The sequence below is a fragment of the Rhineura floridana genome, chromosome 1 (genome assembly GCF_030035675.1).
Source record: "Rhineura floridana isolate rRhiFlo1 chromosome 1, rRhiFlo1.hap2, whole genome shotgun sequence".
Taxonomy (NCBI): domain Eukaryota; kingdom Metazoa; phylum Chordata; class Lepidosauria; order Squamata; family Rhineuridae; genus Rhineura; species Rhineura floridana.
The window spans coordinates 212,321,748-212,465,926 of NC_084480.1; the positions used below are offsets into that span (position 1 = coordinate 212,321,748).

General features: G+C 44.0%; 1 protein-coding gene across 2 annotated transcripts; it reads right to left on the minus strand.

Annotated features, from left to right (window-relative positions):
• Positions 1-4,285: 4,285 nt before the first annotated feature.
• Positions 4,286-77,816, minus strand: NEDD9 (neural precursor cell expressed, developmentally down-regulated 9). 2 transcript variants are annotated; one of them, XM_061591977.1, is made up of 7 exons: positions 77,554-77,816; positions 47,492-47,938; positions 15,779-15,880; positions 11,308-11,409; positions 8,965-10,176; positions 7,329-7,418; positions 4,286-5,328 (listed from the first exon to the last, which is right to left on the minus strand). In XM_061591977.1, the coding sequence occupies exons 1-7, from the start codon at positions 77,563-77,565 to the stop codon at positions 4,819-4,821; spliced, it is 2,475 nt and encodes an 824-aa protein (XP_061447961.1). In that variant the 5' UTR covers positions 77,566-77,816; the 3' UTR covers positions 4,286-4,818. The 2 variants fall into 2 exon arrangements, with proteins under 2 accessions (XP_061447961.1, XP_061447953.1); XM_061591969.1 differs by lacking the exon at positions 77,554-77,816 and adding an exon at positions 73,770-73,838.
• Between the last annotated feature and the right edge of the window lie 66,363 nt (positions 77,817-144,179).

Consider the following 144,179-nt stretch of genomic DNA (forward strand, 5'->3'; position numbering starts at 1 on the left):
TAGTGCTGGAAGATGAGACCCCAGGTCAGAAGGCAATCACTGAGCTACTGCGGAAGAACAAAGGACAAGTACAAGTAATGCTGTGACCAATGATGCAGCTGGGTCAAAGCCAAAAGGAAGCCCGGAGGCTGATGTGCAGAGATGCAAAAGGAGAGTCTGGAGTTGTACGACACACACAATAGGAACGTGGAATGTGAGAAGCATGAACCAGGGAAAGTTAGAAATTGTCAAGCAAGAAATGGAATGTATCAACATTACAATACTTGGCGTGAGTGAATTAAAATGGACGGGAATGGGACATTTTCAATCAGGCAACTACAAAATATTTTATGCAGGAAATGAGAAATCAAGAAGAAATGGGGTTGCTTTAATAGTGAGAAGCGATGTAGCAAAAGCAATTAGGAGCTACAACGCAAGGTCTGAGCAAGTGATATCAATGAGATTACACGGGAAACCTATTAAAATAGCCATCATCCAAGTCAACGCTCCAACGACAAAAGAATTGGAGAGATTTTACGCAGTACAGGAGGAAGTTGATCACACACCAAAACAAGATGTTCTGATAACCATGGGGGATTGGAATGCAAAAGTAGGGAATAGAGAAGAACTAGGAATTGTGGGGAAATGGGGCTTAGGAGACAGAAATGAAGCAGGAGAAAGACTTATTGAATTCTGTGAAGCCAATAATTTGTTTCTTGTGAACACCTTTTTTGAGCAACCAAAAAGACGACTGTACACGTGGACATCACCAGATGGTCAATATAGGAATCAAATTGATTATATAATTGGTAACAGAAGACGAAGAAGTTCCATACTTTTGGCAAAAACAAGACCAGGAGCAGACTGCAATACAGATCATGAACTGGTCGTATCGAAAATCAGAATAAAGCTAAAGAAGAACAACAAAGCAATCATAATGCCAAAATACAATTTAAATAACATCCCAGAAGAATATAAAGATCAAATAAGGAACAGATTTGAGCCTTTAAACTTAGTTGACAGAGTAGAACTATGGAGTGAAGTCAGAGACATTATCCTAGAAGAATGCAAAAAGACAATACCTCTAGTTAAAAAGAGAGAAAGACCTCAATGGATGACTGAAGAAACTCTTCAAATGGTTAAAGAGAGAAGGAAAGCAAAAGGTGATAGCAACACAGTCAGAACCCTAAAGGCAACAATATAGCGACTAGTACGTAGGGACAAAGAGAACTATTACAATAGTTATTGTATAGAAATAGAAGAGGACAACAAAAAGGGAAGAACAAGAGCCCTATTCCAAAAGATTAGAGAAATGAAAGGAAAATTTAAACCACAAGTAGGGATGTTGAATAATCAACAGGGGAACACACTGACTGACCGAGATGAAATAAAAGGAAGATGGAAACAATACACTGAAGAACTCTATAAAAGAGACAACAGGATGACAGATTCATTCATGGAGGAATCATATGATGAAGAACCAGAAATGTTAGAATGTGAGGTAAAAGCTGCTCTTAAAATACTTGGAAGAAACAAATCACCAGGAACAGATGGCATACCAATAGAGTTGCTACAAGCTACTGAGACTGAATCTGTCCAAAGTTTGACAAAAATCTGTCAAGAAATATGCAAAACAAAACAATGGCCCACAGACTGGAAGCGTTCAATATATATCCCAATTCCAAAGAAAGGGGATCCCAGGGAATGCAGTAATTATCGAACTATTGCCTTAATATCCCAGGCAAGTAAAGTAATGCTCACAATTCTACAACAAAGGCTCTTACTATATATGGAGCGAGAAATGCCAGACGTCCAAGCTGGATTTAGAAAGGGAAGAGGTACCAGAGATCATATCGCAAACATACGTTGGATAATGGAACGGACCAAGGAATTTCAGAAGAAAATCACCCTGTGCTTTATAGATTACAGGAAAGCCTTTGACTGTGTAGATCATGAAAAACTATGGAATGCTTTAAAAGAAATGGGGGTGCCACAGCATCTGATTGTCCTGATACGCAACCTATACTCTGCACAAGAGGCTACTGTAAGGACAGAATATGGAGAAACCAATTGGTTCTCAATAGGAAAGGGTGTGAGACAGGGGCGTATTTTATCACCCTATTTGTTTAATCTGTACGCAGAACATATCATACAGAAAGCGGGATTGGACCAAGATGAAGGAGGTGTGAAAATTGGAGGGAGAAATATCAATAATTTAAGATATGCACATGATACCATACTACTAGCAGAAACCAGTAATGATTTGAAACGAATGCCGATGAAAATTAAAGAGGAAAGCACAAAAGCAGGACTACAGCTCAACGTCAAGAAGACTAAAGTAATGACAACAGGAGATTTATGTAACTTTAAAGTTGACAATGAGGACATTGAACTTGTCAAGGATTATCAATACCTTGGCACAGTCATTAACCAAAATGGAGACAATAGTCAAGAAATCAGAAGAAGGCTAGGACTGGGGAGGGCAGCTATGAGAGAACTAGAAAAGGTCCTTAAATGCAAAGATGTATCACTGAACACCAAAGTCAGGATCATTCTGACCATGGTATTCCCCATCTCTATGTATGGATGTGAAAGTTGGACAGTGAAAAAAGGTGGTAAGAGAAAAATAAACTCCTTTGAAATGTGGTGTTGGAGGAGAGCTTTGCGCATACCATGGACTACGAAAAAGACAGATAATTGGGTGTTAGAACAAATTAAACCAGAACTGTCACTAGAAGCTAAAATGATGAAACTGAGGTTATCATACTTTGGACAAATCATGAGAAGCCATGATTCACTAGAAAAGACAAGAATGCTGGGAAAAACAGAAGGGAGTAGAAAAAGAGGAAGGCCAAACAAGAGATGGATTGATTCCATAAAGGAAGCCACAGACCTGAACTTACAAGATCTGAACAGGGCAGTTCACAACAGATGCTCTTGGAGGTCACTGATTCATAGGGTCGCCATAAGTCGTAATAGACTTGAAGGCACACAACAACAACAACAACAACATGCTACAAGCTTTCCTCATAGTTTCAGGCATTACTAAGTATATTTTGAAGCACTTATTTAGTTTCTAGTTGTTTGTCCCCATCCAATGACAAATTGTGTCTTTGGACATTAGTGGAAACATAGCCACCAGATGCATGACTCGGGCATGTGACTAACTACACTTCTTTGTAATACCTAAAAGGAAAACTTGCATTGGGGATGTGCACAAAAAATTTCTACACTGTGCTGGTGATACTCCTATGACATTCAAAGCTGCTCTCATTTGATCACATGCCTAGTTATAGCTCCTTATCACCAGAGCTGCATTTCTGTTGAGGAGACACACATTTTTAATATGGGTGATTTGAGGTCCTTTATCTGAACTACAATCCATGGTCTCTGCAATCCAACGGAATTAAGTATGTAGAAAGACATCTTGCAAGGACAAAAAGTGCCTTGCATATAGTTTTGTTTAGGCACTGCCTAGAGAACTGTACAACATAGGCTTTGATATGGTGGGGTGGCTGCATTGCTGAACACCTTTGTGCTGCTCTGCAATATAACGCAAGGTTATGCAGCTGAAATACTTATCTTCATGTTGTATCACTGGCATGCAGTAACATTCTGAACGAGTAACCCAAGGCTACATAAGGATCATTGCAATCTAACAACTATGTCAGTTTGCAAATGCAAGTAAATGAGACAACCACATAAATATTCTTCCAAATTTGTCCAGTTTTTTAGGAACTATAGATTTACTCTTAACTGCAGTTACGACATGAGAGAACCTTGCTTAGAGGACACTTGGTATTTTCACCACCTCATCCTGTTGTGTTGCTACTTGGCTGTTTCTTGTGAGAGAAACAATTTACACTACTGTACTCAAAATGGCTCTCATTAAGGCTGCTGTCTTGTGCACACTCATTTTGGAGAACATAACAAGAGCCTGCTGCATCAGACCAAAGGCCTATCTAGTCCAGCATCCCATTCTTACAGAGGTCAAGCAGATTCTTATGGGCAGGCCCACAAGTAAGACCTGAGTACAACAACTCTCTCTCAGCTTGTGATTCCCAGCAACTGGTGTTTAGAGGCTTACTGCATCCGATAGTGGAGGCAGAACATAGCCATCGTGGCTAGTATCCATTGATAGCCTTATCCTCTTTGAATTTACCTAACCCCCTTTTATAGTCATCCAACTTGGTGGCCATTAGAACCTCTTCAGCGAGTGAATTCCATAGTTTAACTAAGAAATGACTATGGAAATAACTGAGTTTTGCTTCCAAAGAAATGTGCAGGACTTCAGTGTAAGAGGGTATAGTTTATTTAGTAGCAACCTATGCCAACGAAGGTTTGTTTCAGGAAGATGATTGGGACTAAAACAATAATATTTTCTTCAGGAATTGCCACAGCCTTTACAGAATTGTCTGAATGACATAATTAAGCTACAGTAAAATATTATATACATTATAGCCTCCAAGAGGCAAAAGTAGTATCCGGTTATGGATATCCTGAAAAACCTAGGCCACATATACACCATAAAACTGACAGATGCTGTTGTTAAGGTGCTTACGTAATGAACTTTATGGAATGTTGCAACATATACATATATATGCAGAGTATCACTTTATATTTATATATGTATATTTAAAATGATAAAAGAAACAGTTTGAGATTGGTGAAAACCTTTATAATTTCTAATCCATAAAATGAATTTAAAATATTTAATATAAAACATCTAGGGGGGAAAATAAAATGATCAAGTTTCATTCTGTACATAATATAGAAAACATTTCCAGTTCTTTATCTTGAAGCATGGTCCTTTGTTGGTTTCAGTCCATCTTGTGCATCTTAGTAAGATGCCATATGGACCAAAGAGCGTTTAAACAACTGCGCGTAATGGGAGAGTTCTGTCACTCGGTCCACCATGTCTTGTAAGGATGCTGTGCTGGGATAATTCAAGGCTGCCATCTTGGTTGACATTACAATGCTTTTAAGCAATTCACAAAGCTGGTTGCTGGAGTTCATTATGCTGTTGCGTATTTCCTGAGTTGTCAACTGCCTAGTCAGGGTGTCACCGATGAACACCAGTTTGTGAGCACTTAAGATGACAAACTTGCTATGAGCAACAAAGATCCTTGGTGGCTGTGCAGCACTAATGCAGCTGAAGAAGGCATCAATGGCATTTAAAAGGGAAATGAAATGAGTCTCGCACTGGTCCGAGTAAAACAAAAGCAGTTGCCTTTCTTGAGAGGCTACCAGGCTGTTTGCAGGGTGAGGACCTTGAGGTGGCTTCCATTTTGAGATGTCATTTTCCACTGGCTTTGTGATTTCTTGTTCCAGCCACTGGAATTGATTCAGCTGAAAAGAAAACAGCAGAGTCAAGGCCACGTACTACACGACGCGTGACACAGCATCCTTCTCTCTAACAGCAAACTCAGGTGGTGGAGGACAAAATGGGGTCACTGAGAAATAAGAGCATCAGCATGCTCGGGTGAAACCCAAAGTTTGCAGAAGTATATTTTAAAAAAAGTTTTGTGCCTTGACTTTGAAGCTGTAAGCCTGCAGGCAGGGACTGTCATATTTTAAACCTGCGTACAGTGCTTGGTACATTTACATGCTTTATAAAATAATAAAGGAAAAAAAGAAACTAAAAAGGGGCCACTTCCCCCTTCCCCGCAAGAGCCCAATGAGGACTGAGCATGCTCAGTGGCCTCCAAGAGCCATGGAAAGTTGAGTATCAGTTGGGGGGGGGGAAGAGTGAAGTGGCCAGCTGATAGTAGTTTGGAAAAGGAAGGCACTGCAGGGTGAGTGGAATCAGGGTCAGCCTAAGACATGCTGCTACCTCAGGCAATTTAGCAAACTGTGACCTCCTCGAAGGCTTGCCAAATTATTTTTGTTCCCTACAATCCCACAAAGACCATTCTTCTCCCTGGCAGTAAAAATACAAGAACACCGCACATGTCGTGGGATGGAGCCAGGGAGCCTCTGTCCCAATACCAGCATCGATGCTTCCTGACATGGATGGGCTGGGTCGCTGCCAGCAGTTGCACTGGCAGGACTGCCGCTGCCAATCAGGTGCTCCCACTGGTGACCCAAGCAACCCAGTCCAGGAAAGCACTAGTGACACCAGTGTTAGGAAGGAGGCTCCACCTCACCACATGTGCTTAATATTAAATAAACAGCTACAGCTTGCTTGCCCTTTTATGACATCCAAAATCTGCTACCTGAAGTGGCTGTCTTATTCGGCCTAATGGCAGGGTCTGGCTCTGAGTGGAATCCTGAAGCAACTTATTAGGAAACGAACAAGAGAGTATTCTTGTTAGTGGGCAAAGATTCACTGCAACATTTTGTTTTGGGTCCCATTGGTTCTAATTGTAATTTACGGACCTAATTGCTTTTGATAATAATGCAGCCATTTGGCATCCCAGCCTTTACAATATCCTTACCAGCCACTGACACAAATAATCATGATTAACTATATTTTTTGAAAAATTAAAGGAAGGGTATTCCCCGGATTGGTCCTGATTGGAGAACTTAATGACTAAAAAAATGTCAAACACATTAACCAGTTTGCACATAACGCTAAGCCAAACTATGATTTAGTGTGAGTGTGCAGATTCCTGGAGAGGAAATTGTGGTCCTCCTGCTGCTGCACTCCTGTAAACTATACCGTAGTCTGACTTAGTGTGTAATCCAAACCCGGCCTCATGGTTGGCTTCACTCTAGACCAGACTTTTTCAACCAGTGTGCCTCCAGATGTTGTTGGACCACAACTCCCATCAGCCTCAGCCAGCATTGCCAATGGTCAGGAAAGATGGGAGTTGTGGTTCAACAACATCTGGAGGCACACTGGTTGGGAAAGGCTGCTCTAGACAAATCCTGAGGTGTAAATCAAGGTTTGCTCTTGGTTTGACAAACCAGGACCCTGGTTTAGACCAGAGCAGGAGCACAGCAGTCGTGATTCCTCTCTGGGAACTCTCATGCTTACACCTTCATGCTAAGCCAAAGGTAGCCAATGTGGCACCCTCCAGATGTTTTGGATTTCAGTTCCCATCAGCCCCAGCCAGCAAGGTCAATGGTTAGGGATGATGCTGTTACAGTTCACATCTGAAGGGCATCACATTGGCTACCCATGTGCTAAGCCATGGTTTGGCTCAGTGTTATGTGCGAACCAGGTCTTTGACAGCCTGGGGGAGGGGGGTATCTATGCATCCTCCTATTTCAACAGCATTCTCTCAGAGGTCTGGTTCTGTAAAAAGACAGTACCACCATGCATTCTCCATTCAGTGCCATTTGTTTAACATCTGCCTATCCTTTTTTTCCCTTGACATTTTTGGTGCTCTTTCCACAAACCTTACCTGATGATGCTCCAGCTGCATCTTATTCTGCTTGATGATATTTTCCTTTTCTAGAAGCTCTTTCTGTTGCCTTTCAAACTCTTCCTTCCCCTGATCAGACATTTTTTTGAGGGAAAAAAGTCACATCACACAAATGCATCTCTTGAGATGACAGTCAACCAGTATCATAGCTATTGCACAGCAGGTATTTCATTCTGTTCTCACTCCAGTTTTTACTATGGAGGAGGAGGAAGGCATACAAGAACAGAGAGATCTCACAGTTTGAAATGATCCCAATAAAAAGAGCTACACAGAATGAGTTTTTCATGTCACCAACAAGCAAGGCGGGATGGGGAAGGGATGAGAGTTTTCACTCTCCTGCCGCGTCGCCTGGAGACTTCCCTTTCTCATTTGCATTGAAATATAAGAACTTAAGAAGAACCTGCTGGGTCAGTCCAATGGCCTGTCTAGTCCAGCATCCTGGTCACACAGTGGTCAACCAGACACCTGTGGGCAGCCCAGGATGTGAATACAACAGTACTCTCCCCACTTGTGATTCCCAGCAACTGGTATTCAGAAGTATATTGCCTCCAAGAGTGGAGGCAGAACACAGCCATTCTGGCTAGTAGCCACTGGCAGGAGATGGGGAGAACAGCCTACTACTGTGACATCATATGCTAGGGAGCTGCCATCCAGAAAGTGGGTGCCAGTGAGGGATTTCCACCTTCCACAGCAGAACGTGAAGATGAAGAAGGAAAGAGCTTGGCAGATTAGGAAAGGGCAGTGAATCCTACTTAGGAAATGAGAGACATACCCATAAATACAGACCTCATCAGGGTTGAAGATATTTCTGAAAGGTCTTGTCAACAAGGTGGTATATAAGCTTGAAGAAAAAAGGGAGGGGCCAGATTCAAGTTTATACAACTCTGAATGATGTAGGGCAGATATTGTTGGACTCCTACTCCCACCATTCCTGTCCACTGACCATGGTTGCTGGGGCTGATGGGAGCTGGAGTCCAACCACAACTGGATGACCACCAGTTCCCCCTCTGTGGTACAGGGAGACTAGATTAGATGGATATTTTGCTCCCTCACTTTCAATATTCCAAACAGAGGGTTGCCCAAAGAAATTATTTGGTGGCAGGCTCAGGGCCTGACAACAAGGAAAGAAAGCTTCACCCAACATACAATTAATATGTGAAAATCATTTCTAGGAGGAAGATGTGATGATGGCCACTGCCACTAACTTACATGGCTCTAAAGGAGAATATAGGCAAATTAATGGAAGATCCTTCATTACAGCTCAATGGAACTTCCTCTGAATACCAGTTGCTGGGAGACAAACAACAGAGGGAGGCTATTGCTGTCGTGCCCTGCTTGCCAGCCGCTCCCAAAAGCCATCTGGCTGGTCCCTGCCGGAAGCAGAATGGTGAACATAGGAACATAGGGAGCTACCTTATAATGTGTCAGACCATTGGTCTTTATCTAGCTCAGAACTGTCTGCAATGACTGGCAGCAGTTATCCAGGATTTTCAGCAGAGCTGCCTGGAGGTTGAACCTGGGACCTTCTGCATGCAAAGCAGGTGCTCTACCACTGAGTTACAGCCCATGCCCAAACGTGGCTTGATCCAGCAAAGCACGACCATACAGCACTCACCTGCAAGTGCACATAATCATAATCATCCATCCAGCTCTTTTCTGAGCCATCACTGCTGCTGCATTGGCAATGCTGGTCCTTGGAAAGAAGCGGTGGCAAAGAAGTGCAATGGCCCTGGCTTTTGTCTCCAGGGTGCAGCATCTGGGTCTGAGGACTGTCATACACATAATCTGCAATCTCTGATGCATTCTTTAAATAAGAGCCGCAAGGCCCTTGTTTGAAGAGCACCTCAGTATTGACGCTGATGCTGGTGGTCAGTTGTTTAGCATCATCTGGGATTGTCCTTGCCACCATAACAAACCGATCCAGATTGTCACACTTGTTCTGGAGTTTGTTGACAGCCAAGACATTCAAGGACCAGCTGCAGTTATTGAGGTCATGGCTAGTCTGGGTTAAAATCTGATGAGAATCATCCAGCCTCTGCAGCTCCCTCCTCATTTTGTTGTAGAGGCTGAGCTCAGAGAGGAAGGAAGCGTTGGCCGTGGCTCCTTTGGCAAAATGAAGGTAGTCGACCAGCGACTGCTCCACCTTCTCAACAGCTGTGTGGATCTTGTTGATGTGCTTTTCCATGTACTCATAAGACCGCCAGTCAGGGTTGATGAAGGCCATTAAACTGGAGACGGTGGTCTCTACCATGTTCTGATGCCAGTAAAGTCTCTCTATGGCTGTGTCAGGATCTAGCGCTAGTCTTCTGTCCTTCTCAGGAGTGGCTGAAAAAGAAGATTCCTTTGATTTTGTGGAAGATGTGGACATGTTACTCCTGGTGCTCCCTGTGCTAGAAAAGGATAACCTGTTCATCCCATCAGTCACATCCTGCAGTCTTTTAGTGTCCTGTGTAACCTGTGGAGGCACGTCGTAGACACCCTCTTTCCCTTCAGGATTTAGGCCATCACCAAATCCCAAGTGCTGTCCAGGGAATGGGACTCCTCGGGGAGTGTCATATACATCCATCTGGGGAGTTATTTGCTGCCCAGCAAATTGAGTTTGGTGGCTCACTGGAACATCATACAGGCCTTGTTGGTGTGGAGTTAGGTCAGAAGGGCTGCAAATGCATTTCTGTCCAGATTCTTTTGCAGCTCCTTTGGCCATGGGAGGTGGAACATCGTACACACCTTCTGGCCTCACCTCATGCTTTCCGCAAGCAGCCCAGTCAGACAAGCGTTCCCTGGGATCTGTGGCACCTCTACATGCCAAAGGAGGAATGGCATAGATCTGGAACATGAAATGCAAAGCCATGAGGCATAAAAAGGCATTGTCCCCATATAGCAGGACCTGTAATTTATTATAGAAGATAGTGGCATATTTACAGAAATGGCTGCACTACTTACACAGAAGGTAAAAGCTTGGCTGTTGAGGTGTGATCTTGGGATCAATATGGGCACACCTCATGGCACCCTCAGTAACATCAAACTGGGCTGGACATATGATGCAATTATTCCCCAGTGCCCAGGGAAGGTTAGTGGTGGCATGGGAAGTAATTACATAATGCATCTTATCCAGATGGTTCACCTGTAGAAGTGTTAACCACTACATTGTGCTCTGTAGCTGTTGTTTATCCTCACCAAAGCCATAGCACTAACAGGAAGGAAGTTCCAGAATGGCCACGGAACTGATTATGTCTCCAAAATCAGGAACAGTGTAGCTTGCGATGACCCAGTGTCAATGCCCTCCGCACTACCTGCTCACACCCTACAGACATTGCATCTGCTTTGCACACAGAAGATCCCAGGCTCATTCCCTGGCATCTCCAGGTGGATCCAGAGAAGACTCCTGCCTGAAACCCTGGAGAGCCACTGCCAGACAACACTGAGCTAAGATGGACTGATTGTCTGACTCAGTGCAAGGCAGCTTCTGATGTTCTTATGGTTGTGATGCTCTGTGGCAAGACCGTTCAGGCAGGGTCTCACAGAAGAGCAGCTCACAGACACTGGTTGTGCAAGAGTGCGCATCCTGATGTGAACCTTTCACAGGGATTGGTGCAGCCAGAGCCTCAGAGAAACCAATAGAGCAACTGGGCCCCAGAAGCAACATGGATGAACTCCTCGAAGGTGAAGCAAAAAGATACAAATCAGCCCATTGCTGGCATGCTGATTTTTAAACTCTAATTATACAAATAGCTTACTTAAAGCTAGTAATTAAACTCTGAAGTTTATCTTTATTACAGTTTTAAATAAATAAGCGAGCTGCAAGCTTGAAGGAATGTTTAAAGGGCTAGAGTTCAAAGTGCTCCCTGCATTTTCTTCCACCTTTCTTAAAATGCAAAATGTACTTTTTTGTTTAAACATGTCTTCAATCTAGCATGAAATTACATGTTTGCTTTAAATGGAAGAGCTATATACTTACACCTTTTGCAGGAGGAACATCATAGACCCCTTGAGATTCCACATCTCCCATTTGAGTGGCTTGCGCAGGACCTTTAAATGATGCAGGGGGCACATCATATATCTAAGGTAAGAACAGGTGTGTTACCAAAGAAAAACATCATGCTAACTGTCATTTTAAATCAATCCAACTCTGCTCCCAACCTTTGCTTGGCAACTGGTAATTCTTTTTGTGACAAACAGGATGAGGTTTGGGATTTAACTTTCTGCTGCTTAGTAGTAGTTGTTTTTAAGACATTTCTTGACAATTTTCATGCTTTCCTACAGGAGCAGACTTTTCATTCCTCTAGCTTTGGAAAAAAATGAATTTTAGAAATACATTTTTGGGGAACTAAGATCATATTTATTTATTTTATGACACTTGCAATCTACCTTTCCTTGAAGGAGCTCACAGAGGCTTACGTGGTCTCTTCCCTTTTATCCTCATAACAACTCTGTGAGGAAGATTAGGATGAGAGGTAGCAAGGTGCCCAAAATTACCCAGTGAGTGGCTGAACAAGGCTTTGAACCTAGATCTCACCAGACACTCTAATCCAACACTCCAACCACTACACCACACTGGCTTAATGTGAGCATTTAAAATATGGGGCCAGCTATACAACTAGCAAAATGAAACTGTGAAGTTTTCCTTAAGATCACACCACTACAAATGTGGGTTGTTATGTGTGTGGGGGGGGGAGGGGATATAATAAAGAATGTAAGTTCAAAATATTTTTCTCTGACATTCTAGTTTAAAACATACAGGGAAATTGTATGCGCATGTGTGGGGGCATTCAAACTTGCCACTCCTCGCCTTTATCTTCTAGTGCAGGGGTAGGCAACCTCAAGCCCAGGGGCCAAATGTGCTCCTCCAGGCCTCTCTATCTAGCTCTCAAGTCTCCCAGGGCCACACCCTGCTTCACTCACTGAGTGTTCTGGCCTGGCTGGAACAGTGTCCTTCAGTTTTGACAATGCTTCTTGCTCGCCTGGATGGAGAGGGATGTGTGAGTGAATATAGAAACTACTCTACCGTACACAGGTGAAAGGGACAGTTATTCAAGACCCTTACAAAGTTTGTGATAAAAAAACCCTGAAAATCAAGTTGTGCCACATATTTTAATACATTTAACTCCATTTCCATATTTCAATATCACTTTAATTGTGTTTTTAGTATAATTAGGAACAATACATTCCAGGACATAAAACATAAGAAGAGCCTTGATTGATCAGACCAAATGTCCGTCTAGACTAGTATTTGGAAACTCAAAATTAGCTGCCAGCCTGAGAGGCCCACAAACAAGGTATGAAGGCAACTGCTCTTCCTATGTCTCCCCCCCCCCCGAGCTACTGCTATTCAGTGGTACACTGCTCCTGAACATGTAAGTTCCATTTAGGCTGACAGCCTATATCCACTTACCTAGGAGTAAGCTCCACTGAACCTGACTTACTTCTGAGTAGACATTATAGGATTGCACTGTTAGATCTGTAAATGGCCACTGGCCATTAAAATGATCCTTTATGAATTTCCCTAAGCCCCCTTTAAAGCCATCAGCAGTTAACCTAATGAGCCAGTAATTGTTCTGCTTCCTCTTAGACCTCCCTCCCTTTTTAAATTGATGTTAACTTGGCTACCTTCCAATCTTTCAGTAAGGAGGCCAATTTTCATGACAGTTGAATATTATGTTAGAAGATCTGCAATTTAACGTTTGAGCTCAAGTGACCTGTTAAATTTTAATGTGAGCATTAGCAGGGCTGGTTTTTCTATTGGCAGAGGGACACGGTCACCTTGGGTAGCTGATTTTGGGTAGTGCTGAAAGGGCAATAACTGTCAATTATTTAAATTATTATTATATTTTTACTGCCTGGGAGAGACACTTGTGCAATTTCTTTTCCTCAGGTGACAAAACAACCTGTTCCACCTTTGTTACTGTGCACTTTGATTTTGCTGGTTTGAGGGGTGGTGTAACCCCTCATAAAGCACATTGCAATAGTCCAATCGGGAGGTTGTTTCAGCATGAATAGCTGCAGCCAGCTTATTCCAGCCCAGACACGTCAGTAGCCAGCAAATGAGGCACAGGCCCCCCTCACCACTGAGGCCACCTGGGCTTCAAGTGACAGTCTGGAATGAAGGAGCTGACTTAGGCTGCAATCCAATACACACTTACCTGCTAGTAAGTCCCATTGAACCCAATGGAGCTTACTTCTGAGTGGGCATATATTGGATTGCTACCCTAGACTATGCACCTGTATTGGGATATTTGCCCTTGCCCAAGAAATGCCTCGTGTCCAGCCTCAATCTCCATTCTCACCCAGAGGTGAGGGGAGAGAGAGGGGCTGTGTACACATCATACATTTAAAGCACACTCAACGCATATGCCTCCTCCCCCGAACTCTGGGAATTGTAGTTTACCCCTTGCAGAGCTACAGTTCACAGCACCCTTAACAAATGACAGTTCCCAGGATTCTTTGGGGGGTACTTTAAATGTATGGTGTGTATACATACCATTAGGGGATGATTGTTTCCCCGACTTGCCCCACCCTCTGGCCCTAGAAGACCTCATAAGGGAACCACAGCCAGAATATCTGTGAGGGGGCTCTGTGGGGTTTGTGTTTTTTTGCCACCCCTAGCCCTATCAGCTTTGGGATGTAAAGGTACTGAGTATTGTTAAAGGACCTATAGGAAAGCTTATGCTCCCTTTTTGATATTTTCTAAAGGAATTATTAATTGTTGAATTGTTTGTGTTATATTGCTGTGATATTGCAGACAGCCGGTGTGCCATAGTGGTTAGAGTGTTGAACTAGGACCTGGGAGACCATTGTTCAAATCACCACTTAGCTATGAAGCTCACTGGGTGACCTTGGGCCAGGCTCAGTCTCTCAGGCCTAACCTACCTCACAGGGTTGTTGTAAGGATAACATGGGGCGGGGGAGAACCATGTACACTACCTTGAACTCCTCGAAGGAAAGGTGGGATGTGAATGTTATGCATTATGATTATGTGTTGTTGTCTGTTTATCTTCTGTGAAGTGCTTTCAGCACAAATGTACTTGTGGGAAATGTGGCATATTTGGATTCCTGCATTAAGCAGGGGGTTGGACTCAGTGGCCTTATAGCTCCCTTCCAACTCTACGATTCTATGATATAAATACAATGACTATAACTTGGGACACTTCACACACTCACAAAACCTAAACAAAGACACTTCCTACACAGGCCTCGATCCTCCTAAAGCTTTGACACTTGCAATTTATCTCAGAGCTGCGGCCTCTCTGCCCCTTTTCCACTGAAGTATGAACACAGCTGCTGATGGTAATTGATGCCTAATCCCTAACAATTTTCATGAGGTGTGAATTAACTCCCCCACGCCCCTAACCTCCTCACTCTGTTCCACTGAGATCAGCGCATATGTGGGCCATTTACAGTCCCCGGGATCTTAGATGTGGAACTGGAAGGGCTGAGTTGGTTTTTTTCTGTTTGTCTTTGTTCATCGGTGCTCTCTCTTCGTTTTGCTTTTTGTGAAAAGTGCCCCTATGATGCGAGGTGGAAGCAGTTTCAAGCAGGGCACATTGTGGAGTTTGGTATTAATGAGTAAGTCTGATGTTACTGAACTCTTAGCCAATGAACAGCACAAGACAGGCCTTTCCCCTTAGGGACTTCTTTGTGCATTAGAAAAATGAGCAAGTCCATGTCGATATAGTGTGTATGTACGCAGGTTCCCCCAACATGTGACAGCCATGCTTTCTTTCTTTTCAATCCCCATAGAACATGACATGTCCCAAAGGGAAAGAGTATGGCTTTCATAAACATCTAAAAGGGACGCCACCCGTACAAGCCGTATACAGGCAGGGCCTGCCAGGAGTATAGTTCAATTCAAGGGGCACACACCAGAAACCATGCACAGGTCCAGGTGCTTGTATCTGACATGGTCAGCCTCCTGTGCCAACTCAGCATGCTCCCCAGAACCCCCTGGGTTGGCCCAGGGCATACTGGGAAGCACACACTCTTTAGCCTAGGTCAGGACAACCTCACCCAACACAGAGTGAAAACAAACCCTGAATCAGCCCTGTATAGAGGCAAGCACATCCTGTTTCCATAAGGTAGACAAGTCCAGCTAAGCTATTTACACTTGGATACCTTGGACCATTTTGCTCATATGGGGAAAAAAGTAACTAAGAAATAGCATCTAGAAATATATATGTATAGATAAACACACAACATATTGTTTGCTGTCTCAGGTATTTTGTGTGACCACTTAGAAAATAAGTGTACATTTTCTATTTTTGAGCCTCATCTAGTGCATTTGTAACACTGTACTCTCTGGGCATCTTGTTAGAGATGATTTTTTTAAAAATCTAGAATGAGTAAACCTGATTTACACTTAGGAAATAGATAAAATGTCAAGACCTCCACTGTGGATTAATTTTAGTGCCCCTGACAGTTTTATTAGTACGTACCCCTTGGAGAGGACGAATTGGTGGGATGTCATAGGTATCCTTCTGGAATTTGGTAGGGAACTCATAGACATAACCTTGTCCTGACCTTATTGGAGTTACTACCTATGAGTTAAAAGAGAAAGAGAGGAAAACATAAATACTGAGGCACTTAGCCAGATGCAGGCTGAGCATATAGAGAGTCTCAATACAAACTTTCATTTGGCTGGATGAGGTGCTTCATCTGGCAGTTTTACTAGTGCACAACTCAAACAATCATAACATTGGATAGTAAAAATATGTACCCCCAAAGTAGTTGATAATAAAGTTCATCCCCATCTTTTTGTTTACATTAACTTGCTGGTCATGGACCGAAATAAACATTGATTGATTGTTTACATTAAGCCACTCTGCCGTTATTTACCTTCTGCTATTCAATCTGTATGGTTGTGTGGATCAGATGCACCCAACCGACATAACTGGTGCATGGACCTCTTGCACTCATGGATTTTACCCTGTGCTGATGCTTAAAGTGACATTTCTGAGCCTGGGCTTAAACTCAGAGCAGTATTTGTAGAGAGGATATCCACTGACCTGATAACTATGCCTATGAGCTGCTTCACATATTAGGTGTTTTAAGCATATACCTAAAAAGCAATGTGCGAATGAGAAACCAGGATTATGAATTTCAGAGTGCCTCATGCAGGTACACTTAGCAGAGAGCCATGATCGGTTGTAGATGAAGGCTACACTTGGTGGAAATCTAACTGTGATGTTGTGACAGATTCTTTCCTTGATCCAAGACGGTATTTTAGGTTGTCCTGGGTCAGGGTCAGGCTAATCCATTCCAGGACATTGGGAGACAAGGCAGACTCATGAAGGAAGAATCAGAGTCTTTTTGTGTGGCTATATGCCAGGAAGGAACCTGAACAATAAATTCTACACCTGTTAAGCTTATTCTGCATCCAGGCGCTGATGCTTAGGAACTTCAGGTCCTCTGATCACAGCACTAACTTTTCTTCACCTCTGTCAATACTATAAAGGAGGCACTCCCCATTTTAGTTCTGATGTCTTCTAGCAAACTGCCCCTACGGTTTCAGATTAAACTGGGTTAACAAATAATTTTTTTGCATCTGGAATGAACATCTGCAAGGCAAACATTTAGTTTGAAAAATAAAATAAAACCATCAACAGAGTTTATAGAGGAAATTGATATTTCCAAAACAATAAATGTTATTTAGCTGCACTATTTTTTTTAAAAAGCCCCAACACAGAACCAAAAAGATGCCTGAGAATGGGTTGCTAAGAAGAAACATTGCTTAGTTTTTTAAAAGAGGGCACCTTGTGGTGAATTTTACTTTTAATTTCACTGCTAAAATGCTGGCAAAAATGTGCGGTTCAATATGTGGCTACGGTTCTGGGCAAAGTTATGTAGCATTTATTTTCAAGCAGCACAGTTTTAGCGCATGGCCTAAATCTCCTCTTGTCGTCATGATGGACAGGTATTTAGCCATTATCAAACCAAAGCCTTATGGTTTCCCACATGAGAAATCTAATGCAATTATGCAGAATGGCTTGGATGTCCATGTACTGAGAATGGGTTTGAGTGAGAAAGATCTGGTATGTAAGAAGCTGCCTTATACCAAGTGAGACTATATGCCCATCTAGACCAGTATAGTCTGGCCTCTGGCTCCCCAGGATCTCAGGAAGACATCTTTCCCATTACCTGTTACAAACTGATCCTTCTAGCTAGTGATGGCAGGGATTAAAAGTGGGGCCTTCTGCATGCAAAACATGTTCTCCACCAGTAAACTGTGATCCATCTAAATCTGTTCAGCACCTTCCGAAATAGCTGGGTCCAAAGGATGTCACAAGTACAGCAGCAGACATGGATGCAAGATGCAGACAGTGATAGACTGATCAGGTATGCCTACAGCCTAGCTTCCTAAATGAAAACAGCAAGACAGACACATCCCGCAAAGTGGTATCCCATCACTTTGTGTATCCCATGTGTGTTTGTATATGTGAACTGCAGTCACAATTATACATGCGTGCAACCACACACATATGATGGTTAAGTGCCAAAAGCTATTTCAGACTTCTTCCCTTCCTTGAGCACCCAAATAGTTTTGGAACAGTGTTCTTCTTCAGATTGACAAATGTGCAAACTATCTACCCCAGATCTCTTAGTGACAAGTTTATTATTAGCCTGCCCACTAATTCTGAATACTAAGTATACTTGTAGCCAAAATGCTTTGGAACAAAATGACTTAAGGAAAGAAAAAGAACACATTTTACAACTTGTCCCCCAGGGACTCTTCAATCTGCAGAGACTGAGTTTTATGTAAATAACAGGTCCCTATGGTGTTACAAACCTATCCTTTAGGAGAACCAATATGGCAATTTTTTTTAAAAAAAAAAACCTTTTCCCCAGGCAGCCTCAAATTTTAATCCTTTCTCTTAATGTAAAAACTCTGGCATCAAGCTGCTTATACAAGCTATGAAGAAAGTGCTCAATCATAGCAATGCTGAAATGTGCTACTCTGGAACCTAGCCAAACCACTGGAACCACCATGCATACACTGGTGTGCATGTTAAATTGCTGAAAATCTAATTTTGGATCTCCCCCTCCATAACTGATTATTTTTCTACTGCAATAGAGGAGGAGGAAGTCAACAATGCAGACCCCACTTTACATGGACTGCCCATTTTCCTCTGCCTACATGGACCCTTGCTTTTTCAGACTGCTTCCATAGGAAGTTCAGAAGGCTTTCTGTTCACATGAACCTGTCCACCTGAGGGTAGCTCCATTTGCCCAAAGTTAGTGGCATGAATGCATTGTGGTGACAGTTTGTCAAATGTGTCGACCACACACAACGGTACAATCATATGGAGAGTTTCTGTTCACCACAAATGTACCTCTGATGGCTGCAGCAAACTTATGGCTGGCTTGATGCTATGGCTGGCTTGATGCTATGGCTGGCTTGATGCTATGGCTGGCTTCATGTAGGCATCATCTTATAATATAGGATCAGGTCATGAAGTCAGAGATATGCTTATGCAACATGGTGCCATCATTTTAGGGTAGAGAGAGTAATTTGGAGGGGGTATAAATAGAATTATCCATGTGGCATTCCAAGCAAATGAAGCTTCTACTTGGCCATTTACAGGGATATCGACACCTATTTTTTGTGAAAGAATATGTACTATGGCTACAAAAAGTAGTACCAACCTGCACATTTTTACTGCGAAAGGGATTCAGAACCTGTGGATCATTCAAGAGATTATCCAAAGACTTGTCTTAGCAACTTTCCAAGGGGACCAGAGTGCATTTTGCTTCAATAGTGGAGACTCATCTTCCCATGCTGCATGACAAACAACTTTTGAAACAGGCAGAAGTTTCAAAAGCAACTTGGAGTATGGCATGGGGACCTGTTGTTGAAAGTCCAAAATCCCATTGGGTGAGCACAAGCCATGGCATGTGCTCGCAGCTCTGGATTTTTATTGTTTTTTTTTCTTTTTTCACAGTGCAAGGAATTCATCCGTTTGCCTGAAATCAATACGAGCTGCAAGTGCAAAGTATTGCTGCAAATTATGATGGCCAAATTAAATTTGATAATGGATGCTTTTCAAAGCCACGACACAGGATGAATAGACACTAGTGCAATTGTCAGCCCTTAAGGGGATAAACATTTGTTTCTAACCCTTATGGTTTGGTAATTAGCTTGTTTTCCCACCACATTTCCCCCTCATATTTCAGAAACTACTTCTAATGACCACACATCACTCTAAATGACTCTCTCCTGTGATGTTCGGATTATGAAACAGGCTAGCTTTTGTCTGTCTCTTAATGTTCATAGAAGGATGCATTCAAAACCACACTCTATATGAAGATGAAGAGTCTTATACATCTAAATGAATCTCACAGCCCCTGCCCCGTTCCACCCTTTGGCACTTGCATCCCACAGAACTTGCCTTACGTCCCCATGCACCTTTCCTTCAGTGGGTGGGGGTGGGGGGAATCCATACTAAGCCTGTTTAAATCCTAACATCCTATGCAGGACTTGGGAATGAAGTTATAAAAAAGAGAAGTAGCTCAGCCCCTATAGTGCCCCTGCTGGGTATAGTCAACTCCCTGTATGGAGAAGGGCTGTAGCTCAGTGGCACAGCACTGCTGTACATGCAGTAGGTCTCAGGTTCAATCTCCAGGGAGGGATGGAAATGAGAAGCCTGCCTGAAATCCTGGAGAGCCACAGGATAATACTGTAGATAGATAATATTGGGCTAAGATGGACCACTGGTCTGACTCTATAAGTCAGCATCCTATGTCCTAGTCCCAATTGATATGGACTCTAGGGAGGCATGAACCATGAACTTCAGAGTTCTGAGGCTGGGACTGGGATGTGCAGCATCAGTGGCTGGGATTGGTAAGCAGTGTGAAACCTCTGGATTGGTGAGCTTGGGACAGTTGCTAGGAGCCTGTACTTCTGCCCTTTCAGGACTACTGCACTTCAGACTCTTGCTCCAGCTCCCGCTCCCAACTCCTGCTAATTGTTTCAGGGACCTGGAGCTAGAGAACTAGCCCTCCAGGTCTAGATTTGGATACAGGCCCGACACTCAGACACGTACAACTTTCATAAATCTCCTAAAACAGGAATAGGAGACCCTTGTAGCTTTGCAGATGTTGTTGGACTACAACTTGCATCATCCCTGACCTTTGGCCCATGCTGGCAGGGGCTGATGGGAGTTGGGAGTCCAAAAACATATGGAGGGCCACAGGTTCCCTGGCCCTATTCTAAAGAACAAGAGAAAGTACCTTAATGATTATACCATCCATGCAACTATTTCATACAACAAGGTCATATACAGACACATTTTCTCAGAGCTTGGAAAAGTTACTTTTTTGAACTACAACTCCCATCAGCCCCAGCCAGCATGGCCACCTGATTGGGCTGATGGGAGTTGTAGTTCAAAAAAGTAACTTTTCCAAGCTCTGCATTTTCTATTGTTACCTCAGCTATCAAAGCCCATTTCCTTTGCGAAGGTTAACCATGTCAGAGTCATACTTTACTGGAACAGTGTGGGGGCTACTAGCTCATGGCTACTCCACATGCTATTTCAGTAATAATACCAATATTCTTTTTTAAACAAACTCTCATAATTGATTCCAAGGTGGTGTACAATAAATTAAATAAATAAAAAACAACACCATCAAATCATACAGTTTAAAGTAAAAGTACAAACAGCAGCAAGATGACTTTGCCAATGTAGTTAATATATATGGATGAATAAGGTACATACACACAAATAAGTTTTTTTAAAAGAAGACGTATAGGAAGAAATTGTGTGGGATGGGCAATTGCCCTGCTTGCTTTACATGCCAGTGTTACCTATCTTTGGGTCCATCTTATTCATCCAACCCCATCATTCCTGCCTACCAGACACTGCTAGAACAGTGTGGCTTCCAGCCATATGGAAACAGCTCTGGTGAACATATGAATCGGCCTGGAGTCAAGAGCCAAAAATTCAGAAGCATTGCAAGTTCTCTTTGGACCTGTCTGGTGGCTGGGCTAAGCCAAGCCAGGATGGGGCTTTCAAATTGGTTCTGTTTTGGCTTAGTTTCAGATGTTTACTTTGCCATCCCTAGACCTTCGAGACAGGAAAGCATCTATACATTGAAATAACACACAATCCAAGGCACATTTTTACAACTGGGTCTTTAAATTTGTATAATGAGTTTCCAAAGGAAGATAACCATAGGCAGAAAAAGAATTATTTCCCTTTCACAGCCTCTTCTTTGCCCTCTCTTCTTTCAACTTTCTGGTATGCAGGAATTTGCTTCCTGAGAAATGTCAGTGAACTGCAGGCTGTCATTTCCCCCCTCTCCCTGTCTTTTAGAAGAATGTCTGCGGTCATCTGCTTCTTGAAAATCCTACATCTCTAACCAATTTTTTTTACTTGTTTACACATTAACAGAACCAGATGGTGCACCCACAATCTCTCTCTCTCCCCCTCACACACCCGCCAATAACTACCGAACACTGTGACCATTTCATCTGCGCAGAACTACTAAAAAGGGGTACGGCTATGGTGAAAAAAGTAAAGAATGTATGTTAAACCTGCAGTGTTAAAGAACTGGATTTAAAAATAATAATATAAAAGGAACAAAGCTGAAAGTCTGTCAGAGTTCTTAGTCCTGCAATAGTGGTGGCTTGGACCTTTCTATGCCAACTCTGTCTTCTTTTAACCAAGAAAAAAAAAGCTGAATGTGCATGTCCTCTGTCAAGCAGCCAGCTCTGTGGTTCATTAAATCCCTTTTCCTTACACAAAAAGGGGGGGGAAAGAAAAATCCTTCCTACTCATTACTTAACACAGAGAGAGAAAACAGAAGAGAATTTAAAAACATATGTAGAACTGCCTTGCTGGCTCAGATCAACAGTCCATCTAGACCAGCATTCTTTCAACAATGGCTAATAAACCATTTTCATGGTTACAGCAGTTGGAGATGAAATTTGAAGAAACTACTGGCACCATTGTTATGTCAAGTAGATTCTTTGTTATGTTGCCTGCCCACCTCCCACCAATGGATTCCCAATGGAGACATCACTGTGGATTTCATACCCGTGGAAGAACAGACCAGAGAGTGCACGTATAGAAAACGTAGAGAACTTCACCACTATTTTTCTGCCAAGGTCCTCACAACATTCAATATAGTATGGAAGTATTGCTATTTTACAATATACTGATATCCAGGCAGGCAAATGCATTCAAGGAGGAGCCAAGGGGGCAGGGAGGGATGTGGCCTGAGGGTCAAACAGGGCTATTTTGCAGGTTTTTAAAGGCATAGGAAAATAACACCACGGCTAACGTTAACTTGAACGTGTTTTATTGCAGGTAGGCCAAACTCGAATGTCAACACACTTAGACAGCAACTCTAAATAAGCCTATGACACCAATGCACCAGCTTCGTCTACCCTCCTGTAGGACAGATGTGCTGCACAAAGGACTTATGGGAGGGGGGGCACAGGACAGTGGTGGGACTACTGACAGCTTCTGATTCTTTATCCTGGGCCGAAGCACCCCTATAAAGAGCAATATCAGGACTGGGGAACATCAGGTCCGGGGGCCAATGCAACCCTCCCCCAGTCCTCTCGAGATGTCCCTTAGGACTCTCCCCAGGCCACATCCCTCCCTGGCCCTGCTCTACACCCCCTTTGTTGCCTGGAATATCCCCTTTAACTGTGATAATGCCTTTTGGAATAAAAATGGAGGTATGATACATGGCTGGAGCATGGCCTATTGCACAAAGATAAGAGTTGCATTCATTGCTTCATGCACTTTTGCCTCTGGCTCCACCCACCACTATCATGTGGTCCCTGGAACGTTGCCTATGAGGGAATGCATCCCCTGAGGTGAAAAAGGACCCCCATCCCCGGGGCTATGGTCTGCTCCTGAATCATATACACACATTTCACTGTTAGCAATGTGCAGTCACATCTCTGGCAATCTAAATTCACATGAGCTAGGCTCTTGCTTTGAGCAAATTCCCACACCTTCAGTTATCTTAGAATCTATTCATTTCCCTGTTGAAATAAGGAGCCATCTAGACTGAAAGTTCTAGATAACAGAGGCAAGGTCCAGGAGGAGTCATACTACTATTTAGCAACTATTGTACATATTTCCTGTGTGCTTAGTTTGCTTTGTATACATTACTTCAGAAATCCTTATAACCATGCTGTAAGATTGAAAATGGAAATGGACTGCCTTCAAGTCGATTCCGACTTATGGCGACCCTGTGAATAGGGTTTTCATGGTAAGTGGTATTCAGAGGTGGTTTACTATTGCCTTCCTCTGAGGCTGAGAGGCAGTGACTGGCTGAAGGTCACCCAGTGAGCTTTGTGGCTGTATGAAGATTCGAACCCTGGTCTCCCAGGTCGTAGTCCAACACTCTAACCACTACGTCACACTGGCTCTCTATGCTGTAAGATTAGGGTATCTATATTATAAATGAGGGGAGGGAGAGGCTTAGGAAGAGTAGTAAGCAAATGGAGTTTGCAACAGAGGTGAGATTTATTTATTTATTTATTGCATTTATATACCCCCTCATAGCCGAAGCTCTTTGGGCGGTTTACAACAGTTAAAAACATTAAAAACAAGTATACAAATTTAAACCATACCAAATTAAAACCCATAAAAACTGATAGGCAAGTTTAAAACATGCTATTCTAATGCTGTTAAAAATGCCTGAGAGAAGAGGAAAGTCTTGACCTGGAGCCGAAAAGATAACAGTGTTGGCACCAGGAGCACCTCATCAGGGAGATCATTCCATAATTTGGGGGCCACTACTGAGAAGGCCCTCTCCCTTGTTGCCATCCTCCCAGCTTCCCTTGGAGTAGGCACCCGGAGGACAGCCTTTGATGTTGAGTGTAGTGTACGGGTGGGTTCGTGTCGGGAGAGGTGTTCCATCAGATTCCATCAGACAGAGATAGGGATAACTTCCCTTCTCTTCACCACAGCAGAATGCTACCTATATTTTGTGCCGAGAGTTTCAGCACAAAAAGGATGGCAGAAATGGGCAAGTAAATGAAAGAAAATGTGCAAGCCTTTTGGGCTGACCAGAAGAAAAAAAAGCTTTAGTACGCTTATTTGGCAAGATTACTTATTCATTTAGATCTTTTTCCTACCAAGGTTTGGAGGAAGGAACACTATGATGGCAATCCTATGCACACTTAAACTGGGAGAAATCCTCACTGGACTCAGTGGGACTGACTTCTGAGTAAAGATGCATAAAGTTTCACTGCATGTTCTCACCTCATTCTTATCCTCACAATTATACTATCATAAGTAGCTCAAAGCCCTACTAGTGAACATCACAGGCAAACATGGATATGGACCAGGCTCTCCTCAGCCCCACCACCATCAAACCCAGCAATTTCCTCTATCACATCACAGTAGTTACTAATCCCAGAGAGGTAGATGTTATTTTATTTATTTGTTATTACATTTATATCCCTCCTTTCCTCCAAGGAGCTCAAGGTAGCATACATGGTTCTTCCCCTCCACAACCCTACGATTGAGTCTTGGCTGAGAGATAATGACTGGCCCAAGTTCACCCAAGGAGCTTCATGGCTGAATAGGGATTTGAACCCTAACCTCCCAGGTCCCAGTCCAACACTCTAACCTCTACACCACACTAGCAACCTTCTGAAAACTGTTTTACAGCTACTTGGACTTGTTTACTCAGGCAGAGTGTTTGGGAAACAACCTGAGAAAAAGACTCTTTAGAAATAGGTGATGTTTCCCTTTTTGACCTTCTAAGGGCCATCAAAAGATCAAAAAGAGGGTGATGATTTAACAAGAGGGGTCAGATCAGAGAATTAACAAGGGTGGCCTCAACTCCTGCCTCCATCTTTCCAGTAAGATTGGCAGAGGCAGGTGCACTGGATTAAAGACTTTTCAATGAGGGCTTCTCTTATATTTCCAGCCTTTACCAAAGTCGGCTCCTGCTGAACAGCAGTTTCTGCAGAGAAGAAATTCACAAAAGAAATTGAATTAAAAAGGATTGTTCTGAACAAAAGAACCCACTGTTCCCTCCAGCTTTTCAGGAATGCTACCACACCAAAACATGTTGCAAGTGAAGCATATTACAAAATCTAGGTTAGGAATCTGTGTACGCTAAAAATGCAAGAGGCTGGGTAGTGTTTTGGTTTGGTAGCCTTTACTATCTTTCCTTTGCTGACAGTTACTGCTAGACAGACCAACCACTAAAGAACTATACACTCTGTTCAGTGGCTATACAATGCCAACACATACAAAATTAAGTCAGCAGGATGGCTTTTGGACCTTCACATAAGCATGCCTGTTAAGGCAGAAAAGTTATGAAGCAGCCTTATACTGAATTAATCCATCGGTTCTGTATTACCTAACCTGACTGGCAGTAGCTCTTCAAAGTCTCAGGTCTTTTCCAGCATTCTTTCCAAAGTTCTTTATAGCACAGGACAGGCTAACCTATGGCCCTCCAGAACTACAACTCCCATTGTTCCTTAGCGTTGGCCATGCTGGCTGGGGATGATGGGAGTTGTAGTTTAGCAATATCTGGAGGGCCACAGGTTAGCCAATTCTGTTTTAGCAGGGCATGTCATGGATTGAAACTGGGACCTTCTGCATGCAAAACACATACTCCATCACTGAGCAATGGCCTCAACCCAGTAATTTCATTGCACAGAACACAAAGGACTGTTTCACATATTATACAGAACAAACCAAATAGGCTTGCTGCTAAATGTACACTCAACAGGAGCGCCAGTCAATCCTGCCATCCAACCAAGCCTCTATGTTTTCAAAAACCCATGCAATATCCTCACATACAACATTTTTTTAGATTTACACCTAATATTTAAAAAACAGATGTGGAACCTAAATATGCAATGTGGTCCTATTTTTTATTCGGAGGGCCCTCTATTATTATACAATTAATCAGTATCATTTGGGCTGGTTTCGCATATTTCTGGTGGAAAAATATGAGCATTTTAAAATAAATGTTATAACAATGAAGGAAAACAATGTTCTAACTTGTATCAAAAGCCAGAAATAATGTTGACAAAAGTCAGCCATAAGTCATAACTTGACTAGATAAGACACAGTAATTAATTTTTCAACCCATTACACCTTGGCTCTCATTTTGGTGTTAAAAAAGCAATTGTCTTTAGTCCCAACCAGCCTGTGGTGCTATATTTCAGCATCAGACACACAGAAAGGGTGGTTCATTGTGTATCTGTGAAAAAACAATACCTCTGCTAGTTTTCTTGTCTCTATGTGCTCTTTGAATCAACACATCAGTAACATGTCTGATGTTGCGTTCATTTCCTCCCTCTGTGTTTGCATCTTTGGCAGTATGGGAATAAACTGTCCTTTTATAACCAGCACTATAATATCAATCAGAATTAAAAACAAACTGGATTTACAGTGAGTCAAAGGTTTCCCGCCCCCCTTTTAATTATTTAGATACAGATATCAATACTGTTCTTTGAGCAGAGCAACATAGACACTGATGGGGAACCAGAATATCCTGCATGCCACTTTTTTTTAATGGGAGGTTCTGAAACTCAGGTGGAGAATACATGTTTTGCAGGCGTAGGATTCAATCCCCATCAAATCTTTAGCTAAAAAAGATCTTGATAGTGTGGAGTAGATGGACCTCTGTCTCTTGAGATCTTGAGGAGCTGCAGCCAGTCTGAGAAGACTAGTCTTCCCCAATCTGGTCACTTCTAGATGTTGCTTGACTCCATCAGCTCCATCCAGTATCACCAATGGTCAAGGACGATGACAGTTGTTGCCGAAAACATCTGGGGGTCACCAAGTTGAGGAAAGCTAATGTAGACATACAGTAAATACAGCTGATAGCCTAATTAAATAAAAGGCAGCTTCACATGAGAAACAATATTCATCCACTAAAATTCCAAATCCCCAAATTCCACCTACTTAAAAAAAGACATGTTTGGCACAATTTTTCATTCAGTTTCAACCACAATTACATGATGATGTTTTTAAAATGTCCCCTCCTGCAACAGCAAAGGTTTATTTATTTATTAAATTTATTAGTCACCCATCTGGCTGGCTGTCCAGCCACTCTGGGCGACGTACAAAGTAAAAACATACAAATACATTAAAACATTAAAAATCTCAACAATAATAATAAACCTAACCCACCCCAAAAGCCTGCCTGAAGAACCAAGTCTTCAAGGTCCGATGGAAGCTCATCATAGAGGGGGCATGGCGGAGATCATTTGGGAGGAAATTCCACAAAGTGGGGGCCACAATTGAAAAGCCCTCTCCCTAGTTCTTACCAGTCTAGCTGTTTTAACTGGTGGGATAGAGAGAAGGCCTTTTGAGGCTGATCTTGTTGAGCGGCATCCCTGATGATGTTGGAGGCGCTCCTTCAGATAGACTGGGCTGAAACCATATAGGGTTTTAAAGGTCAGAACCAACACCTTGAATTGGGCCTGGAAAACAACCTGTAACCAGTGCAACTCCTTCAGCCTTGGAGTGATGTGATCTCGCCGGCGGCTGCCTTTAATCAGGCAAGCCGCCTCATTCTGTACCAGTTGCAGCTTCCGGACCATTTTCAAGGGTAACCCCACGTAAAGCGCATTACAGTAGTCTAGGCGAGAGGAGACCAGGGCATGTACCACAGATGGGAGCAGATGGTTGGGAAGGTAGGAGCGCAGCCTCCGTATCAGATGGAGTTGATACAGCGCCGCCCGGCTCACAGCCGAGACCTGAGCCTCCATGGACAGCTGGGAGTCAAAAATGACCCCCAGGCTGCAGACCTGGTCTTTCAGGGGCAATTGTACCCCATTGAGCACCAGGTCAATATCCCCCAACCTTCCCTTGTCTCCCACAAACAGTACCTCGGTTTTGTCAGGGTTCAGCTTCAGCTTATTCCTTCCCATCCAGCCACTCACCGACTCCAGGCACTTGGATAGGGTTTCTACAACCAACCTCGGTGAAGATTTGAATGAGAGATAGAGCTGCGTGTCATCAGCATACTGGTGACACTGCAGCCCAAATCTTCTGATGATAGCCCCCAGTGGCTTTATATAGAAGTTGAACAGCATTGGGGAGATGGAGCCCTGTGGCACCCCACAAGTGAGAGGCCAAGGATCCGAAACCTCATCCCCTAATGCCACTCTCTGGTACCTACCAGAGAGGAAGGAATGGAACCACTGCAATACAGTGCCCCCATGCCTAACCTCTTCAGGCGGTCCAGAAGGATACCGTGGTCAACGGTATCAAAAGCTGCTGAGAGATCCAGGAGGACAAGGAAGGTGCATTCATCCCTATCCAACGCCTTCCTCATATCATCCACCAAGGTGACCAAGGTTCACTGTTTCTGTGGCAAAAGAAAGCATTTGACTCTCAGTAAGCATAGAGATAAGATGACTATACAGCAGCAATCAAAAAGTAAAAGGTAGCTGTGTTGGTCCAAAAGAAAATTTCAAAAATCCACATTAGGGCAACACTTTATTTATCAGCAATCAGTTCTATACTTTTTTTTTTTTTTACCTAGAAGCATATAGCTCATACTTGGAGCATGCCCATGTTACAAATTTAACCCTTGAAATAGGTTGGTTGGAAAGTAATGCTGAAATTCCCTTCAAGGCATGGCACCTGCCTTCAGCAACCTATATGTTCTGGACTACAACTACCATCATCCCTGACCATTGGTCATGCAGCTTTGGACTGATGGGAATTGTAGTCTATCTGGATGACACCAGGTTGTAGAAGGCTACTACACACTACGAGGTCTCTCCCCTTCCTGCCCCCTCCATTTCAGCAACGACTCCAGTGAGTTTATAAACAACCTGGAACACAGTAATCTGAATCCGCTCTCAGTGTTGGCCAATTGTCACCAAGTTTCGCAATCGATGAAAAATATGTTGTGGGAAGCTTCCATCTCCTCTAGCCTTAGTTGAAATCTATTACACTAATGGGAGACAGTTTCCAGAAACAAAGGTTTGCTTTTGCAACGTACCAACTTTCAATAAAATATACGTAGGTGGAGTGAAGTTTCTCAGAAGCAACAGCTCAGTCAACAAGCCACAAGAGAGGGTGCTCTACTTTCTGGTTTTTGTTACCTTCCATGGAAGTGGCTCAGTGCAAAGAGCATAGGCCTTGGGCGACACATTTCTAACCCAGAAAATGGCATAAACAAAATATTTGGGGTCTGTTAAGGTAATGGCTTCTTATCAAATAAGTGTTATTGCTACGACAGAATTTATCATTTTGAACATTGCTACATTGGTCTGAAAGGACTGTGTCATAAGCACAGCAGGGGAACCTCAAGTGGCAGATACTATGAGGGTGTAAAGGACATATGTCAGACCACACACAAAAATGCAACGCTGTGACATTTTGCAAAATAGTTCCACTGCAGAAAGAACGAATGTTTGCACAAGCATAAGGCAAAGTAGCTCCTGCAAGAGACATCGTCACTTCTAAACAAAATGGACTACACAAAATATTTGGCAAGAGATTGGGAAGAGAGAGTCGATATACTGAAATCCTTTAATATTATTATGCAACCGCATATATTTTGCTACTTTATTATTTTATTTTTATTTATTTTATTTATTTATTAAATTTATATACCGCCCGACTAGCAATAGCTCTCTGGGCGGTGAACATAAAATAGTATAAAAATACAATGAATAACAAAATAATATTAAAATACAATCAACAATACAATAAACATTATTAAAATTAGATCAATGTAACTTAAAATGCTTCAGAGAATAGGAAGGTTTTGACCTGGCGCCGGAAGGAAAGCAGAGTCGGCGCCAGGCGTACTTCCTCAGGGAGACTGTTCCATAGTTCGGGGGCCACCACTGAGAAGGCCCTAGATCTTGTCATCACCCTCCGGGCCTCCCTGTGAGTTGGAACCCGGAGGAGGGCCTTCGTAGCAGAACGTAGTGCACGGGCCGGTTCATATCGGAAGAGGCGTTCCGCAAGGTATCGTGGTCCCGCACCGTATAAGGCTTTATAGGTGAATACCAACACTTTGAATCTAGCCCGGAAACATATTGGCAACCAGTGCAAGCTGGCCAGAACAGGTGTTATATGCTCGGACCGCTTGGTCCTTGTCAGCAATCTGGCCGCCGCATTTTGCACTAGTTGTAGCTTCCGAACTGTCTTCAAAGGTAGCCCTACGTAAAGCGCATTACAGTAATCCAAACGTGAGGTTACCAGAGCATGTACCACTGATGTAAGGTCCTCTTTACTCAAATAGGGACGTAGCTGGGCTACCAACCGAAGTTGGTAAAACGCATTCCTAACCACCGAGGCTACTTGAGCCTCAAGTGAGAGGGAAGAGTCTAAAAAGACTCCCAGACTACGAACCCGGTCCTTTAGGGGGAGTGTAACCCCGTCCAGGACAGGGTATATATCCACCATCCGATCAGAGAACCCGTCCACCAACAGCATCTCAGTCTTGTCTGGATTGAGCTTCACTTTGACTTCTTGATGAGTCTCATCCTCACCCTTTCTGATTTGAAGATTTAACAATGCTTTGGAACAGTTTACTGTTATATACATGATTTACATTTGGGGGAAAAACTATACTGAAAAAGAAAAGAAAAAGAGTAAGCAAGTGCCACCTTAAAATGAAAAATTAAGCCTTGGCTATATTCTGACCCCAAAGAGTTTGAATCCTACACAAAGACCCTTTTCACATGATCAGAGTGTGTTCTCAATGGCATTTAAGCCTTTGAAACATTCCCAGTGGGGGCTTAACCACCAAAGTCCCTTTAAAATGACAAAAGCACCTGATCAAGACCTGATTCTCATGGACTAACTCAGTAGTGTTCAGAGCTTGGAAGTAATTCGTTACAAAAAACGAATTACTTGTAATTTATTACTTTTTCGAGGAACAAGTGGGTAATTCCTTTACATTTTGATTGTAATAGAATGAAGAGTAATTTTATTACTTTTGAGGAGTAATTGTAATGTTTCCAGCTTTAGGGGCATTACTTGGGGGGGGAAGCAGGGGAAGTCTTCTGTTCCTCTGATTTGTGGATGAAAATGATGTGCCTCAAACTGGGCTTCTGTGCAACATCGCTCTTCCCTTGTGGTCTGTGGGTGGGTAGGGGGCGACGAGGGGGGAGGTGGAGAGTGAGACAGGGTGGAGTGGAGAAAACAATTGTTTTAAAAAATGGACGGTGGTGGAGAAGAATGGAGTGGAGGGAGAAAGGAGCCAGAGGGCAAGAACATGGATAAAGGAGAAGGAGGCAGCAGCAGAATGCAGATAAAGAACTGTGGAGGTGAAAGATGGTGTGTATGTGTGTGTGTGTGTGTGTGTGTGTGTGTGCGTGAGAGAGAGAGAGAGAGAGGTTGGAAAAGTTACCTTTTTTGAACTACAACTCCCATCAGCCCAATCCAGTGGCCATACTGGCTGGGGTTGATGGGAGTTGTAGTTAAAAAAAAAAAGTAACTTTTCCAAGCTCAGAGAGAGAGTACTGTATTTGCACTTGGCATGCAAACTGGCCTCCACTGCCCTCCCCGTTTTACCTTTTTTGCATCTCAAGTGAAAATATTTGCTTGTGTGGGTGTCATTTAATTGGTGGCAGGGCAGGGTCCAGGAGGTGGTTAAGTGAGAGAGATTATGCCTGCTGGCTGAAAGTGTATGTGTGCACTTGGTTTGACATGCAAAGATTTGAGCAGCGACCTCTCCCTTCCTTCCCAACTCCCTTCCCAGCAGAGAGACCACCACTATCTTATGGATAAAAATAATTATTCTACTACCTCTGTCCGTGTGTGCTTATTTTTAATATTGTTTTAGGCAACTTAGTGTGCAGCAGCCAAGGCAAGCACTTTGTAGGCACTCTAGGTTTTTTTTAAAGTAACTTAAGTGTAATTATAGTGAGTAATGGTAAAGCAATCAATTCCTTTCAGAACAAATGTAATTGTAATGGTAATTTATTCCTTTTTAAAAGTAATCTTCCAGTGTTAAGTTTTACATCACAATAGGGGCAAATTTAAATGTACATTTATGTGGCAGTAATTTCAGTGGAACATGCCCATAAGTGTTCCTACGATGAGAAATGCTATAGAAGAGATGCTGCAATGGGGATCTGCGGGCAGGCTGTTATGCCTACATCAGCGGTTCCCAAACTGTGGTCTGTGGACCACCACTGGTCCGCAACCTCTGCAGCATATCCACATTAAATATTCACACTGATTTTCAATTGTATTTTTATTGCTTCTTTTATTGTATTGTATGTTATTGTATTACCATTTGAATTATGTGGAAAGCAAAACGTAATACAAAAATTGTAAAAAATACAATATAAGACATAAAAAGCAATAAAATATAATTAAAAACAATACAGTGTTGAGTGCAGCACATTACAATTGCTACAACAGGCAGAAAAACAATTAAGTTGTCCAGCAAAATTATCAGCAATTTTCAAGTGGTCCATGGGGAAAAAAGTTTGGGAACCACTGGCGTACATCAATCACTGGTGGAGACAGTAGTTTTCTGCACTGCTTCTTCAGTATCTACTGCTTCTTCATCCCAAAATCCAAGGTGTGTAACCTGATATCTGGAGCACCTGGGAGGGGCTTATTCAGCCTGCAATCTCCATCTTGAAACTAAGTCTACAAGCTGACCTCATGAATACTACAGGAGTCTAACCTTTCTACTTTTTGCTTTTTTATTCCCCGTGCCCAGCTGATTAAGAGTTCTGGAGAACTGAAACCTTGCCACACATTTTGGTTGGTCCCAATAAAGTATAAAGGTATTGTCCAACCATGGATACTGAAGATCTGAATGCTAAGCACTAGAATACTATAGATTTGGAAGCCATACTGGATAAGAGAGAGCTTGACATTTGCCTATTATTTTCAGTTTCTCATTTTGTTAACTTGGTTCAGCTTCCAGTGTACAATTTTATAAACACAGATCACTTTCTCAGTCCACTTCATGCTTGTGACAAACTAGGCTATAGCTGACAAAAGCCCACGCATGCCACTTTTCTTCACCTTTAAAACTGAAATCCTATATCCATCAAGATCAAAAGCCAACTCATGCTCAGTTGAGAGTGCTTGGGTGTAAAAATGAATGCATTCACTTACTCCCACAGAGACATCTTATAAAAACACTGGGCTCTGCCTCAGAAAAATCTTTATAATCATCAGTCACATCAGTGAATCACTTCTTACTACTGCATATTCAGGGTTGAAGGACTCTTCAATTAGTGGTTTTCTAAGAAAGCCTGAAAGCTGATGAATAACCACAGATATAAATGCAAATAGGTGAGATACAGGACTGTTCTCAATCATTGTGTGTGCTAAGTAATAGATGAAGACTTCAGTTTCGGTTGCAGTGGAATCAGGAGAGTGAAAACAATTCATTCCTCTTATGCTTTCCACCAGGGAGAAACCCTCTGGCCAGATATAAAAATGGATAGATAATTTATCTCTCTCACACACACTCACACACACTCACTGGAGTCATCATATGATGATGTGGATGTGGGATGAGACACCGTGAATGCAACAAGCACAAATTTCATATCACCTCAAGATGTTGTTGCGTACAAGAAGTCCACTCATTCAACTTCCAGCTACCATGTGGTCATTATAGTCCCAGGGTTGCTTAGTGCCACTCTCAGTAACATGTGAACCATTTGCCCCCTCCATGGTAAAGACCAGGGCTAGCACCAGACTTCAGTGGGCCATTAAAAACATAGAAAGTTGCCTTATATTGAGTCAAACCACTCGTCTAGCTAGCTCAGTAGTCTATACTGACTGCCAGTGGTGCTACAAGACTTCAGACATTCCCAGCCCTACCTTGAAATGCTAGGGATTGAAAATGCTGCTGCCCACCAGGGAAACATACTGGGGAGAGAGGGATATGAGGTGGGATGAGTGACTGGCAGCAGCAAATGGAAACAGTGCTGCGGGTGGCACTAAGGGCAGCAACAGCACCTGATACCAGGCAGCGGTCCCAATGGATTGGCAGGGTCATGTCAGTGATGGTTCTGAGCCCCTGAGCCCTCAGCAAGTACCTGACCATGCCAGCCTGCAACATCAGGCCTGTAAGGATGGATTTGTGGGGACTTGAATCCAGGACTTAACCATGCAATCCATGCATTCTTAATCATGTGGTTAGATAGAAGCTGAAGGGATGCCGAGAGTGGTGTGAAAACAACAAAGGACGGCAGCAGAATGAATGGGTATTAGTTATCATGTCTTCAATGCAAACAAAAAATACTTCTAGTTTTGTCATCCTTTGGTATAATGTAAACACCTTTACATAGCAGTTGGCTTGCAGGCATACAGCTTCCTGAAAACAGGGGCATTACTTGGGGCATCAACATTTTAGGGGCAGCACAGAAAGGCACCAGCAGATGAGATCATGTTGATGAAAGTTGAAATTGATTCTACCTTGGTGAGGAAAATGTTTGAGCCAGCTGCAAATATGGCTGCAAGAGAAGAGAGTGAAATGTATGTATCTCTTGTTTACTCACTTATATTTAGAGTTTGTATGCAGTGAAGGCAAGTGTGGCATCCAGTTGGAAGGGCAGTAAAACTGCTAGTATTCAGAGCTGCCTTACAAAACACCTTCAATGATGAAGGCTGCAATCCTGTATCTACTTACCCAAGAGTTAATATCATTGAACACAATGAGATTTACTTTTGAATACCCATGCATAGGATTCAGTTGTCAAGCAATTACCTACTGCGGAGTTAGAGGTGGTTGTCAATGAATAGACCTGCTCATTGAGAACTGGTTCCTTGTTGTTTAAAACTGGAATGATCAATTTAATGATAATATACATCCATTTGTATTGATTTCTATTATTTCCATATAGCTATTGGCTGTAGTCCTATGCACACTTACAAGTTAGTAAGTCCCAGTGAGCTCAGTGGGTCTTACTTCTGAGTAGTCACGAATAGGATTGTGCCAATCATAATAATGTTGGGTTGTATTCAATGTTAGTCTTATTCAGAACAGACCCTCTGAAGTTCATGGATATGATTAACTTAGGTCCACTAATTTAAATTGGTCCATTCTGAGTAGAACTTAATTCGATAGAACCAGAAAATCTAGAAAATTTTAAAAAATGAGTATATTCACTAAGGCATTCTTTGATACATCTGCATTTCTTGAAACCCATCCTCTATTAAAAGACGATAGAGAAATTTCAGATACAAAATTGAACGAGAGTACCCTCCACGCTGGAGACACAGCTAGTTTAGTAACATCTCTATCATTAAAATGAAACTGTAAGTTGTTCTTTCGGTCTACTTTTCTAAAACAAACTTTGATTTGAAAAGCATGTGGCAAGTAATTAGGGTACTGTGTGACCAAGGGTGAAATGAGGGCAATTAAAAAATGTTCTTCAAATGGGGAAAAAGGTTTCACAACCAAACTTCAAATAGGGCAGATGTTTTTCTCCCTTTGATGTAAAAATGTCTTGTGCATAAAATAAAGAACAAATAAAACTAAGCTGCTTTCACCATAACCAAAGCCTCTGACTTTTAAAGAGCATGTGAACAGCAGAAAAACAATAATGACCCAGGGAGAGAAGAGAATATGTCCTGAACACATCTTGCTTAGTATTTTTATTTTCCTTCTCAGATGAGACCAGGATTGCAGCTTAATTGGAAGGAAGGGCATGGGAACATGAATGACATGGTGAACAGACTCATTATTGTACAAGCCCTTTGCCAACGCTGGATGGGCGGGGGAGTGCTGCTTCTGCTTTCCAAGGGCTGAAAGGCCTGGGCGCAATGGAAGCTTTGTGTAAACTGTCCTTGTTAACTGTTTGTCTGAATTCTTCAGTATTTTCCATGTTTATATGATATGACTGTTTTATGAAATCATATTTTCCTTTTTTTTTTAAGATTGTTGTATGATGCTTTGAGTACTTGGCAGGATGTTGTTGTTGTTATGTGTCTCCATGTCGACTACGATTTATGGCGACCATATGAATCAGTGACTTCCAAGAGCATCTGTCATGAACCACCCTGTTCAGGTCTTGTAAGTTCAGATCTGTGGCTTCCTTTATGGGATCAATCCATCCCTTGTTTGGCCTTCCTCTTTTTCTACTCCCTTCTGTTTTTCCAAGCATTATTATCTTTTCTAATGAATCATGTCTTCTCATTATGTATCCAAAGTATGATAACCCCAGTTTCATCATTCTAGCTTCTAGTGATAGTTTTTAGTTTTTTCTAACACCCAATTATTTGTCTTTTTTGCAGTCCATGGTATCCGCAAAGCTCTTCTCCAGCACCACATTTCAAATGCATTGATTTTTCTCTTATCAGCTTTTTTCACTGTCCAACTTTCACATCCATACATAGAGATCGGAAATATCATGGTCTGAATGATCCTGACTTTAGTGTTCAGTGATACATCTTTGCATTTGAGGACCTTTTCTAGTTCTCTCACAGCTGCCCTCCCCAGCCCTAGCCTTCTTCTGATTTCTTGACTATGGTCTCCATTTTGGTTAATGATTGTGCCAAGGTATTGATCCTTGACAAGTTCAATGTCCTCATTGTCAACTTTAAAGTTGCATAAATCTTCTGTTGTCATTACTTTAGTCTTTTTGACATTCAGCTGTAGTCCGGCTTTTGTACTTTCCTCTTTAACTTTCCTCAGCATTCGTTTCAAATCATTACTGGTTTCTGCTAGTAGTATGGTATTGTCTGCATATCGTAAATTATTGATATTTCTCCCTCCAATTTTCACACCTCCTTCTTCTTGGTCCAATCCTGCTTTCCGTATGCTATGATCTGCGTACAGATTAAACAAATAGGGTGATAAAATACACCCCTGTCTCACACCCTTTCCGATGGGGAACCAATCGGTTTCTCCATATTCTGTCCTTATAGTAGCCTCTTGTGCAGAGTATAGGTTGTGCATCAGGACAATCATGTGCTGTGGCACCCCCATTTCTTTTAAAGCATTCCATAGTTTCTCATGATCTACACAGTCAAAGGCTTTCCTGTAATCTATAAAGCACAGGGTGATTTTCTTCTGAAATTCCTTGGTCCGTTCCATTATCCAATGTATGTTTGCAATATGATCTCTGGTGCCTCTTCCCTTTCTAAATCCAGCTTGGATGTCTGACATTTCTCGCTCCATATATGGTAAGAGCCTTTGTTGTAGAATCTTGAGCATTACTTTACTTGCATGGGATATTAAGGCAATAGTTCGATAATTGTCGTCCCAACTGTGCTGCTGCTTTCACTTTGATTAAGCATCCCCAAAAGAAGAGGGAAATCTTTGTTTGAACAACCCATCTCTTTCAAGTTAAGGTGGCCCAAGGGTCTGCCCCCAAACCTGAACCTGAAACAGTATCCAGTGAAAACAGCAGTCCACAAGTGTATTGCGCCTGGTTTCCTTTAGGAAAATCTGGATAATCATCTAGAATCTATCAACAACCAGGATGATGGCCTTCTAGAAGGAGGAAGCTGTGCGTGTGGACTGTATGAATCAGCCCCTTAGGCTCATTTTTGTGCTACAGAACAACCCTGGCTGAAAACCTCATTTCCAACGAGGGGTACAGACAATGGCTCATTTTCAACCAAGGATTCAAACAAAGGCTTATTCAAGCCATTCATCTCCCCCCCCCCCAGCCAATTTGAGACTGTTTCTTTTAAAAGCGGTGTTTCGATTTCCAAAGAGAAGCTGATACAGCAATGGCCTTAGCATTCCCCAGTCATTGCATCACTCTAATCACCTGCCTTGAGACGTCTCTTTGACCTGCCTTGCCATGTCGGCCAGCAGTAACTGCTGTGTTAGCATGGGTTTACAACGCTCAGTGCATATTTAATGGAAACTGTGAGGAAGCAAAATACACCATATTTGCAAAGAGGGAATTAGCTGCTTGCAAACAGCTTGATGCCCACACGCTTTGTAGACACCTTTTTCAAAAGTCTCTTTGAACCACTGACCCCATCATAGACATCTGCTACTGTGGGTAGTGGCACATTCTTATTTTCTAAACAATTTCTATAATGCTCTCTCCAGATTAATTGACTCCAATTGTGTCACTTAATCTAGAGAGAGGATTATAATAGTTGCTTAGAAAATAAGAATGTGTTAGAATCGAGTTCTAAACTCAGAGCAAACAATTAACGTTTCACCAGGTTTTTCCTTGCTTTTGGAAAAACTGGAGGTGATGTTGACAACTAGAAATTTTCTGGCAGGAACTGGGATGCAAGAGGAGTGAAGGAAGGAAAGTAGGTGTATTAAAGAGCGGTCTGTGGTCCTTGCATTGCATAGATTGTTTCTCTTATCCCCAACCCAAACAAAACCTGAACTGTGGCCTGGTCTACACATGTGGCAGAATTGATAGTGATCTGGAAGTGGCAGAGTGTATCATTTCAGACCACAGGTAGAGTCACCAGTATGAATGCCCCCCTGTAAAACTATTCCCTGCACGTTTTTTTAAAAAATCACATTGAGAAGAGAGGTTCTAGCCTAGTTCTAGTATCCTGTGGTGCTAGTTCTCTATTTCCACTGTGTTTTTCAGAAATGCGATCCCCCACCTGCAGCTTGAAGTGGTACAGTTCATTCAACCACCTTAGAATTCTACCACCTCATTCCTACAACAGCATGCTGCACATGTAGACCAGGACTAAATGTAGTTGTACTTGCACCTAGTCATCTCTTGTTATTTTGCCTTTTATTCTCCTCGCTTCTCATTATTTTGTTCTTCCCTGTCAAAATTTAGTATATACGCTCTTTGTGGTGAATGCCTTTTGTTGTTGTTGCTTATGTTACTTTATAAAAGCTCTATGTACATCGATGATGCTGTATACAGAATACCCCAAAATGGATTTTTAAATTGTGTTTGTTGAATTAATGTGTTATAGTGCGATACTGTAGTTTAACATTGAGTTTTTATTTTCTCTAGTTTGTGGACAACCCAGAAAAGTGATGGCCACCAGCTTTGATGGCTTTGAAAGAGAATTAGACAAATTCATGGCTGATGGCTACTAGCAATGATTTATTTATTTTTTTTTAAATCAAAGCTGTTTACAACAAATAAAAAGCCATACAATAAAATCCATTATAAATACAGTAAAAGCAAATGTTAATTATTGTAAAAATACATCTTCTTAACTTGCATAAGCCTGGTGAAACAGAAAGGTTTTCAGCAGGCACTTAAAAGTTAAAACAGAAGGCGCCTGCTGAATCTCCGTTGGAAGAACATTCCAGACAACTGGGCCGATGACACTGAAAGCTCGATTTTGTATCAGTGTTAAATGAGCCTCGCCAACTCGGGGGACAGCCAATGCCACTCCTGCAGACTACGGTTATGCTCTACCTCCAGTGTCAAAGGCTATATGCCTCTGTATACCAACTGCTAGGAATCAAAAGCAGGGACAGTGCTGGTGCCCTTAGGTCCTGCTTACAGGTTTCCCATGGTCAACTGTTTTGCCATTGTGAGAACAGGATGCTGGAGTAGATGGGCCACTGAACTGATCCAGTGGGTCATTCTCATGTTCTATGTAGCCATCATCCTGGAGGGGCCTGTGGCATTTGTGCATCCACATTTCCATATGGCAATGCTCTGTGCTTTTCTGATTAAAAAAATGAGGTGTTGGTACTCATGTCTTGATAAAAGTTCTCTGGGTGCCAGCACAAAATGGTTGGCATGGGCAGCAAAAAAAGAGGTGTTGGTATTCTATACCAGGGTGTACTGTGACCAAAAAAAGCCCTGGCAACACTACATAGAGAGATTACTTACTGCACTTTCCTAGCTACAAATTATAATGTATCTGGTACTGGGAAAAGGACAGCCTCCACATCCTCGAAGAAGGCTATATCTATCATGTGTGCAACAGATTAACAAACAAATGCTCACTTATGCTACAAGCTGGTTGTATCCTCCTAGAGAAGCAGGACTTGGCCATTTGCAGAGCAGCCGCAGCCTTGCAGATATTTTGACCCCCTGCTATTAATACAGTTCTTTGAGATCATACTAGATGGAATATTTTTAACTCTTGAGCCTTGCCAAGACACACAGAATACTTGCAAGCATGGCCTGTATTAGGCACAGCAGGCACAGTGGTTCACTTAATCTGCTGGAGACAGGTGTTGCCAGCTGAAGGAAAGATATTCATCACTTTCGACGTCAAGGCAAGAAACCTTGAGCTCAACTGTTCATAACGCCAAGCTCCCTTAAATGCTTAAAAGATTGTTTTACTGACCTCTTGAGGATGAGAATCTGAGAGACTGCCTTGTTCAAATGAGGAGGGAAGCCAGAGCAGATTAAAAAAAAACTAGTTTTAATCAGAGATGATGTTTTATGACAGCATCAAAGATTTCCCCCCCCTTTGATAGATATAAAACTGCACAACACGCCAGGTTTGGAGATGGCTCCCCTTCCCTATACAGTTTTCAGAGCTTTCCCTAACAACACAAGAGTTACAACAAACTTTTACCTTAAGTCTACTTATACTGGCTTTATCAAAAGCCCGTTAAAAGAAACTTCAGGGCCTGGTATTGTTCTATGACTGCTGCGGCATTGGCAGCACAAGACTACAACGTGCCCTTTGCTGTTCTTTGTACCTGGAACTCCCTCCTGACATCTATGTGAGGCCACCCCTTCTCTCCGCCTTTGAGCTCTGACTCAGAACCTTCTTCCTTGAAGCCCTTATCGTCCCTAGAAACAAAGCTCAAGGGTGCCTGCCTCCAGACTGCCAGGATTTTGAGACAGCAATTCAAAGCCACACCTGGGCATTTAGCCTTCAGCAATTCATGTGAGTTAAACTGCTGTGTTGCCCTGGTGCAACAAAGCTACTTAAAAGCAAAAGACAACACAGACTTTTTGGTTTAGGAAAGGGATGGGGAAGACACTGGAAAGTATGGGACAAATGATTAATGGGGAGATATCTAAAACATCATGAAAGCAAATCAGGGTGACTGCTTTTGCTCACAGCCATATAAAAATCAGAACAAGTGTTCAACCCCCCCCCCCCAAAAAAAAAACCCTGGATGTAGTCTAACCTCTGCGAAAGCCTTGTGGAAGCAAATCAGGGTAAATGCTCAATGGTGGAGCCCCAAATGCACGTAACTGGATGTGTTCCTATTTCACCTTTGCATCACCTCCCCAATGTTTTATTCGTGCCTCTTCTATCTCCCCTCTCTTGCTTGTCAAAAAGTTAGAGAAAGCTCCTTGAGGCAGGAACCTAGTTTTTATTTATGTTATGCCATTCAGCAAAATTGCACATACTAATGGAATAATAATACAGTAAGTTGATCCGCTCCCGGAGCCGGATGGATCCCGCAGGTTTTCAGAGGGCTCTGGGAGATTTTCCGGCTGATAGGACTGGTGCTCCTGTCGAGGACCTGGTCGCACTGTGGAATACGGAAATGACCTGGGCTATTGACACGATCGCTCCCGCGCGCCCCCTCCGCTGTAGAGCTCATACAGCTCCATGGTATACCCCGGAGCTGAGAGCGATGAAACATGAGAGGAGGAGGCTTGAGTGCAGATGGAGGAAAACTCCCAGTGGATACAATCATGCCTTGGTAAGTGCCACCAATAAGTTGTATACAAAAGCGGTAAGGACAGCAAAGAAGCTTTATTTTGCTGCCTCTATTAGATCATCCCCATGCCGCCCAGCGGAGCTTTTTAAAGTTGTGCGTGGGCTCTTACACTCTGGCCCCCACGATACTACAGAAACATCGGAAGCCCGCTGCAACGAAATTGCTGGACACTTTCAAGATAAGATCGCATGTATCCGCAGGGACCTTGACTCTGATGTTGTGACAGATGAATCCATTGAAGTGTCCGGAGCACGGCCTTGTCCTTCTTTATTGGATGAGTTTCAGTTGGTGATGCTCGAGGAAGTGGACAAGGTGCTTGGAATGGTTTGGGCAACCACGTCTGTTCTGGATCCTTGCCCATCTTGGCTAGTGAAAGCTAGCAGGGCTGGGACCACCGGTTGGGCCAAGGAAGTGGTTAATGCCTCCTTGAGGGAGGGAGTAGTCCCTGGTAGCCTCAAGGAGGCAGTAGTGAGACCTATTTTAAAGAAACCCTCCTTGGACCCAGATAACTTGAACAACTATAGACCGGTGGCGAATGTCCCTTTTTTGGGCAAGGTTTTGGAACGGGTGGTTGCCGGCCAGCTCCAGGCGCTCTTGGATGAAACCGATTATCTAGATCCATTTCAATCCGGTTTTAGGCCCGGTTTTGGCACCGAAACAGCCTTGGTCGCCCTGTATGATGACCTTTGTCGGGAGAGGGACAGGGGGAGTGTGACTCTGTTGATTCTCCTTGATCTCTCAGTGGCGTTTGATACCATCGACCATGGTATCCTTCTGGGGAGACTCGCGGAGTTGGGTGTCGGGGGCACTGCTTGGCAGTGGTTCCGCTCCTACTTTGCGGACCGTCACCAGAAGGTAGTGCTTGGGGAACATCACTCGACACCATGGACTCTCCATTGTGGAGTCCCTCAGGGGTCGGTCTTGTCCCCCATGCTTTTCAACATCTACATGCAGCTACTGGGTGCGGTCATCAGGAGTTTTGGAGTGCGTTGCCATCAATATGCTGATGACACGCAGCTCTATTTCTCCTTTTCATCTTCTTCAGGTGAGTCTGTTGATGTGCTGAACCGTTGCCTGACCGCGATAATGGACTGGATGAGAGCTAATAAACTGAGACTCAATCCAGACAAGACCGAGACACTGCTGGTGAACGCCTTCCCTGCTCAGATGGTGGATGTTCACCCTGTTCTGGATGGGGTTACACTCCCCCTGAAAGAACAGGTACGTAGTTTGGGGGTTCTTTTCGATTCTTCCTTGTCTCTCGAGGCCCAAGTGGCCTCGGTGGCACGGAATGCATTTTACCATCTTTGTCTGGTAGCCCAACTACGCCCCTATCTGGACAGGGACGACCTCGCCTCCGTTGTTCATGCTCTGGTAACTTCAAGATTGGATTACTGTAATGCGCTCTACGTAGGGCTGCCCTTGAAGACAGTTCGGAAGCTTCAGCTGGTGCAGAACGCGGCTGCCAGACTATTGACGAGGACCAGTCGGTCTTCACATATAACACCTATTCTGGCGCGTCTGCACTGGCTTCCTATTTGCTTCCGGGCGAGATTCAAGGTGCTGGTTTTGACCTATAAAGCCTTACACGGCGTGGGACCTCAATACCTTGTGGAACGCCTCTCTCGCTATGAACCTACCCGTTCACTTCGTTCAGAATCTAAGGCCCTCCTCCGTGTACCAGCTCATCGGGAAGCCCGGAGGGTGGTTACTAGATCTAGGGCCTTTTCTGTGGTGGCCCCTGAGTTGTGGAACAGCCTCTCCGAAGAGGTACGCCTGGCGCCTACACTTCTATCTTTCCGGCGCCAGGTAAAGACCTTTTTATGCTCCCAGGCATTTCAATCTTTTAATTTTCTTAATCTTTCTACTTTTAACATGTATCCTTCTTAATTTGTGTTCTATTTCGTTTTTGTTGTGCTTTCTGTTGTTTGTTTGTACATGTTTTTGTGATTTTTTACTATGATATATTGTATTTTATCTTGTTTGTTCACCGCCCTGAGAGCTATTCTGCTAAGGGCGGTATATAAATTGAAATAATAAATAAACTGAAATAATAATAAATAAAATAAATAATAGGATGGATCCAAAAATGGTAAGAGCTTGGATCCAGTGCAGGCATTTTTGACATGTTCCCCTTCCCCACCTCCCATGCTCTTCCAGAGCATCTCCCAACCATCCAGAGCACAGGGAGCTAAAGTGAGAAACAGGAGCTGAGACCACAGATAAATACATGGAACTCTGCACATGAACCGATAATAATAATTGAAAAACAATAGTTTTGCACAAAGAAAGCACCGATTCTGCACTGGGATTTCGTTAAGCATATGAATTTGGTTGTAGTTAAGGGTTTGCAAACTATGACTATGTAAGACATCAAACCTTGTAACACTTGAAGCCCAGTCTCGCTGGTTTCAGGATCTTTCCCGGATGAGCCCCAATTCATACATTGATTAGGGGCCAGTTGTGTAATTCCCTTCTCTTCATCCCACACATAACTCACCATATCAGCCAGAACCTCCGGGTGAAGTGCTGATTATGCAGATCCTCCATTTGCACAATTGTCCTTGCTAATTTGTGGGGGATAAATTGTGTAAACAGAACCTCTACGCCAGAGATGGGGAACCCACAGCCCTCCAGCTGTTATTGGACTCCAACTCCCATCAGCCCCAGCCAGCATGACCAATGGTTGAGGATGATGGGAGATGTCGTCCAACATCTGGAGGGCCACAAATTCCACACTGCTGCTCTACATGTGGAGGCCCTGGCTCAGATGAGAGATTGTTTGCACAACAGCAAGGAGTTTGCACCAATCGTCCACCACGTTACTGCAGAGTTGGCCCAAATGAATTGATGAACCAAGTTATTGTTTCCATTTTTGCAAGATGTTCCTTGCAATCATAAAAGCAGAGATGAAATCTATGGGAGTAAGCTCTATTAAACATGGGGAACTTACTCCCCTGGACCCATCTTCCCTGACCCTGAGTGCATAGGAATGCTCTGAAAGCACTGAAAACAGCAGCTAAAATGTACCAAATTAAAAATCCTGTGCCAGACACCAGATTACAAGCAAATTATTTTGCAACAAACACTTTGAAGGGAAAAACAGAACCTACCTTCTTAATTATAGAGAAGACCATTAACTCAGCCAAGACTGTTAAGTTCTGAATATCGGTGACTTCAAAGGGAGGTTTTACACCTGGATGAACACCAGGTACCAGTTATGTAACTGGTCACAGTGATCCTTGAGTTGGTAATCTCAAGACTGGGCAGCTGGAAAAGTTCCCCTATGTGGGGTTGCTGTTAAAGCTTGTTTGGAAGGTGCAGCTATTATGAATGCAGCAGTTAGGTGGCTGGGTTGGGTGACCCACCACAAGTGTGTGGCACCACTACTGCAAGAACTTCATTTTCTGGCTGGACAGCCCCAGCCAGCCACTCCCCCTGCTCCCCTGGCCCCATCATGAAGCGTATTGGCTCAAATCCCACTCCAGGTTGACCCACCCCCTGGTGATGACTGCGAAATCCAGGTGTGACAAACCACAACTGAACCAAGAAAGCAAAGCGGCAGAGTGGGATCAGGGCATGCATATGGCACTTGCTTCAGGGCCTTATCAAGCACCCAAGAGAAGGCTTATAAACCATGCAGGTCTCGTTTAACTAATATCAGTAACATTTCTAGCTGCATCTTATCAGCTTGCATCATCTTGAGCATCTTCCACATCAGTTTCAAACCAGTAACAAAACAGCCACTCACTTAGCAATCTGTGGAATGTAATTAAATTTAAATAAAAATGTCTCCAGGTGATTGGGTAGGGAAGCTTTACAAAAGCTAGGACTATATATAACTATCACAAATATCTGTTGGCAGATGGGCTAATAGCCTTTGCAATTCTTGCTGGTTTAGAGTGTTCAGATGCTGATGTGTAACTCATTCTCTGCCTTTAGAAAAGCTGATCCTTACCACAGAGGAGAAAAAACCCAGACTAGTAATCAAAATATCAGGGAAAAGTTCCTAAAAAGCCCAAATGGAAAATATGGTCCACAAAAACTTCTGCTGGTTTGAACTACCTTAAAGTGAGGATGCTCAAGAATTTTGTTTGGCCTGCTTTTTTTTTTTAAGTCACCTGACCCGATTCATACTTCCCAGACTAACACATGGACCAGAATACAGTTACCATTTTTGCACTTCTTTGAAGTTTACAATCTCATCTCAAAAAAGTACCAAAATGGATATTTTAGGTTTAAATGCATGCAACAACGTCAGGTTAAAGTGCACATCGAAATGCATATTTTAGGATAAAATGCATATAAAAACTTGTATTATGTGAAAAAAGCATTCAAAAATAATACCGATTTCCATGTGTGTGTTTTTCAAAATAGCAGACTGATGCAAAAAGAGGACAGAAGATATTTATGAATGAACTAGTGCAAAATTAACACAGACTGGAAATAAACTTCTCCACCTGTCACTACCTTAAAGTGAATGGGTTATGGATGGAGGACAAGCTAGAAGGATCACAGCTTTAGTTTAAAAAGAAAAGAATCAGAATTCCTGCCAACATCAACTGCAATGAAAGATTAAACCATGGCACCTTCCAGACATGCACTTCCTGCTTGAGTATTCCTGTCGGCTGTACATCACTGAGACACATTTATAAGGGCTAAGCAACCAGCTCTAAATATTACAGAGGATTTACTGATAGCCCTGCCTTCCAGCTGCTCCATATCAGATGAAATGCAAAGGATTTTTTTACAGAGCAGTCCTTCCTCTAACTTTCAAGAGGCAATTGCATTGACTCATGCGAAGGGCACGTAACACTGCAGAGAGATGTCAAGTGTCACTTTTATTTGTTCTAGGTATAACATTTGAATCATCCTATTAAATCAAAGATTATCTAGATTTCCTGTTCCTCCTTGCACAGCACTGTTGTCACATCTTGCATCATTTCTTAAAACATATCCTGTAAACTCCTTAGACAAAAAGGTGCCTTGCCAAAATGTTGACACTTGCATGACTTTAATAAGAACAAACAATGCTGCCTAAGAAAATAGAGATCTATGATGACTACATGAGCCACACTCAGTACCACATTTTGTAGCCTTTGCCCAGAAGAATTTAGGCTGCTGTTACCACACAGGAACCCAAAGCGTTTAAACGTCCACCAGAGCCCATTGATTAATCAACTAATACTGATCACTGATAAACCAACTAATCAAACCAATTAAAGCTTGCAATCCCACCAGCAACTGGTTAGTGGTTATTTGTTTACCATTTTCTCAGAATGTATCACAGGATAAAAGAGAATCCCCCCCCTCCATGTATGGTGTCAGGGACTATATGGAGCCGCTTCAATGAGGGAAAAATGCCAAAGCTGATCAAATGCTGGCCCAGCTACAGGCCCTGAACCTGTCAAGAATACATAAAGACAGGGGATGGAATACTACAGACATAGTTAGTTCCATTATTCCCTGTGGATGACAGAGTTCATACACATACCTTATATATCCATCTCTATATCACTTGCGATAGGAAAGAAATGGACAAATTGAGGATTTATCAGTTTCTTATGAGCTAAAGTCCACCACGTTCATCTACTTTCTCTATCCCACAGCTAAACAGCTCAAAGAAATTGTTTTGAAACAAATGCCTGAAGATAATTTGCACACACCTTGTTGCTTATGGGAGAGCCATCAATTCCGCCAAAACTTCTCTGCCCAGATGGAGGCACTTGATAGGCATCTTGGCCCTGAAAACCATGGCCGGTGGGTACCTGGTAGATCCCTTGGTTCAGATAAGAAGGAGGCACTTGATAGACTGGGTCTCGAGGAGGAGCATGGGCATTTGGCACTTGGTTGATCTTTTGCTGGTTAAAGGGCTGGTGTACTGATCCTGAATTTGCCATGTCTTGGTTAGAGGGACTCTCCTGTACAGGGCCGATCAGAAGTTTCACACGGTTACCAGGGACAATGCCTTGCCGTCCATGTAAGGAGCAAAGCCACCATCCTTCCAGTCCTTCAGTGTTCTGTTCTATCACTGTCAAAATGTCACCTTTGCGGAAAGCCAACTCTTCTGCACATTCTGGGACGTTATCATAGAGAGCTCTTGCCATAAGATTCTGTAGGGAAAACAGAGAGAAGAGAACATAAGTATAATATAGTCAAAGAAGTAAGGATAGTCATTGTGAGGGGGGAGTCATTGCACAAATGCAGCATTAAAAGCAAAACAACAGTGGCCTTGGACATGGTCACACTTGAAGCAAAAAAGTCAAAATGGCAGCCTTCACTCCAACACCTCTGATGATTGCATCTAATTCTTTAAAAACAGACAGAAAGAGGTTGGGATGCAATAAGAGAGCACACTGCTTTATGGCAGGTGTAGGGAACCAGTGGCCTTCCAGATGTCGTTGGACTACAACCAGAGCTTGGAAAAGTTACTTTTTTGAACTATAACTCCCATCAGCCCAATCCAGTGGCCATGCTGGCTGGGGCTGATGGGAGGTGGAGTCAAACAATACCTGGAGGGCTGCAGGTTCCCCATCCTTGCTTGATGGTAAGGGATGATTTGCCTAATGAAACATATATAACCATGTGTAACCTGGGCGGGGATTGGGGGAGGGAAGGGACCCTGGAAGTTAGGAGTCAGGACTCTAATTGTGAAATACAAGAAAATTCGGGTCAACGCAATTCGGCAGAAGAAACTAATGGCTTGCATTTATAACCAGGGATGTCACCATGTGTGTCAGAGACTAGGAATCTGAATTTGCTTAATTACAATATCACTTGAGAAAGGAAGGCCACCTCTTTTGTGAAGGTTTTCCTACAGAACAGTGAAGACTGCTGCCTTAAAACTCAACTATGAAAAGTGCTGTGGGTTGGAAAGGCAAAATTACTACCTGCATGTGGCACACTATAAATATTGCATAAAATTTATAACTTCTCTAATGGCAGCAAAGGGGGTTTAGTGTGCAGGAATGAAACTCAAGTTCAAACATTAGAGCAGCCAATTCTTTCTCCGTTTAGCTTCTGGAAAATGTGAATTATAAAAAACCTACTTCACTGGATTCCTGCATGGGTAAGCATGGCAATGTCCTGGAGAAGGCAGATCTGGCCATAGTTAGTAATGCTTTAATTAGTTTCCATCTACATGACTGCAACATGCTGTATCTGAGGATGCCCCTGAAGAACATTCAGAAATGGCATCTAGTGCAAAATGCAGTGGACAGACTGATTTTTGCCATATGCTTTTAAAAAACACATTATACAGTTCTTGTACCAACTGCACTAGCTTCCAATTAGTTTCTGGGTACCAATCAAGATGCAGGTTCTTACCTATGCAACTGTAAATGGTTTGAGGCCAGGACAGTGAAAAGACCACCTCATCCCATATGAACTTACCCATAGCTTAAGAGTTGCTTTGGATGACCTGCTGAATGTTCCACTACCAAAAGAGGCTAGGCTGAGGGGGAATACAGGGAAGGCCTTTTCTGTGGTGGCTTCTTCAACTATGGACCTCTCTCTCGTTGTTTCATTTTAGGTGGGCCATTAAAATCTTTTTTGTTCCACTTGGCTTTTGGATGATTTTAAAATATAATTAATTCTGCTCTCTTCTATGTGTGTGGGGGTTTTTTTTGTTTTTTTACAGATTTCCCCCCCCTTATCTTAATGTGTTTATTATGATACTGTTTGTAATCTTTTAAGTTAAGCTTTTTAAATTCCAAATCGCTTTTTGGGCTGAAAGGAGATTCATAAATACACATGTAAGTAAACAAATAAAACATTTTTTAAAAAATAATATGAAACCTCTTTAACAGTTGACATTTTATTCACATTTGTGCATCATGTTTTCTTGTTTTCAGGACATTGATTACAGAATATAAAACAGTTGTCTTCCTCCTCCTCTAACATTTTCCAACAATTTCTTAAAGGTACAAGTTAAAGCACTTGTAAGGGGAGGTCTAGAAATCTGCCTAGCTACTGCTGTAACTTGGGTTTTCAAGTGCAAAATCTACTAGTTAATTCAGAAACTCATCTTTCATTCTAATAAAAACATGTTTCTAAGCCTTGTGGGTATGGAAAGCATGTTTAAAATATGAGAGCAGCCATACATTAACGATATCGGGGAGACTTCCAATTATCACAAGGTGGGATCTTAATTGCTCTCAATTCCTCTCTCTCCCCCTCCTCAACAAGCTGCTGTCCATTTGCCAAGGTCCCGCACCTCAAATTTGCACCCCTATCTTTGAAGAACATCCATTCAAAGAACTGCAAAGGCATCATTCAATTTTTGCTATTGGTATTAGAACATAGTAGATTTTTACATCACACCGAAAAGAAAGTGTGTGTGTGTGGGAAATGACCTAAAATCCTGAACACTTGAAGCCAACAGCAAAAAAAAAGTCTCAGAAGTGTCAAATGCATCTTTCAGAATTCCTGGTCCACAGGATTTATATTTGAAATTAAATGCATCGTGTAGATTGCTTTCTAAACAGCATGTTTACTGGGGGCTAGGTTTAATAGAAGGGGATGTTCTATTATATATTTTACACCAGAGGTTGCCAACCTTTTGGGGCCAGTGAGCATATCTAGAATTTTGAATGTGGCATGGACACCAGTCACAAGATGGGTGACATGGGTGTGTGACATAACATAAAATGGCTGCCACATCCAAAAGAGCAGAAAAAGAGGACCACAAAAAGGTGCAGGTGCGCCCCCCATTAGCCCCCATCAGTAAAAAAGGCACCTACATCAGCCACCTGCACACTCACTTGCAGAGAGAAGCTTTCTTCACCTCTCTGTTCAGAATAGTGGGTACTGAATCCTGATATCCAAGCAAACGTGGGTATGTCTGTGGGGACTTGTTCAATATAGGAGAGGATGACTTAGTGAAAGCAGCAACTGAGCCAGAAGAGCAAACAGTCACTTGCACATTGTGGATTCTTTAGGAGCTATTTATGGAGAACCTTTCATGAGGGAGGTACTGGTAGGCGCACTCGTGTCCATGAGTGCTGAGTTGGCAATCCCTGATTTATACATTCCATGCGAATGCTTTTCTATACATTTAATAACCTTGGTAAACATGCCACTGAAAAGAGTCAGTTGTTACACACACCCTAATTTAAACAAAGGAAAGAGAAGCCAAGACTTCAGGGGAGGGGCCATAGCTCAGTGGGAGAGCTTCTGCCTTGCATGCAGAAGGTCCCAAGCTCAGTTCCTGGCACCTTCAGGTAAGGTTGGGAGAAAATCCTGCCTGAAACCCTGGACAGCCGCTCCCAGTCAGTGTGGGCAAGACTGATCTGGATGGACCAATGGTCTGCCTCAGTAGAAGAAGGCGGCTTCCTATGTTCCTCTAACATATGACGCTCTCTTTTTGTACAAGCTCGGATTTAATCTCCCAAATCCAAATCTAAGGTCCAGCAGTGACATTACCTGTGTAGCCCTGTAGCGCCCCTGCTTCCTGAGCCATCATCACAGGAACAAGAGATGTCCTGGATCATACAGGAAGGACCACCCTGTGGTTCATCTCCATGCCAGTATCAAGTTTCAGGAGCCCGGGTTAACCCTGGAATGGGGAGGGGCTTTGGCACAGGCTCTCCCTGCATGGTCTCAGGCTTCTCCCATCACCTGGCAGGACGGAAGGAGCAGCACACCCACTGCAGGTTCCCCTCCTACCAGAGTAATGCAAGCACTGGGGCTAACACTGCATCTATTACACAGCAGAGGTGTAGTCATCCAGGGTCTCAGGGCGTCCTAAACCCCTTACTTTTTTGGGAGCAGGGTCCCTATGTCTCCAGCATCCTATGAGCCAATCAGCATGAAAGGGGAGTGTGTGAACCACTGAGAAGAGTCGTATAACATGCTTCCTTGTCCTTTCCTGCTGATCGGAGTGAAAGGAGTCAGCCACCGAGAAGACTCTTTTCAGTAGCTAACACTCTCCTCTTTTGTGCTTATTGGCTCCTAGGGACATCTGTTGTCGTGGGAGAAGGCATTAACAAGAATCTCATTCTCAACCCAGCAGCAAAAAAAGAGGGAGGGGCGTGGCTGTGACTATCATGAAGGGACCTTGCACTTCTGAATTTGCCACTACACTACTGCAGACACCTGCTCTGCACCTTGCTGTGATAACATGAGTCAACCCATAACTCTTTTTAAAAATATGTTACTTCCATTCACAGACAAAACATGCTTTGCCTGTCTCTCTCTCTCTCTTGTGTGTATACATGGCTGTCTGGCACATTCGGTACTGAGCTTGTCAGCCAAACTGGGCAATCAGAGGAAAGCAGACAAGCTGTATAGGCTGTCACTCTTGGACGCCTTCACAAAGGCCCGGGACACTTCACTTTTTGGCTCCCATGGTTATAGCAAAGCACCTTGGCAGCCATTAGCCCATTCACTCCTGTACTCCAGAGAAGGCAGAGAGATACTGCTGAATTACAAGCTCTCAAAAAAGAGAGAGAAATGTGTCTGAACTGCAAAAAAACACAGACGTGGCAAGTATGGTTACAGCCACACTAACTATCCTGAAGGCTGGTGGCTTCTCAAAAGTTCTTTAACGGACGACAGTTTATTCCAAATGGAAGAATGTGTGTGTGTGTGTTGAAAAAGTCAAACTTAGACAGCAGATTATGGAACCCCAGTCTCTTCCCCCACCCCAGCACAAATGAGTTTAATAGGACTGCGAGGATTTATTTTTGACAGAGAAAGCGAGACAGAGCGAGATTAAAGGGGGGTATTTGCAAAGTACTGTTTAAACATTTAGTGTCCTTTTTCAGAATGTCAAGTTATATGCTCCGTTCTTCTTAGCCGTGTGGGAAGGCCTTAATAAGGAGGAGGCGTGTACTAGAGAAGACACAGAAACCTTCAAGGCAAACTAGCAGCACTCTATTCCGAGATGGATAGTCCAGAGACAGCCCCATGAGCTAAACTAGCCTTCCCCAGCCTGGTGTCCTCCAGATGTTACAGATGAGGGCTCCTGGGCTTCATGTGAATTGCAATACAAAATGTCTAGAGGGCACCAGGCTGGGAAGGGCTGAGCTATATACACCATGCAAGTCATAGCCCTCCTGCTACGTTATCTGGATCCCTAAAAAAACATGAAAAGGAATCATAATCTGTTGTCTAAAGTAATTTAGTCTATTACCTGATTAATTTTCAGCATGGTAAAGTCAGTCAAGAATGACTGTGTAAGCTACCTGCAAATATAACTTTTTTTTAAAAAAAACTGCATTTCTGTGGACTTGAACTAACAAATGTCCTCTAATAAGTCATGTGAAGATAAAATTGTGCTGACTTGATGGGATGGGGAGGGAAAGCTTGAGAGAGGCTACACAAATGCAAAATACATTTTAAGTAGGTCTGTCAACTAATTAAAAGAGATCTTAGTTGATAATCACCAGCCTTTTTACTGATTAAGTAGGTACATTTAAATATATTTGCATATTGCTGAAATATCCACACAGGTGTCTTTTTCATATGTCAAAAGACATCAAAGAGGCTATGTTCAAGAGTAAATGCTTTATTCCCTATTGCAAGAACACACCAAAACCAAAAATAGTGTCAAAAACTGGTTAGCTTAACCTTAAAGTCATACCACTGATTAAAATGTGCTCTTGTGCTTCCAGTGCTGTGCAATCTCCATACATGAAGCAACCAAGAGAGCCCCCATAATAAGCTTCCCACAAAACTGACAGGGGTGCAAGCTTCAGATATGGATTAATGGTCTGATCAGCAATTCCAGAGATCTCCTGGAAAATTTCCATCCACAAGCCTGCTATATCATCACACTTCCACCACACGTGTAAGTATGTGGCTGTGTACTGATGGTCACATCAATACCAACACCTCCTGTGACATTGGCATATGGCAGTGAAGTACCAATATTGTAGGAGCTTTAATGAAGATTCCCTAAATTTGGCAGGGAGACTGAATGCATGGGTTACACGGCTTGCAATGGGGTCCACTGTTCCACCAAAATGGGACTCCCCGTATGTCTGTAGGAGGCAACCCATTTTCTACTGCTAGAACAAGGACAGGGAAACCTGTGGCCTTTCAGATGTTGGACTGCAACTCCCATCATTCCTGATGTTTGCACCAGGGCTGTGGACTCAGAGTTGGAGTTGTGGAGTCGGAGTTGGGAGCAATTTTGGGTGGAGTCGGAGTCGGTAGAAATGTACCGACTCCGACTCCTTCATAAATGGCAAATGTATATTAACTAGTAGTAACAAATTTACTGTAGTGAAATGGTAGCACAAGGCATTTCATCACCACCACGTGAATCCAGAGCTTGGAAAAGTTACTTTTTTGAACTACAGCTCCCAAGAGCTCAATCCCTGGGGCTGATGGGAGTTGTAGTTCAAAAAAGTAACTTTTCCAAGCTCTGGATTCACGTGGTGGTGATGAAATGCCTTGTGCTACCATTTTACTACAGTAAATTTGTTACTACTAGTTAATATACATTTGCCATTTATGAAGGAGTCGGAGTCGGACAGTAGAAAAATAGAGGAGTCGGAGTTGGAGTCAAAGGTCTGGCATACAGACTCCACAGCCCTGGTTTGCACTGCTGGTTGGGACTGATGGGAGCTGTAGTCCAACAATCTCTTAAAGGCCACAGGTTCCTCACCCCTGCACTAGGATATCTATTAGCTCCTGTGGAGGAATAAAATTCACACCCGAAGCATAGATCTGCTCTTAACATGGAAAACAGGAGGTGAGCAATAATTTTCACTTGAAACCTTAACCAACTATGAAGACATCTTCCCCCTTTCAAGGGTTCTGTTCACTCTTCCTTGGCCTGATGTGGACAAAGTACCCCAGTTTCTGTAGCCTGCCCTTTATAGGGAAGTGTTACAGCCAGTTAAATACTATGCCTAACTACCTTTGGCTTTCCCCTAACCCAATGTGCCAGGTCCCAGTTTTACAGCTGAGTGATCAGGAAGCAGACATTTAGTGTGAGTAGTCAAGCAGAACCATTCAGGTTACCAGCATTTAATTAGAACAAATGCATCAGATCCAGCAGGAGAAAATAAAAGTGACAAAACATCAGCAATTATTTTAGGTGCCAACAAAAAAGAAATACAAGCGCTAACAAACAGGAATCAGTAAGAGTCTTCCCTTTTTCCCCTTGACCAGGGCTTGGCTACAGAGCTAAAATGGGCCCAGTTTTCTGGTCTGGTTTATATGGAATCACAAGCTGGGAGCCATTGTTCACATGAATGTTAAGATGCTCAAGATGAATACATACAAATACACTGGAGTCTGAGCTTGATGTTTTCCTCCTCCCTCCACACCCCCTTGCCTTTGTCTGTTGTATCTTTTAGATTATAAGCCTGAGCACAGCGACTGCCTTACTACTTACATCTGTACGTTGCCCTGGGAGTCTTTTACCCAACTAAAGAACTAGGTAAATAAACGAAGTTGTAACAGTTTTGTAAGGAAGCCAACAAAGGTTATTAGCCTGCAAATATTATGAAAAGCTTGCTCGGAGGTGAGTAGTCTGCATTTCTATGCTAGCTACAGAGAAGGGAAAGCCCCCTCTTCTGCAACCAGAATGGAAATGCAGGCTGTTAGCTCCTTAGCAAGCTAGTAAAGTTTTTTTTTTTAAGTTGCCAAGCAGGCAGGTGGGGAAGGGATGGAGTTCTCTACCCAGGATGCTCTGTCCCTCTCCCTCTGCCACCTTATTGCATTCCCTTGCTAGCTGTGAATAAAGAAAGGCTGTATACACCCCATACAGTTAAAGCACCCTCCCCCCAAGAATCCTGGGAACTGTAGTTTATCTCTCACAGAGCTACAATACCCAGCACTCTTAATAAACTACAGTCCCCAGGATTTTTTGAGGGGATTGCTCTAGATGACGATGTGTACACAGCCAAAAACTCCTTTCTTTGCAGCTAGCTTGGAAACCATGCAGACTAGTCAAGCAGGGATCTATCTCCACCTGCACTGGTCCACTCACTTGCCTACATGGAATCCCTGGTCACCTGTGTCTAAACACCTGTGAGTTAAATACAAGGCTGGCTGTTATTAAAAATGGTCACTTTCCCTCCATTTCCTCAGAGGTGGTTGCACTGATCACTTATATGCCCACTTGGTATCATTCTGTATTGGACTCCCATTCTTTGCTGTCTGTAGCAACCTAAACATGAAAAGAAATGCAGTTTCCAGAAGAAACACAGGAAGCTGCTTTGTACTGATTCAGACCATTGGTCCATCTAGCTCAATACTGTTGACACTGACTGGTAGCAGAATGCACACACACTCTTTTGAATTGCTCATTTAAAAAAAACAGGACAAGGAGCTGAAAGAAATGTTCAAGGGAAAGAGGCAAGGGTGGGAACGCTGGGAGTATTCCATCCTGCCTCATAAAGTAAACAGGGAGAATGACGTAGATACCAAGACAGTGGTAGCTGTGGGCAGCCTTGGAGCAAACAGTGAGATGATAACTAATGCACACTGTAAGATTATGTACAATGGCTTCTTTTAAAGGCTAACAAAACTTGCCACAAAACGGGACCCTTCATCTACATCTTCACCAGACAACAATTATTCATCAGAAAACAACTTAACAATCCATTCTTCACCAGAAACTTTTGTCATCGCGGGGGGGGGGGGGAGGAGGGGGGGAATGTTCCCCATCACGTACGCTTTGTGTACACTAAGCCATATACCGGAATGATTAACTTCTCTTTTTTCCCCAACCTATCGTCACCTACGCACACGGGGAGTTTGTTATTCAAGCTGCCAAGGAAACGATCACCTTCTCAGAGTAAAGGAGAAATGCCAGCTCATTTCCATTAGGAGCTGCTTTGGAACTACCCCAAACAGGTCACCCGCTTCTCTGGCTCGTGTTCAGACAGTCACAGGAAAACGCAGGGGGCGGGGGGGGGGAGAACTTAAAACAAAAAGAATGATGTAAGCGTCTCACGCAGAAGCTTAAGCCAGATACTGTTATTTGCCAAGGTTATTAGGATCATTTAAAAAAAAAATAGGCAGAAATGATGGTCTGTTTGAGTCACGGCAAAATGTTTAAGGGGAAGGGCCACAGCTCAGTGGTGGAGCATCTGCCTTGCAGGCAAAAGGTCCCAAGTTCAATCCCCGGCATCTCCAGGTCGAGCTGGGAGAGACTCATACCTGAAACCCTGGAGAGCCACTGCCAGTCAGTGTGGACAGTACTGAGCCAGATGGACCAATGCTTTGACTTGCTTCGAGTCTGGAGAAGTCAGGAGCGGGGAACCTTTCACAGTTTTCTTCCAGGGGCCGTGTGCCAGTAATGGGCACGGCCAACAGCAAAAGCAGTGGATGCGACACTCCTCTTTGTACATTCCAGCCACACAAAACTAGAGGTGTCCACACGCATGCGCAGGCGCACGCACTTCCCTCCAGGCAAGCGAGAGGCATGCTCACGGTACAAGGAGGCATTTCAACCAAGCAAAACTACTCAAGGAAGGCGAGAGCAGGGCTGGTGAGGGGTGCGGCCTGGAGAGAGCCCAGAGGGCTACACAGAGAGGCCAAGAGGGGCACATTTAGCCCCTGGGCCTGAGGTTTCCCAGCCCTGAAATAAGTGGCAGTCACTGTGAATGGCTGGCAACACTATAAACTGCATGAAGTAAGTTAGTTTGAGAATCACCATGCTTTAATTGACCAATTGACTTTTACCCCTCCCTGCCTGCCTGCGTTTCTCAGGGTGGCATGCATTGTTTCCTCTCCTTGTTTTATCCTCACAACAACCCTGTGAGGTAAATGAGGCAGAGAGACAACAGGCACAATGTCACCCAATGAGCTTGAAGAACCGAGAACCAATTCTCATCATGGCAAATGAGAGTTACTTTCTGGTGAGCCATGAAAGAAGCCTGTATAAGTTAAAAGACTTCCTCCCACCACCAGACCATCAGTGTGCCACTAAAGACTAACAGAGGTTTATGTGGACAGGCAGGCTATAAAATGTTATGGGCTAAGAACTTGCGTGGACTTGTCACAAACAGAAGAAGGTGAAAATGCACTGCATCCTAAACCAAGGAGTAAATTGGGGTCAGGGTACTAACAGAGAAAAGTTTGTGCTGTGCTGTGGAGGTTGACAATGAACATCTCTAGTCTGGAAGCTGGCAGGCAGTTTTGTGTCAGTTCTTTTTTATCTTCAACTTCCCTCATCCCCCATTCCTGGGATAAAGTGTCTATTGTACTGCACTCTCAAGGAGGAAAACTACTAAAGCACTGTCTGTCACAAATCTGTCTGCAGAAAGTAGGAGATTCTGTAACAACTAGAGCTGTATAGATCCCACCACACAGATGACATTACACCTTTAGATTCTTCTGATTTTTTTTTAAAGGATGCACAATCATTTTGTTCTAGTGCTCCCACACAGCTTATAAAACCCATGAAAATATCAAGGTGATCTTGCTACCAGAGAGCCAGCGCAATGCAGCAGAGTGTTGGACTGGGATCTGGGAGACCAGGGTTCAGATCTCTGTTCAGCCATGAAGCTGACTGGGTAAACTTGGGCCAGTCACTGTCTCTTAGCCTGTCCTACCTCACAGGGGTGTTGTGAAGGTAACAACGGGAAGAAGGAGAAGCATGTATGGGCTCCTTGGAGGAAAGGTGGGATATAAACGTAACAATAAATAAATCGCTATTAAATAAAATCTTAGCAACATATGACTATGTTAAGATGTCTATGGAAGTTACAGGGGAGAGTCTGTGGCAGAGGGACCACCTTCTTCCTAAGTGCTCCTGGGCTCTTGCCAGCTAGAAAAAAAGGTGGGGAAAAGATTTTTCGGCTTCCCCTCTTTTTCAAAAACTTCCCTCCCATTATGATCAATGGGGCCTGTTTGGGGGCATGTCTGAAGAACAAAGAGACTTAGGATCATGCAGATTCCTACACACACCAGGCCCCCAAATCTGTGGATCATCCCTGGACTGCATCAAAGTCTTAAACAGGGAGAGTGAAACATCTGGAATCTAATTATCTTGTTGGATATATGCCTGCCACACCTTTAAAACTAGACGGGCATTGCTTGGTTCGTCTTGGAAGGAAATCTGGATTATGGTGCCAAGAAAGAAAATGTAAGTGGTACACTTTTTGCCCCTCAAGCAAAGTCCTTCATCAACTTGGGGGGGGGGAAGAACACCATCATGATAGAGGGTGCATTTTTAAAACCTTCTGTTGTTTGAGTCTGACACTTTCACCACCGCATTTACAGATCCTCCAGCATTTCATAATGTACAGCGAAATGAAGCCGGGCAGCTCAGTGGAACAGTAAATGTAGGGACTTGCTTTTCTCCTACTCAGGCCAAACCCTTTCCACACTCTGCTGCTTCCAGACAACTTGGCAGTACTACTCTGCTCAGCGACTGGCAGCCCCCACCTTGGAGATGCACAGGAATGAAGTGGTCGAGCATTCAGGACTCAGCATCTTCTCATGGCTCCTGCCAAAGCATGGAAAACTTCACTTTTTATTTCCATTAAGAACACATCATCTAATTATTTTTTTTGGGGGGGGGGCAGGGAATATCTTACTGGCTAATAAAGCACACTGGTGGAATTATTGTTGGCCAATGTGTTCTGCAAAGAAATCCCTCTCACCTCCCTTCACAAAACTTTGAGAACTGCTTGTACTTGACTACAAAAAGGCACATGGTGCATGTTGGATACGAAGGGTTGCCCTTCTATGAAAATGGTTGCATTTCACCATAGGGTTACATTGCATGAATAATGAAAACCACAGTGACTTTTTAGGTCTATTCTTTGCAAGTGTCTACCTACTTTCATAGCTCTGAGTAAGGACAGTTTAATTTGGACTTCAGTGCAGCAAATGCATTCAAGTCTTGTGCAGGGTTTGCATGGACAACCTCATCAAAATGCCATCCTGCAACAATATTGAGATTTACAGCACTTCCACACTGGAGTTTATTGTGAATTTCATGCTGCTTAAACACACAAGTTTTTCTTCCGCATTGTCCACACGATATTGTCCTCATCGAAATGCCAGCCCAAATCCCACAATACCCCCTCCCATGTTAGAAAAAAGTGTGGAAATGGGAACTCCAAATTAAATGGGGGGGCATTTTGATGAGGATGATATTGTGTGGGCAATGTAAAAGAATTGCATGTTTAAATATCGCTAAGTTCACAATCAACTGCAGTGTGGAAGAGCCCTAAACCTCAGTGCTGGTGTGGTAAACCGCTCCCTAGAAGATGCTTAGTTTCTTACAAAATAATCGTAAGGTTGGAAGCTGAGCCATAACCCTCTTTTATAGTGAAAGAAAAAGGTTGGAAACTCCAGTTCAAGTCTATTTACAGACACAACAGAAGTGGAATATGTTAGAACTTAAATGGGCTGTAGAAAGAACAAAGCAGTGTCCTGTTTCACTTTACTTTGTCCTGCTGCTTTTAGCATCGTGTTTCACATCTGCATGGCCAGACACACACCATTGCCAAGGGTACCTGCTGGAATATCTCCCAAATGTGAATAAGGGATATTCCATCCCATGCATTAAAGAAACCATGGAAGATTGCCTTGGCCTCTCTTAAACTCAAATTCATGACTTACAATAATTAAGCCACCTGGAAATGCAGTCTCGTGGACAAGCTGGTAACCATCAAATACCCTCTCCATCTCTCTCTCACATCCCAGTGCTTGGTTTACAATATCAACCATGTCAACATAATCCCCTGGGGGAAAGGGGTCATATCCAGATGATACTGTCACAATGGCAGAGAGGAGCCACTGCACAGGAACAGCTTGTGACACAGAGCCCGCATAAATGTGTTATAAAGAAGTGCCACAGCTCTTTTACGTATGTGACCATTCGGGTTTATGGCTGTATGAACGTTCACCAACACTCATCCCGAACCATGTCCATTAATTAACAACACATGCTAAATTGTGCTAGTCTGGGTAAAAGGCTGGGATTTTGGCTTCTTTGTTTGCCTACAAGATTGTTATTCGTTTAAAATGCCTGTGAACAAGCTTTTCAAAACTCAAAACAGATTTCAGGGTGGAGTTTTATTTCAATTTTGTTGCTTGTTTTCTCACACTTTTGTCTAAAAAAAATTAATCAGTACATTATACCCCGATCCTCATGCATCAGACTAACCCCACCCATTCTGAATGTACATGTATTAAGAGATCCCAGATGTCTCTGACAATATGCCCACGTTATGGTGCAAGAGAAACAGTGTCATGACATAAAACGCTATGCTTTTGCCTGGGCTACCAGAGGGTGATAGGAGTGGTCTGCTACTTTGCTTTGCTTCCGGCACACTGTCCTCTGGCTTAGGTAGGTTAGTGTGTCAAAGGGCTGACACTCAGAGGATCCCACTATGGACTCGAATTTCCGATACCTTTCAGCCAACTGATCCTATGTACCTTGCTGTGATGTAGCAGTAAGTGCACAGAGGCACTTGCCCAACAATGACCTGGGAGATACACACATTAGTACAACTCTAGATGAACGCAAGCAAAGAGAGACAACCAAGCTATCAGATCACATTTCCAGAACTCCGTGGTGTTTTTCCCCCTCTCCAATGCAACATCAGCAGTGCTGTAGCAACATGCCCTTACTTATCTTTGCAAAGAGGCAAATCACACCCTCTGCCTCCCAGCACAGACTAGTGAAGCCCTTGGAAACTCCACAAAGCCACAGAATTTTGTTCACATTCCCCTTACCACAAGTCCTTTCCTCTACTTTTCTTTTTTAATCTGAAAGTGAAAAGGCCTTCATTTTAAAGACCACTGCATCATTTCTGTCCATTTCACACCACAAAGAAGAAAAACTACACAACCAAAAGGAAGGTAGCAGAAGGCACGAAATGAAGCAAACCAAAGATGATGTCACTAGGATTTAAAAACTGCCATGCCAAAAACCCAGAAGCGTGTGGCATGAAACCATTACCCTGGGCAACCAACTAAGTTCTTGGTGAAAGGAGATTGGCTGTTGGGTGCTGCAATGCAAAACGCTGACTTTAAAAAAAAATGCAGGGATGAGAGAAACGAAAGAAAACAACACTGAAACATGCTGTTGTTGAAACTCTCCACACTCTGTATTTTTCCCAAACAAGAAATCTAGAAGAAGAAAAATTTCCATTACGTATTGAAAGAAGCCAGTTAGAATATGGTTGATGAGAAGCTAAGAAATCTCTCTCCACACAGTATCAGGAAATTTAACACACCACCTTCTATACTAGTGCATTGAGGCAATCATCTGAGGCCCTGATCCAGGTGCCCCCAGCTTTGGAAGCAACTGGGGAAAGGGCCTTCTCTGTGGTTGCACCTCAGTTACAGAATACCCTTCCTAGGGACACTAATTTTCATACCTACCTTTCTATCTTTTACATACAACGTTTATTTTATGCTTTTGGCAAATAAGATCATCATCATCAGTTATCTGACTGTTACTGGTTTTTTATTGTTTTGATTTATGTGGATTTCATTTGGTATATATAGCCAACACTGAAGGCCTTGCAGTAGAAAGGCAGGGCATCAATGGTTTAAATAAGTAATATGTCCGGTTATGCTGTGGGCATAGGAATTGTGGCTGGCTACACCTGATGCCTCCAAGTTGTCCAAAGGCTGGGAGCGCTTGCACTGGGGCAGGGGGGAGGGGTTCTGCAGCCCATTCGTGTAAACGTATCATCAAACGCCATCTTATATCCAAGAATGGAAATGCCACTTTTGAACTCGCATAGAGATAACCACACCGGGTAGCCATATCGAGTTGCTGTATTCAATTAAGTTCTACTCAGAGTAGACCCATGGACCTAAGTTCATCATACCCGTCTATGCCAAATATGACCAATGACAGATACAACCCATTGTTTTATAATGTGTCTCCCTCAATGTGGTAGAGGCGGAGGCATAATTTGGGCCTGAACTTTGACGTGAAAACATCTTATCCAACACTGCAGTACTCAATTCTATAGAGTGCTCCTGGCTGACTGAAACCAAACACACTAGAGGGAACTCATTTCTCATCTCTATTATGTCTGTAACTTAAGATTGGACTACTTTAAATGGAGGGATCCTCCACATATCTTTATAACTTAAATATAAAACTTCTACCCAGATTTGGGGTGGGGAGAGGATCCTTTCAGGCATCTGATTTCCACAGCCATTTTAACTCTATAAAGAATTAGCTGGCAAAAGAATGAAGTCACAAACACAGACTCTGCTATTACAAATGACAATGTCAAGACTTTTTCTACATCCAGTTTGTTTAAACCAGTGAATTAAGCATCAATTCTCCATGGTTCTTAAAAAAAAAAAAAAAGAATCAAGTGAGCTAGACTGCATTCACTGGGAAGCAAGACTTTATTCCCACGATTTTTAAGCATTCCTCAAGGGCTATTGTCTTTGTATGTGTCACAGAGTTTCCCGCTGAAATTTTAACTTCCTAGTCAATGGGGGCACATCTTAAGAAAGGCCTCTTAATATGCTGACTACATTCATGTAGGCTAAATCCATTCTTAGTTCTTTCCTTCTTTGGGGGAAATACTAAACCAGCCTGGTTGCATCGATGAATGAATGAATGGGTGTAAAAACACAAACTTCGAACAACAAGAATTGGCTTTGCCCCCTCAAGACTAAGAAGCTAGGCATCATTCTTCATAGACTGTTTTTCAACTGAAATTTTAGCAACCCTGCTCCCTCTAATTTCTAAGCTATATTCAGATATACAACTGGAACAAAGAATTAACTCTTAAAAATGGATGAGAATTTCCACTATTATTCAAAATTGAGAAGCAGAAAGGAAATTGTCATTTTAAAAGAACTGTGTGCATTCTTGTTGGATACAAATAGGTTAATGGACTTCAGATTTTGGACGTGTGTGTGTGTGTGCGTGTGTGTGTGTGTGTGTGTGTGTGTGTGTGTGTGTGTGCGTGCGTGTGTGTGTGTGTGTGTGCGTGCGTGCGTGCGTGCGTGCGTGCGTGCGTGCGTGCGTGCGTGCGAGAATCCAGCTTTTGTGATCACAAGAAACTGTTCTGTATGATACACAGAATGTTCTCACTCCTGGTTGGTAGATTCCATGTGCTGAAACATAAGCCTCTTCCTAAAGGTAAAGGTGTCCCCACACTTATAGTGCGAGTCGTTTCCGACTGTTAGGGTGACGTCTTACGACGTTTACTAGGCAGACCGTATATATGGGGTAGGATTGCCAGTTCCTTCCCCGGCCTTTCTTTACCCCCCAGCATATCCCGGGTACTCATTTTACCGACCATGGATGGATGGAAGGCTGAGTGGACCTCGACCCCTTTTACCGCCGCTTACCACTCTGCGCCACGTAGCATCAAGCCTCTTCCTACTAACACAATAATCCATTGACACATTTATTTTGAGATAGATATGACAAGTGTACACCTGTGAAATATTTAACTTTGTGGCTACTGGTCCTGTCTTCTTTTTTGATACATTTTTATGTGGGACTCATAAGTGTCCTTCCTATTTCTGCTTCCTTACACAACACTTCATCCAGCAAGTAATACACATGTGCATGCACATGCAGACACATTTCTGACCATTTATCTCCTCACGAGTCAGGGAACATAGCTGCACGGAGCAAGTTCTGCTGCCAGCCACAAGAGCCCATATGCTTGAGCCAGGAAGTACCCTGTTTGAAGCCTGTAAGGAAACTGGGTTCAGGAGGTACACATTCCATGAGATACATTATTCACTCCTCCATGATCCATTAAAGTACAAGGACAGATACCCAACCTCCCTCTCCCTTTAGGCCCCAGGCTTGAGGGGATCCTAGGGGCAGTGCACCACTCTCTGCTGTCAACTTTCACAGGCAGTACAAGAGCAGCACACATGTACAGCTCTTGGTTCTCTTCAGATTTTGGAGAACTTAGGGTTCCCACTTCCCAAGAAACGTATTTGCTGCATACTTTAAGGGTTCCCTAGGTATGTAGGAACTCATGCCAGCTCTCTCCCTGGTCTGTTTTGGAACATCTACTTGACTAGCAGAGGGAGTAATACATATTGCTGAATTCTAGCTAATCTGGAATTCTGCAGCAGATTCCCAGTCCTACCTTGCTGGATTCAAAGATGTCTCAGAATGAAGAATTATGGGACTTGGAGAGTGGCTCCATTTAGTTCTGAAAAGCTCCCATGCTGTGCTAGACCACACCACACCCATAGAGAGTGTCCAGTTCATGGACATATAAACAATGTCATTGGACAGCTGACATGTTTAGGATCCCTGCCTTAAGACTGCTGACGTATTATCTACAAAACATAATTGGCTCTATTGCCACCAGCACTGCCCTTCTGTGCTAACAAATTGTAAACTATCATTCCATATAATTCTGGGTCAGTTTATATGCTCATTCTTAGCAGTTTCAAGGATATAATGACCAACGCTTGATGCAAGATTATACAATTCTGTGTAGATTTGGAAACCCTGAATTATGCAGAAAGTCATACTAGATAAGGGCTGAAACCTATGTGGGCCTCCAGACACCCAGCTTCCATTAGCCCAGCTAGCATGACCAATGGAGATGAAAGGAGTTGTAGCCAAACAACATCTGGGGGGCTACAGCTTTCCTAGCCCTGTACTAGATAATGCTTACTCTTGCCCTTTGCCTCACACACTGATTGATGCAGAGATCCTTAGAGCATCTAGCTTGCATGTGGGAGAAATAAGTCCAAATCCTTGCTCTGCTGTGAAGTTCTCTGGAGGCGAGTCAAGTCCCTATCACTTTCTTGCCTAACTTGCCTCGCATGATTGGTCTATGGTGTTGAACTACATCTTCTCTGAGCTTCTGTGGATGTAAATGAACCAAATAAATTGGTTGTAATAGCAAAATTCCCACTAGCAAAGGCAGCTTCCCCTGTACAGCTGCTACGACAGGGATTGCTTTTAGGAGTTTTTAACTGCTTAGAAGTTTTACTTGTATTGTTTTACTATTTACACGTTTGCAGCCCTGAGCTTCTTTAGAGGAAGTGTGGGATATAAATCTTCATTTGGTCATATATGCCATCAGCCAAAGTTCGTGAAGGTTTGCTGCTCTCAAGCTCTGTTCAAAGTTCTTTTCTTTTAAAAGAGTGCTCCCTTTCCAGCCAAGAATTAATATTTAAAAAGCTATATCATCATCCAAAAGGGAAAAACCAACAAACATTTTCAGAACATGTAGCCAAGATCCATAGAACTGTGTACATTCAGTTTGGACTGGCAATTTGCAGTTCAGACAGTGCAATCCTAGACATGCCTACTCAGAGTAAGTCCTATCGAGTTCAGCGACACTTACTCCTAGGTAAGTAGGTACAAGATTGCATTCAACTACATTCATGTACTTTTTTAAAATAAAAAATTAAAGTCTCAAACAAAAATAATTAATAGTAAAGTTGAATCCAAATGTAGATAGTTCCCCGCATGACCTTCATAAAAACAGCAGCTCCTTTTTAGACAAAACTCCCTGCATTGTTCTTCGGGGCATCCAGATAAACGTGGATGTCCTAGAATTCTAATTTAGAATGTCCCTCAGAACTTCTTCAGTTTGCATTTGTTCTCTTCACTCATGCTAAAATAGACTCCCTATAATGTACGGTGCATTCATCTCGCATCCACTTCATCAGGATGCAAGGCGGTAACAGGAGAAGTGTAACGTGCTGTACTTACAACAGACGACAAGAAGTGATCAAGAGTGTCATTTCTCCTCTCCTGACTCAGGCTGATGCAAAAGATACAGCTTTTAAAGTATCGGCTGACTACGGTTGTCTAAAGGCTGCTAGTTACCCATGCCATCCAAAATCAAGAGCACATTTTTATTATTATTAAGATTTTGTTGATCTCATTCACCACACTTTGTGCCTTGACATTCAGAGGGTTATGTCAGGAATGTCAGAAATAAACACAACTGGGAGGTTTTGGTCAGCAAAGTACATGCCATTCTTTCTCCCCCTTATACATAGCTGAATGCTTCAGGTCTTTCATCGCCTTGGTTACAGACAGCTTTTGCAAGCACTTATGGTTAGAAGTGCAGTAATCCTTCCCAGTGACACTGTTTTGTTTGCCTTGGCCCACCGATGTTGTATTGACGACCTTGGTACAGTCCAAATGGTAGGCTTCACAAACCAATTTGGCCAGGTTTTCTTCTTGCTCTACTCAGTATCTAAAAATAGATAATCGATACCTCAAACCTGCGGTAGTAACACATTCCCAAGCCCTGCCTCGTACACTGTGAATTACCCACCGTCTGTTTTGCTTCTGATGATTAATCAGCTAGCAAACCTTCATTGCCAGTGAAATCCAGGTATTTTAACGTTGGTCTGCGTGCTATGCTCATTTGTACATGGCCGGGAAAGGTAGGTAAATATGCACAATCATCAGTAGCCCCATGCACATTTCATATTCCACATTCCTGTCTGTGCAAAACCTCGAGGAAAAAGTGATGCTAAGTTACTTCGGTCCTGCGACTGGTGAATCAAGAAAAGAAAGAGACAGGGTTGATGACAATAGAGGGCCTGTTAGCTGGGAGGGTCACAGCTTAGTAGCAGAGTATATACTGCTCATGCTGAAGGTAACAATCCCCCAGGTTCACTTCCTGGCATCTCCAGCCAAAAGGGGGGGAGGGCTGGGAAAGCCCTCTCAAAAAGATGCTGCCACTCACAGCAGAAAGCACTAGGCTGCATAACAAAGAGTGGACTTTTATAAAGCAGCTTCACAGATGGTCACCAACTGCTTTTCTTATCCCCGGTCAGGTTAAATATTAACTCTCATAATGTGACAGTTCAGGGAGGGATTTATTTCTTCATTTAGGAGTATTTATAACCTGTCCATTACCAATAGTCCCAAGGAAAGGTAGTTAACACTGATAAGACAATATGATATCAAATCTAAAATGCATAATATTACAAAACCTTTAAAATCATGATCAAAGCAATATAAAGCAGCATTCAAGGGAAGGAGGTGACCATCTTCCAATAGTATGACCACTATAGCCTCAACCTTCCCTAAATGCCTGGCCACAGAGGGGTATCTTTAGTGGCCAGCAAAAGGCATGCAGTGTTGGAGCAAGACACACCTTGGAGGAGAAGGTATTCCACAGTCTAGGGGCCAGCAGACAGAAAGCCCTCTCCTGCACTGCACATCTCACTTGGTGAGTAGGACCCCTCCTGCTGAACTTAACACCCAGGCAGGTCGACAGAGAAGGAGGCACTCGTTCAGATATTTGGGGCTCAAGTCATGTTGGATTTTACATGTAAGCATAAGTACCTTGAATTGGGCTCAAAAGTATAACTGACAACCAGCGTAGAACTTTCAGGACCAGTGTTATATGAGTCTGGCCAGCAGTGCCTGCCAATACCTTGATTGCTGCATTCTGCTCCCACTACAGCCTTCAGAGCATCTTCAAGATGCCACATAGAAGGCATTGCAGTAGTCAAGTCTGGAAATATTCCATAACTTCTTGCCACATTCCAAAGCACAGTCTCTCTGGTCTTGCCAAGCATGACTAATCATATCACGGACCAAAGTATACAAATTCAAATTCACAGTGCTGCCATAGGGTTCTCATGACATAACTACGGACCAGTATGCAGAAGTTACCTGTTTGAATTCTAGTCAAGACAGGGGCACCTCTGTCATCCACATGTACAGTATATATAGGGGAACGCTTTGGTGTATGCTATGGGAAGGAAAGCACTCCATGTATTCCTTTCAAGCCCCTTCCAGGCATAACGTTTTGTTATGTGCCTTGGTTGGGCCAGAAGGTGAGGCTAGGACACGGCTTCCTAGATCTTTAATGGCTGCAGAGCAGCAGAAGCTCCAGCTAGCAAAACTTTTCCACCCTTGGGTGACAAGTTGCACCTGCCCAAATTCCCTCTTCTATCCAACTACAGATACAGATACTACTTCTACGCAAAGAGATACAGGAGCCCTGTCCTCCTCTGCACCTGGTCATCCAAAAGTATGAAATGGGCACTTAAACTTGTAATGGAGAATTGGTCCATCTAGCTCACTGTTCTTCAGCCTGGGCCCCCCAGATGTTGTTGGACTACAACTCCTATCATCCTTAGCCATTGGCTAAGTTGGCTGGGGTTATGGGAGTTGTAGTCCGACAACATCGGACCCAAGGTTGAAGAACAGTGATCTAGCTCACTACTGTCTAAACCAGGGATGGGCATCCTTTTTCAACCAAGGGCCATGTGCCCTTCTGGACAGGTTTCCGAGAGCAATATCTCAGGGGTGGGTAGGGCCAGAGGCAAAAGTGAGTGGAATGACAAATATAAATATTACCTTTGTACAGCAGGCTAGTTTCTGTATCCATCCTCTGTCCAGACAAGCCAGAGTCGTCATCATCAGAGGACAAGGGCACATTTCAGACAGACAAAAACACTCAAGGCGGGCATGAAGTTAGGCTGGTGAGGGGGGTGGCCTGGGGAGAGTTTTGAGGATAGAGAGGCCTAGAAGGTTGCATTCTGCCCCCCCCCCCGCTTGAGGTTCCTCACCCTCTTTCATAGGGACTGGCACTAGCTTCCCAGGGTTTCATAGAGCAGTATTTCACTGGTGTGTGCCTGTAGATGAACCTGGGGCCTTTTATTCTTGTACCTTTCCCTGTTGGACTTGGAACAGGCAGCAGGCCCAAGATTCGTCCTATGGTTACAGGCAGTAGTTAGGGATGAGAGACCTTAACCATGATCCTGGGTTTGGATATCAGTCTGTGTTGTTCTGCACTGACCTAAAAGGCCCAGGGAGGAGCACAGCAGACAAGAGCTCCTCCTTGTGGGCCAGCATGTTTGCAAGAGGTCACAGTAAGCCATACTCTAGCTCTCTTCTACTCTGCCTTTAAGGCCTATTCATGGCACACTGGATTGAAGCTGTGCATGTTAAGGGAAAGGGCCCTTTACAACACTGATGTTCTGGAGTCATTTCAAAATCCAAATTTGTTATGTATAAGACACCTTTCAAACATAAACGAATCCATTCTCTCTCTCTCTGTCTCTCTCTCACAGGGGCATAAATAAGAGAGAAAAAAGACTCATTTACCTATTTCTTAAATGAAAGATGTGCAGTAATACACGATTCCGTTTAAAAAACTGTCTGCAATTACTAGTTGATTGGAAAAAAATGACTAACAGCAAACTTCATGCCTAGAACTTGGTTGACTAAAATTTGTTTCAATAAGATCATTGAATATTTAGAGATGGGAGTGACCATAGAGGTCATCTAGTCCATCCTGCTGCTCAGTACAAGAATTAGCAACTACCTCAGGGGTGGGGAACCTTTTGCAGCCCAAGGACCACATTTCCTGACGGGCAACCTTCCAGAGGCCAGTGGTGGACAGGGCCTACAGAAAAAAGTAGGCAGAGCAATGAATGTAAAATTTTGCCTTTGTACAGTAGGATAGTTTCTACAAACACTCCCACATCCCTCTCTATCTTCCATCTGGCAAGAGACATTAGCAGAGTTCAAGGACATTCCAACCAGGCAAAAAACACTTGGGGTGTGAAGCAGGCCCAGTGAGGTGCAACCTGGGGAGAGGGGATGTGGCTGGAGAAAGTTCCAAGGGCCAAATGGAGAAGTCTAAAGGACCACACTTGGCTCCAGGGCCTGACGCTCCCCACCAAGCATCCCTGAGAGAGAGCCATCCAGGCTCTTCTTAAATATCCCTTATGAAAGATAAGTGCCAAGCAGTCTGTTCCACTGTTGAATAGCTCTTACTGTTAAGACGTTTCTCCTAATATTTATCTGAAATTTCCTTCCTTGCCATTTTCTACCCACTGGATCAAGTCCTGCCCTCTGGAGAAAGAGAGAACAAATCTGCTCCATCTTCAGATGTTAGAAGACCACTATCGTGTCTCCTCTGAATCTTCTCCTCTCCAGACTAAACATACATCCCCAGCTCCTTCAACTGTTCCTCATAAGACGAACCACACCCCTACAGCCTTCCTGAATGCAAGATAATTTGCACTCTATTATTAGTTTACCATACGCTCCATGCCGGGTAGAGCCCAGCCAACCTCTCCAAGGCAAAAGGGGGGTTGTTCTATTGTGCCATCCTTCTAAAAAGACATACCTCCACCCATGGGAAAACTGCTGCATAGTCATTTTGTTTAACTGAGAAAGCAGTGTGGTCAGCATTGTGGGGGGTCACACCCAAAACTGGCCCTCCAAGCGTTTCTCCTCATTCAGTTTGCTGTTGGTAGGAATTCACGCACAGGCTGCTGAAGCTCCGGCTCCTCTGCCTTCATTTCATTTCCCCTCTGGCCAGAGCCATCTGGCGACTCCCCATTCCGGTGGCTGCCTCTGCCTCTCAGAATGCAAAGCTTAGAGCCACTACCCAAGGTACAATTTTCTGCCTTGGGATTACTCCCACAAGTCACTCCCCTAAGAAAAATTATAGAGCGGGAAGGATTTATATACTTGGGCCTACGCATGTCAGACTTTGGCATGCAGAGGACTTGGGGAAAGGCTTGGAGGAACACACAGATATAAATCTTTCTTATGCTTTTGATGAAGTGGCTTTGAATCTATGAACGCTTATGGCATAATAAATGGGTTTGCCCTTAAGGTGCTACAAGACTCTTTGCTGCAACAGTGTAAGGAGGGTAGCTCCAGTTACTTTCATGGGATTGACTGGTGGGAACGCTCTTGGCAATGAAGCTCAAACATGGCAGGTGGTCCTTAACCGTGATGTAATTGCAGCAGGCCTGGAAACGACTTCCCCATGTCAAACAGAGAAGAGGTCTGTAGTGTTGTTGCTCCACAGCAGGAAGAAGGAAATTGCCCTCAGGCAGTGGAGACACTCCAGGTTTTAGTCTGAACTTTCAAGGGGCTGTCCAAGATGCTTCTGTGAGAAGGGTTCACAGCCCCACTGACATCGGAGCCACCAGTCTCCATTGCCCTCAGAGGAATCTCCTCTGTGGTCCCCAACTCTTGTTGTGCCTTACGGCATAGGCAGGGAACCTTGGGCCTGGGGGCCAAATGCAGCCCTCTAGGCCTGTCTATCTAGCCCTCAGAACTCTTGCCAGGCCACCCCCACCATCCCTGCTTCATACTCCAAGTGTGTTTGCCTGGCTGGAATGTGTCTGTGAACTGCAACAATGCCTCTTGCTCGACCAGATGGAGGATGAGAGGGGCGTGTGCAGAAACGACACACTGGGGTCCTTTGGGAGGAAAGGCGGGATATCGTCGATAAGTAACAACTAGCGTACTGTACAAAGATACATTTTACATTTGTTGTTCCATCTACTTTTGCCTCTGGCTCCATCCATCAGCGGCAGAAAGCCCCTGCAAGGTTGCCCAGAAGGGAATATGGCTGAAAACGCTTCTCCACCCTTGCCTCACAAGTATCCAGACTTCTGTGACATTATCCACAAAGAGCAATTTACGCGAATCAGGTGAAGGAGTGAGATAGGGCAGCTTCCTGACCAACAAGCAGACCTTTGTAATGTGCAACTATTGAGAACACCCTTCTATGGTGAGGCCAACTGTCTGTCTAGCCCTATGTCCCTTTTTTTATTAGCAGCCAATTAGATTTGTTATTAGGAAGGCAACGTTTATTAAAACAATAAGCATTTATATCACACATTCAGTGAAATTATATCAGGACTTTTATTAAATGTAGGGAAACTGATGGGACATGTATATTCTCGCAAGCTGTGAAAGGTCTGTCTCAGAGAAGCATCCAACTTTTCCCATTAAGAATGAATTTAAGAAAAGTGGTTGGTGATGTGACCTTTGAGGAACTTGATCCAGGCCAACCTACAGCGCTTCATACCCACACGAGACTTTGAAGTTTTACACCCAAACCAATTCTGAATCCATTAAACCAACAAGGGGTGGCAATTTTGTTGTGCAAACAAAACAAAACGACAGAACATAAAATAAGCAATATATTGGAGGTTAACTGGTTGCCTTGCTTTTAAGGAAGGCAAGAGAAGCACTTTGTCAAGTTACATCAACAGTGATAAATGGTCGTGTTTAGGGTAGGATTACTGAAACCAGTAGAATTACTCCAGTGTAAATGATTTGTATCATGTTAGCCTTGGGTAAACAGTTTAAATAAATACTTCAGACTTCCTAGGAAATGTGAACACACTAGTCTGGCAAGAAGGTTTTACAGAGGCCAAAAAGCCTCCCTGACTCTCTCCCTCTCTCCTCTCTCCCTCTCGTCTAGCCTGCGCCATCTATAAATTTTAATTCTAACTATGCAAGAAGAAATTGCAGAGTATGGAGGATTTTTAAGTAACTCATTCCATATCACATCAATGTTTTGAAGGAGAGTGCATTTACATATGAAATAGGATCATCACTTTTGGCATTGTGGGAAGAAGAAAAGGGATAAGCAGAAATGTCAAGGTGCTTTTATAACCACAAAAGGATTAATTTGCAATTAAGGCAAAGTATCCCATACGCAGCTTAAGTCAATGGCGTAATAGTTCAAGAGTTGCAGAGGCCTAGCATGTGCATTCAGATCACCTATTTACTTCCAGGTATGTATGTTCTGAATTGAGGTGCCAGCCCCCTCCCATGCTCGAACTATTAAAATTAGTGGACGCTTGGTCATTTCAGTTTGTCACTGACCAACAGCCTAATCCTATGCACATGACCAACAGGACTGTCCCACTGTGCTTGATGGGCTTCCTTTCAAGTCACTGTCCATATGATTACAACCTTACACCCCAATCATATGCTTGTTTATTTAGAAAGGAAGCTCTACTATATTCAGTGGGGCTGACCATTAGATGAGGGTGCATATGACTGCAGCCTTAATCCCATACCCTGGCAATGGAATTTAAAATTTACTCAACAAGTGGTTAAGATTGAATGCTTTGATTCAGTTTATGCTACTTTAGGATGTTATCCCAAGCACACTTAGGCCAAAATAGTGTGTTTTCATTTCCATAGGCTAAAATAAATTATATTTTAAATTTTTACGGAAACCGACGAACCATGCCTGATTCACAATCAGGCTGCCTCTGTCGAGTTAGCATCCTGATACTAAGCATACTCACTCGGAAATAAGCCATGCTGATTTCAAAAGAGTTTGCTTCTTCCAAGTAAGAAATTATGCTCAGCATCACACACCTAAGAAGCAAGAAGTTTGAAAGTGTAGTTGTTGGCACTTGTGTATTGCTTTCATTGCATCAATTCAAAATATTGCCTTGCAGTCAAAACTGGAGCCACCTTGGAGTCAGACCAAGCTGCCCTATCCATTCTGAAGAGTGTGCCCATATGCTGCCATCCTTTGTATTCCTTACTTTCTGCTCTCTGTGGATGTGCAACAAAAAGCAGCACAATATAGTAGTTACATGCCAGTAAAGACCCCAGTAAGCTGTAAAGAAGGCTGGGGTGCTTAGTCAAGAGTACATCTGCTGCCAGAGAGGGCTTGTCTGGGCCTCTGGGTTGCATTCAACCAAGTCCTATTCAGAGGAGACCCACTGAAATTAGTGCACCAAAGTTAGTCATGTTTATTAACTTCAGTGGGTCTCCTCTGAGTAGGACTAGCATTGAATACCACCCTCTGTGTTTTCCAGTTCAGAGGCAATCAGAATGCCTCCCAAGCTCAGGGAGAAATCAGAAAGCAACCCTCTTGGTTGAGATCCTGAGTAGCACAAAGTCAGAGATCCTACATTCCCCCTCCCCAACACCTTCCATGCATGCCAGAGGAATTGAGGGAAGGGCAGGATTGTTGCATGGCCAATCATTTCCTTCCACGATTACTTGGAAGCCAACACTTGTGAGCCCCTACTTTTGCACAAAACAGAGGTAGCACCATCTATTAATTAGATTTATTAATCACTTGTTACCTGAAGGTCTACCACTTGCCCAGGCTCACATCTCAGACGCTCTACTGTTAACCACTACCACTCACCTGTCCTTTCCAAGTTCACAATGATAAGAGTGTGAAGGAAGGAGAAGCTGTCACCTGCTCACTTGCTTGGGTGCTGGTCAGGGGCAGATACAGGTTTGAGGGACCTCTGGCAGGCCCTTTCCTCTATTAGTGGCCCAGGCAACCTTCCCTGGCTGTGCCAAGCAGCACTCTTGAGAGCTGGGCCAAATCATTCTTTAAATTTTCCCAGGCTAGATCAGGGGCATCATGGGAAATTAAAATGGTCCCCAGATCCAGCCGCCTGGTACTACTTGAGAGTGCCAGGCAATTAAAAAAAATGAAAGCAGGGGGCTAGGGCAGGCCTCAGACATAGGCTGATGGGACTCTTACGGCTGCCAGGGTATGCCAGGTGCTGATAGCCCTGGATCTGGTTCCAAAGGAAGAGTGGACAAGCAGATGGGTGATAATAAGGAAGATAGGGCCCTCTCAGCCACCCCCTGCCACCTCATAAACCCTGGGGCCAGCGCTCTCAGGAAAATAATTGGTTGTCAGCACTACCCTAAGTTTTTGGTTGTCTATCAAAGCTAATCATGGTTTAACCTGAATATTTCACATGCAATTCTAGTTTGGGCTCATCATTAATGATTTCTGGATCCAAATTCCCCCACAGTATGTGGGAAGCTCTATTACAATTATGCTATTACAATTAGGAATAAGTGTACCTTTAGGCGTGAATTATCATTATTACTATCCGTTACCCTATTTGTTTTTGAATTCCCATCTAGAGGCTGTAATAATAGGTTGGGGCTATACATTGAGCTATACATTGTACAAATATATAATGAAAAGATCACATGTGGCCAGATTAACTCACAATATTATAAATTGTTACAAACTTTAACTTGTAAGGGAAAGAACTTCCTTAACTCTTTTGGTTTCATGTTGACCTTGACAGGTTTCTTTTCCCTTGGCAGGAGAATGAACTTTCCTTCCCTCCACCTTTTTGAGTCCAACAAAACAAGATTGCAATAGATGTTATTTGCTGATCTGATGCCCCGGGGGGTATTCTTGTACCATAATCGGTATATAGCTGTGACTGACTGCAAAGAGCCAATCAGGAAAGCGCTGAAGCAGAATTACTTTAGATAGCACTCTGCAAAGTCCAATCTCTTTCCTAGTTGAACTTAAAGAGTTTTCAACACCCCAAGGGACAAGAAGGAATACTGGAGTCATTGCTACCAAATACCCATCCAGATTTTTGCTCAGAGCTGCTTAAAGAATGGTATCCACTACATGCATTCCCACTGAGTTCAGTAGTACTTACTCCCTTGTAAGTGTGCACAAAATCACAGCCTGAGTGTGTGTGTATTTTAAACATAATTAGAATAAATTCTAGAAAGTAAGCAATTTAGAAAGAGAAAAAATAATCATCTACAAGACAAGAGGTCACTCTGGGTGATGGAAATGTACAGGATTCTGGCCACACTTTTTGTATCCATACGGACCAACCCTGCGGCATGAAACACATTAAGTGAAAGTGTGCCCTTTTTCTGTTTACCACATCTTGTAACCCACTCTTCCTCCAGGATGGCGTACATGAGGACTATATTCCTACTTATCCTCACATCAACCATGCAAAGAAGCAAGACAGAGAGACAGCGACAGACCCACAGACATCCAATGTGTTGAATGGTTGAGAAGGAGGAATTTGAACCCAGATCTCCTCAGTGCCCTTTATCCACTATAGCACACTAGTTCTTTAAAACTTGATTTGAAAAGGAATGGAAACATTCTATATCTTACCAAAGCAAAACTAAAAGATCATGGAAGGAAATCCTTTCAGATCATCTGCCTAGATTTGCTTGTAAAAGGGGGGAGGGAGGGATCCAAGCTCCAGTCAAGTCAACAGCCAAAGGTTCAAGTTGACATTCTAAGGTTTTCTGATCTGCCACAATCCTGTTCTCATAGTTTAAGATTTCCGAAGGAAGGAAGAAAATACTATCTGGCCTTGGTTATACTGAGAGCAACATTTTGATCTTGTACTTATTGATATACCCTTTCACAGTTCACAGCAAGATCATTTTTATCAGTGCCTGTAAACAACTTCCTCTTCTCACATCTGTTTAAATCTACCTCCGCTGACAAATATGTAAATAGCTCCAAAACAGGGTTTTTTTAAAAAAAAAATCCCCATGCTTTTATCCAAAACGTGTAGTCAATTTTTTTCTGTAGCATAGGTTTCTAAAAAATATAGAGTTTTGATAAATGGGTATAACATTTTCAGCAACTCTTTTCCTTGGAAAGATTAACGTTGAGGCTGCAATACTATACTCACTTACCTGGGAGTAAGCCCCACTGAACTCAAGGGGGACTTACTTCCAAGTAAACATGTATAAGATTGCACTACTACTTCAAAGCAATGTGCTGTCGTTCAAAGGCAATCTTCTTCTGGACTGAGCGAGAAGGACTACTGCACAAGTGGTTGATGGGGGACGGCATTAATTGCCTTGAAATCACGATGATACAATGGATGCAAAATACCGTGCTTTGTCGGTGGTATAGTGCGTTTTGGAGAGGGTAGAAGTTTTCAAACAATAGCAAAAGAAACAGCCACTCTCCCCTCCCCTCTAAACCATAGAATAAAAACTGGCAGCTTGGAAGCACTAAACCCAGGCACTAACTCTACGAGTTCTCAACTGAGTCTCAACTGAGATATACCGGGAGTTTGGAAAAGTTTTCTGACAGATCCTTAACTGTGGCTTGAACTAGAATGCAGTGACTGAAACGCGGTAGGCTCACGTCATTCCTCACTCTGCCTCTCTTCCTACATCCTCCAGACTTCGGAGTCGAAAGGAAGAGTGCAGCAGCAACCCATCTGCAACCTTTGCCACCCCACACGCGTTCTCTACCACCAGCAAGGAGGCAAGGGAAAGCCACCCACTTTTCAAAACCAACCACCTTCTTACCTTGTACTTCATTCTCGCAAGTCTGAGCAGGAAGCGCTCCCCTTTACCAGCTCAGTCCGATCACATCGAGCCCTCGCGGGTTTCACACTCCATTGACCGCCTGTTTCATCGAAAATGAAAACAGTCGGATCTGGCCGCGGGGCTGAGCCTGAAAAACTCGGCCAGCAGCATAGCTGCTGAGGGTTCCAGCAACTCTGAGCTCATTGTTTTGCTTGCTTGCTGGCAAACCGCTGCCCTCATTTACATAGCTTTCAGCTATTGGCTAGAGAGCCGGACGTCGTCGTCCCCCCTCTTCCTCTCCTTATGAGGAATGAGCACTTGATGTAACACGCTTTGCTACCGCTAACGAATGGCGGGGCGAAATACAAGACACGGAACGTTCTTTTTACGGTTGACCCCTACGTCGGCGAAGAGGGTGGACTCCAAGCAAGGCCGGAGAGCCTTTCGCCTCTCAGTCCCTGCGTGAAATCGGCATTTGGGAGAAAAGCGGAATGTGCGTCGGACTTAAAAAAAGAAAAAAATCTTCACCTTTGAGAGAAACCGCACACTGAATGCTGAAACGTTCTCAGCCCCTCATCTCTCAAACTGACTGTAAAATTATTCTTGTAGTTGGAACACAAACATGTAGATCAAAGATGGGGAACCTGGTGCCCTCCAGATGTCTTTGGACTCCAACTCCAACCCTCCCTGACTACTGATGGTGCTGGCTCAGCCGATAGCCGTTGGAATCCAACAACTTTGATTTAGTCAAGTTAAACTCTGGGCTCATCCAGACGACTGTAAAATGTGTGACATGATCGCTTTGTGTTTTCATTATTTTTCGGTCATCCATATCACGCCCCACGCTTTTGTGCATTTTCGCACAGTTAAATCTGCTCCTGCAATACCACAAATCATGCGATTTGCTTTTTTAAACCGGGAATCATCCGCTGTTCCTTCAGGCGCTTGGATGCAATACCTTGGACTTTACAGCTGTGGGCGGTTCTTGGGCGGTTCCCCATATCCCTTCCCTCATTCTCAGCCAATCACATATTTCCACTGTTGTGCATGTGCGCAAATGTCCGGGGAAAGCCCAGGGAAAAAGGAACCTATCAGCAATGGTGTGTTGGGGGGCCCCCTGCAACTTCTACTGCACAGATGCAAAAAAGCGCATTTGCGCAGAAGCAGCAACAGCGGTTAATTTTTAGCCACCCTGCAAACTGGGCAGCCACTCAGGATGAGATCTGCAATTGTGGTTGTTTGCAAACTTTTTCAAGGGAGAAAATATTTATCTTTGCCTAACCTCCACCTCCCACCCCTCACCCCCTCATCAAATGCCCTTCTTGAAAGTATTGGTCTTTGCTTCCAGGCATCCAGAGTCCAGGGAGAGGGGGGAAGAAGAGAAATAGAGGCTTTCCTCTTGGATTACAGGCACTCACCCACTCTAAGTCAATTTCGCTTTCCTGCCTGCAAGGCTACTCTCTTTGAGCTTGTCAATTTCAACCACAGCCTGCAGGTTCTCCGCAGCCCAGCTGAGCTGAAAAGCATACAATAGCTTTTGCAAAATATGGCAAATACAAGTAAAAAACACATAGGAATTATTGACATTTAAGTGGTTTGCTAGAGCATCTCAGCCACCCGCAACCATAGAGACTGGTGGTCTACCTTCCTAGACATGACACATCGTTACTTGCTGTTCTGGAGAAATAAGTGGAATTGCAATCATGTGTATCTCCAGAAACCTTAAAGGTAGAAAAGCATACAGCCGGCTTTGTGAAATATCGCAAATATAAACAAACAAAAATACAGGAATTATAGGCATATAAGTGGTTTGCATGTTTCTTTTATCAGAGGGAACACCGCAAAGCCTGTGCTGGTCACTTCAGTGCAGATTGACACAGCAGCACGCAGGGCTGTTTGCCCGCATTACCTGCCCGAGCCAAGAGCTGCCACCCGTGGGGGGGTTGTTTGCTTCCCTCAGGGGCAGCATTCCTGCTGCCGAGCCACATAATGGTCCGGGGCTGAACCCTGCAGTGAATGAGCCCAAGGCTGACGGGGGGATTCACCCGGCGATTACAAGCGCTGATCCCTTGCACTGCCCACAATCCCCTGGATGGTCAGGGGCACCTGCAGACACCCCTGCCCCGGCCGGCGCTGCTCCAGAGTGGTGAGCGACAAGGAACTCCATTACAGCCACTACTACCAAACCATCAGGAAATTCAAACTTTCGCGCTCGTACGTTCAAGTGCATGAGCCTTGTTGTGCTTTGTTGCAAAGGGGGAGAGGAGCATACGTCATATTTTTGCGGACCAATTGGCTGATAGGGGGGAGTGTTATGGGCAGAGCTGGGAAAAAGTGAGAAGAAGTACGGGTCCTTTCGCTGCGTGTGTGGGTGCAAAAAAAGCAGGGTTTTTTAATTGGGAAGGAGCAAACAAACAGGCAAAGTGAGGACTGTCAGATGATGAACCAGATATGGAAAACGTGGATTATCCCACTCCGTTTGGATGAGCCCTCTCTCAACTCACACTCAGGCTGTGAGCACACTCATCGCTTACCCCAAAGCATTTCCCTTAGCCAAATCTGGAGGGGAAGTGGATTGATCGACTGATCAGTTGCAAAATTTCTTGGAACTGATTTTTTTTAAAAAACGCATCCAAACTGCTCTTTCCAGGTTTAACAGTAAAATGGGGCGGGGTTTAACTGCCAGCATGTGCCCCTGTTTTCAGAAGTACAGACGCACTGGAACTGGCAGAACAGGGAGTGTGTGTTTTACCCCCAGCTTCAGTGCTGTCCATCACTATACATTGGGATAATTAGGCTGGTCTGATAACCAGGTTGTTGTAAAGGCAGTGTCCTCCAAATGTCTGACAACTGAGGCTCCCTTCTTCCAGATTTAAAATGGGAGATAGCTTTTATATTCCTCTGAAAAGCCTATTCTGTGCTTTCTGGATGACATGCTCACCTGACCATGTATCTTGAATGGAAGAGGCAAGCACAGAACAGTGACTCCCACAGAGACCCAAAGGCCAGCCTCTTCTGAGAGTCAGAGCTCAACCCTGGGATCAATCAGGGGAACATAGTAAGCATCAGAACAGGCCTTGTGGCGTGAAATACTATAGCTGCCCTAATAAAAGCTCAACCTGAACAGGAAACCATATTTATTTATGTATTCAAAGTATTATACAGCCACATGAGTGTCTGTATACAATAGTCAGCATTAGGGTTGCCAGGTTCAGGGCATGAGACTGATCCTGTATCTTTAGGAGAAGAGAAAGTCAGCCAAGTGCAGGTGTTCTTGCAACACTGTAATGGGAAAAAACACAAGGTGGAATTCTCCCTTCCCCCTGCACAACTCTTAAAGATGCTGAAGACCTCTTGGAGGCTGGGCCTGGCAACCAAGAGGTCTTCTGTATCTTTAAAAGTTGTGCAGGGGGAAGGGAGAATTCCATCTTGTGGCTTTTCTCATTACAGGGTTGCAAGAACACCTGCACTTGGCTGACTTTCTCTTCTCCTAAAGATACAGGATCAGTCTCAGGCCCTGAGCCTGACAACCATAATCAGCATGGCTTTTTTTGCATTCCGCAATGTTAAATTGAAAATACCCCCATGCCATTCTGACGCTTCCCATAAGCTCATTTCAAAACAAAACCTTACAAAACTTACAGTCCTGAACTCGAAAATGCTTGCTTAAAAACCCTCTAAATTTTCATGACGATCCACAAAACAGTCAGAGAGAATTGAGAGTTCAATGTGTAAAAAGAGAGAGAGAAAACCAGACCCCTTTGGGACTTTTTTCTGTCAGAGTTTTCATAATCTATTGAATTAAAAACCAGCCATGTTCACAGAGTACCTGTAATCCTATTAGTGTAATGTGTCATCCCTCCCCCTCACCTTTCAATCCCCTCCTTCCCTCTCCCCCTCCTTCTGCTCCCCTCTCCCCCCTTTCTGTTTCCCTCTACTCTCCCCTCCCCCTTCTCATCCCCCATGGTCAGTTTTACCTATCCTAGCTATGATTGCATGGGAGTAAATCCCACTGAACTCTATAAGCATGCAAATAATCAGATCTGCCTTTCCCCCCTCCCTTCTTCCTCCCCTCCCCTCTTCCTTCTTCCCTGCTCACTACAGCCCTCCCTTCCTATGAAAGGGGAGGGGGAGGGATGAAGGAAGGGGGAGGGATGGGGCAAAAGATGGGAGAGGAAGAGGGGAGGGCAGGTTTGATAACTTGCATGCTTATTGAGTTCAAAGGGATTTACTCCTGTGCAATCATGCTTGAAAATGAAATGAACCGCATTCAAGTAGATTCTGACTTATGGAGACCCTATGAATAGGGTTTTCATGGTAAGCAGTATTCAGAGGTGGTTTACCATTGCCTTTCTCTGAGGCTAAGAGGCAGTGACTGACCCAAGGTCACCTAGTGAGCTTCACAGCTGTGTGGGGATTTGAACCCTGGTCTCCCAGGTCATACTCCTAGGATAGGAGGGGGAGGGGGAAGGAGGGGATTGGAAGGGGATGGAGAGGGGAGAGTTGCTAGGAGAGGACCTGTTCCCCTCATAGAGCTTCAATCAGAGCGGCTGACTGTTAAACCATTCTGGCCACTGGAGCTCTGTCAGGGGAATAGGAGCCTCCTCTTAACACCCTCCACAAACTACACTTCCTAGGATTCTTTGGGGGAAGCCATGACTGTCTCAAGTGAAATCAAAGTCTGGTGTGGGTGTGGCCCCGATTAGGCACACCCAGCAGCTGTGAGTCTGGCTTTAGAACACTGACAGTTGGTTCTTACTGAGCATGCTGGACTTTATCATTCAGCTCTATGCTACATTTCTTAAATTAATTAAAAATCAGATTTTTTTAAACTTTTAAACTGCAGAAGATGAGGGTCAGAGTATGGGGCAAGGTCAGTAATAGGATTACAGGTACTCTGTGAACATGGCTGATTTTTAATTGATTTCAACAGATTATGAGAACCCTCACAGAAAAAAGTCCGAAAGGGGTCTGGTTTCTCTCTCTCTCTCTCTTTACACTCTGAACTCTTGATTCTCTCTGACTGTTTTGTATATCACCATGAAAATGTACATGGTTGTTAAGCAAGCATTTCTGAGTTCTGGGCTGTAAGTTTTGTAAGGTTTTGTTTTGAAATGAGCTTATGGGAAGCATCAGAATTTTACCCTGCTCTACAACTGCGAAAGGCTTACAAGGCAGCTTATAGTGGTCAATAAATAATAAGACGGTGCTTGCCCTCAGACTTACAATCTAAAAGATATGACACAAAAGGAAAAGGGATTGGGAGGAAGGGGGTACTTGATCTTAGCCATATATATAGCTCCTCGCAGCTGCTCTTACTCTGGTCATTGGAAGGGGACAGGTTGGTCTCCCCCTGCCATGCAGTTCTTCCTGGGAGGCAGGGAGTGCTTCCTCCAATGCCCTTGGCCCCCTGGCTGATGTATGCTGCCCTTCAACATTGCAAACAAGGTCTGGGGTTGGTGGGGGTGGAGTCATTCTAATACTTGGGAACCCTTTACTGCAGGGAAGGAAAACATTTGGCCCTCCAGATGTTGCTGAACTACAACTCCCATGATCCCTGACCATGAGGATAATCTCTAGAGGACACCATGTTGGTTATCCCTGCCTTAGCAGCTTCTGGCTCAGGGGTTATTGTCTGCATATCCAGTGCAGGGATGTAACGGAACTGCCTATCCCAGGAGAGGCTGATCAGAAGATGGCAAGGCCAGACAAATAAATCACACAGTGGGCAGCCCTTCTGTAGATGGGATGCTTTGGCCTCATTGAGGCCCACAACTTCCATCCATCTATTTAATGAATTAACTTGTCACAGCAGGCTAGCAGTTCTCATGCAGCACTAATGTACCTCAGGACACACTTTAGGAATTACTGTTGTAAGGATTACTGAGATAATGGACATGAAGTGCTTTGAACACTCAGAAAGTGCTGTCATCTAAATCCTAGGTGGTATTATTGGAGCAAAAAGTAGACCCATAATAATAATAATAATAAAATTTTATTTTTAGGCCGCCTATCTGGCTGAATGAGCGGCCACTCTAGGCGGCGTACATAATTAGAATACAACATATCATACAGTTTTAACATATAAAACAATTATAATCCACCAACCTACATCTATACACTGTAAACTAAAACTATCTAGGAGACCTGTATGCCTGCTGAAACAACCAAGTTTTCAATCCTTGGCGGAAACCTACCAGGGAGGGGGCATGGCGAAGATCATATGGCAGAGAGTTCCAGAGGGTGGGGGCCACAACTGAGAATGCCCTCTCTCTGGTCCGCACCAGCCTAGCTGTCTTAACTGGTGGGACCGAGAGAAGGTCTTGTGAGGCAGATCTCGTCAGGCGGCATATTTGGTGATGCTGGAGGCGCTCCTTTAGATAAACTGGACCGACACCGTATAGGGCTTTAAAGGTTAACACCAACACCTTGAATTGGGCTTGGTACACAACTATTGTCAAATCTTATGACCATACACACAGTATTTTTCACTGCATGTGCATCAGCTTCCTACCACACGTACATGCGGTGATTTATGCATATGTAGGATGGTTGCATATTAATGACTCCATGTGCAGCACATTCTTTATTTGTAGGAATTTTGCAACAAATGGACCTCCACAATACTACATTTTGAGTTCTTAACTGCCCATGGGGTAAGGCAATAGCTCAATGGTAGAGGGCTATAGCTCAGTGGCAGAGCAGCTGCTTTGCATGCAGAAGGTCCCAGGTTCACCTTTTAGCATCTCCCGGTAGGGCTGAGAAAGAATCCTGTTTGAAATCCTGGAGAGCTGCTACCAATCAGTGCAGACAATATTGAGCTAGCTAGACTCAATGGTCTGACTCAGTATAAAGTAGCTTCCTATGTTCCTATGCAGAACAGGTGCTTTGGATGTTGAAGACCCAGGTTCAGGCACTGGCATTCCCAGTTATAAGGATTGGGTAGCTGTTGATGTGAAAGACCCTCTCCCTGGAGAGCTCGTGCCAGTCAAGACTGGGCTAGCTGGACTAATAGTCTGATCTGGTATGAGGTAGCCTTCTGTGTTTCTAAAAAGGCTTTTTAAAAGTAGTAAATGTGCATTTAGTTCCAACATGATGCTATATGAGTGTACAGTATACACATTGTCTGCATAGAAGGCTTTCAACTACAGGTGTATCGATTAATATTAAGAACAAAGCATTTATATAAAGTGTTTCATTGACTCTGCAATGCCACCTGCAAAAGCAGATGGCACTGTAGAGATGCAGGCATATTTTTTAGAATTCTGTACCATTTAAATTTCCTGAAAGTGATGCCCATTGCGTTATGTAGGCTGGTGACAGTATGAATTGGGGGGGGGATGTATTTGTTTTAAAAATCAGACAAATTTTGACTAAAAGAGAGTAGAATTTAACTTTATATCTTTTGTGCATGCTTCAGCTGTGGGACAGATGTGGGACAGATGTGCATATTCCTATTTAGTGGTGTGATCTCTTCCCCAGCCTTACTTATTTCCTTTTTTCCTTTCGAGATTGTCCCATAACACTCCAATCATTATCTCCTCAATCAAAAAAGCGAAAGGTTCATTTTGCATGGGAAAAGCTCCTTATTTACATGTTGATTAGGTGTTGGAAGACAAGCTGATTTTATAAATGACCCAAATGCCTGGTGGTTTAAAACTATGGCCAAATCGGAAAAGCCAGCTGGGTTCACTTGGGGGCAGGACAGAGATGAGTCAAATGTGAAATGCTCTTGCCGCTCTTTATAACTGGGCCTCTTTATTAGGTTTAGATGATTCCTGGCCAGACATTCGCTATCTTCACTGGAGGAATTCCAGCCAGACAAAATGATTTGGACTAAAAAACCTCCAGTCTGAGTCTCAAAGCATTCCGCTAGTGAGAGCTCCACGTTTATTTCTTTTATTCTGACCAACTTGGACTTGCACCAGTATTTCGAAGTACTGCAGATGGACTGGGATTGCTTCCAGTGATCTAAAAATGAACAGTAGGCTAGATTGTGTTACCAGATTACTATTCACCAGGGATGGGGAACCAGGGGCCCTTCAGATGGTGCTGGACCCCAATTCCCATAAGCCCCAGACAGCATGGCCACAGTTTCCCCATCTCTGCTATACCAGTACCCCATTTCAGAGCAGATAAGGCTGGGCCTTCAGAGCAGCCTTTGACAACCTGGAGCCCTCTAGATGTTTTGAACTGCAACTCCCATCACCCCAGTCAACACAAACTGGCTAGGGCTGATGGGAGTTGTAGTCAAAAACAACTGGAGGGCACCAGGTTGGCAAAGGCTGCTTCAGAGGCTCTGGAGAAGACCAGAGATTTATCTTGCTCTGTGCCTGCCCTGCCCTTTTCTTTGGAGACCATATGACAGACTTGTTTCGCCAAACATTTTATGTGGGAAAATCTGTTCATCAAATAGGCACCATAGCAATGTAGTCATACAAACCAAAATTAAATCATTATGCACTTCAAACACTGCTCTCTGACTCCTGCTTCCTCCTGGAGCTCTTCTTCAAGGGGGAAAAGAGAACCAGCATCCATGTTAACATGTTCTTTCTCATATACTTCTCTTAGACTCGTCAATGACATTTGGAGTAGACAACCTTTTCAAAAGAATTGTTACGGAAAATAGATTGTGTGGATAGTGTCATTATATAGTTCAGTCACAAGATGGCAATGAACTTTATTTATTTATTTGATTTGTATCTGTCCTGCCCGAAGTTGGGAGACTCAGACTTGACAGTGGTGTTTTCTCTTTTTATTAAAGTAATAGACAGCTGAAATGCAGAGCGCATCATGAAACTAGCTACTCTTTCTAGGAACTTAGTTTCTCTCTAGCACTAGCTAAGCATGACTTCGCAACTACAGACGTTGACTCAGCAACTGGGTTACCCCGCTGAGTCTCCTTAAGTAGATTGGGAGCGTGCTCATGCACAAACTGAGGCTTCTCCTTAGTGGAGTCTGTTGAATTTCCCGCTTCAAGTGTCTTCAAGAGCGGGGTGAAGGTGGAGACTCAGCCAGTCTTTTGCCTTCCCTCTCCTATGGAGGGTGGCTGCTAACTGTCAGTTCAGGCATGGGAGGTGGAGGTGTTCCCAGCTGGGAAGCGTCTGATGGGCCTGGCAGACCTCCTGCACATGGTTCTGGAGTTGCAGGGGCTGTGGAGTCCAAGACAGGGGCCGGGACACCCTCTAAGTGTGTTAGGCTGCCAGTCCCCTCCCCAAGTGATTCGTCTCAGTCTGCATCCTCATCCTCTGTCTTGTCCCAACCCATACACTCTCACCCGGTAAGGGGTCACAACATTCCCCCCATGCCAAATTCCCTGCCACCCAGGGGCTTGGGTTTGTTTGGGTTAGCTTCATGGAACTCCCTCACCAGTTCTGGTCCATGAACGTCTGTAGCTGCTTCCCAAGAACTTTCTTCTGGACTGAATCCACTCCAATGGATTAAGTACTGCAGCTTCCATTTGCGCCAGCGCAAATTGAAGATCTGCTCCACCTCGTACTCCTCCTGTCCATTGACCATGATTGGTGTTGATGGGGTGTCAGGTACCTGACTGGGGTCCGGCGGCTTCTCCATGATGAGCAGTGAGCAATGGAACACGGGGTGGATTTTCATGGAGGCAGGCAAAAGGAGACGAAAGGCCACTGGGTTGATCTGTGCCGCTGCTTCAAAGGGTGCCACCCTCTGAGCTTCCAGCTTGTGGCAGGGTACTCATGTCAGCAGGTAACACATTGAGAGCCACACTTTATCGCCCACCTGTATCTCAGGACCACACTGACGATGTTGGTCTGCTACTTTCTTGTAATTGGCTTTACCTTTAACTAATTGTTCCTGCAACAGTTGCTGCTTCACCTGCAACTCTTGCACAAACTCCGCTGCCGTGGGAATGGCCAGTTTAAGTTGTGGATGATAATCAAAATTGGCAAAAAATGGGGTCTGTTGAGTAGACGCATGCACAGAGTTGTTATAGGTGAACTTGACCACAGGTAGCAAAAGCACCCAATTATCCTGCTGGTAGTTGATATAGCAAAGTAGGTATTGTTCCAGGGTGGCATTCACTTTTTCTGTTTGCCCATCCATTTGGGGGTGATGGGAGGACAACAATCTTAGCTCAATCTGTAATAGCTGCTACAGGGCCCAGCAGAATCGGGCCATGAACTGGGATCCCCAGTCTGAGACCAGTCTGGTGGGGAGACCATGCAGCCAGAAAATGTGCTGAACATGGGTGATTTCTTTGGCTGTTGGCACACCAACGCAGGGGTTGAAATGAGCTGTTTTACAGAAGGCATCTACAACCACCAGAATGGTGGTCTTTCCCTGGGAGGTGGGTAGGTCTGTGATAAAGTCCAGGGTAACCATTTGCCATGGATCCTCAGGTGTGAGTAGTGGCTCCAGTAACCCCGCAGGTCACCCTGGGGCAGGCTTAGCCCTCATGCAAGTAGAGCAGGACTGGACATATCTCTCAATGTCATGCTTTACTCTTGGACTCCAGAAGTCTCTCGTAACAGCCTGTAAGGTTTTAAACACTCCAAAGTGCCCCGCTATCGGGGAGTTGTGAAATAGCCAAAGTACCTTGGCCCAGTTCTTTCCCGGAGGCACATACAGCGTTTGAAGTGGTAGAGCAACCCCCCTCTGTGAGAGAACCCTGGTGTGCAGTCCTGTGGCGGCTGCTCCAACTCCCGCAAAGTGAAAGTGAAAGTGAAAGTGTCTTGTTCTTGCATGTGGCGCAGTTCCTCCAGCCATGGATCGGGGCAAACCTCCACCATCAACCTTTTGGGGGGAATGATGTGACATAATGGGGACAGAGGTCAGGCTTCATTGTATTCTGGCTTGTCGGACAGGGGGTCAGTCCGGCGGTTTTGTGCCTGAGGAATGTAGGTAATATGAAAGTGGAACCTAGCGAAAAACTGCGCCTACTGCACCTGCTGTTGGTTCAACTTGCACGCTGTCTGAAGACTCTCTGATTCCAATGGTTGGTACGGACCTCCACCTCATGTCGAGCCCCTTCCAAGAGGTGCCACCACGTCTTGAATGCATTGCCGATGGCTAACAGCTCCTTTCCCCAAACAGTGTAATTTCTTTCCGCACTAGACAGCTTGCACGAGAAGTAGGCACAGGGCTGAAGCCCACCCTTTTTTTGGCTGGTTGTAATAACACCGCTCTGATGGCTACGTCCGAGGCATCCGTCTCCACCACAAAAGGACGATGGGGGTCTGCATGCTGGAGTATGGGTTCTGGGCAAACAGCAGCTTCAGTTTCTTGAACACCTGTTGAGCTGCGTCAGTCCAATGAAAGGGGCCAGGTCCTTTCAAGCAGTCAGTTAATGGGGCTGTCCTGTTAGAGAAGGCAGCGATGAAACATCTGTAGTAATTGGCAAACCCCAGGAACCTTTGCAGGTCTTTTTTGGTTTTAGGAGGGTGCCAAAAGAGTACACTGCACACCTTCTCCTGGTCCATCTTGACCCCCGTGGGGGTAATCTGATATCACAAGGTCCAGCTTGGTATAGATCTTGGCCGCTCGCGAACACTCCAGCATTTCACAGATGAGTGACAAGGGGTACCTGTTGGGGATGGTGATCTTGTTTAACTCCAGGTAGTCTTGACAAAGGCATAGCTCCCCACTTTTCTTCTTGACGAATAGTAGTGGGGTGCTGGCAGGAGATTTAGATGGTGTAATGAACTTTCGTTGCATGTTGGTGTCTAGGAACTCCCTCAGTGCCTCCAACTCCAGCTCTGACAAGGAATATATCAGCCCCAAGGGAATGCTAGACCCCGGGATCAAGTCTATGACACAATCGTAGGGGCAGTGGGGTGGTAGCTGGTCGGCTTCCTTCTTATCAAAAATGTTCTGGAAGTCTTTATATTTCGTAGGCAGAGTAGTCTCTTCAGACCAGGTGTGGCCACCAAAGTCGCCAAGGTGGCCATCTCTGGAGGATGGCAGTGCAGCTTGCAGTACTCAGATTGGAAGGTCACCATGGCCTGCCCCCAGAGCTTGGAAAAGTTACTTTTTTGAACTACAACTCCCATCAGCCTCAGACAGCATGGCCACTGGATTGGGCTGATGGGAGTTGTAGTTCAAAAAAGTAACTTTTCCAAGCTCTGCCTGCCCCCAGGAACTGACTAGATCCTGTTGGGCCAACCAGGTCATCCCCAGTACTACCGGGAATCAGGGCACAGCAGCTAGATATATTGATATCCTCTCCACGTGACCTGATGTCTCCACTCGTAGCTCTGTTGTGGCCCAAAGTCAGGGGCTGCCATCTATAGTTTCTACGGACAGTGGCTTCTCCAGCTTGACAATGGGCATGCTGTGCTCCTTGGCAAAGCTCAAGTCCATGAAGTTACTGGAGGCACCCAAGTCTACTATGGCAAACACTTGGATGTCTTGACCTGATGGCAGACCTATGCAGACTGGCAGTGGTAAGGTGATGGAAGAGGCTTAACTTGAGGTCACTGAATCATGGTAGATTCCAGGGACCTCTATGAGAGCTGGAATTTGAAGTTTTCCTGCACCGGGGTCTTTTCTGACTTGGATGGGCACATCTTAGCCAGGTGCCTCGCCTTCCTGCAATATAGGCACAGCCCTTCCTTCCGATGCTTCTCTTTCTCCATCTCTGTCAGGCACAGCCGTACCCCACTATCTGCATCTACTCCTGGAGGCATTAACCCGAACTCATTAAAGTTTGTCTCCTGGGCCAAAATACAAAAGGTGTTTGTGTAAGTCGCTATGAAGCTTTCCCCTTGCTTCAGGTTTCTCAGTTGATGGGACACAGTGTCTTTTCGCTGGGGGTCTCAAAAGATTTCTGCCATGGCTTCAATGAAGTTGGCATACTGGATCAACACGGGGTCGTTCCGGACAACAACCGGGTGGCCCATTGGGCATCCTCCCCCGCTAGGAGGCTGGTGACAAAGGCCACCTTCAAAGAGTCATTAGGGAATCACTCACATGTAGAGCTCGCACTGGGCTGAAAACGTGGTGAACTGCTCTAACTTCCCACCATGGCGGACAGGCATCCCCACTGGCATCTTGACTCAGGGCACAGGCATGGGCTGGACGGGGCCTTGCCCATGCTGGATAGTATTCATCTGAGCCCGCAACTGAGTCACTTGGAGGAGCCAGGTCTGATTCTCGGTCCGAAGGGACTGGGTTTTGATTCAAAGGCTCTGTAGTTCCGTTAAAAAGGACTCGAAGGCTCTCTGGTAGCCTTCCTCTGCTCTGTCACTTGCTTCTATTCCTTCTGTCATGAGGGCATTGGTTGGAAGACGTGGTGGCTGAGTCAAACTGTCCTGCCCGAAATTGAGAGACTCAGACTCAACAGTAGTGTTTCCTCTTTTTATTAAAGTAACAGACGGTTGCAATGCAGAGCACCTCATGACAATAACGACTGTTTCTAGGAACTTAGCTTCTCTCTAGCACTAGCTAAGCATGACTTCGTGACTACAGATGTTGACTCAGCAACTGGGTTCCCCCCCCCCGAGTCTGCTTAAGTAGATTGGGAGCGTGCACATGTGCAAACAGAGGCTCCTCTTTAGCTGAGTCTGTTGAATTTCCCGCTTCAAGCGTCTTCGAGAGTGGGGTGAAGGTGGAGACTCAGTCAGTCTTTTGTGTTCCCTCTCCGACAGAGGGGGGCAGCTAACTGTCAGTTCAGGCATGGGAGGTGGAGGTGTTCCCAGGGGGAAGCATCTGACGGGGCTGGCTGAGCTCCCACGAGGGTCTGGAGTTGCGGGGGCAGTGGCGTGCAAGACAGGGGTCGGGACAACCTCTATGTCTGTTCTGCTGCCAGCCCCCTCCCCAAGTGATTCGTCCCAGTCCTCATCCTCTGTCCACTCTTGCCTAGTGGAGGTCACGACAATATCCCACCCTTCCTCCCAGTAGGAGCCTTAGCTGTGTCTGGGTGGAGTCAGGAGTTTCCCACGACTCTTCTGTTCTTGTTTAAGGGAGAGAACAAAGTTCTTATCTAGCTTCCTGACTGGTCTGTCCTCTAAATCTTCCATAACATGGCCCTCTTCAGCAACTGGTAATTTTTAGCAAGTAATAAAGCCCTGCACTGAGTTGCATCTTTATGTTATAACTGATATAACAGAACAATCCAGGAGTTGTTAATGGTCTCTTGGTCCAATTTTACGGAATTCCTTCAGTAGAGAAACCTTTCATTTGTTTGACAGGCAAAAAACATGTTCAGACAAGTGTACTATGCCAGTAGTCTTTAACCATTTCTGACCTGGGACTCACTCTTAACCCAAACGTACATTAGGAGACCTATTTCTTATCCCCTTCCCCATATATTTGTATGTTGGGAGTGCTGCTGTTGTGACCCATCTTAGATCAGGCTGTGGCCCAGTGGTGGGTCTCAGCCCTCCAGTTAATACCATGAACTAGACTGATAAGCCATAGTTGGGCATCCTGTCCTCTTTGATTCCCTTTATGCCTTCGGCCTCTGCATCTCTGGATGCTGTTGCATCATAGGGCATGAAAATAGTGTCACTGTGACCAGCAGGGCTTACTCCCAGGAACTTCTGCTTAGGATCAACCTATAGGACTTCTGAGTAGACATGCACAGAATTGCACTGTAATTCTATCTCCAATTTTTTAAGTGTTTCTGCATTTGCTTGCTAGTTCCACACACACACACACACACACACACACACACACAATTTAGATTCTGAAATCTATGAGGTAGCATATTTTGTCTTACTTATTAATGTACATTAATACGTTTAATTTACATTAATTTAATTTACATAAGTTATTAATTTACATTAGTGTAAAGAAGAGCCATGGACACTCATGATGCTATATAAGTAATCAAGGATTATGATAATGATGTATTGACCATCCTAGCCTCCTTGGCATCCTATCCATTTATTTTGGGCCTCTCTGGGCACTGCTGCATTATAGGAGGCACATCTTCATGTTTTATTGCTCTGATTTCACTCTTTGTTAGTGATTCTGGGAGCTGCAGCTGGTGCAAAATGCAGCACCGTGACTGCTCACTGGGTTAGGATATCACCAAAATGTCACCCTGCTGCTGAAAGAATTGCACTGGCTGCCCATTACTTACCAGGCTAAGTTCAAAGTTCTGGTTTTTGTGTACAAAGCCCTATACAGCTTGGGATCAGGATACCTGAAAGATCATCTTACCCTTTATATACCCAGTCGATCACTATGCTCTGCAGGTAACCTCCTGCAGTTACCATCTTATCAGAAGGTCTGTTCCACACAACATAGGAGGTGGACATTTAGTGTAGTGGCACCTACCCCTTAAATATTAGACAGGTGTCATCTCTGTTATCTTTTCAGCACCTACTGAAGACCTTTCTCTTTCAACAAGCCTTTTAAGTGGAGACTTTATTCCAGTCTGTGTCTGTGTTGGAATTGCTTTTTAATACGTTTATAAAGCTTTTTTAAAAAAGATATTTTTAAGATTTTTTGTTTCAAGATGTTTTTTAAGATGTTTTGTTTTAATATATTTTAAAGTCTGTTTTTATTATTTTTAAAGCATTTTTAGTGTTTTTGTTTGCTGCCCTGGGCTCCTTATTTAATAAATAAATAAATAAACTCTGTGTTGTAGTTTTGTACTATGTGACTTTGTAAGCCACGTAAGTTTATTGGGATAAAAGGATTTTAAATAATGAACATTAGCAATGTGTGAGCATAAATATTTTCCTGTATGTTCAAAAGCAACAGCTAGGCTGCAGTCCTAACCCCTGGAGGCAGTGGCAGGGCTTGATAGAGCGGCAAAGCCAGTACTGCAGCCACAGCTCTGTTGCTCATGCCAACCAGAGTGGAAAGTTGGGGGTGGGGGAGGAAAAAATACCCCTTCACCACCTTCCAGGCTGGTGCAGTGAAGAGGCCCAGATTGGGCCCATTGCCATCACATGATGACAGCAAGCCCAGCTCTGGATCCATAAGATCCTGTGCTGGGCTGATCCTGCCCTGACCCCTTCTCACTCCATTTTGGAAGATTTCCATGGCTTGTAGCTTCAACTCACCTGATGTTTGGTAGATGCATTGATGTGCTCCTTGCGGAAGGGCTTCACCACCAATGATGGAGCTCCCCCACTGGCAGAGGCTGGCAGTGCTGGGCGGGACTAGGCAGAGGGACACCTCCCCCTGCTCTTGGGGATTCATTGAAATTATTTTTATTTTCCTCTGGGCTAAAGGACTCCAGCTTAACACAATCATTTTTACATCATCCACAATGTGATGACGTTTCCTGAGACTTTAAAAATGTTCAGAAACTGGATACGGTTTGAAAGGAACATTAGAGAACGTGAAACTACAATCCTTACACATTAATGACAAAATAAAGCAAACTCTATAAAGGGCATATTTGTGGTTAATAAAACTACTTAAGTTTTCTTAACAACCTTGTAGATGTTAATTCGGTTTACAGCCCAATATTATGTTACAGGTCCCTTTTGGAAAATTTAGACCCTCTGATGTAGCTATTCAATAAAACTATGCAGAAAAAGCTGTGTGAAGTGGGGTGTGCTAGGCCTAGTTTGTGGGGGGGACGGACCAGTATTAAGCATACTGATTACAGTCTTTGGAGGTCAGGTCAACAATATGAAATGTCTACTAATCTGAGCTTCAGAAAACAGAGATCTGAGGTTTTCCTGTTCTTTCTTTCTTTCTTTCTTGAAAGTCCTTACATGCTGCCTTATATCCCAAGGTGGCTTACAAAATATAATTAAAACAACAGAGCAATTTTAAAAATACAAATATAGCAGAAATAATTAGAACAGAAACAAACAGAACAATGACGGAACTTAAAAACAGGAGCAGTTTAAAAGGCAACTTATTACACTTTTAATAGAATGTGGATTTGAGTAAGTATGTTTTTAAGGTCTGTAGAAGAGTTAACAAAGATGAGGGCCGTACTGGTTTTCATCTGATGTGTGAATGTGTGTTTAACAGACACCCTTTCAAATCCCCTCATGGTTTCTTGAGTCCACTGTTACACTGCAAACCTATATTCACTTACTAGGGAGTAAGCCTGATTAAATACCATAGGTTTGAAAGATCCATAAAAGGTACCTTATGAATGAGCCAGTTCGTATCTATTTCAATGATACGGTCATACATTAATGCTGTGGTTATGCAGCTTGTTAGGTGGTTGGCTGAATGTGTATATGAAACGGTAACTATCGGTATTGGGTTTATTTGATGGGATGTTGCTTCAGAGCATTTGATTCAGGGTTGGGACAGTAACACTCTGGCTTTCTGCTCCCTCCAGCCTTCCTATACTGGGCTTTCTCTGGACTAGTGCATTTCTACTAACATTCATACAGCACAATGCTATACACGTATACTGAAAAGAACTGAATTCAGTGGGGCTTAAACCCAGGGAAAGCGGGTATGGGATGTATTTTCTTATTGTGGATTTCCTTGTTTTCCAAAGATATGTCATGTGCAGCATGGCTAATGATCTTTGTACATCATATTCAGTTTGTATTCATATGTAAAGGTAGAGCCAAAACTATTTGCTGTTTTCATGAGCGTTTTCAACAGAGCTGAAAAATTGTTCACAAACAATATCTGGCACACTTTGCAAACAAATGTTTCTGATTCATTTAAATTTTCCTCACTTGCCCTCACTTTCAAATGTCCTCAGTGATGACATGAAGGGAAATGTATGTTTTGGGTCATATTTGTAGGATAAACAAAATAACAATAAAATAGGAACAGCCCAAATCCATCGATGAGGATAATAATTGTCCCATCGTGTTTATATCTGGTACTTAAATATATTGCTTCCAAACATGGATGTTTAGATTCATTGATAGACCTATTTTCCATGCATCTGACTAATCATATATACTAACAGTGAACCCACTCATAAAATGTAAATGCTTATGTAACTGTAATGGCACCATTCACAAACAGAAAGGAGGCTCGGGAGAACCCAAAGTTTGCAGAAGTACAAAAAATCTTTAGAAAAAAAACATGGGGTGGGGACTCTAAAACAGTCCAGCAAAGACTGAGCATGTTCAGTGGGCACAGGATGCTGACTGGCTGACCGTAAGGAGGTGGAGCAGAATTGAAGGTCATGGAAAAGGGCATGGCTGGCTGGCTGGAACCCAGAAGAGGAGAATTCACTGCACTGCAACATTTTATTGCAGGTCCCACTTGTCGTTTTGAAAAAAGCCAATCAAACAAGTGGCTCTGTTAATTGCTGCTTACACATCCTTCCTTATTTATCTTTATTTTTTCTGCGTGGGAGATTATGGGGCTTCTTTGGACAATCAAACAGAACTAAGAAAGGTGAGTCGACTCTGTTTCCTACTTGTGACAGAATACTTGTTATCAGGAAGATTTCAGCTAGATGTGCATTAATGCACACTTTTTTAAAAAAAGTCAGAGGCACATCAGAATCAACATTCTTTTGTGATAAGTGACCAACCATAGTGGCCAACCACATGGAAGTCCACAAGCAGACAGTACTCTCCGTACCTGCAATTCCCAGCAAGTGGTATTCAGAAGCATCTTGCGTCCAGCAGTGGAGGCAGAACGTAGCCACTGTTGTCCTCTTAGTCAATGCATTTCCCCTTCTCAGGAAACACTTTCTGGCACACCCTGTGCCAGGGTGTGCCAGCAGATGCTTGGAAAACAAGGGTCTCCATTGTGAGCTCCAAATTCTCCCTTATGAACATATAGTTATTGCATATGGAATTCAGCATACAGTAGGGCCCCGCTTACACGGCGGGTTAGGGACCAGGCCCCTGCCATAAAGTGGAAATCGCCGTAAAGTGGAACCCATAGACTATAATGGGGCTGTCACACGAAAATGACGCGAAATGTCGCAAAATGCCACAAAATCACAAAATCGGCTTTAAAAAGGGGAATTTCCAGCCACCGCATTAGTGGAACGCCGGAATGCGAAGCGCCGGTAAGCGGGGCCCTACTGTGTGTATATATATATATATCAGCTAACAGGACACCCCGCATCCCACACTAAGCAGCATCCTGGGATCTGACTCCGAGCATAGGCTGGCTAGATCTTTCAGGTCAGAGACACCAAGTGCTTGAAACTAACCCAAGAATCATGACCAAGCCAGAGCCAACTGGATCAGAGGCCCTTGAGCCATAGACCCCTGAATCAGGATCTCCAGCATCAGAACCCCAGAACCTGCACCCCCTACAGAATGTTCCCTCTCCTCACCAGGGTCCCTACATGTTCTTCATATCAGCCCATCAGCACAGATAATATAAATACACTTTGAGGAAATTATCTGCAAGGAGGAGGGGTGCTAGGCTATATGCCAGAGGCCTGCCCCTTTAAGGTCCTCCACTCCTCAAGAAAGAGGTGGAGCCTGGAAGGGGTGATTTGGCTCTGAAGAAATGCAAAGCTCTAGTCCTAGTTGGTGTCGGAACGAGTTGCTCACTTGGAGCTTTCCAGGGAGCTAACATTGTGCCCTGAAGCTCTTGTTAAGGTCAGGAAAGGGAAGAATCACCATCCTGGCATGCACAGCATAAATTTCCCCTTCTTTTCCCACACACGGATAGTTATTGTACATGAAGAGAAGAGGCAACTAATCTCTACATGTGTCCTCTGATGTATCCACTGAGCTTCTAAAATAAAGGAGCACCTCTTCCTGTAGTAGTCTATCCATATTTTTAAATCAGGGGGTGGGAGGCCTTTCTTGTAGTCCCATTGCCAGGAAAGTTACACTATGTGATGACGTGGGATAGGGCCTTCTCCATGGAGGCACCTACCTATGGAATGCTCTCCTCCTGGAAGTGTGCATAATGCTGACACTTGTCATTTCAACACCAGATAAAGATCGACCTGAATATCCAGATGATGATGATGATTACCTGAAGGTCTCTAAGTCTCCAGTTTACAACTATGTTAAAGACAAAAACAAATATATCATATTACAGTACAGTATACAACTAAACAATGCAGCCACAGCAAGCTTTGGCAGCATACTAATAACAGACAACATTATCTCAGTCTATCAAATGCCTGGGAAAAAAGGTAAGTCTTTACCTAGTGCCAAAAATATGTGAATGAAGGCACCAGGCGAACCTCACTGGGGAGCATATTCCACAGATGAGGAACCACAAAAAGACCCTTTTGCATGGAATTTGGATGAATGTTATGGTGCTGCTGTAATGAACATTTGTTATGGGTTTCTTTGGGTTTATATGTATGGCAGTTGTAGGACAGACAATGGTTCATCTACCCTTTTAATTGTATTCCACTGTATTGGCTGTATTTTAAATTGCATTGCACCACACCCTGAGATCAGGTGATGAAGGGAAGATTAAAGTGCCCTTAATTATGTGAGCAGGTCTCCACCCTTCCATTTCAATGCAGGAGTCAGCCGTGCGCACGCAAAGAAACACACACATGGAAAAGAGACACACTTAGATGACCTCAATGATACATTCTTTATTAATCAGGAAATCCCATCATTAGTGCAAAGATTGGATATGTGCTAATGCATAATTAGTTTTTGTGGTTTACTCTCTGTGCCCCTCATGGCATATTATGTTCATGGCATATTATACGTATCATCAGAGCTGTGATCATGCTGATGTTATGTGAGATGGCTGCTGTGTATTGTAAAAATAGTAAGGGGTAACACATTATATATTATATAATAGTAACACATTATATTCAACAAGTGTACAATCTGTGTATATGTCCTGTACACACATACAAGTATTCAGATGTAATGACCAATGAGTAGACAATGTACCCATGTAATGACCAATGAGTATATACTCAGTGTACCTGTGTACACCATAGCTGACCTGGACAAAACGAGGGTACACTTTGTCACCCAAATACTTGTACAGGTGTAGAGACAGCTGGATCTTCTGTTTGGTGTAGTGTGTGAACAAACTTTAGATGGAATCAGAGATAATCTGATCCAGCTCTTTGCCTGAACAGCAAGCAAGACCATCTATACTCCGGATGGGCACTGACCAGCCTATGTAACGCAAGCCACAGGGCATCACAAGCAAAGAGCAGGCACAGCAAAGAAATCACCAATGAGTACAAACAAATCACGGATGCTCACTCTCTGATCATGATTCTTGCTTACCTGGATGGAGAATAGAGAGAGGTGCGTGAGTGTGTGTAGAAACTAGTACAAAGGTAACATTCACATTTGTTGCCCTCCCCACTTTTGCCTCTGGCCCTGCTCACCACTGTCATGTGGTCCTCAGAAGATTGCTCACTAGAGAATGAGGCTCTCAGGCTGAAAAAGTTCCCCACCTCAGAGCTAGAGGAAGCCAGACTTTGGGAATTTGAGAAGCCACAGGAACAGGAAGGAGGGTCAGTTCCTCTGAGCCACATTACTCCTGGCTAACATAGCACAATCTCTCCTGCTACTCTCCTTTCTGGAGTGTTGCGTGTTTGATTAGTCAGAAGCAATAATATAGACAGGGCCAGTGCCAAAAGGTGGCCAGGTCGGGCCCTGGCCGAGGGTCCCTGCAACCCACAGTTAGGGTGGGAGAGTAGCGGCTTCCCTGCCACAGGTCACAGGGAGGGAGCTTCAAGGCTGCCCCCCCCGTTCACTAGCTCCACCTACCTCTCTCCTGTCTTTGCTGCTGTGCAGGGCTACCATCAAGCAAGATGGTGGCAGAGGCTTCTTTAAGGGGCTGATGCCTCTGCTGCCATCCTGGTTGATGGCAGGCGTGTGCGCACACATAGCATACCGTGCATGTGTACCATCAACCAAAATGGCGGCAGGGGCATCAACCCCTTAGATAAGCCTCCACCGCCATCTTGGTTGATGGCAGCCCTGCGTGCGCAGCGCACACAGTAGTAAAGACAGGAGAGAGGTAGGTGGAACAGGCAGGAGCCATGCTCCCGGGGCAGGCTGGTGTCCAAGGGCCCAGTCATGCCTGGTGCCAGCCCTGAATATAGACATCTCCCAAACTGCGGGACCAATGATGACTGCAATTCCAGTCTCTGCTTGGCCTACTCAGGCTCAAGCCAGCTTTGTTGGGAGCAAAGGCGGAATCTGAGCTATGTGAGGAAGCGAGCAGAAGGAATGGAATGCACAGATGTGGTGTACTCTAGCTTATTGCTTCTAATGACACTTAAAAAGATTCTTTCATTTCTGAAACAAAGCTGACTAGCAATCGTCTTCTGCACTGAATGCTCATTTCTTGTCTGTGCCCCACCACCCCTTTGGCAGTGGCCACTTTAACACATAGACAAACTCCAGCAGTCTAACTTAGAATGCCAAACCTCCCACTTGTGCCAAAAGCAAAGAATGAACGAGTGATATTTGTATCCATAATAAAAGCAGAGCAGTCTTACCAATGAGAACACAAGACCTGCCATCTCAATACCTTGTGGCGTTTCTTTTAGCGTCTTTTTAATCGCAGGTACCTTTGACACAGCCCAAAACAGATTATTCTCCTTGCCTCTTCCCCAATCTTCTCCAGCCTCTCACCCTCCCCAACCTCTGAGATAATTTCCTGATTTCCTCCATCCCCACCCAAACCATTGGGAAAACTGACTTCTAAAAGGGTAGAACAATTGTGCTACTGTAAGACAGTCCTCTTGGTGAACAATGCACAAGAAGACTCAATAAAGTATTCATGCTTTATTTGACTGCTTTTGGGTGGAGGCGTTTTTAGAAACACCCACAGTTAAAAAAAGAAGCAGGAACTGTAAACGCCCACACTCAGGAATGAATTAGAATCAGAACAGAAGAACTGGCTTGCTGGAGCCAGCCAAGGTCCAGCATTCAGTTTCCAATATCTGCCAGCTAGATGCCCCTAGAAGTTCACCAGCAGGGTGTAAAGGTGATGGCCATCCCTATCGTTGTCTCCAGCGATCCTCTAACTGTAAACGTAGAGGTATTCTTCAGGGCTTGCTGCAGCTCAGTAAGAAGCACCATAATTCAGTGGTAGAACACATTGCTTGCATGCAAAAGGTCCTAGGTGGAAATTCCCTGGTATTTCTACCTAGAACTGTAGAAAGGATTCCAGGAGAGAGGAAGAAGGCCACCTCAGGACCTGCTTTAACTGGACTTTACCCTCTTCCTGCCTCCTCCAGGCCGTCTACAGTACCACCAACTACCCAGTGTGGGAAAGATTCCAGGAAAGAGGCAGGCAAGGAAAGACCACCTCAAAGCCCGCTCTGACTAATACCTTCTCACTATAGGATCATTCTATCACCAGCTGCTCTGTAGGAAGGGTGTTTTATATGATTATCAGGGGTGTAGCCATCCGAGGGTCTCGGAGGGTCTTAAACCCCTTATTTTTGAGGGAGCAGGGTCCCAGCAGGGTCCCTACATCTCCAGCATCCTATGAGCCAATCAGCATGAAAGGGGAGTGTGTTAGCCACTGAAAAGTGTCTTCTAAGGATTTCCTGCTGATTGGAGCCAATCAGAGTGAAAGGAGGTTAGTCAGCCACTGAGAAGACTCTTTTCAGTAGCTAACACTTTTACCTTTCATTCTTATTCTTATCCTAGAGACGTCTGTTGTTCTGGGAGAAGGCATTAACAAGAATCTCATTCTCAACTCAGCAGCAAAAATGGGGGTGGGGGTGGCATGGCTGTGACTATCATGGACCCTGCACTTCTGAGTTTGCCACCACACTACTGATGATTATATAATTTGTTTTTTTGTTTTTTTTAACTGTAGTTTAATATTTCACGAAAGGATATGTATGCTGAAAGGCAGGATTTTAGAAACTGTAATAAAGAATGCAGCTGAGAAAGATTCCCTATCTGAAACCCTGGACAGCTGCTGCCAGTCAGAGTAGATAATACTGAACAAGATGGACCAATGATCTGACACAGTATAGGGCAATGTCCTTTGTTCCCTACAATTCAGTCACAGAGCCTGTTTTCAGTGGCACTTTTCACTTCTGGAACATGTACAAGCAATGCATAATAAAAAGATATTGCCCCTGAGCACGTGCAGAGGCTTGCAGGTCAAAGGATATTATGGCTTTCAGGCTTATTAGTTTATTTAGTTTGACTGTCAACTTGAGCAGAGAACCGCTAGAGACAGAAAGAGCTGAATGCAAATTATGCTGCAGAAGTCAATGGAGTAATCACCAGGGTTTTACCAACATTAAGCACCAAACTGTAAACCCCCAAATTTCATTTAATATGTTTGGTTGACACTGGGTGTGTTAGAAAGGAAATGAAGGATTGTTTTGTTTCTTACCGGAACCAATCTGGCCTGCTCTTTGGCCTGCTGTTTCCAGGAAACTGGCAGATGAGAGAGAGCAGTGTCACTCCACAGAGTAGAGTTTAAAAACAGCCATTCAGACTTCAGGATGGGCCATATTTCAGTAACCAAAATCTGTGGGAAGGGCCATAGCTCAGTGGTAGAGCATCCGTCTTGCATCCAGAAGGTCCCAGCTTCAATCTCTGGCTTTTCCAGGTAGGGATGGAATAGGCTCCCAGTCTGGATCCCTGGACAGCTGCTGCCATTCAGTGTAGACGATACTGAGCTAGATGGACCAAATGGTCTGACTCAGTACAAGACAGCTCCTTACTGAAAACCGTAAAACACCAGTCAATATCACAGAATACATTTTATTTTTTCTTTGAGAAAAAGATGGACAAAATATTCTTAATTTGTTTATAAAATAATTTAATGTTGTAGATTTGAAGAATTTGATCTTCATGTTCGTGCTTGTTAATTGGTGGGCAGAAGAAATCTTAGAAGATTCTCCTTAAATATCAAATAGCATCCAGATAGTTTCCAAAATATTCTAGTGAAAGTAACATTTGATTAATTCTAAGCACACACATTCACACAAATACACACACTCACAATATATAAAAATGTATCTCGCTGAAAAGTTATGTAAGTTTCTATTTTAAACTCATCTGGTCCTAATTTTCTAAATTTACTGCCTCAGAGCTAATGCCAAAGTGCTACATTTGATTTATGGAAATACTTTAGCACATTTTTCCATCATGATATTGTAGAAATGCATTTACAGCTCTTTTTTGTTATTGTTAGGAAATATTACAGACCAAAAAAATTCTTTTAAATAATATTTTATTATGAAATACCATAAAACACACACTTAACGGGGAATCTAGTAAACAATCCAATGTATTTTAAGAGCATTCCACACAGTTTAGTAACTTTTTCTGTTGTATTGAACAAGTTGATCCATCTGGTAAATGGATATTTAAAAATGTGTGGTTTGTGCCAAACTACTTTTTCAAGCACAGGCTACATTTTTGCAGGCAAATGTTTAAGCAGCAGCCTTGATATTATGTATTGCTAATCTTAACACACACACACACACACACACACACACAAAAGCAGACATCACAAAGAGGAAGAAGCACAGAAACCATTCCATTAAAAAGTAGCTAAAATCAGACTCCTAAAGAGCTGTGTTTTTCTTTAAAGACCTACCTCTTCGCCCAGGCATTTTAATTTTAATGTTAATTCTAATTTTAATCTTAAATCTAATTGTAATTGTAATTTTATTTTATCTTTGTTTTAATTTTGCTTTTAAAATGTTTTTATAGTTGTATTGTACCCACACTCACCTGTATTTTAATGTGGTTTTATCCTGTTGTACACCACCCTGAGAGCTTGTCACTAAAGGGCGGTCTAAAAGTACAATAAATAAATAAATAATAAATAAAATGGATCTGGAAGCAATGCATCTGCTGGAGCTGGAATCTAGCTTTCCATCCCAGAAAGGATCTAAACAGTTGTAAAACGACAGCATGAAAAGGTAGATGAATTCAAGCTTTGGAAAGGGAAAAGACACAAATTCTGAAACCCAAAAGAGGATCAGAAACTGAAAGAAAACAAGTTTCTGAAACTTTTGTCTGTATAATGACTGTGGATTAATTGGAATATGCCTTTCTGATAAGTTTGTGGCTTGGTTCCATCTTTTTAATGCTTCTAGTCAAAGCTGCAGTTTCAATATGGTTGAAAGTTTTCCAGCAATCTTAACTGACTGTGGATGGAGTGTAACAAAAACAGGTCCAACTTGACAAAAGCAAGAACACATCTTCCTCTTAAAGATGTCACCATCTGTCTCTCATTCACTCATATCTCGCTTATTCAAAGTCATGGTTAAATGTTAAAACTTTTTGATTCTATACCCCCCCCCCGAAGCTGGTGACCTCTAGATGTTGTTTGACCCCAACTCCCATCAGCCCCAGCCAGCATGGCCAATGGTTGAGTTGATTGCCCTTGGAGCTCTGTCTATGTTCTGTGTAATTTCACTTATGATAAAATCACAGAAACCCCAGGGTGTAGCTATACCACAGATTCACTGAGGCCAGTTTCCATTCCATCTCCACAAGGAGCTCTGGGAGCTGTAATTCTCCAAGAGGAGCTAGGGAGTTTTAATCAGGGCCAGTTATTTAATAGGGGCCAGCTTTAATCGGGGCCAGTGGAAGCTGGTCCATTAGGGTAGATGGGGCACTGCCCCACCAACCTCAGTCTGCCCAGCCAGCCCTCACCTTCTTGCTTACAACCAGAGCAAGGGGGGACAGTGCCTGCCAACCTCCTCCTCCTTTGTCTCAGTGTTGCCCTTGCAGAACTCAGCAGGGAGGAAGATGGAGATTATACTAGAATTAGTCTGCTCTGCTGTTCATTGGCTCTGGCTCCGCCTACTGTTTGGGTTCCCTGCATTTTGCTCTACCAGTCTTCATGGGCATCAGCCACCACTGGGGCCAATCCAACACATTATGCCACTTGAGGCCAAGGACAAGAGGGTACTCCTTCGCATTCCATGTACAAAAGCTGACCAGACTGACAGTTGCAACTTACGTCAATGCTAACAATGGGGCCATGCCCTCCACTGCACCTGCGGGCAGCAGGTTAGCTCAGGGGGTGCAGGACTGGTCATGTAGCACACATGGCTCTGTCCACTCCTCATCACTCAGCATCTGTCACCTGAAGCAGCTGCCTCACTCTGTCTCATAGTAGGGCTGACCATGGCTTGCACAGAGAATTCTCAGGTTGAAACTACATGTAACATTAATCATGTGGTACATAACACTGTTTCTTTTATTTTGAAGGAAAAACAGCCACAGGGCCCTGATCGATCTCTCTTTCTCTCTCTTGTGTGTGTGTGTGAGTGTGTGTGTTTGTGTGTGTGTCCTGGGGCCTGCATCCCCTAAGCTAAATGAAAGATGCTATCTCATGCCAGTGTCAAAGCGAGATTCAACTGCAGCCTGGTAGGCTTTTGTACATGGAATGGAGGGAGGCAACATCTTGTCCTTCACCTCTGGCAGCAAAATGTCTGGGACCGGTGTGATGTTCCTATATTAATGTATATATGGTAAGTGTTGGTTGTTTAGAAGATACATGGTAAGTGGAGTGAAAGAGGGGGAGTGAATGGGCAGTAGAATGCGAGATGATTGGCTGAGTGTTTAAAATGGCTGAGTGTATAAAAGGAAGAGTGAGAGTGGAATCTGGGGGGGAGAAGAGAACTGAGTGGGTTGTTTGGTGGGATTTAGAGAGTTGTTTACCAGGAGGGAGGTGGAGTTCGGATTAGTATTGAGTAAAACCATATGCTTATGTGCCTTAAGAAGAAATCTTGTTAATCTTGTTAGCTTTGTTATCTGTAATAAATACTTAATTTGGTTTACCAAAGGCCTGATCCTTGGCTGGGGTTTCACAGACCATAAGGGAGGGTAAGGTAATGACCAAGGCTGAAGGGGAACTGTAACAAATGGTGGCAGCGGTGAAGAGAATAACAATACCAGTATTCAGAGTCTCTGGGAATACTAGTATTGGGACGTTACTGGTGGTTGCCTAGCAGGGGGATCTGTTGAGATCTGTGCTAGAGCGGGGAGAGAAATCATAAGAGAGAGCGGTCCGGACTGGTGGAGTCCCTGGTGGTGCCTAGTGACAGGCAGTAGCCACGCGCAGGTAGGAACCTGACAGGGAGAGCCAGGGAAGGACGCATCACATGTGGTGGCAGTAGCGGTGGGATACGAACAACAGAGAATCCAGATACGAACCAAAGAGAGTCCCAAAGACACGTGGTGACAAAGGAGACTATGTCACAGGTGTTGGCTGTAGCAGTGAGATACGAATACTAGACAATCCCTAATAGTTGTGTGGCAAACAGAAATAACAAAACAAGATTACTTGTGAGAGTGACTGGCAAAGAGTGTGTGGCAAAGAGTGAGTGAACTCAAACACCATGGCTGAATATATAAAAATGAAAAGAGAGGAGCTGGTGGAGAAGTGCATAACATTCAATTTACCTCACGAGGGTAAAGGGGTAGATGAATTGAGGGTAGCACTTATAGGATTTGCTACTGCCCAGCAAAAACAACCTGTCAGAGAAGAGACCCCAGAAGGATATTTCAGCAATCCCGCTTATATAGAGTACTTGAGAGAGAAGTTAAGATGGGAGGCTGAGGAAAAAGACAAGCAGAGGGAGTTGGAAGCTGAGAGATTGAGGATGGAAGCTGAGAAGTTGAAGATGGAAACTGAGAGAATGAGAATGGGGTTTGAGGAGAGGGAGAAGCAACGAGCAGTGGATGCCGAATTACAAGTAGAAAAGTTAAAATTTGAAAGAGAGAAGTTTCATTCTGATGAAACAAGAAAGGACAGAGATGGAGCAAAAATAAAAATTACTCCAAAGGACTTTGCTGTCTATGTGCCTGGTCAAGATCCTCAAATTTATCTCAGCACCTTTGAAAAAGCAGCTCAGTTGTGGGGGCTACCTGAAGATAAATACATGCAGTATTTATCAAACCTGATTAAAGGGGAATTGGCTGAGGTATACCAATATTTCCCCTCAGACAGGCCCGTCACCTATGCTGAATTCAACGAAGCAGTGTTTAAAAGATTCAGATTGGGGCCTGATTATTTTAGAAAGCTTTTCAGAAACTGCCAGATACAGACAGGGAGGTCTTTCGTGGAGCTGGGGGAAAAACTGATGGACATATTTGGGAAATGGCTGACAAGTGCAAAAGCTCAGTCTGTGGAGGAGGTGAAAAACCTCATGATATTGGATCAATTATACCATCAGTTACCACCAGAAATAAGGCTCCTGGTCAAAGACCGTTCCCCTACATCGGTGCAGGAGGCAGCAGAGATGGCGGATCACTTCACCTCCAACAGAACTGGCTGGGTGGGGAAAACATCAAGAGATTTTAAACCCAGACCATATAACGCTGGCAGAAGGGATGTGGTACCACAGAGAGTGAGTCCTCCAGTAAAATCTGAAGGGCACAGGACACCCCAGAGTGGATCTGTGTACCCTAAAAGTGAGAAGAAATTATGCTACAAATGTGGTAGACCGGGGCACCTACGTTTTCAATGTGAGGTTGCCAACCCCATTAGTAATCCTGCTCAGACAAGGGCAGTGAAAACAGAGCCCAAGGCTTTTGAAACAGCGAAAAAGGTTCAGTTCTGCCAGATAAACTGGACAGAAGTAACAGACCTTGATTCAAGTCTGAGAGAGGAAGTGAGTGTACAAGGGGCAAATTATTGGGCATTGCTTGATACTGGTGCCGCTCAGACGTTACTGAGGCCAGATTTAATAAAATCTGAGGTAATATTACCTCAGGAAACTGTGACTATCCAAGGAGTGAGGGGTCAACCAGAAAGTTTGCCTGTGGCCCTGGTGGATATGACTTGGAGAGGCCGAGAGGGCTGATATAAAGTAGGCATTAATGCCCAGCAACAAGAACCAGTAATACTGGGAAGGGATGTAATGGGCGCCCAAGGAAAGATCTATGTAGTGACCAGACAGCAAATTGGCAGAGAAAAAGAAGCCATATTAAGGGGGGCTGAAACAAACAGGGTGGAATCTGTTAACCAGCCTCAGGTCACCATAGCAACCACTAGCAGGCCTGCTGAAGGAGACAAACTGTATCAAGTGGTCTCTGGGAAAGAAGCAGAGCAATTCAGGGAAGAGCTGCATAAAGATATAAGTTTGAAGCAGATAAAGGAACAAGCTCTGACCCAACAGATTCCTTTCACTGACAAACTGAGGAATCAAGTTGTGTGTGAGAATGGGATTTTATATAGATTGTGGATGCCTGCTGAGAGAAAGGATGAATGTGAACCAGTGAAGCAATTAATAGTACCTAGCAAATACAGAACCAGATTGCTAGAGGTAGCCCACGAAGTCCCATGTGCAGGACATCTGGGAATAAAAAAGACCAAGAGGAGATTGGCTGCACACTATTATTGGCCAAACATCTCCAAAGATGTAAAACAACATTGTCTATCTTGTGGAATATGTCAAAAGGTGGGGAAAAGTGGAGTAAAGACTAAGGCACCCTTAAAGCCCCTTCCTATAATTGGACAACCCTTTTATAGAGTGGGAATAGATTTGGTGGGCCCTTTTTCCAAACCCACAAGGCATGGCAAGAAATATCTATTGGTGGTGGTGGATTTTGCCACCAGGTACCCAGACGTAGAAGCACTAAGATCCGTGGAAGCCCCTGTAGTGGCAGAGGCTTTATTAAAAATCTTTATGAGGCTGGGTTTCCCTCATGAAGTGCTGACAGATCAAGGCAGTGTATTCATGGGAGAAGTGATGCAATGTATGTGGAAATGTTGTGGTCTAAAACATCTAAAGACCACTACTTACCATCCCGCCACTAATGGGTTAACAGAGAGATTCAATGGCGTTTTGAAGGGCATGATCAGAAGCTATGTTCAAGATCACCCACAAGACTGGGATGAACGGTTGGGATGCTTCTTATTTGCATACAGAGAAGTCCCTCAGGAGTCAACAGGCTTCTCACCCTTTGAACTCATGTTCACTAGAAAAGTGAGGGGACCTTTGGAACTATTAAAAAATTCATGGGAAGGAACCCTGGGAGAGTACAAAATATCTGTAGTAGATTTTGTATTGGAATTCCGCAATAAATTAACATCAATGATGGAGGTGGTGGAAAAGAATTTGAGTCAAGCACAGGAGAAGCAACGTTACTGGTATGACAGAACAGCCAGGGAATGTGTGTATGATGTGGGAGATATGGTTATGGCGTTCATACACAGGAAACATGACAAATTACAGGCTAACTGGGAAGGACCATATACCATCAGAGAAAGGCTCGACACAGTGACGTATGTAATTACCACAGACCAATTAAACAAAAGCAAAGTGGTTCATGTAAATATGTTGAAGCCTTACCATACCAGGGATGCACAGGTGTTGCAAGTTACCTTATTCCCTGAGGGAAGTGGGCCTGAACTTCCAGATTTGGTACAGGAAAGCAAAGACAAAGGAGGGGTAGATCAAGTGGAATGGTCAGAGGAGGTGAAGGAGGAAGTAAAAGAGGAGATTCTGAGAGTTTTGAAAACCTATAGGAATCTCTTTAGCAACAAACCTGGCCGAACCAGTATAGTTATACATTCCATTGATACTGGAGATCATGCCCCAATCAGATCTGTTCCATACCGTGTGAATGGGAAAGTTTTGAATGAGATCAAAAAGGAGATGGAAGATATGCTGGAATTAGGAGTGATCAGGGAATCCATCAGTCCCTGGGCCTCAAGTATTGTCCTGGTTCCGAAAAAAGATGGAACGACAAGGTTTTGCATTGATTATCGGCTAATCAATAAAATTACTGTCCCAGATGCGTATCCTATGCCTAGGGTAGACGCAATGTTAGAGTTATTGGGGGCAGCAACCATTATCTCTACACTAGATCTCTGTAAAGGATTTTGGCAAATGGAACTGGACGAGCAATCCAGAGCCAAAACTGCCTTCAGTACACCAGATGGGTTATATGAGTTTGTGACCTTACCCATGGGACTAAGGAACTCACCAAGTTCGTTTCAGAGGCTAATCAATACTGTGTTGCGAGGCATGTCAGATTTTGCAGTGGCCTATATCGATGACGTGGCCATTTTTAGCAAGTCGGTGCCTGAGCATGTCCAACACCTGACAACAGTATTGGAGGCCTTAAGAAAAGCAGGCCTCACAATAAAAGCTAAGAAATGCCAGTTTGGACTAAAGGAAGTAATCTATTTAGGACATAAGGTGGGAAGTGGGAAAATCACCCCCTTATGGAGCAAGGTGGAGGCAATACAAGCGTGGCTGATCCCCTTAACCAAAAAACAAGTAAGGGCATTTCTGGGTGTGGCTGGATTTTATAGGAAGTTTGTGAGAAATTTTGGGGAAATAGCAACCCCCTTGCATGAATTAACAAAGAAGAAGTGTTCTGAGCGTGTGGTATGGATGGACGAATGTCAGAAGGCTTTTGATCTACTGAAGCAAGCCTTGTGCCAAGGATCCATATTAATAGCACCAGACTATGAGAAACCATTCATCGTGGCTACAGATGCGTCGGACCTGGCACTGGGAGTCATCTTGCTACAGGAGAGAGAAGGCACCAGACATCTAGTGGCGTACCTGAGTCGCAAGCTGATGCCGAGGGAGAAAAACTATTCGTCGGTCCAGAAGGAGTGCCTAGCGGTCGTGTGGGGACTGAACAAGTTGCGCCCATACGTGTGGGGATGAAGATTCACAGTGACTACGGATCATCGGGCCTTGTTATGGTTGCAGACTATGAAAAACCACAACACTATGCTGCAGAGGTGGTCCTGGGCCCTACAGGACTATCAAGTGGACTTCCAGTTCATCAAAGGCAAGGACAATGTACTGGCCGATGGACTTTCCAGGCAAGTGGCTGGGACTGCAGTGACATGACCAGACAGAGGAACAAAGAAAGACATTTTCCCCATAGAGACTTTTATTTGTTAACGCGACGTATAAATCCTGGAACAGGAATAATACTCTGCTGTTGTTTAAGGGGGGGGGAATGTGATGTTCCTATATTAATGTATATATGGTAAGTGTTGGTTGTTTAGAAGATACATGGTAAGTGGAGTGAAAGAGGGGGAGTGAATGGGCAGTAGAATGCGAGATGATTGGCTGAGTGTTTAAAATGGCTGAGTGTATAAAAGGAAGAGTGAGAGTGGAATCTGGGGGGGAGAAGAGAACTGAGTGGGTTGCTTGGTGGGGTTTAGAGAGTTGTTTACCAGGAGGGAGGTGGAGTTCGGATTAGTATTGAGTAAAACCATATGCTTATGTGCCTTAAGAAGAAATCTTGTTAATCTTGTTAGCTTTGTTATCTGTAATAAATACTTAATTTGGTTTACCAAAGGCCTGATCCTTGGCTGGGGTTTCACAGACCAGAAGGGAGGGTAAGGTAATGACCAAGGCTGAAGGGGAACTGTAACAAATGGTGGCAGCGGTGAAGAGAATAACAATACCAGTATTCAGAGTCTCTGGGAATACTAGTATTGGGATGTTACTGGTGGTTGCCTAGCAGGGGGATCTGTTGAGATCTGTGCTAGAGTGGGGAGATAAACCATAAGAGAGAGCGGTCCGGACTGGTGGAGTCCCTGGTGGTGCCTAGTGACAGGCAGTAGCCACGCGCAAGTAGGAACCTGACAGGGAGAGCCAGGGAAGGACGCATCACAACCGGCCCTGAGCGCATTTTTGTTTAACTGTAATTCCACTTCCATTTGGTAGAGAAGAGACATTTTTAAGCACTTAAGGGGTGTTGTTGTTGTTTTAATGAGCTAAGAGTTACAATGCTGTCTGTGTCTTTCTTTCTGAGCACCATGCCTTTTTTGGGGGGGTGTCTGCTTCCAGGTCTCACTGAAAGGTTAGGCTTGTCTTTTTCTCTCTGCTTCCCATTCATGTGGTGAGTGGCGATCCTCCAAAGGATCCATGTTGCTGCTTCATTAGTTGACCTCTGCTTTGTTGTGTGACAATGCCACCATTCCAGTCGTTTCATTCTGTAGCAGCACAGTCTCTTGGGAACTGCCAGTAGAGTAAGATCAGGCTCAGGGAATCCCGTTATGGCAGCTTCATCAGTAAATAATAAGGGTGTATAATTTAAGATATGCAGACGATACCATACTATTAGCAGAAACCAGTAATGATATGAAAAGAATGCTGATGAAAGTTAAAGAGGAAAGCACAAACACAGGACTACAGCTGAACGTCAAAAAGACTAAAGTAATGACAACAGAAGATTTATGTAACTTTGAAGTTGACAATGAGGACATTGAACTTGTCAAGGATTATCAATACCTCGGCACAGTCATCAACCAAAATGGAGACAATAGTCAAGAAATCAGAAGAAGGCTAGGACTGGGGAGGGCAGCTATGAGAGAACTGGAAAAGGTCCTCAAATGCAAAGATGTATCACTGAACACTAAAGTCAGGATCATTCAGACCATGGTAATCCCGATCTCTATGTATAGATGTGAAAGTTGGACAGTGAAAAAAGTGGATAAGAGAAAAATCAACTCGTTTGAAATGTGGTCTGTAGGAGAGCTTTGCACATACCATGGACTGCAAAAAAAGACCAATAATTGGGTGTTAGAACAAATTAAACCAGAACTGTCACTAGAAGCTAAAATGATGTAACTGAGATTATCATACTTTGGACACATAATGAGAAGACCTGATTCACTAGAAAAGACAATAATGCTGGGAAAAACAGAAGGGAGTAGAAAAAGAGGAAGGCCAAACAAGAGATGGATTGATTCCATAAAGAAAGCCATAGACCTGAACTTACAAGATCTGAACAGGGTGGTTCATGACAGATGCTGTTGGAGGTCACTGGTTCATAGAGTCGCCATAAGTCGTAATCGACTTGAAGGCAAATAACAACAAAAATGGCTTAACCTGGCAGCTCTTTTCATGATACGACACAACTAAGGAAATGTGGAGCAATCCAGATTCTTTTCTGATCTCAGCAGCTTTCAGACAATAATAAGCTTCCTTTCATGCAAATTTTTGCATTAATCATATGTGTGTGTGTGTGTGTGAGTGAGTGAGTGAGAGAGAGAGAGAGAGAGATTATTACAGTGAACTATTATTACAATTGGCCTATTGGAATAATTTATTTTGATCAATCTGAGAAGAAAGCAATAATATAAGCCTCTGTAGCTTTAGTCATAGGTTGCTTAACTATATATTATTATTTATTGCATTTATATCCCACCTTTTCTCCAATGTAGTATACATAGTTCTTTTCCCCTCCGCCCCCCTATTGATTCTGCTATGTTATTGTAACAGAGAATGAAAAGATGCTATTATGGATGGCCTTCCTTTCTCAAAGAGAGTCAGTGTGGCGTAGTGGTTTGAGTGTTGGACCGGGGAGACCAGGGTTCAAATCCCCACACAGCCATGAAGCTCACTGGGTGACCTTGGGCCAATAACTGCCTCTCAGCCTCAGAGGAAGGCAATGGTAAAACCACCTCTGAATACCACTTACCATGAAAACTCTATTCATAGGGTCACCATAAGTTGGAATCGACTTGAAGGCAGTCCATTTCCATTTTTTCCTTTCTCAAAATAGATGGTAGCTTTAGCTTATTTAATAGTAGGTTGTCTTACATGCTCAAAATGGTCCCTACATAAAGGTACACATTTCTTTAAATGCCATTGATTTATTACAGCAAGGAGTCTTCTTACAATGCAGGCTTATTTTTTTATTTTTTATTTTTTATTTGATATATATCCAGCCCTTTCTCCCGGCAGGAGCCCAGAACCAGGCTTTTTTCTCCACCACTGCAGCTGGCCACCAGATCACTCAAATATTTAAAGGAGAAGCACTCTTCCTTTCTTTACTGGATTGGCTTCAACTCCTGTTTGAACCTCCAGTTTGAACTAAGCAGGATTTAATTCCCACTCATCAGTTGATGACTACTGGGAACAGGGTGCACAGCCAATGCAGGATTATACCCTGTCCTCCCGTCCATCAACTGACATCACCAATGATGTCAGCTGGTGGGCAGGTTGGTATGGTTTGGGGGAAATGGCCTTGCATGCCAAATTGGACCCCCTGATGGGCTAAGAATGGCCCATGGACCGGAGGTGACCCACCCTGCTTTAAAAAGCCCATGAAAAGATATGCCGCAATAAATGTGTTAGTCTATATGGCATCACAGGACTCTGTTGTGGATTAATTAGTTACAAGACTAAGTGGCATTTTCAAACAAATGCCTCTTCATATAACACTTAAAGTAGCATGGCTCTTTTCACCTCCATGCTCATGCTTGAAATGGTCCTTACCTGTCCCTGGGCCTTTATCAAGGCTGATGGTGTGAAATTATCATCCTACAATTCTTGTCATGACATTAGCAAAAGTAAATCCTATGTCATTTTGGTCATGTTACCTTTGTTCAACTGTATGTCTGCATGCCTGCTGTGAACTCAGCTCTAAGGATGTAACACTGACTCTGCTATTTTACTCACTCTGCCTGGGGTCATTTTACCTGGGGCAAAACAAGCATAAAAGGAAGCAGTACATAAGAACATAAGAAGAGCCTGCTGGATCAGGCCAGTGGCCCATCTAGTCCAGCATCCTGTTCTCACAGTGGCCAACCAGGTGCCTGGGGGAAGCCCGCAAGCAGGACCCGAGTGCAAGAACACTCTCCCCTCCTGAGGCTTCCGGCCAGTAGCAGATGGTGGTGGCATTCACTAGACCTCCGGCCAGCTGCGTTGCTGCTCCTTACCAGGAGGTAGAGGGGGAGGAGCGAGGCAGCAAGGTTGTTGTGGTGCAAACACACTGGCTGAGCCAATCCAGAGAAGAGCTTTGATTACTCAGGAACATTTCTATTCACTATACTGTCTCCAGCCTTGACTTTAGAAAGAAAGGGTTGTATCCAACATAGCACTAATTAAACTTCCCGTCAGTGCAAGGATTACGGCTAGCTCAACGGGACTTGCCCCCTACTCTCCTATGTGCTCCCTAAATCTGTTCTAGGAGCTGATTTGGGGGAGGGTGCTGGTGCGAAGGGGGAAACCCTGTTGCACAAGCGGAAATCCTTGCTCTGATGGGATGTGTTCGTTGAATACCACCCAAAGATTTGTACCAGTACCAAAGTGGCCTGGGGCTGATGGGCCTTGCAGTCCAAAACTGGTAAAGGCTGTAAATCTAGACAGTATAATTCTTGGAAACAGGGATTTGTCTTTTGTTTATGAAACACTGTAAAGCACCATGTATACTGAAATCACTGTATGTAAGTATGTATGAATAAATAAATAAATAAATAAATACAAACCTTACTAGTGAGATGCTGCAGATAAACGCAGGAGGCGAAGTTGTCATGGTAACCATACAGGCTATCTTTCTGTGACTTTTTTATTATTAAATTGTGTTTTAAAAAATAACATTCCTATAATACATATTAAGTGATATAAAATGTATAAAGCGGTAATGTATTTAGCAACATGTCATAATGAAATTATTCATAGCTACATTATTAACATTGTATTATCATACCTACTTTATCAATAATTATACATCAACATCAGTAAGGAAATATAAATATAAATACCAATAAATACTATTAATACATGCTAACCCAAGCTTTAAAACATCACATCACGCCAAGCGAAATATGTAGTTGACTAACAACTTGCACCTTTATATTCCACAAATACCTATACAAAGTGCACATAACAAAAACATACATTTTATACTCTCTGCTGCATCCACCTTGTGCAATGGTCTCCCCCTTTGGCAGACACTGACAGTACTGATATATCAACAATTATGAAAAACTTTTTTGTTTACTCATTCCTTCCTGGGCCGTTGATATTTTAATACTGGCTACTGTTGATCATTAGTTATGGCCAACGGCAACTTTTATATTGGTGCTTAGTGTGTTTGGATTGTTTTAAATCGTTGCGTTCTACATCGCCTTGGTAATTTCTCATTTAAGGGCAAGATATTAATGTTTTCATTCAATAAATAACAATGCAATCCTATGCACTTCTACTCAGAAGGTAGACCCAATAGACCCAATTAGTTCAGTGGGGAACTTCCAATTAAATATTTATAGGATTGCAGCATAAATCCAAACCTTCTTACCATCTAAGCCTGCTTATAAACATTTCCTCAATGCATTCTGTAATATTTAAACTCAAGAAATCTCTGCATCCTAGAATTATAGCCTGTTTCTTCCCATTAAGACCCCCTTTTCCACTTTCTTATCTCCAGCATAGACCTTTTCCTGTCTTTCCCTCCCACAAAAGGCAACAACATAAGGCAAAAAAGGGATTCAGTGCAAATAAGTATTTCAACCCCCAAAGTATCTGCTGACCTTTTCCCAGGACTTCTGAAATGCACATTCATTTTATGAAACAGACACATAGTTCAAAGATAACAATGTGGGAAACCGATCCCTTCCTCTTTTTTTTTTTTAACTGATGGCTTTTGTACTTTACTACTTTATGCGATATTCAAAAAGCATACAAAGAGAAAAAGAGGGAGGGAGAGGTAGGAATATACAACAGGATAATAAACATTTTCCTCTACATCCACAATCGTATTGTACTTCCTGTGAAAGGAAGTGACCGATGCTATGAAAGCATGACCTTTCTGGAGCTCGAACAAGGTTGTACCCTTCTGACTCTTTGCTCAGACTTGACTGCTTAGTTCTGAAGGGTGTTCTTGTTTCAAATATCATAGAAAAGGATATCGGTCTAGGTTTCCACAAAAGAAAAAAGGAAGCCACTAGGTATTTTAGGAAGCCCCTCATTATATTAAAGATAACAGAAAAGGTTTTTCTCTCTTTGTAACGTTTATGATTCTTGCGGAGAGGTCCAAACTGAAGTTACCGCCCACTTTTAAGAGTTTGCTTATGTGAGAAACCATAGCTCAGATGAATTGCATAGGTAAGGGGTGAGCAACCTTTTTTGTCACGAGGGCCACATGCAGTGGTGGGTGGGCAGTCAAGGGCCATATGCCAATGGGTGTGGCTGGAACCTGCAGTGGGTGGGGCATGCATGCACACACACACACACACACACTCATTCCCCACTACCATTTCCTATGCCATAGGAGAAGGTCCCCATAGATTGTGCCCATTGGAGCCTTTGTTGGGCACCAAGGTAATGGGCTCAATTTTGGAGAGATAACATTTCTTATCTACCCTTCACCGCTTACCATAATAATATCATAATCCTGTTATAAAAACAAGTGAAACAGTAAAACTGTCCCAACCAAAGGAGAACAGTGTAGTCTCAGCATGAGAGGTGGGTCCCACAAAACAAAATACCTTAACTGTCAAAGGCCAAGGTAAAGAGGTAACATCTTCAGCATACAGCAGAGGGAGTGCAGCAAAGATGCTAGATGCACCTCTGTGGGGAGGGAGATCCACAATGGAGGGGCTCCCACAGAGAAAGCCCTCTCCCAGGCTGCCGTTCCCCACACAGCAGTGAGAGCAAAGATTTCAGTGGCTTGAATATCTGCAGCATCAAATTGCAGTAGATTCCATCTATTCTCCCTTGCTGCCACATAGGCCTGGAACTCTCTCCCAATGGCTATTGGGAGGGGCAGATTTGAGTGAGGCTGAAATGGCATGGTTTTAATTCAAGAGTTCAGTCTCTCTCTACATTATATTCACAGGAAAGTCCTCCACATTCATCATTGTTTCCCCTCATCACTTGACAATACAACATACTGACACATGAGGAATAAGAGAAGCGACATTCTTCCCTATTTATAGCAACACCCTCCACCCATTCAAGCATGGAAATACAGTAATGGAGAATTACTTTACGGGTTTTTTCCCCCTCCAGACAAAGCGGTTATTGCACCACACAGCTTCCTGGAATGACAGAGAGTTGAAAATACACCAACAATCTCTAACAGAAAGGCAGGGAAGTCATGTGACATTGTGGCCATAAGTATAGTTCTTACAACCCTTTTTCATGTGTGGAGATGATGGCATATGCCACCCAGAAAAAAACCTGGCCCTAGAACCTGTTTGGATTTAATTTCAATGGGTCTACTCTGAGTAGGACTTAGCTGAATACGACTCCATGTGTTTCGTGCACACCTGAACGAGACATCACTTTTTAAATATGATATCCCTTGGATCTTGGAACTCTGCTCAGGGGTTTTGCTGCCTGCTCTAGGGGACTGTTAGCTTCCACTTTGTTCTGCTTGTATATTTGTTCATAAAACAGTTATTAAAAAGATGCAACATCGTCATTGCTCTCCCATCCTAAGGAAGTGAAACACTGACGGGATTAATGCCCCTGGACATCTGACTTCTTAAGGAAGTGGGGAGAGCTAAACTACAGTATATGATACTGGAACCACATGGTGATGGGGGAACTACTTTTTAGGGGCTCGAGTAAAATCTATAGAAAGGAGCCACACAGACTCATTTAAATGAATATTTGTATGGTTTTTAACAGTATTTCATGTTTTATAGTTGGTCACCGCCCTGATATTTTATGATATGGCAGTATAGAAGTACTTAGCAAATAATGGTGTGGTTTGATTCCTTCGCACACTAGTGTTGCCAGCCCTCAATGGAGCGACACGGTTGGCATGAGAAGCAATTAAGTCAGTTGCCTAAGCTATATCCTTCCTTCCTGCAGACATTACTGTACAGCACTGCACTGAACTGAGATCCATGAAGCCATGCAGGAGCAGAAGTGGGTTCTGCATTGTCCCAGTAACATATGCATTGCCCCAAAGCAGTTCATTTTGAGGAAGGATTTGAAGGAAGTGAGGAACGCAAGTGGAGGAAGAGGCTAGGGGACAGGGAGGGAGGCTGGCAAGAAGCATGTAGAGGGCTGCCTATCCCCCATAATAGATTCTTTCTTCTTTCTTTTTTAACGCTAATAAACAGATGAAGAGAGAGAACTTCCCTGTGCCATGAGATAGCACAATATTTTGGTGGTCTCTTTGGAACTGTGCATGAAACAAATGAAAGTAGATGCTGCCTTAGGTCACAAAATAGCAAGCTGTCATTAGCAGCTTTTATGAGAAGCCATAATTATTATCCGACACACTAAGTATGAGAGCATATTTTGTCTGCTCTAGGGATTTAGATCTATTTTAACTTGGTCCTAATTAGAAAACATCATGATAATCTAGCCTCAGGCTTTTCCTACCCACCCATGAATGGATGCTTAACTTAGTCACACAAAACAAACTGGAAGGGCTGAGCAGAATCCCCACATTTCCCTACGGAGGCTCAGCATACAATGGTGTCCTTTGTATCTAGCCAACCTCTTGGGAAGGAGGTGTGTGCTAGTGTATGCTAGTGCTCCTACTCATTCCAATATCTATAGAATGCCCAACTTCAGCACTGATGTCCCAATCCAGAATGTAAGAACATAAGAAAAGGCCTGCTGGACCAGGCCAAAGGCCCATCAAGTCCAGGATCCTGTTCTCTGAGCCTACCAGAAGCCCGTAAGCAGGATTTGAGTGGACCAGCATTCTCCCCACTTGTGATTGCCAGCAACTAGTATTCAGAGGTATATTGCCTCTGACAGTGGAGATAGAACATAACAACGGATATATTTGATAACACTGATAGCCTTATTCTCTGTGAATTTGTCTAATTCCCTTTTAAAGCCAACCAAGAAAGAGCTGCAACATGCATGGTAGGACCACTGCATGCACAAAACTCATGCATATAGAGCCTCATGGTGCAAGCTAGTGTCTTGATTGGGTCGTTATGCATTCTTTACACATACTAGGAAGGTTCATTTGTTTTTAGGCATCTGACTAGCTACTGCAGGAAACAGCATGCCAGATTAGGTTGACTTTGGCAAGAAAATTCATTGTGCACTAACCCAAGATACTGTATGTGTGTGTGTATGCTCAGTATCAGTGCAAAGCAATCCCAATATTGCACAGAGACCAAACAGGAATGAAACCAGAGAAGGCAGCTATTCACATCTGGTCTTTGACCTGTAGCTCAAGATGTAGCCACAGGTGGACCAACCCAGAAATTCTGCAGAATCATTATCTCACCAGAGCTTGGCTCAGCCTCCTTCTTTGGCTTCTTGACAAAGTTAACTTCAGCTGCAGTCCTAGCCCCACTTTCCTGGGAGTCAGCCCCACTGAATTCAGCAGGACTTACTTCTGAGTAGACATGGTTAGGACTGCGTTGTTAGTCATGGAAGCCCATTTTACAATATCAAGCCCTGACACCACAGTGTTTTCTGATCAAATTTCTGATCAAGATCCAGAGACTTCTGCCTGTACACTCATATAGACAAACACAAATTCGGTATAGAATTGAGACAAAACAAGGAATAAAATAGATATGATTAATAAAAAGTTAAGAGTTTTATTTAATTAATTGATTAATTAATCAAATTTCTATTCTACGCTTCTTTCCAAAGGAGCACAAGGCAGCAAACAACAAAATAGCAAAACCCACAAATTTTTTTAAAAACATTTAAAACAATCAAATATCCTCATAGCAAAATAAGTTTAAGGTTGACAGGAACAATATATTCAGCCATCAAATGCCTAGATGAACAGGAATGCTTTAAAGTTCTGTCTAAATGTCAATAATGAGGGAGAACAGACACAGCTTACCAAGAGGTGTTGCCTAATAGAGGAACAGCTACCAAGAAGACCCTATTATGGGTCAGGGACAGCTAGGCAGCACCCAACAGCAATACCACAAACTGGTTCTCCCCTGCTGATTGTAAATCCCAAAATAGTTGATAGTGGGGGAGGCAATCTTTGAGGTACTTGGGTTCCAAGCTGCTTAGGGCTTTGTATGCTAGTGCTAACACCTTGAATTGAGTGGTTAGCTCATTGGCAACCAGTGTAGTGCTTTCAGGGTGGATGCATGGATCATCCAGCTGCCCCACTCACTAGAGTATGACTACTGAGGCCAGGCTATCCCAGTCCAGGAACACCTGTAGCTGGTGAAGCAGCCTAAGCTGGACACGAGCACTCCTAGCCACAGAAGCCACCTGAGACTCCAGTGACAAGCTGGGACCCATGAGTGCTGCCAGACCACGAACCTGTTTTTTCAGGGGTAGTCATGACCTGAGTAACAAGCATAACTTTCCCCAGAGCAGGTTGTCCACCTAGGTTCCAGACATAAGAACTGCCCACCTACAGCACTTCCATCTTATCAAGATTCACCTTCAGTTTATTGAAGCCATCTAGCTCATCACTGCTTACAAGGACTGGCCCAACACCTTCATAGCCTTTCCTGATTCAGATGGAATGGAGAGACAGAGCTGTGTGCCATCAGTATACTGATGCCCTCATGCTCCAAATCGCTGGATGGCAGCTCCAAATAGTATCACGTAAAAGTTGAATAGCACAGCAGACATAAGAGACAGAATAGATCCCTAGAGGACCTCACAGCCCAAAAGCTATGGGGCCAAGCATCAGTCCCCTAGTGTTACTTTCTGGTAGTGACCCTGCAGATAGGGGTGGAATCACTGTAATACAGTTCCTCTAACTTCCAACTGCCTGAGTTGTTCCAGAAGGACACCATGGTCAATGGTGTCAAAGCTCCTGAGAGATCAAGGAGGACCAATAGGGTTACATTCCTTCTGTCTGTCTCCGGATGAAGGATATCAATCGGGGCGACTAAGGTTGTTCCAGCTAAACTCAGGCCTGAAAGCAGACTAAAATGAGATGTGGATACATCCACATTCCAGTCACACCTGCAGCTGGCTGGCCACCACCACCTGGAAACAAAACATGACCGAAAGCCAAATAGTGGCTCCGTGCATCTCTTAATCATATAGTTATATAGCGGGAGACCTGTCTTTCTGCTGAGTGTTCTTGGGATGGGCTTTAATACAAGTAGGGGTTTTCCATGTTCGGATTACTGATATGAAGTTGAGATATTTTGAAGTATAGATAATGATATATATCTTGGTCCTAGTACTCTAAAGGATTTTTTTGTTGTTGTTGCGAAAAAACAGCCCTCTTTCCCCTACAATACATCAACCAGAAAAGACCTTCAATCATTTCTGATTTATTAAGCAGGCAGGGTCATCATATTAATGCTGATGCTATACAATGTAGGTGTCTTATTTTTAAAAACACATGAGTAAGCAGCAAGAAGCATAGTTTCCTTCTGAACTTCATTCTGTCTGTTTCTTTCATCAGAATGCTGCCAATTCCCAAAGCCTATTAGGTGGCCTGATCTCACTTTAGAAGCATCAGACAGTGGAAAATCCATAAAACACACATATTCAGAATGTTTCAGAGGACCAGATCTTACATTCCTTTGAAGTATTGCTGACAAGAAGACAAAAAAAATGAAGAGGCCCATGTCTACTTATTTTAACACTTCAAAACATTAAAAAACAGTTTCCTCGTGATATGAACCAGAGCAAATCAGCCCCTTTCTCCTTTCCCCATTTTTTAAAAACTTAGTTTTTCTTTACTTTGCTCATAGGGCAGCTCGGCACAATGCAACATGCAGCACTGGTGAGACCTCAGCCACCACCATCTTAATTTCTCAAAGTTATATATATAAATTAGCGTATATATATAGCATGCAAAAATTTTATACCAGTGTCTGTGAACTGTGTCCTGAATCTTAAACTACCTAGCAACCACTGAAATGAACAGGGCACAGGCGGGCTAACTTTTTAGGTCCATCGGGACATTTGGATTTTTGAGTCGGTGCCATGGGCACCACCCACTATTCCAGTGGAATTGATCTGAGCCTTGAAAAATACACAAAGCTGAAAGAGGAAGTGGGGGAAAGCATCACTCTTTCAACTTCCTCCTTTAGCTCTGTGTACTTTTCAAGGGAAAAACAGGTAACTACTCTCACCACCTCATGACCAAGAGGGAAGTGAGAGGGTGGGCTTAGAGATTTCATGGGTGCCAGGGGAAGACCTCAAGGCCACCACTGGGCGAAGGGGACCACACTGGTTACCCCTGGAACAGGGCCTTGTACAAGTGACTCTGATGGAGGAAGACAGGCAAAGTGCTGAAAACAAAGACTCACCATTTACAATAGGTGCTTGTATTTATTTATTTATTGTTTGTTTGTTTGTTTGTTTGTTTGTTTGTTTGTTTGATTTATATCCCGCTCTTCCTCCCAGCAGGAGCCCAGGGCGGCATAGGTTGTACAACCTATATGTAAAGGATGTTCATGAATAATAACAAAAAGGTACCAGAACATTCAAGTAACAGTAAGTATCTAAAATGAGAATAGTCTCAGAGCCCATTTACGTCACTTGGTAAGCAATTCTCTCCCACAGTGCAACATAAATCAAATGTAAAGTGTGACACAGTGCCAAGCCGCTCTAGCGTGCATCACAATACATACACAGCCGCTAGTGCCTTGCTGTGGATTTGTCTCACGTCTGCTGAGCTGGGGAGCAGCAGCCACTGCAGCATCAGAAGTTAGCTCATTGGTCCATCTAGCTCAGTATTGTCTGCAGTGACTGGCTGCGGCCCTCTCGGGTTTTAGGCAGGAGTCTTTCCTAGTCTTACTTGGAGATGCCACGGATTGAACCTGGGAGCTTTTGTACACAAAGTAGATACTCTTCCACTGAGCTATAGCCCTTCCCCTAAGAGACAGGACACTGAGGACAGCGAGCAGTTCTGGTCCCCATTGTGCCTCCTGCCAAAGCTTCCTTTCTAGCTTCCAAAGCCATCCACAGTCCCTATGCGACATCATGGTTGATATGATCAGTTAATCCGGAGACAATTGCCTCTGAACCAGAGCTTGGAAGTAACTCGTTATTTTTAACGAGTTACTTGTAATTCGTTACAATTTTAAATAACGAGTGGGTAATTCCATTACATTTGGCAAGTAACGGAACGACTAGTAATTTCCCTACTTTTCAGCTGCAACTTTAACGTTTCCACGTTAGGTTGCACGTTACTTGGGGGCGGGAACAAGGGGAAGACAGCTCCTGGCTATGATTGGTTAACACAAGACATGTGCCTCACACTGATTGGACCTCTGCGCAGACTCTCTCTTCCCTCGTGATCTGTGTTAGGATGCACGAGGGAAGAGGTGAATAGGCAGGGCCTGCTAGCGTCTGAGAGGACAAAATGGACGCTGGAGGAAAAAGCCAGGGCAAGCACAACGGAGGAGAAGGCAGCAGCAGAATGGCAAAGAGCTGTGGAGGTGAGTGACGATGATTTGTGTGTGTGTGTGTGTGTGTGTGCCCCCCCATGGCACCATTCTGCCCCCCCCACTGCCTCTCCTTGCCTCTGCCGCCCCCTCCATCAATCACAAGGCACTTCCAAAACTTCGGCCTATCAGAGCTTGGAAAAGTTACTTTTTTGAACTACAACTCCCATCAGCCCTAGGCAACATGGCCACTGGATTAGGCTGATGGGAGCTGTAGTTCAAAAAAGTAACTTTTCCAAGCTCTGCCTACTTCTCTTTCTTCCCCCCCTTTTTGAACTCTCCCCCTTGTTCCCATGCCTACCTGTGTGCTGTATTTATCCAGAGAGAGCACTCCTGCATTTTAAAATGCCGGCTACCTTTTTATTGTATATTTATTTGAACTCCATCTTTCTTTTTATTTGTATTTTTGTCCTGTTTAATCACAAGACTGAATTGTATGTGGGACAAAAACTGTCTCAGTAATAATAATAATAATAATAATAAAAAATCATTAGGCGTATAATAAATGGCTTAAGACTGATTTTTTTGTTCTTGGCAGAGATGAGGTGAGAAGTAGGGTCCTTGCAGCTCCTCCTCTCAGTCCCCCAGTTCTCAAAATCATGTTCTGTGAGAAAGAAAGAGATTCCCAGTCCCAGAGAGAGATAGACTGTTGACAATCTCTGCTAATATCTATACAAATGTACATAACATGCATCACCTGAACTCACATGATCTAGAGTTACCTTAGATCTTGCAAGATTTGCAAATGAGAAGCAATAGGGTTTTATATTAGTTCTGATTGTCTATTGGGCTATCATAGGTTATATGTTTTTTTCATTTTCTATGGCAAAAACTCCAACTTCAGTGGAATTTATGTGATGTGTTCTAATCATTTGAATTTGGCTAATGAATGCTTTATTCTTTCATCAGACCTTTAGCAGTAGTACTAAAATATTAATAAAAAAGAAAAGGGAAAGAAAAAATACTTTACATACATCATTCAGCTGTATTGCTAATTATAGATATAGATATAAAAGATAAACAGCATTTTGTCAAAAGTATTTTTGTCTACATTTTATACCTCATCCTTGGTTTTCCAAGCTTGGCATGGAATGCTTCTCATACAGAATTAATTTGAAATGCTGCATATTTATTATCATAATCATCATATTCAAAATAAAAAATATATGTACCGCCTTCGAGTTGATTCCAACTTATGGTGACCCTATGAATAGGGTTTTCATGAGGCTGAGAGGCAGTGACTGGCCCAAGGTCACCCAGTGAGCTTCATGGCTATGTGGGGATTTGAACCCTAGTCTCATTTTGTTCTCACAACAACCCTGTGAGATAGTAGGTTAGACTGGCCCAGGCAGGGTTATTCAGTGAGCAAAAATGATGCAAATAGGATCTCTTTTAATTGTGCTATCGACCTGCTTACTTCCACTCTGACTGGGGCATCTTGCAGCATGGGGAAGAGATGGGGGCACATCACAGCTGAAGTTCACCCATATAGGAGCATTATCTCTTGTTTATTACAGAGACGCCTGTTGCAGGTTTTGCTGCTGAGAGCAGCAGTCAGTTAGTGTGGCCACTTGAGTCACAGCTTGTTGATCCTGAGGAGGCAAAACTAGAAAGTGAGGTTCAGAAAGGAGGCCCTGTGCATGAGGAGGAGGAGGGCATGAAGCAGTGCCAGTTGCCCACAGCCACATCTGCAGAACAGCAAGTACCATGGTTTGGCTTTGAGAAAGCTTGTACATTTGTGAGCCAGAGTGGGAAAAATGTTGTTGTACGATGCAATTACTGCCTTCCAAGGATCAAAAATCTGAGATCAGCTGTTTCCTCCTCATCCAATGTGAAGAAACATTTTGAGGTAAGCCTTTGTCATGCTGGTCCTCAAAGAGTGTCCATTGTCTATTTATGTTTAAATTGTGAAGTTCCTCTTCCATTTTTTCTTGGATTCATGCTTTGTTCTTCTTCCTCAGAGGGCACACCCTGAGAAGCTGAGAGCAGTTGAAGAAGCAATAAAGGCAAGGAGACGTGGCCTTCCTGAACCAATGCATGACACCTCTCCTCCCAAAATGCTGAAGCAGCAGCAGACAACCCTTGAGAGGTGGGGATCTGGCAGGGAGCCTGTCACCCAGAGCAATCTCGACAGGAGAATCATTGATTTCATTGTAGAGGAGACATTACCACTTCAGACTGTGGACAAACCATCATTCATTAATCTGGTTCGCATTGGACTCCCCAAAGATCTCACCATCATATGTGCCAAGACTCTGAGAGACAGAATTGAGAAGAGAGCATGCCACATGAGAGAAACTCTTGCAAACCAAATGGGTGCTGTGGCATATATAGCAACCACTGCAGATTGTTGGACCAATGACAAGAAGAGTTACTTTGGGGTAACAGCCCACTGGATCAACCCAACTACCCTGAAACGTGAGGTTGGGGCCTTGGCTTGTAAGCGTCTGAAGGGGCGCCATACATACGATGTCCTTTCAAAAGCACTGCATGATGTACAAGTGCAGTACAGGATCCACAACAAAGTTATGTGCACTACTACAGACAATGGCTCCAACTTTGTGAAAGCGTTCAGAGTTTTCATGGCCAAAGAACCAGTGGAAGCTGCAGGTACCAGTGACGATGATGGTGATAACCAGGAGGAGGAGGAGGCTGAGGTGGAGTTTGTGCCTATCTGTGAGATCCTGGACACAGGACCTGAGGCAGAGGAAGAAGCTGCAGACTCAGGAGAGGATTTTGTTTTACCACCACACCAGAGATGTGCTAGCCACACCCTCAACCTTGTAGCAACACAAGACATAGAGGCCATGCTTTCCGACTCCTCCAAAAGTAGTCTTCTTGGTCCTTTCAAGAAACAGTTTCGTTCCTTGATGGGAAAGTGCAGCAAGTTGTGGTCCAAGCAGAACCAGTCAGCACAGATTGCTGAGTATATCCATGCGCAATATGGTGTGCATCTGAGTGTACCGAATAAGACCAGGTGGAATTCCACCTTTGATGCGTTGAAGCAACTACATGAGCTCCTGTCAACTGTGCCACTAAAAATGCATGCCATAATGGACCGCTGCTCCTTGTCCAGGATCACAGCTGCTGAGATTGAAGTGGTACAGGAATACACAGAGATTATGGAGCCACTAGCCCAGACCCTAGATACCCTGCAACAGGAGAACGGCATGTTCATGGGGTATTTGCTACCAACGCTCTGCAATCTGGACCGCAAGTTAGAAGGACTGGAAAACAAACCTGAGAGGTACACATACTGTTTTCAGCTGCTGAGAGGTGTGCGCGAAGCCATAAGAAAGCGGTTTGCAGCTATCTGGGAGGACAAGAGGCTTCTTCTGGCAGCCTGCCTACACCCTCGCTTCAAACTAGATTGGCTGGAATCATGTCAGGCCGCCACCCATACCAACAAGTAAGAACATTAGGGAAGCCCTTTGGGTGGATTACTCCAAGGGAAATGTTGTCTCAAGGGAGGCATCGGAGGGCTTAAGGTGGTAGGCAGGGGCTGGGCCTTTTCTTCCTGGGGCTCCTCATCACAACCTTGGGGTGCTGCAGGTAATCCTTAAGGGTCTGCTGTGCTGCCCCATGAGTGTGGTGACTTGGTCACCTTCCTACCTTCCATGTCATCATCCACAGGCTCAGGCTGGACCCTGAACCAGGGGACATGACAAGCATCAGGAAATGAAGAGCAGATGATGGTTTCCTAACATATATGTGTTAACATATCCTCTCTCTTTCTTAGATACACAATGGAAGCCTTGTTGAAAGCTGAAATAAAGATGGGTGTACTTAATGAGGACAGTGATCAGTCTTCAGATAAAGACCAGGAAGGAGATGACTTAGAAGATGACTTCTTTAATTTTCTGCCCCAGGGCAAGAAGTTAGCAGTGGACACTGCTGAGGAGGAACTGGTGAGGTACCTGAGGTCTCCCAGCAGGGAAGTGTCATCACTCCATGGCTTTCCACGTGTGCTGCGGTGTTTTTTGCAGCACAACACAGGCATGCCTTCAAGCGCCGCAGTAGAAAGCCTGTTCAGTACTGGTGGCAACGTAATGACTGTAAAAAGACATTCCTTGTCTGACATGCTCTTTGAGCATCTTGTTCTTTTGAGACATAACAGAAACATATTATAAAAGCATTTCAAGTGTAAAATTTGATTTCAAGAGTTGGGGTATCTTCATTGCTTGGGGGGATGTGAGATTCTGTTATGCCATTATGTTAATCTTATGGATAAATTTTTTTATTCTACTACCCCCTGTGTGTGTGTGTTTATTTTTAATATTGTTTTAGGCTTCTTAGATGTGCAGCAGCCAAGGCCAGCACCTTGTAGGAGTTTTTTAAAAAAAGTAACTGAAATGTAATTGTAGTGATTACTTTTGAGAAAAAGTAAAGTAATCAGTTACTTTCAGAGCAGTTGTAATTGTAACGGTAATTGCTACTTTTTTGGGCCAAGTAATTGTAACTGTAATTTATTACTTTTAAAAAGTAATCTTCCAAGCTCTGCTCTGAACTCACATCAGCCTTTGGGGGCGATTCCTTCACAACTGCAGGGCTGTGTTGCGCGCCTCCCCCAATCTATGAGTGGTGAGATTTCCAGGGTCCCTGCACTCATCCAGGGTTTGGTTTCCTTTGGGAAGAAGGTCAGCGGAGACTGCGGTGTCTTTATGAAATATGGTTTATTTATTTACACACATTCCAACCTGAGCTTAGGATGGAGGGGGTTCAAGGCATCAGCAGTCCAATATCCAGCTTTTCCATCTGGGTTGCAGGAGGCACCCCAAAGGCCATGGTGCAGTGAGCCAGTCTGCCTGCCTTCCAGTACCCAGCAATTCTCTAGACACAACTCAAACTACAAGCCTCTGCTCAGCTCCAGGAAGGGGGGGGTATGCTCTCCTGAAGAGTTTCAACAACAAAAGGGTCTTTCTGGCCCTTTCACCTGTTGCTGGGTAACTGATAAGCCCATTATCTTATCTGGCCAATCTATTTGGTTAACAAAGGAGAGCCTCGTCTGACCAGCAGAGTGAGTTCCTCATTCTAAGACATAGGATTCCAAAACAGGGGCTGGAAAGGGGACTCACAGGAATCATCCATTCCAACTCCCATGTTCATAACAGCCGTTAAATGGACTGCAGAGTTGTTCAGGTTGTGGCTTTGCAACCCTGAATTATTGTTAAATGGTTCCAATAGCTACATTGACATAGCTGATAGGAAAATGTGATTTATTTTACAATTGTGTCCCACCCTCATACCAACCCTGTGACGTAGGTTGGCTGAGACACAGTGGCCATCCTAAGGGGAGTTTTATGGCTGCGCAGACTTTTGGACCTAGATCTTCCTGTGTGGGCATTGCCCCCCCTCCATGCCATGTGATTACTGTCACATGAGGAAGAGGGTAGCAATGAGCCTATTGGCTCTGCCCACTCATCACATCCGTCTCATAAGCTTCACTGCCTTCCACGTGTTGGGGAGGGGACCTCTGCAATGGGGAGACTGCTGTACTCCAGGAGTGGTCAGCATGGCAAGGTGCTACTGCAGAGCCACCGTCTTGACACCAGAGACATTTACTGGGATGTTGTGCAGGTGGGGCAGGGTAGCGACAAGTTGAGGGCTACACAGGCATGGTGACAGACTGTCCAGTTCTCCTGCACAGCTCCAGCCTCACTGCTGACTTGCCCACACAACATCCCAGTAAGCGGCAGCAATGCCAGTGACGGGAGGAGAGTTCTGCAGCATTGCACCAGCTGCTGCTGGTGTACTTGTGGAGTCTCCCTGAGCAATTTAGAGCCCTGATCTTAGGCCACATCTGCACTTTACATTTAAAGCACTCTTACGCAACTTTAATAGTCATGGTTTCCCCAAAAAAGAATCCTGAGAACTGTAATTTCTTATGGGTGCTGAGCAGTCGTGTGGTGGCAAATGCAGAAGTGCAGGATCCCTTCATGATAGTCACAGCCACGCCCCCTTCTAAGATATTACAACCTTCTAAGAGTATAGAAGAACCTGGCCAGGCTTCAAAGCTGCTTTCTGCTTCTCTGTCACTGACAGCATTGGACTGTCCTTTCTCACTGTCAGAGATATTGCCTGAATTACTGAACTGAGTGTCTACATGTTTATCTCCTGCCAAACTACTTTATGATGTAGATGGGATGCTGTCATCAAGAATTACTGTCTCTTCTTCTCCAGTTCCAGAATTCTCACTCTCCACAATTGTGCTTGTTGACATAGGAAGTAATAGGAACTCCTTTCACTCTGATTGGCTTCAATCAGCAGGAAATGACAAGGAAGCAAGTTAGAAGATTCTTCTCAGTGACTAACACACTTCCCAATGCTGATTAGCTCATAGGATGCTGGAGACATAGGGGCCCTGCTGGGACCTGGCTCCCCAAATAATAAGGGGTCAAAGATCCTCCCTGAGATCTTGGACAACTACACCTCTGGTGCTGAGAATTGTTAGGAGACCCCATTTCTCCTCACAGAGCTCCTATACCCAGAGTTCCCTTGGGAGAGGGATTAAACCATTCTGGAAACTGTAGCTCTGTGCAGGGATAGGGAGTTTCCTAACTCTCAGCACCCTTAACAAACTATAGTTCCCAGAATTCTTTGGGGGAAGCCAAGTGGCATGAAAATATATAGTGCAGATAGGGCCTTACACTCTAGCCATATCACTAGGCAGCTGCGCAGTTAGAAACCATTTTACAAAATATCCCTTGTTTACAAGAGCCTGTTGACTTATCTGTTTACTTGTTACTTGTTTCTTTTGCTTTTCAAGATTTCGAGTGAACTCACCTCATCCACAAAACCTCTGAGAAAAACAGCAGCCACCTAAAAGATACAAAGTGGGAGTCTTAAGCCACTCCAGGAAAATACCATGGCTGACGGTATGGAAAGCTGCTGAGAGATCCAGGAGGATTAACAGGAACAACCTCCCCCCCCCTCTCCTGACATGGGTCATCATACAGGGCGACCAAGGCAAAAGAGGATGCAGTAGCCTCCACTGACAGACGTCTCATATCATCAACAAGAAGAACACAAAAGATTTTGTTTCCTAAGTAACACTTTAAACAAAAATCTCACAAATCACCAGCCAAAAGCGGTGGTGGTGATGGCGTTCTATACATGTATTTCCATGACAATAGCCTCAGTCCTGACAGTATCCGAACTAAATTACCCTGGTCTGCAGTCACACAGCTTTACAAACGTTCATCCATTGCTCTCTGATGAACAAAGGCAGTGTAAAAATAGCAGTGTCAGGCCTCCCCCCACCACAGCTTCTCACGCAACTTGCTGAGTCCGCCCTATAAGCCAAATTCATTCCTGCTGTAAGTCCATTCCACGAGTGGAGTGAGGGTCCCAGAATAAGCCCCACATGGCTCATTGGGAAGCATAACATGGAGGTTTATCTGACAAATATTAAAACCAGACATGCCTTTTCCATGTGTCCTCTTTCTATGATTGTTTGGAGTTAGAATTTGGCTCAGTAAAGAAAGACTTTTTTTTTTAATCACGTGAAGGTGTGTTTACAGAATTTGTGAGAAGTCATGCCCTTGGCCCACTCAACTCAGTGTTCCAGCAGCAACTCTCCAGGATTTCCCTGCTGGTATCTGAAGATTCTCAAGAGATGGCTCTGCTCTGCCTCCACGGCCGGAGGCACTATGCTCCTGAATACCAGGTGCTGGAAACCACGGGAGGGGAGAGTGTTGTTGCGCTCAAGTCCCGCTGGTGGGTTTCCCTGGGCATCTGGTTAGCCCGGATGAGAACAGGATGCTGGACTGGATGGGCCTTGGCCTGATCCAGCAGGGCTCTGCTTACGTTCTTATTAGAGACTGAACCTGAGGCCTCCAAGGTACATCTAAATTGTGGTTCTGAAGCTGTAGTGCAGTTACGTAATTTTAGACTCTGGGTTTCATGGTCTTACGAATGCCCCCTCTGGATTTTAGGATCTTACAGATGCTCATGTATATTACTTCAAATGGCCTTATGTCCCTCTCCTCCCCCTTGGATGGTGATGTGTATTACTTCAAAATGTGGCGACCCTCCTGATCACTCTGCTGAGTGGGGCCTTGGACTTCTGCCCCAAAGACCTTCCCTGAGCCCACCATTGTCCTGAATGAGGGCTGTGACTCCTGTGGACTGTTTGCTGTAGTGCACAACCAGGAACCAAAAAGTCTTCTCGTTGCCCGCACTCTCAATGAACACCTCCCCATTTCCCAGACAATAGAGCAATGCTCCTTAGCTTGTTCTGGTCACACTGCTCCCTTCCCCCTCCATGCTATGGAGAAGGGTCGTGTAGCTCAGTGGCAGAGCTTCTAATTTGCATGCAGACGGCCCCAGGTTCAGTCCCTGGTATCTGCTGGGAGAGAACCCGGTCTGAAAGCCTGGAGAGCCACTGCCAAACAGCATAGGCAATAATGAGCTAGATGGACCACTGGTTTGACTTGGTAGAAGGCAGCTTCCGGTGTTCCTCTGTGGCAAGACTTTTGCCCCGCTCTAGTCCCCCATCATTATGCATGTAAACTGGAGTCCAAATGTGCATTTAGATACAAATTCTCCACCCTCTGCCCTATCTGGAACTGCTAGCTACTGCCCCCTGTGGCAAGCCACACCACAGCAGTTTCCCAGTGAAGAACCTTGTGATCTGACACCACCCATTGGCTCCTGCTAGGGAGGAAGGAGAATAAGAGAAGGGCTTCACCTCTCATAGGAACTTTGCTTGGAATAACAAGATCTACCTGCAGTCTCGTATGTCTTTGTGATTCCATTGGTCTCGCCTCTTGACATACCCTCTGAGCCTGAATGTTTGATATGGACTTCTGGTTCTCACTCCAGATTTCTGCTCATGGCCCAGACCATATGTCCCAGCTAGGCAACCACAACAACCACACATGACAGGATTGGGCGAGGGACCTCTAGCCCAGTTGCCTTAACAATGTCTCCTTTTGGGCACTTTTGCACCTTTTCAAAAAAGACTGAGAGAAATTGCTGAAAGGAGAAGCGGGCATTGGGAGTGGGTGGAGGGAGGCTGGAACTGTTTGTGAGAGGAGTCCCCTCCTTCCATTTCAGCTCAGAACTAGGTTGAGGCAAGGCACCAATTAAAGCCATCATCTTGGAGCTTGGAGCACACCTGAAAAGCCAATGTTGTTTCTTCTTCGTGGAATGATTATTATTATTATTATTACTCTTTATTTTTACCCCGCTCTTTTTCCAAAACTGGAACTCAGGGCGTCTTACAAATAAAAACTACACATAGGTAAAAAACATACAAAAATATACAATTAAAATAGAATTAAACTATTCGTAACATTAAAACCATGAAACATACACTTAAAATACTAAGACAATTTAAAACATTAAGAATAGGACCATAGATGATCATCAAAACAAGAACATGACATTCAGAACAGCACACACACCACGCTAACAACAATCCCCATTAAAAACAAGACAATTCATTCTGACTGTTCTAATGAAATGTGACTTTACAAGCAAAATATAATGAGAAAGGCAATGAACATCAAACAGTGTCTATACAATACAGCAGACTTTATTTCCCCAAATAAAAATGAGGGAAGGAGAAGATTAAATATCCTCCAGTCAGGGCCAGCCCAAGAGATATTGCTGCCTCAGGCAAAGCACAAGATAACACCTCTCCCCATTCCACATACAGTTAGGGAAAAATTAACTGGGATGGCAGTTAAATCTTAATTCAACACTGGTGATGGGGTAATGTCCTCCCACCACAGCTGAGGCAGCAGGCTAGTCGCTGGTCACTGTGGATTTAAATGGTACCTTCAAAGGAAACAACCTAGCTCCACATTATCTACCCCAGGGCTGGGGGATCTGTGTCCCTCCAGATGTTGTTGGACTCCAACTCCCATCAACCCCAGCCCATAAGGCCAGTGGCCAGGATTTGATGGGAGCTGTAGTCTAGCAACTTCCAGAGGGCCACATGTTCCCCTCCCCGGTTTACATTAACTAGTGGAGGGTTTCAGATGAGAGCAGGCATCCACAAATCCACTTGTTGGCTTGCTGAGGCAAATGCCCACAGCCCTCTGGTAAGCACGACACCTGGCACCACACAGAGGCCTCCCCCAGGAGTCTCGTTTTCATTACAATTTTCAAGCACATAAGAAAACAATATAAGTCCTTTCTGAGGAGCAAGAGTGACTCCCACTTTTCCTAACCTTCTCCATACCCACACAAACGAGAGACGTCCATGTCACTCTCCTGTCCTGTCCCAGCCAAAACTTCAGAGTGGGGGTGACCACAAACAATGGCTGACTAGTAAGCCAATCTAACCTTGGGGAATTCCTGGACTGAAGTCTTTCCCAGCTCCACCTAGAGAAGCTGGGGACTGAACCTGGGACCTTTTGCATTGATTCTTCTACTAGGCCAGCCTTTCCCAACCAGTGTGCCTCCAGATGTTGTTGGACCACAACTCCCATCAGCCTCAGCCAGCATTGCCAATGGTCAGGAAAGATGGGAGTTGTGGTCCAACAACATCTGGAGGCACACTGGTTGGGAAAGGCTGTACTAGGCTATGGCTCCGCTGCCAAACTCTGCTTGTATTTCCTTCAAGAAGGACAAGCAGAGTTTGTGTTTTCAGAAGAGGTAGACCAGACTAGGGCACCACACACACACATACACACACTGAGATTCATGGCTAAGTGGGGATATGAGCCTCGTTCAAACCCAATACTGGTCATCCCTGATCATTAACCATGCCTCCTGGGGCTAATAGGAGTTGAAGTCCAAGAACATCTGGAGGGCCATAGGTTACCCATCCCTGCTCTCATCACTACACTACACAATCAATCAGTGGTAGCTGATTCTAATTTTCAATAAGCCACAAATCCCAAGTTAGTAATCATATAAACAAATACATTTTGGGTGATAGCGGATAAGTCCTATCATCACTTTTCATCCATGGCTCTGGGAGGTTTCAAATGCTGTCAGTGGAGGAAGTGATCAGATGTGTCACTGGTACCTGTGACTTGATTGGTTTATGAGCCAAATGGGCCAGCAAACCCAACTTTGGACTAGAAAACAAACAACCCACTGACTACATTTGCCATGGAGCACCTGTGTGTTGCAGGATATTCTGGGAGATGTTCCAGGGTGCACACTCAGATCATGTAGGACACTGGGTAAGTCTGTTGGGCCACACTGTGGCCCAACATGAACTGAGGGGGAGCCTTGGAAAAGGCCCAGCACGAAACGCCCTGCATCTATTGGGAAAGAGCCATAGCTCAGTGGTAGAGCATTTGTTTTTCATGCAGAAGGTCCCGGGTTTATCTATTTATTTATTATTTCATGTATACCCCACCTTTCCTTTAATGATAGAAACCCAAGGTGGCTTACATATGGTTCCCAACCAAGCATTGACCAGATTTGACCCTGCTTACCTTCAGCAGGGTGCTGGCCTCATGTGCGTTTAGTCTCCAACATGTCCTAGGAGGGCTGGGAATGTGCCCTGTCTGAAATCCTGGAGAGCCACTGTCAGTCAGAATAGATAATACTGACCTTGATGGACCAATGGTCGGACACATAGCTTCCTATGTTCCTATCTAAACATTTATGTGAACCACAGTATTAATGGGCAGTCAGCCTTTCAGGTTGTTCACCACTACTGATTTTTTTGAGGAGCACCGAATAGACTTCCAAGGAATCCTAGTGTGACCCCCCAAAAGAAGTTTTGAAAATCACTGCCCACAGTGAACCCTACCTAAATATCTACACCTAATCAACATTTACTAAAAGTATTTACATGTATAAAAGATACAGAAGCAGCATTTGCAGCTCTTATAGATGGACCCTTGTTCACAGGACTGTTTCAATCAGCCCGCACAGTTGTGGGAAACCGTCTGCCTGTGGTGACTTCCAGCCTCATCAGTCTGATCTCACCTGAAGCCATTGGGCCCTTCACTCAGTCAGGATTCAGACTGAATTCAGCCTCTGCCAAAGGCATGCACATAACCAGCTCCCTGCAAGCTAAGGAACTTTGAAGTCAGCAATTTCCCATGGTTGAGATGGTTCCATGAATGAACCTCAGGGCCACTTAGGAGTTTCTCTTCAGGCTCTGAGATCTGAGATTTGGGCACTGGGCAGAAGGAAAGCCCCTTTTCTTTCCAAAATGGAAAACATTATGAACAGTTTTCATTGTTTTCAGGGTTTCCCCCACCTTTTTATTCTGCAGCAGGCACATGTAGTCTCCCACACAAATTTAAACCAAAGCTATCCCTGGCCATATCCGCACCAGACCAGTGGCTTTCCCCAAAGAATCCTGGGAAGTGTAGTTAGTGAAGGGTGCTGAGAGTTGCCCTATTCCCCTCACAAAACAATAATCCCCAGAAGAGGGGCTGACTGTTAAACCATTCTGGCCACTGGAGCTCTGTCAGGAGAATAGGAATTTCCTAACAACTCTCAGCACCCTTCACAAACAGCACTTCCCAGGATTCTTTGGGGGAAGCCATGACTGTCTCAAGTAAAATAAAAGTCTGGTGTGGGTGTGACCACCTGATTAGCCAGACCAAACAGCTGTGAGTCTAGCTTTTAGAACACCGACAGTTGGTTCTTACTGAGCATGCCCAACGTTATAATAGACTTCAATGTTAAATTTCTTAAATTAATTAAAAACCAGCCATGCATTTTTAAAACTTTTAAACTGCAGGTGAGAGTCAGAGTATGGGGCAAGGTCAGTTACTCTGTGAACATAGCTGATTTTTAATTAATTTCAACAAATTATGAGACCACTAACAGAAAAAAGTCCAACAGGGGTCTGCATTTTTTTCTCTTGTTTTACACTTTGAACTCTTGCTCCTCTCTGACTATTGTGTGTATCGCCATGAAAACTTAGAGGGTTGTTTAAGCAAGCATTTCTGAGTTCAGGATTATAAGTTTTGTAAGGTTTTGTTTTGAAATGTGCTTATGGGAAGCAGCAGAATGGCATGGGGGTATTTTCAATATAATATTGCAGAATGCGAAAAATCCATGGTGGCTATATAATATAGCTTGAGAGCATCTTGCCCAGAGAGAAGGAGAAGATGCTGACATAGTTGCCAAATGCAACATTTTAAAAAGACCTTTTAATGGCATCCTTTATCATACTTGTCAATCCCAGTGCTGCAAACTCCGGAGTCACTGGGCTGATGTGACCTGCCCTTGGTTAAGTCATCCATGATGAAGACAGGGCTTAGCTGGTAGCAGGGCTCACCAAGGCTTTGCTTTAGCATTTGCTGTCAAGGCTGGGATTTAACCCTGGAGCGAATAAAGAAAAAATAGGTGAAAATAGCCCTGATTAAGTTCAGATTCCATTTTTTCCTCATCATTGTGGAAGCAGAATGGCTACACATCAAGGAGAGGAGAGGAACATAGGAAGGTGTCTTATATTGACAGCTAGCATGGTATTACCTACCCTCACTGGCAGTAACTTCTCAGGGTTTCAAACAGGGGTCTTTCCCAGCCCTATCTGGAGATGTTGAGAACTGAACATGGAATCTTCTGCCTGCAAAGCGGTTGTTCGACTATTGAGCTACAGCCCTTCCCTGATTAGGGGGAAGGATCAGAGAAGAGGCAGAGAGCAGAGCAGATGCTGCTGAACTACAACACCCATCATCCCTGACCGTTGGCCATGGTGACTGGGGCTGATGGGAGTTGGAATCCAACAACTTCTGGAGGGTCACAGATTCCCCATCCCTGGACCAGAGGAGCCTTTTTCCAGGCAGACATGTGCTCCAGAATCTATTTTTTGAGAAATTAAACACAGGGTGAAGAGAGCTTTTTGTAATGATTTCTTTAAAAAAAGAAATACTTTGAAAATTCAAGAGAGGGCCACCAAAACAATTTTGTTTTCATTTTTCTTTGCCGGGCACCTCTTTGTTTACATGACTTTGCATGTAATTGTGTGTAAGTCTCCATAAAATCTCATAAACACTTAGCAGGGTCACACCTTGTTTCTGTGGTCTCTTAGTAGTTGCTTGCAGCTCCAACCAAGTTCTTTCTTCCTCACTGGCTGCTCTGCCTAAATGCCAGGAAACAAGTCCAATAGGCAATAAAACACAATGGCTATTTTCAATTTGCAACCCATTTCTTCCCAAACAAATACTCCAAAGAAGAAAAGAGCTGCTGAAGCCTTTAAATGAGCTAGATGAACAAACAATGGCAGAGGCCCAGGTGCTTGATCTAATGGGGATGCAAACTCTCCAGGCAGTCTTTGTCGGGTGTTTGTTTCCTCTTGCAATTTGTACAGCTGCGGAGGGAACAAGGGAGAAATAGGCTCCTTCCCATAGCATTAGCTGTGTGATGGAGGGATACTATTCAGCATCAGGTCCCCTTGCAAACTTGTCCTCCTGTGTCACTCTTTGCCGGATGCACCTTGCTGCCTACATGGCACGGCAAGCATGGTTAATAGCTTGTCTTTGTCTCAGGTCCCCAAAAGGCCAAAGCTCAGTGGTAGAGCATCTGCTTTGCATGCAGAAGGTCCCAGGTTCAGTCTCCAGCATCTCTGGGTAGGGAATGTTCCCTGTCTGAAACACTGGAGAGCAACTGCCAGTTAGTGGTGACCACGTATGGGGAACCTTTGCCCCTCCAGATGCTGCTGAACTACAACACATCCCTGGTCATTAGCTAAGTTTGCTGGGGCTGAAGGGAGCTGTAGTTCAGCAACATCTGGAGGGCCAACGGTTCCTCACCCCGGGGTAGACAATAGTAAGCTGTAGCCAGATGGACCAATGGCCTGACTTGGTATAACACAACTTCCTATGTTCTGATGTAAAAGGGCAGATCAAATTCTATGCTGATCCATGTAGAAGAGATTCATATTGCAAACAACAACACCAAAAGCCAGTGATGCTTTGCCCAAATTTGGATTCAGTTGGAAAGGTTATTATTCAATAGACTGTTTAATAATATAGACAGTAGGTCTGAAAACCTTAGCCTTTACTGAAGCTGAGCTGAAGACATTCCCATTACTTTCACCTTCGTCATAATCCAGTCTCAGGCCCATTGAAATGTCAAAGCAGTTTAAGGTAAGAGGACTGGCATCAGGCATCGGCATCACTGGACATCTGCCAAGGCCCACACTCCAGGAGGACTGCCAAGGCCCACACTCCCCACAGCCAACACCAGGATTCTGTTGCTGCCTCTTCATCTGAAGTTTCCAAATAAGTGATCAATGACAGGAATCAGGAGAACAAGTATGCCTGGTGTGGAGAAAGTAGAGAGAGAGAAGTCTCTCTCTCTCTCTCTCTCTCTCTCTCTCTCATATAATACTAGAACCTGAAGCCATCCAATGAAGCTGAATGTTGGAAGGTTCAGGATGGAGAAAAGGAAGTTCATCTTCACAAAGCACATAGCTAGACTATGGAATTTGCTGCCACTAGATGTAGTGATGGCCACTACCTTGGATGGCTTTAAAAGACAATTAGACAAATTTTGGAGAATAAGGCTATTAATGGTTCTACCTCCAGTTTCTGAGGCAGTATATCTCTGAATACCAGTTGATGGGAATCACAACTGGGGACAGCGCAGGTGTACTCAAGTCCTGCTTACGGGCTTCCCATGGGCATCTGGCTGGCCACTGTGAGAACAGGATGCTGGACTAGATGCAGGCCCGAAACCACAGGGGGCCAGGTTGGGCACTGGACAAAGACCCTTGAGGCCCAGAAGGACCTCTCCTTAGGCTGGGAGGATGGAACTCCTGCCCCGCAATATGTACCAGCATCGGGACATGAGGCAAATCATGCCCAACAACCCAACACTGCCATGGACTGCAGAGTGGGATCTCCACCCTCCTAGTCACCATCCTCCAATTCAGGCAGTGCAGGCTTAAATAGGCCGGCCTGCCCCACCCACCTCTCACATTGCCGGATCAGTGCTCTGTACACTCACGCCTGCCATCACCCAAGATATCAGCAAGGACATCCCTAATGGGTTGATGCCCCTGCCAACATCTTGGGTGATAGTATGTGTGTGTGCGCAGTGTGCTGATACAGCTACACAGAAGCTAGTTTGGGCAGGTGGACCTATTTAAGCCGATGCAACCTGCATCGGGAGGGGGTGCTGGGGAGCAGGACACCCTGGCCTTGGGCCAGTCTGGTGCCCAAGGGCCCAGCCATCCCTGGTGCCAGCCCTGAGTCGATGGGCCTTTGGCCTGATCCAGCAGGACTCTTATGTTCCTAAATAGCCTCTGCTCATCTTGCCCTCTCCATTGGGGCAGTGTGTACGTTGGCCCCAGAGGGACACAACAAGCAAATGGGCAGTAATGGAGGACGAGATGAGGCTACTGAAAGAGGGGCCTCCAGGTATCTTGCCCAAGGCCTCCCCAAAACCTGGAACCAACACTATGTAAGGGGGTAGTGGTTAACCTGTGGCCCTACAGATTATGGGAGTTTGGAGAATAACAAAATTGGGAGGGCTATAGGTCAGCCACCTCCAGGGTAAGGTAACTACCTGGATTATAAGAAGACACACATGAAAGGGTTAAAACCCTTTGGTAGGATTTCCCATGGAGTGAAAGAGCCCATTAGGAAGTTTGTTCAACTTTATGGGCTCCATGTCAGAATGACTCGGGGGATGGGGGTGGCATTGGATTCCACTGGAAGAAATGAATGAATCCATCTCTGTGATTCAGTGGCCTGCTTCACATGACACAGAAAGTTTTTTGCTCCTCCCCAGTTCATTGCCTCCTCCCACAGTATGATTTTATGGTGAGTCAAGGCAAAGTTTGGCTTAGTATGTTGTCCATACTGGGACTTGTAGTTAAGTTCTTTCCTCACTAATGATCACAGTTTGTGGTTAGCAAGGAGAGAGCTTAGCCACAAGTCCCAGTTCAGACAACATGGTAAACCAGAGATAGCCAGTGTGATGCCCTCCAGATTTTGTGGACTACAACTCCTGTCATCCCTGACCATTGGTCATGCTGGCTGGAGCTGATGGGAACTGTTGATCAGCAACATCTGGAGGGTGACATGTTGCCTACCCCTGTATTCAGCCAAATTTGGGCTTAACTCAGTGTGGCGTGGGAGCAAAAAGGACTAAGGAGACGCAAAGTAGCTGTCTGCAGGAGTCCACACATTTGCATGGTCCCCATAAGCCATAATTTGACTTATCATGTCATACAAACCAGATCAGTAAATATATCCAGGAGCCAAGGAGGGGGGAGTTTCTTCTAATGGTATTTTAAAATCAAGGTTCCCTAGATTCTGGAAAGCAGACACAGAGGGCTGTTAAATCCCTAGTATGTTCAGAGGTCATTTGCCATATTTCAACTCCTGTTTATTTTCTGTATATATTTGACAGCACTCCTTTTTGACAGCACGACATTCTGTGGTGTGGCTGGGCTAAAAAACACACACCACCCAACAACCTTAATCAAACACAGAACATTTTATGCAGCCATAAGCAAAATGACGGTGTTATTTTCCTCATTTTAAACTAGAAGGTTAACTCTCAGTCTAGACAAATCTCCTCGTAGACCTTCTCTTGTGAACCTTAGGCCCTGCAGGACGCATCATCTCTGAACATGTTTCTTATTTTCCAGACAAGCCCAGGGGAAACTGCATCTTTCAATAAAATTCCTGGCTGCATTAAATTGCCTTTTAGTACTAATTTATGCATCAGTAAAAAAAACAATTTTAAAACATTTACACACACCACCAATGCCATCAGAAATAAAGTAGGTTTTCATCATGTAAATGACATGACTTAAGGCAAGACATATTTAGGCAAAAATTTATACTACAGTTTTCAACTGTTCAGATCAGGTTTTCAGGCTCTACAAGTGTATACAAAGGCCTTTCATTTTTCCTTGTGATGAGACTAAGAAATCTATCAGACAGTATCTAATACCACTGTCCTATAATGTAAGGTGGACCAGAAACTAGATCATTTCACTTGAAAGATAAGAGTTGGACTCTGTTGCCATATTAAAGCTACACTTCTCAAGCAAAATGGCTCCAAATTAACTTTTTGAACTGAATATCAAATGTGTGCTTTCATAAGAGGAATCAACAACTTGCTCATTTTCCAGAACTGCAGTGGAACTTTATCATAAGCCTGTCTCTCCTGTTCCAGAATAATGTACAGGTCTTGCATGGCCAAATCCAAGAGTTCAAGATTACAGACTGTTCAAATTATTTTTGAATTATTCAAATTATACTGAATTCAATTTATTTTTATTTATTTGGGACACACTCCCATTTGGTTTTCTTAACTTTTCCTCCCCTAATCACAGGCGTTCTTTCATATATATATATGAAATCATTGGGTTGTATTTAACATAGCACTAAGGCATACCTTCCATCAGCCAGAACATTCTCCCCCTCTCCTCCCTTTGTGCACCCCTAAATCTGTTCTGGGGATCTTCTCAACCCTGCAAAGCAGATTTGGAGATGTCCAGGGGTGTGTGCAGGGGGAGGAGAGAGGGAATGTTCTGTTATGTTAACAGTAATCCTTGCACTAACACTATTGATTAGTTAAATACCACCCACTATAGGGATCTTGTAGATCAGAACCTGCACTCTGAATTGTTTCCACAAAGAGATAGGAAGCTATAAGTTCATTATCTGCGAACTTTGTCAGCATCACCAATAATCTTAGGGGTGAATCAGGGTAACACTATCTATCTATCTGTTTAGTAATCAATCAATCAATCAATTTATGCTATTGTAGCTGATAGATCTTTCTCCCTTCCAAACATCTTTGAAAGGGACTAATTGCATCTGACTCTCTCGTCTGAAGGTTGGCTGAACAACAAATGTAGCTGAGACATTTCCCGATGATGTCCTAACTGGTAAAATGATCTCAGTTGGGCAAACGTTATGTAATACTGATGATCTATAATTATGGGGCTTGGACATGCTCACATATGCCAGTTGTATTCACACAAAATCCCACAGCTAAGTTGAGAGGTTTGTGCTTGAGCCAGGAATGCAGCGCTGTCAATATTTTTGGTCAGTAACTATTTCCAAGCATTGAAACAGCAGCAATGTTTAAATAAGAACAAGGAGACCTCAGGATAATTACTAGTGGAAACCCTTCTATGGAGAAGACCTAGGTAATTATAATAGCATTCCTGTTAGGTTCACTTTCAACCAGCCTGACCAGTTTGTTAGCTATCTAGCTGAATTTAAAGAAAAAGAATATTTAAAAGTGTTCAGCCTTAAAATGGGCAATGATGTCCTTGTTTTGGCAAAACTGTGAGCCCCGAGGAGGCGAACCTATAGCATGAGTCCAGCAGAAGGTAACAGGTGTCCAGGTAGCTGGGTCAGCCTGGGCAGGTGTTGCACAGCTCACAGTACAGAATAGAGGTTGCTTCAACAAAAGTATAAGCTCAAGTGAATGCCTATATCAGGGGTGGCTAACCTGCTGCCCTCCAGATGTTGGACTCCCAACCCTCATCAGCCCCAGGCAGCATGGCCAATAGTCAGAGGTGATGAGACTTGTAGTCCAACAACATCTGGAGGGCCACAGGTTCCTCACCCCAACCTACATGGTGAAGTAGCCATATTAAGCAATCAAGTCCTGCCCCTGTCTGCATGTCCTTGTTTAAGGGGAATTTGAGAGGACAGGACTCTGGCTTGACGCCTGGCATTTCGGTAGTGCTAGTGACCTCTGAATGTACCCCTTTCTTCTCTGCCAGGAGATCACATGGGAGTGAGAGTAACTGTAGGAATAATAGAAATGTGAGTCCTGCTTCTTCATTGAACAGTTGAGCTTTTGAGAAGTTGAAGCTTCTCCCTGTCTGGATGCTCTGCAGAATGCTTTGCTTCAGATTTGGCCTCAGGTTGGCCTGAACCAGAGCGCTGTTGACTACCCTTCACAGATGTTTCCTTGGCATCATAATCAGTGCCCAAAGTCTGGGACACCCAGATACTTAAGTTTGCTATCCTTACTTTACCTGATCATGGTGGCAGCTAGTCTAACCAGTTCACACTGCTGCTGGTGTCTGTCATTTCAGTTTTCTCTACAACACTTCTGGAAGAACTAAAATGGCAGGAGCTGTGACATCCACAGCCAAAAAGTTGAGACAAGTGTTTGGGATCAGCAGCAAGTAAGATGGTGGGCCCTCTCTAAGTCTTCGTCCATTGGCTACTGCCCAATGATGCCAACCTGTGATGCCATGTTTTTTGTGTGTGCTCTGACTGAGCCAGACATGAAGGAGAAGGGTTATAGATCAGTGCTGGAGCACATGCTTTTCATGAAGAAGGTCCCAGTAGCAATCCTGGCAGCTGCAGTTAAAAGGAACCAAGGCCATAGGGCTAGGAAAGGCCTCTGTTTGAAACCTCAGAGAGCCACTTCAGAATAGACAACATTGAACTAGATGTGCCTGTGGGGCACACCAGGGCCCCTCCAGACTGGTGTGTGTGTTTTTGTAGGTGTATTCTGCAACATGTCATTAATGCCATAATGGCGCATTGGTGGTGGATTTATACTGAACTGTCCACACCTCATTCCACTTCATTAGTTGTCTGTGGTGCTTCCTCAGTGTTACCACAATGTTGCCATCTGGAGGAACACTTTTGTACTATAGTGCAACAAAAGCGGGACAACCCCCCCAACATTTCTTCCTATATTATAGAAAGGTAAGCCATTATGCCATCATGCCATCATGATGTCACACAGCATGATGCCAGGGGCAGGGCGCAGTGGCAAAGACAGCTTATTGGACGAGAGGGGCGGGCTACACGGCAGCGATGGCTGCAGCCTGGGCGGGAGGCCAGGTGGGAGGCCAGTGGCAGCGGCAGTAGCAGCAGCAGCAGCAGCAACAGCAGTAGCTCAGAGGCCAGGTGGAAGGCTTGGTGGCACTTCTGGTGATCTGG

Bases quoted from the DNA above. Each gene is read 5' to 3' on its own strand.
- NEDD9 (XM_061591969.1), bottom strand. From the start codon at position 73,835: ATGCTGAGCATAATTTCTTACTTGGAAGAAGCAAACTCTTTTGAAATC. The intron at 15,881-47,491 runs GTGTGTGCAAAT...TTTAACTCATAG, and splicing joins GCTCTCCCATAAGCAACAAG to GTAGTAACTCCAATAAGGTC. The intron at 11,410-15,778 runs GTACGTACTAAT...TTCTTACCTTAG, and splicing joins CAATTCGTCCTCTCCAAGGG to ATATATGATGTGCCCCCTGC.